Source organism: Carcharodon carcharias, assembly GCF_017639515.1.
Source record: "Carcharodon carcharias isolate sCarCar2 chromosome 36 unlocalized genomic scaffold, sCarCar2.pri SUPER_36_unloc_17, whole genome shotgun sequence".
NCBI lineage: Eukaryota > Metazoa > Chordata > Chondrichthyes > Lamniformes > Lamnidae > Carcharodon > Carcharodon carcharias.
In genome coordinates, this window is record NW_024470734.1 from 44,791 (window position 1) to 167,160 (window position 122,370).

The 122,370-nt window shown below is 47.5% G+C and overlaps 1 protein-coding gene across 1 annotated transcript; it reads right to left on the reverse strand.

The window, feature by feature from the left end:
- Window positions 1-52,709: 52,709 nt before the first annotated feature.
- LOC121274409 (potassium/sodium hyperpolarization-activated cyclic nucleotide-gated channel 4-like) lies at window positions 52,710-121,365 on the reverse strand (the record flags this gene model as incomplete). Its single annotated transcript, XM_041181716.1, is given in 9 exon segments — window positions 52,710-52,874; window positions 57,348-57,588; window positions 58,861-59,007; window positions 63,222-63,440; window positions 64,592-64,753; window positions 65,490-65,919; window positions 113,092-113,309; window positions 113,311-113,465; window positions 121,227-121,365. Coding segments are annotated over 9 exon segments (1,876 nt in total), but the record flags the coding sequence as incomplete, so codon positions are not given.
- Window positions 121,366-122,370: the final 1,005 nt, after the last annotated feature.

Consider the following 122,370-nt stretch of genomic DNA (forward strand, 5'->3'; position numbering starts at 1 on the left):
TGGGAGTGTGAGTGTGCTGTTACTGAGTGATGTCCCTCCTGTTGTGTGGGAGTGTGAGTGTGCTGTTACTGAGTGATGTCCCTCCTGTTGTGTGGGAGTGTGAGTGTGCTGTTACTGAGTGATGTCCCTCCTGTTGTGTGGGAGTGTGAGTGTGCTGTTACTGAGTGATGTCCCTCCTGTTGTGTGGGAGTGTGAGTGTGCTGTTACTGAGTGATGTCCCTCCTGTTGTGTGGGAGTGTGAGTGTGCTGTTACTGAGTGATGTCCCTCCTGTTGTGTGGGAGTGTGAGTGTGCTGTTACTGAGTGATGTCCCTCCTGTTGTGTGGGAGTGTGAGTGTGCTGTTACTGAGTGATGTCCCTCCTGTTGTGTGGGAGTGTGAGTGTGCTGTTACTGAGTGATGTCCCTCCTGTTGTGTGGGAGTGTGAGTGTGCTGTTACTGAGTGATGTCCCTCCTGTTGTGTGGGAGTGTGAGTGTGCTGTTACTGAGTGATGTCCCTCCTGTTGTGTGGGAGTGTGAGTGTGCTGTTACTGAGTGATGTCCCTCCTGTTGTGTGGGAGTGTGAGTGTGCTGTTACTGAGTGATGTCCCTCCTGTTGTGTGGGAGTGTGAGTGTGCTGTTACTGAGTGATGTCCCTCCTGTTGTGTGGGAGTGTGAGTGTGCTGTTACTGAGTGATGTCCCTCCTGTTGTGTGGGAGTGTGAGTGTGCTGTTACTGAGTGATGTCCCTCCTGTTGTGTGGGAGTGTGAGTGTGCTGTTACTGAGTGATGTCCCTCCTGTTGTGTGGGAGTGTGAGTGTGCTGTTACTGAGTGATGTCCCTCCTGTTGTGTGGGAGTGTGAGTGTGCTGTTACTGAGTGATGTCCCTCCTGTTGTGTGGGAGTGTGAGTGTGCTGTTACTGAGTGATGTCCCTCCTGTTGTGTGGGAGTGTGAGTGTGCTGTTACTGAGTGATGTCCCTCCTGTTGTGTGGGAGTGTGAGTGTGCTGTTACTGAGTGATGTCCCTCCTGTTGTGTGGGAGTGTGAGTGTGCTGTTACTGAGTGATGTCCCTCCTGTTGTGTGGGAGTGTGAGTGTGCTGTTACTGAGTGATGTCCCTCCTGTTGTGTGGGAGTGTGAGTGTGCTGTTACTGAGTGATGTCCCTCCTGTTGTGTGGGAGTGTGAGTGTGCTGTTACTGAGTGATGTCCCTCCTGTTGTGTGGGAGTGTGAGTGTGCTGTTACTGAGTGATGTCCCTCCTGTTGTGTGGGAGTGTGAGTGTGCTGTTACTGAGTGATGTCCCTCCTGTTGTGTGGGAGTGTGAGTGTGCTGTTACTGAGTGATGTCCCTCCTGTTGTGTGGGAGTGTGAGTGTGCTGTTACTGAGTGATGTCCCTCCTGTTGTGTGGGAGTGTGAGTGTGCTGTTACTGAGTGATGTCCCTCCTGTTGTGTGGGAGTGTGAGTGTGCTGTTACTGAGTGATGTCCCTCCTGTTGTGTGGGAGTGTGAGTGTGCTGTTACTGAGTGATGTCCCTCCTGTTGTGTGGGAGTGTGAGTGTGCTGTTACTGAGTGATGTCCCTCCTGTTGTGTGGGAGTGTGAGTGTGCTGTTACTGAGTGATGTCCCTCCTGTTGTGTGGGAGTGTGAGTGTGCTGTTACTGAGTGATGTCCCTCCTGTTGTGTGGGAGTGTGAGTGTGCTGTTACTGAGTGATGTCCCTCCTGTTGTGTGGGAGTGTGAGTGTGCTGTTACTGAGTGATGTCCCTCCTGTTGTGTGGGAGTGTGAGTGTGCTGTTACTGAGTGATGTCCCTCCTGTTGTGTGGGAGTGTGAGTGTGCTGTTACTGAGTGATGTCCCTCCTGTTGTGTGGGAGTGTGAGTGTGCTGTTACTGAGTGATGTCCCTCCTGTTGTGTGGGAGTGTGAGTGTGCTGTTACTGAGTGATGTCCCTCCTGTTGTGTGGGAGTGTGAGTGTGCTGTTACTGAGTGATGTCCCTCCTGTTGTGTGGGAGTGTGAGTGTGCTGTTACTGAGTGATGTCCCTCCTGTTGTGTGGGAGTGTGAGTGTGCTGTTACTGAGTGATGTCCCTCCTGTTGTGTGGGAGTGTGAGTGTGCTGTTACTGAGTGATGTCCCTCCTGTTGTGTGGGAGTGTGAGTGTGCTGTTACTGAGTGATGTCCCTCCTGTTGTGTGGGAGTGTGAGTGTGCTGTTACTGAGTGATGTCCCTCCTGTTGTGTGGGAGTGTGAGTGTGCTGTTACTGAGTGATGTCCCTCCTGTTGTGTGGGAGTGTGAGTGTGCTGTTACTGAGTGATGTCCCTCCTGTTGTGTGGGAGTGTGAGTGTGCTGTTACTGAGTGATGTCCCTCCTGTTGTGTGGGAGTGTGAGTGTGCTGTTACTGAGTGATGTCCCTCCTGTTGTGTGGGAGTGTGAGTGTGCTGTTACTGAGTGATGTCCCTCCTGTTGTGTGGGAGTGTGAGTGTGCTGTTACTGAGTGATGTCCCTCCTGTTGTGTGGGAGTGTGAGTGTGCTGTTACTGAGTGATGTCCCTCCTGTTGTGTGGGAGTGTGAGTGTGCTGTTACTGAGTGATGTCCCTCCTGTTGTGTGGGAGTGTGAGTGTGCTGTTACTGAGTGATGTCCCTCCTGTTGTGTGGGAGTGTGAGTGTGCTGTTACTGAGTGATGTCCCTCCTGTTGTGTGGGAGTGTGAGTGTGCTGTTACTGAGTGATGTCCCTCCTGTTGTGTGGGAGTGTGAGTGTGCTGTTACTGAGTGATGTCCCTCCTGTTGTGTGGGAGTGTGAGTGTGCTGTTACTGAGTGATGTCCCTCCTGTTGTGTGGGAGTGTGAGTGTGCTGTTACTGAGTGATGTCCCTCCTGTTGTGTGGGAGTGTGAGTGTGCTGTTACTGAGTGATGTCCCTCCTGTTGTGTGGGAGTGTGAGTGTGCTGTTACTGAGTGATGTCCCTCCTGTTGTGTGGGAGTGTGAGTGTGCTGTTACTGAGTGATGTCCCTCCTGTTGTGTGGGAGTGTGAGTGTGCTGTTACTGAGTGATGTCCCTCCTGTTGTGTGGGAGTGTGAGTGTGCTGTTACTGAGTGATGTCCCTCCTGTTGTGTGGGAGTGTGAGTGTGCTGTTACTGAGTGATGTCCCTCCTGTTGTGTGGGAGTGTGAGTGTGCTGTTACTGAGTGATGTCCCTCCTGTTGTGTGGGAGTGTGAGTGTGCTGTTACTGAGTGATGTCCCTCCTGTTGTGTGGGAGTGTGAGTGTGCTGTTACTGAGTGATGTCCCTCCTGTTGTGTGGGAGTGTGAGTGTGCTGTTACTGAGTGATGTCCCTCCTGTTGTGTGGGAGTGTGAGTGTGCTGTTACTGAGTGATGTCCCTCCTGTTGTGTGGGAGTGTGAGTGTGCTGTTACTGAGTGATGTCCCTCCTGTTGTGTGGGAGTGTGAGTGTGCTGTTACTGAGTGATGTCCCTCCTGTTGTGTGGGAGTGTGAGTGTGCTGTTACTGAGTGATGTCCCTCCTGTTGTGTGGGAGTGTGAGTGTGCTGTTACTGAGTGATGTCCCTCCTGTTGTGTGGGAGTGTGAGTGTGCTGTTACTGAGTGATGTCCCTCCTGTTGTGTGGGAGTGTGAGTGTGCTGTTACTGAGTGATGTCCCTCCTGTTGTGTGGGAGTGTGAGTGTGCTGTTACTGAGTGATGTCCCTCCTGTTGTGTGGGAGTGTGAGTGTGCTGTTACTGAGTGATGTCCCTCCTGTTGTGTGGGAGTGTGAGTGTGCTGTTACTGAGTGATGTCCCTCCTGTTGTGTGGGAGTGTGAGTGTGCTGTTACTGAGTGATGTCCCTCCTGTTGTGTGGGAGTGTGAGTGTGCTGTTACTGAGTGATGTCCCTCCTGTTGTGTGGGAGTGTGAGTGTGCTGTTACTGAGTGATGTCCCTCCTGTTGTGTGGGAGTGTGAGTGTGCTGTTACTGAGTGATGTCCCTCCTGTTGTGTGGGAGTGTGAGTGTGCTGTTACTGAGTGATGTCCCTCCTGTTGTGTGGGAGTGTGAGTGTGCTGTTACTGAGTGATGTCCCTCCTGTTGTGTGGGAGTGTGAGTGTGCTGTTACTGAGTGATGTCCCTCCTGTTGTGTGGGAGTGTGAGTGTGCTGTTACTGAGTGATGTCCCTCCTGTTGTGTGGGAGTGTGAGTGTGCTGTTACTGAGTGATGTCCCTCCTGTTGTGTGGGAGTGTGAGTGTGCTGTTACTGAGTGATGTCCCTCCTGTTGTGTGGGAGTGTGAGTGTGCTGTTACTGAGTGATGTCCCTCCTGTTGTGTGGGAGTGTGAGTGTGCTGTTACTGAGTGATGTCCCTCCTGTTGTGTGGGAGTGTGAGTGTGCTGTTACTGAGTGATGTCCCTCCTGTTGTGTGGGAGTGTGAGTGTGCTGTTACTGAGTGATGTCCCTCCTGTTGTGTGGGAGTGTGAGTGTGCTGTTACTGAGTGATGTCCCTCCTGTTGTGTGGGAGTGTGAGTGTGCTGTTACTGAGTGATGTCCCTCCTGTTGTGTGGGAGTGTGAGTGTGCTGTTACTGAGTGATGTCCCTCCTGTTGTGTGGGAGTGTGAGTGTGCTGTTACTGAGTGATGTCCCTCCTGTTGTGTGGGAGTGTGAGTGTGCTGTTACTGAGTGATGTCCCTCCTGTTGTGTGGGAGTGTGAGTGTGCTGTTACTGAGTGATGTCCCTCCTGTTGTGTGGGAGTGTGAGTGTGCTGTTACTGAGTGATGTCCCTCCTGTTGTGTGGGAGTGTGAGTGTGCTGTTACTGAGTGATGTCCCTCCTGTTGTGTGGGAGTGTGAGTGTGCTGTTACTGAGTGATGTCCCTCCTGTTGTGTGGGAGTGTGAGTGTGCTGTTACTGAGTGATGTCCCTCCTGTTGTGTGGGAGTGTGAGTGTGCTGTTACTGAGTGATGTCCCTCCTGTTGTGTGGGAGTGTGAGTGTGCTGTTACTGAGTGATGTCCCTCCTGTTGTGTGGGAGTGTGAGTGTGCTGTTACTGAGTGATGTCCCTCCTGTTGTGTGGGAGTGTGAGTGTGCTGTTACTGAGTGATGTCCCTCCTGTTGTGTGGGAGTGTGAGTGTGCTGTTACTGAGTGATGTCCCTCCTGTTGTGTGGGAGTGTGAGTGTGCTGTTACTGAGTGATGTCCCTCCTGTTGTGTGGGAGTGTGAGTGTGCTGTTACTGAGTGATGTCCCTCCTGTTGTGTGGGAGTGTGAGTGTGCTGTTACTGAGTGATGTCCCTCCTGTTGTGTGGGAGTGTGAGTGTGCTGTTACTGAGTGATGTCCCTCCTGTTGTGTGGGAGTGTGAGTGTGCTGTTACTGAGTGATGTCCCTCCTGTTGTGTGGGAGTGTGAGTGTGCTGTTACTGAGTGATGTCCCTCCTGTTGTGTGGGAGTGTGAGTGTGCTGTTACTGAGTGATGTCCCTCCTGTTGTGTGGGAGTGTGAGTGTGCTGTTACTGAGTGATGTCCCTCCTGTTGTGTGGGAGTGTGAGTGTGCTGTTACTGAGTGATGTCCCTCCTGTTGTGTGGGAGTGTGAGTGTGCTGTTACTGAGTGATGTCCCTCCTGTTGTGTGGGAGTGTGAGTGTGCTGTTACTGAGTGATGTCCCTCCTGTTGTGTGGGAGTGTGAGTGTGCTGTTACTGAGTGATGTCCCTCCTGTTGTGTGGGAGTGTGAGTGTGCTGTTACTGAGTGATGTCCCTCCTGTTGTGTGGGAGTGTGAGTGTGCTGTTACTGAGTGATGTCCCTCCTGTTGTGTGGGAGTGTGAGTGTGCTGTTACTGAGTGATGTCCCTCCTGTTGTGTGGGAGTGTGAGTGTGCTGTTACTGAGTGATGTCCCTCCTGTTGTGTGGGAGTGTGAGTGTGCTGTTACTGAGTGATGTCCCTCCTGTTGTGTGGGAGTGTGAGTGTGCTGTTACTGAGTGATGTCCCTCCTGTTGTGTGGGAGTGTGAGTGTGCTGTTACTGAGTGATGTCCCTCCTGTTGTGTGGGAGTGTGAGTGTGCTGTTACTGAGTGATGTCCCTCCTGTTGTGTGGGAGTGTGAGTGTGCTGTTACTGAGTGATGTCCCTCCTGTTGTGTGGGAGTGTGAGTGTGCTGTTACTGAGTGATGTCCCTCCTGTTGTGTGGGAGTGTGAGTGTGCTGTTACTGAGTGATGTCCCTCCTGTTGTGTGGGAGTGTGAGTGTGCTGTTACTGAGTGATGTCCCTCCTGTTGTGTGGGAGTGTGAGTGTGCTGTTACTGAGTGATGTCCCTCCTGTTGTGTGGGAGTGTGAGTGTGCTGTTACTGAGTGATGTCCCTCCTGTTGTGTGGGAGTGTGAGTGTGCTGTTACTGAGTGATGTCCCTCCTGTTGTGTGGGAGTGTGAGTGTGCTGTTACTGAGTGATGTCCCTCCTGTTGTGTGGGAGTGTGAGTGTGCTGTTACTGAGTGATGTCCCTCCTGTTGTGTGGGAGTGTGAGTGTGCTGTTACTGAGTGATGTCCCTCCTGTTGTGTGGGAGTGTGAGTGTGCTGTTACTGAGTGATGTCCCTCCTGTTGTGTGGGAGTGTGAGTGTGCTGTTACTGAGTGATGTCCCTCCTGTTGTGTGGGAGTGTGAGTGTGCTGTTACTGAGTGATGTCCCTCCTGTTGTGTGGGAGTGTGAGTGTGCTGTTACTGAGTGATGTCCCTCCTGTTGTGTGGGAGTGTGAGTGTGCTGTTACTGAGTGATGTCCCTCCTGTTGTGTGGGAGTGTGAGTGTGCTGTTACTGAGTGATGTCCCTCCTGTTGTGTGGGAGTGTGAGTGTGCTGTTACTGAGTGATGTCCCTCCTGTTGTGTGGGAGTGTGAGTGTGCTGTTACTGAGTGATGTCCCTCCTGTTGTGTGGGAGTGTGAGTGTGCTGTTACTGAGTGATGTCCCTCCTGTTGTGTGGGAGTGTGAGTGTGCTGTTACTGAGTGATGTCCCTCCTGTTGTGTGGGAGTGTGAGTGTGCTGTTACTGAGTGATGTCCCTCCTGTTGTGTGGGAGTGTGAGTGTGCTGTTACTGAGTGATGTCCCTCCTGTTGTGTGGGAGTGTGAGTGTGCTGTTACTGAGTGATGTCCCTCCTGTTGTGTGGGAGTGTGAGTGTGCTGTTACTGAGTGATGTCCCTCCTGTTGTGTGGGAGTGTGAGTGTGCTGTTACTGAGTGATGTCCCTCCTGTTGTGTGGGAGTGTGAGTGTGCTGTTACTGAGTGATGTCCCTCCTGTTGTGTGGGAGTGTGAGTGTGCTGTTACTGAGTGATGTCCCTCCTGTTGTGTGGGAGTGTGAGTGTGCTGTTACTGAGTGATGTCCCTCCTGTTGTGTGGGAGTGTGAGTGTGCTGTTACTGAGTGATGTCCCTCCTGTTGTGTGGGAGTGTGAGTGTGCTGTTACTGAGTGATGTCCCTCCTGTTGTGTGGGAGTGTGAGTGTGCTGTTACTGAGTGATGTCCCTCCTGTTGTGTGGGAGTGTGAGTGTGCTGTTACTGAGTGATGTCCCTCCTGTTGTGTGGGAGTGTGAGTGTGCTGTTACTGAGTGATGTCCCTCCTGTTGTGTGGGAGTGTGAGTGTGCTGTTACTGAGTGATGTCCCTCCTGTTGTGTGGGAGTGTGAGTGTGCTGTTACTGAGTGATGTCCCTCCTGTTGTGTGGGAGTGTGAGTGTGCTGTTACTGAGTGATGTCCCTCCTGTTGTGTGGGAGTGTGAGTGTGCTGTTACTGAGTGATGTCCCTCCTGTTGTGTGGGAGTGTGAGTGTGCTGTTACTGAGTGATGTCCCTCCTGTTGTGTGGGAGTGTGAGTGTGCTGTTACTGAGTGATGTCCCTCCTGTTGTGTGGGAGTGTGAGTGTGCTGTTACTGAGTGATGTCCCTCCTGTTGTGTGGGAGTGTGAGTGTGCTGTTACTGAGTGATGTCCCTCCTGTTGTGTGGGAGTGTGAGTGTGCTGTTACTGAGTGATGTCCCTCCTGTTGTGTGGGAGTGTGAGTGTGCTGTTACTGAGTGATGTCCCTCCTGTTGTGTGGGAGTGTGAGTGTGCTGTTACTGAGTGATGTCCCTCCTGTTGTGTGGGAGTGTGAGTGTGCTGTTACTGAGTGATGTCCCTCCTGTTGTGTGGGAGTGTGAGTGTGCTGTTACTGAGTGATGTCCCTCCTGTTGTGTGGGAGTGTGAGTGTGCTGTTACTGAGTGATGTCCCTCCTGTTGTGTGGGAGTGTGAGTGTGCTGTTACTGAGTGATGTCCCTCCTGTTGTGTGGGAGTGTGAGTGTGCTGTTACTGAGTGATGTCCCTCCTGTTGTGTGGGAGTGTGAGTGTGCTGTTACTGAGTGATGTCCCTCCTGTTGTGTGGGAGTGTGAGTGTGCTGTTACTGAGTGATGTCCCTCCTGTTGTGTGGGAGTGTGAGTGTGCTGTTACTGAGTGATGTCCCTCCTGTTGTGTGGGAGTGTGAGTGTGCTGTTACTGAGTGATGTCCCTCCTGTTGTGTGGGAGTGTGAGTGTGCTGTTACTGAGTGATGTCCCTCCTGTTGTGTGGGAGTGTGAGTGTGCTGTTACTGAGTGATGTCCCTCCTGTTGTGTGGGAGTGTGAGTGTGCTGTTACTGAGTGATGTCCCTCCTGTTGTGTGGGAGTGTGAGTGTGCTGTTACTGAGTGATGTCCCTCCTGTTGTGTGGGAGTGTGAGTGTGCTGTTACTGAGTGATGTCCCTCCTGTTGTGTGGGAGTGTGAGTGTGCTGTTACTGAGTGATGTCCCTCCTGTTGTGTGGGAGTGTGAGTGTGCTGTTACTGAGTGATGTCCCTCCTGTTGTGTGGGAGTGTGAGTGTGCTGTTACTGAGTGATGTCCCTCCTGTTGTGTGGGAGTGTGAGTGTGCTGTTACTGAGTGATGTCCCTCCTGTTGTGTGGGAGTGTGAGTGTGCTGTTACTGAGTGATGTCCCTCCTGTTGTGTGGGAGTGTGAGTGTGCTGTTACTGAGTGATGTCCCTCCTGTTGTGTGGGAGTGTGAGTGTGCTGTTACTGAGTGATGTCCCTCCTGTTGTGTGGGAGTGTGAGTGTGCTGTTACTGAGTGATGTCCCTCCTGTTGTGTGGGAGTGTGAGTGTGCTGTTACTGAGTGATGTCCCTCCTGTTGTGTGGGAGTGTGAGTGTGCTGTTACTGAGTGATGTCCCTCCTGTTGTGTGGGAGTGTGAGTGTGCTGTTACTGAGTGATGTCCCTCCTGTTGTGTGGGAGTGTGAGTGTGCTGTTACTGAGTGATGTCCCTCCTGTTGTGTGGGAGTGTGAGTGTGCTGTTACTGAGTGATGTCCCTCCTGTTGTGTGGGAGTGTGAGTGTGCTGTTACTGAGTGATGTCCCTCCTGTTGTGTGGGAGTGTGAGTGTGCTGTTACTGAGTGATGTCCCTCCTGTTGTGTGGGAGTGTGAGTGTGCTGTTACTGAGTGATGTCCCTCCTGTTGTGTGGGAGTGTGAGTGTGCTGTTACTGAGTGATGTCCCTCCTGTTGTGTGGGAGTGTGAGTGTGCTGTTACTGAGTGATGTCCCTCCTGTTGTGTGGGAGTGTGAGTGTGCTGTTACTGAGTGATGTCCCTCCTGTTGTGTGGGAGTGTGAGTGTGCTGTTACTGAGTGATGTCCCTCCTGTTGTGTGGGAGTGTGAGTGTGCTGTTACTGAGTGATGTCCCTCCTGTTGTGTGGGAGTGTGAGTGTGCTGTTACTGAGTGATGTCCCTCCTGTTGTGTGGGAGTGTGAGTGTGCTGTTACTGAGTGATGTCCCTCCTGTTGTGTGGGAGTGTGAGTGTGCTGTTACTGAGTGATGTCCCTCCTGTTGTGTGGGAGTGTGAGTGTGCTGTTACTGAGTGATGTCCCTCCTGTTGTGTGGGAGTGTGAGTGTGCTGTTACTGAGTGATGTCCCTCCTGTTGTGTGGGAGTGTGAGTGTGCTGTTACTGAGTGATGTCCCTCCTGTTGTGTGGGAGTGTGAGTGTGCTGTTACTGAGTGATGTCCCTCCTGTTGTGTGGGAGTGTGAGTGTGCTGTTACTGAGTGATGTCCCTCCTGTTGTGTGGGAGTGTGAGTGTGCTGTTACTGAGTGATGTCCCTCCTGTTGTGTGGGAGTGTGAGTGTGCTGTTACTGAGTGATGTCCCTCCTGTTGTGTGGGAGTGTGAGTGTGCTGTTACTGAGTGATGTCCCTCCTGTTGTGTGGGAGTGTGAGTGTGCTGTTACTGAGTGATGTCCCTCCTGTTGTGTGGGAGTGTGAGTGTGCTGTTACTGAGTGATGTCCCTCCTGTTGTGTGGGAGTGTGAGTGTGCTGTTACTGAGTGATGTCCCTCCTGTTGTGTGGGAGTGTGAGTGTGCTGTTACTGAGTGATGTCCCTCCTGTTGTGTGGGAGTGTGAGTGTGCTGTTACTGAGTGATGTCCCTCCTGTTGTGTGGGAGTGTGAGTGTGCTGTTACTGAGTGATGTCCCTCCTGTTGTGTGGGAGTGTGAGTGTGCTGTTACTGAGTGATGTCCCTCCTGTTGTGTGGGAGTGTGAGTGTGCTGTTACTGAGTGATGTCCCTCCTGTTGTGTGGGAGTGTGAGTGTGCTGTTACTGAGTGATGTCCCTCCTGTTGTGTGGGAGTGTGAGTGTGCTGTTACTGAGTGATGTCCCTCCTGTTGTGTGGGAGTGTGAGTGTGCTGTTACTGAGTGATGTCCCTCCTGTTGTGTGGGAGTGTGAGTGTGCTGTTACTGAGTGATGTCCCTCCTGTTGTGTGGGAGTGTGAGTGTGCTGTTACTGAGTGATGTCCCTCCTGTTGTGTGGGAGTGTGAGTGTGCTGTTACTGAGTGATGTCCCTCCTGTTGTGTGGGAGTGTGAGTGTGCTGTTACTGAGTGATGTCCCTCCTGTTGTGTGGGAGTGTGAGTGTGCTGTTACTGAGTGATGTCCCTCCTGTTGTGTGGGAGTGTGAGTGTGCTGTTACTGAGTGATGTCCCTCCTGTTGTGTGGGAGTGTGAGTGTGCTGTTACTGAGTGATGTCCCTCCTGTTGTGTGGGAGTGTGAGTGTGCTGTTACTGAGTGATGTCCCTCCTGTTGTGTGGGAGTGTGAGTGTGCTGTTACTGAGTGATGTCCCTCCTGTTGTGTGGGAGTGTGAGTGTGCTGTTACTGAGTGATGTCCCTCCTGTTGTGTGGGAGTGTGAGTGTGCTGTTACTGAGTGATGTCCCTCCTGTTGTGTGGGAGTGTGAGTGTGCTGTTACTGAGTGATGTCCCTCCTGTTGTGTGGGAGTGTGAGTGTGCTGTTACTGAGTGATGTCCCTCCTGTTGTGTGGGAGTGTGAGTGTGCTGTTACTGAGTGATGTCCCTCCTGTTGTGTGGGAGTGTGAGTGTGCTGTTACTGAGTGATGTCCCTCCTGTTGTGTGGGAGTGTGAGTGTGCTGTTACTGAGTGATGTCCCTCCTGTTGTGTGGGAGTGTGAGTGTGCTGTTACTGAGTGATGTCCCTCCTGTTGTGTGGGAGTGTGAGTGTGCTGTTACTGAGTGATGTCCCTCCTGTTGTGTGGGAGTGTGAGTGTGCTGTTACTGAGTGATGTCCCTCCTGTTGTGTGGGAGTGTGAGTGTGCTGTTACTGAGTGATGTCCCTCCTGTTGTGTGGGAGTGTGAGTGTGCTGTTACTGAGTGATGTCCCTCCTGTTGTGTGGGAGTGTGAGTGTGCTGTTACTGAGTGATGTCCCTCCTGTTGTGTGGGAGTGTGAGTGTGCTGTTACTGAGTGATGTCCCTCCTGTTGTGTGGGAGTGTGAGTGTGCTGTTACTGAGTGATGTCCCTCCTGTTGTGTGGGAGTGTGAGTGTGCTGTTACTGAGTGATGTCCCTCCTGTTGTGTGGGAGTGTGAGTGTGCTGTTACTGAGTGATGTCCCTCCTGTTGTGTGGGAGTGTGAGTGTGCTGTTACTGAGTGATGTCCCTCCTGTTGTGTGGGAGTGTGAGTGTGCTGTTACTGAGTGATGTCCCTCCTGTTGTGTGGGAGTGTGAGTGTGCTGTTACTGAGTGATGTCCCTCCTGTTGTGTGGGAGTGTGAGTGTGCTGTTACTGAGTGATGTCCCTCCTGTTGTGTGGGAGTGTGAGTGTGCTGTTACTGAGTGATGTCCCTCCTGTTGTGTGGGAGTGTGAGTGTGCTGTTACTGAGTGATGTCCCTCCTGTTGTGTGGGAGTGTGAGTGTGCTGTTACTGAGTGATGTCCCTCCTGTTGTGTGGGAGTGTGAGTGTGCTGTTACTGAGTGATGTCCCTCCTGTTGTGTGGGAGTGTGAGTGTGCTGTTACTGAGTGATGTCCCTCCTGTTGTGTGGGAGTGTGAGTGTGCTGTTACTGAGTGATGTCCCTCCTGTTGTGTGGGAGTGTGAGTGTGCTGTTACTGAGTGATGTCCCTCCTGTTGTGTGGGAGTGTGAGTGTGCTGTTACTGAGTGATGTCCCTCCTGTTGTGTGGGAGTGTGAGTGTGCTGTTACTGAGTGATGTCCCTCCTGTTGTGTGGGAGTGTGAGTGTGCTGTTACTGAGTGATGTCCCTCCTGTTGTGTGGGAGTGTGAGTGTGCTGTTACTGAGTGATGTCCCTCCTGTTGTGTGGGAGTGTGAGTGTGCTGTTACTGAGTGATGTCCCTCCTGTTGTGTGGGAGTGTGAGTGTGCTGTTACTGAGTGATGTCCCTCCTGTTGTGTGGGAGTGTGAGTGTGCTGTTACTGAGTGATGTCCCTCCTGTTGTGTGGGAGTGTGAGTGTGCTGTTACTGAGTGATGTCCCTCCTGTTGTGTGGGAGTGTGAGTGTGCTGTTACTGAGTGATGTCCCTCCTGTTGTGTGGGAGTGTGAGTGTGCTGTTACTGAGTGATGTCCCTCCTGTTGTGTGGGAGTGTGAGTGTGCTGTTACTGAGTGATGTCCCTCCTGTTGTGTGGGAGTGTGAGTGTGCTGTTACTGAGTGATGTCCCTCCTGTTGTGTGGGAGTGTGAGTGTGCTGTTACTGAGTGATGTCCCTCCTGTTGTGTGGGAGTGTGAGTGTGCTGTTACTGAGTGATGTCCCTCCTGTTGTGTGGGAGTGTGAGTGTGCTGTTACTGAGTGATGTCCCTCCTGTTGTGTGGGAGTGTGAGTGTGCTGTTACTGAGTGATGTCCCTCCTGTTGTGTGGGAGTGTGAGTGTGCTGTTACTGAGTGATGTCCCTCCTGTTGTGTGGGAGTGTGAGTGTGCTGTTACTGAGTGATGTCCCTCCTGTTGTGTGGGAGTGTGAGTGTGCTGTTACTGAGTGATGTCCCTCCTGTTGTGTGGGAGTGTGAGTGTGCTGTTACTGAGTGATGTCCCTCCTGTTGTGTGGGAGTGTGAGTGTGCTGTTACTGAGTGATGTCCCTCCTGTTGTGTGGGAGTGTGAGTGTGCTGTTACTGAGTGATGTCCCTCCTGTTGTGTGGGAGTGTGAGTGTGCTGTTACTGAGTGATGTCCCTCCTGTTGTGTGGGAGTGTGAGTGTGCTGTTACTGAGTGATGTCCCTCCTGTTGTGTGGGAGTGTGAGTGTGCTGTTACTGAGTGATGTCCCTCCTGTTGTGTGGGAGTGTGAGTGTGCTGTTACTGAGTGATGTCCCTCCTGTTGTGTGGGAGTGTGAGTGTGCTGTTACTGAGTGATGTCCCTCCTGTTGTGTGGGAGTGTGAGTGTGCTGTTACTGAGTGATGTCCCTCCTGTTGTGTGGGAGTGTGAGTGTGCTGTTACTGAGTGATGTCCCTCCTGTTGTGTGGGAGTGTGAGTGTGCTGTTACTGAGTGATGTCCCTCCTGTTGTGTGGGAGTGTGAGTGTGCTGTTACTGAGTGATGTCCCTCCTGTTGTGTGGGAGTGTGAGTGTGCTGTTACTGAGTGATGTCCCTCCTGTTGTGTGGGAGTGTGAGTGTGCTGTTACTGAGTGATGTCCCTCCTGTTGTGTGGGAGTGTGAGTGTGCTGTTACTGAGTGATGTCCCTCCTGTTGTGTGGGAGTGTGAGTGTGCTGTTACTGAGTGATGTCCCTCCTGTTGTGTGGGAGTGTGAGTGTGCTGTTACTGAGTGATGTCCCTCCTGTTGTGTGGGAGTGTGAGTGTGCTGTTACTGAGTGATGTCCCTCCTGTTGTGTGGGAGTGTGAGTGTGCTGTTACTGAGTGATGTCCCTCCTGTTGTGTGGGAGTGTGAGTGTGCTGTTACTGAGTGATGTCCCTCCTGTTGTGTGGGAGTGTGAGTGTGCTGTTACTGAGTGATGTCCCTCCTGTTGTGTGGGAGTGTGAGTGTGCTGTTACTGAGTGATGTCCCTCCTGTTGTGTGGGAGTGTGAGTGTGCTGTTACTGAGTGATGTCCCTCCTGTTGTGTGGGAGTGTGAGTGTGCTGTTACTGAGTGATGTCCCTCCTGTTGTGTGGGAGTGTGAGTGTGCTGTTACTGAGTGATGTCCCTCCTGTTGTGTGGGAGTGTGAGTGTGCTGTTACTGAGTGATGTCCCTCCTGTTGTGTGGGAGTGTGAGTGTGCTGTTACTGAGTGATGTCCCTCCTGTTGTGTGGGAGTGTGAGTGTGCTGTTACTGAGTGATGTCCCTCCTGTTGTGTGGGAGTGTGAGTGTGCTGTTACTGAGTGATGTCCCTCCTGTTGTGTGGGAGTGTGAGTGTGCTGTTACTGAGTGATGTCCCTCCTGTTGTGTGGGAGTGTGAGTGTGCTGTTACTGAGTGATGTCCCTCCTGTTGTGTGGGAGTGTGAGTGTGCTGTTACTGAGTGATGTCCCTCCTGTTGTGTGGGAGTGTGAGTGTGCTGTTACTGAGTGATGTCCCTCCTGTTGTGTGGGAGTGTGAGTGTGCTGTTACTGAGTGATGTCCCTCCTGTTGTGTGGGAGTGTGAGTGTGCTGTTACTGAGTGATGTCCCTCCTGTTGTGTGGGAGTGTGAGTGTGCTGTTACTGAGTGATGTCCCTCCTGTTGTGTGGGAGTGTGAGTGTGCTGTTACTGAGTGATGTCCCTCCTGTTGTGTGGGAGTGTGAGTGTGCTGTTACTGAGTGATGTCCCTCCTGTTGTGTGGGAGTGTGAGTGTGCTGTTACTGAGTGATGTCCCTCCTGTTGTGTGGGAGTGTGAGTGTGCTGTTACTGAGTGATGTCCCTCCTGTTGTGTGGGAGTGTGAGTGTGCTGTTACTGAGTGATGTCCCTCCTGTTGTGTGGGAGTGTGAGTGTGCTGTTACTGAGTGATGTCCCTCCTGTTGTGTGGGAGTGTGAGTGTGCTGTTACTGAGTGATGTCCCTCCTGTTGTGTGGGAGTGTGAGTGTGCTGTTACTGAGTGATGTCCCTCCTGTTGTGTGGGAGTGTGAGTGTGCTGTTACTGAGTGATGTCCCTCCTGTTGTGTGGGAGTGTGAGTGTGCTGTTACTGAGTGATGTCCCTCCTGTTGTGTGGGAGTGTGAGTGTGCTGTTACTGAGTGATGTCCCTCCTGTTGTGTGGGAGTGTGAGTGTGCTGTTACTGAGTGATGTCCCTCCTGTTGTGTGGGAGTGTGAGTGTGCTGTTACTGAGTGATGTCCCTCCTGTTGTGTGGGAGTGTGAGTGTGCTGTTACTGAGTGATGTCCCTCCTGTTGTGTGGGAGTGTGAGTGTGCTGTTACTGAGTGATGTCCCTCCTGTTGTGTGGGAGTGTGAGTGTGCTGTTACTGAGTGATGTCCCTCCTGTTGTGTGGGAGTGTGAGTGTGCTGTTACTGAGTGATGTCCCTCCTGTTGTGTGGGAGTGTGAGTGTGCTGTTACTGAGTGATGTCCCTCCTGTTGTGTGGGAGTGTGAGTGTGCTGTTACTGAGTGATGTCCCTCCTGTTGTGTGGGAGTGTGAGTGTGCTGTTACTGAGTGATGTCCCTCCTGTTGTGTGGGAGTGTGAGTGTGCTGTTACTGAGTGATGTCCCTCCTGTTGTGTGGGAGTGTGAGTGTGCTGTTACTGAGTGATGTCCCTCCTGTTGTGTGGGAGTGTGAGTGTGCTGTTACTGAGTGATGTCCCTCCTGTTGTGTGGGAGTGTGAGTGTGCTGTTACTGAGTGATGTCCCTCCTGTTGTGTGGGAGTGTGAGTGTGCTGTTACTGAGTGATGTCCCTCCTGTTGTGTGGGAGTGTGAGTGTGCTGTTACTGAGTGATGTCCCTCCTGTTGTGTGGGAGTGTGAGTGTGCTGTTACTGAGTGATGTCCCTCCTGTTGTGTGGGAGTGTGAGTGTGCTGTTACTGAGTGATGTCCCTCCTGTTGTGTGGGAGTGTGAGTGTGCTGTTACTGAGTGATGTCCCTCCTGTTGTGTGGGAGTGTGAGTGTGCTGTTACTGAGTGATGTCCCTCCTGTTGTGTGGGAGTGTGAGTGTGCTGTTACTGAGTGATGTCCCTCCTGTTGTGTGGGAGTGTGAGTGTGCTGTTACTGAGTGATGTCCCTCCTGTTGTGTGGGAGTGTGAGTGTGCTGTTACTGAGTGATGTCCCTCCTGTTGTGTGGGAGTGTGAGTGTGCTGTTACTGAGTGATGTCCCTCCTGTTGTGTGGGAGTGTGAGTGTGCTGTTACTGAGTGATGTCCCTCCTGTTGTGTGGGAGTGTGAGTGTGCTGTTACTGAGTGATGTCCCTCCTGTTGTGTGGGAGTGTGAGTGTGCTGTTACTGAGTGATGTCCCTCCTGTTGTGTGGGAGTGTGAGTGTGCTGTTACTGAGTGATGTCCCTCCTGTTGTGTGGGAGTGTGAGTGTGCTGTTACTGAGTGATGTCCCTCCTGTTGTGTGGGAGTGTGAGTGTGCTGTTACTGAGTGATGTCCCTCCTGTTGTGTGGGAGTGTGAGTGTGCTGTTACTGAGTGATGTCCCTCCTGTTGTGTGGGAGTGTGAGTGTGCTGTTACTGAGTGATGTCCCTCCTGTTGTGTGGGAGTGTGAGTGTGCTGTTACTGAGTGATGTCCCTCCTGTTGTGTGGGAGTGTGAGTGTGCTGTTACTGAGTGATGTCCCTCCTGTTGTGTGGGAGTGTGAGTGTGCTGTTACTGAGTGATGTCCCTCCTGTTGTGTGGGAGTGTGAGTGTGCTGTTACTGAGTGATGTCCCTCCTGTTGTGTGGGAGTGTGAGTGTGCTGTTACTGAGTGATGTCCCTCCTGTTGTGTGGGAGTGTGAGTGTGCTGTTACTGAGTGATGTCCCTCCTGTTGTGTGGGAGTGTGAGTGTGCTGTTACTGAGTGATGTCCCTCCTGTTGTGTGGGAGTGTGAGTGTGCTGTTACTGAGTGATGTCCCTCCTGTTGTGTGGGAGTGTGAGTGTGCTGTTACTGAGTGATGTCCCTCCTGTTGTGTGGGAGTGTGAGTGTGCTGTTACTGAGTGATGTCCCTCCTGTTGTGTGGGAGTGTGAGTGTGCTGTTACTGAGTGATGTCCCTCCTGTTGTGTGGGAGTGTGAGTGTGCTGTTACTGAGTGATGTCCCTCCTGTTGTGTGGGAGTGTGAGTGTGCTGTTACTGAGTGATGTCCCTCCTGTTGTGTGGGAGTGTGAGTGTGCTGTTACTGAGTGATGTCCCTCCTGTTGTGTGGGAGTGTGAGTGTGCTGTTACTGAGTGATGTCCCTCCTGTTGTGTGGGAGTGTGAGTGTGCTGTTACTGAGTGATGTCCCTCCTGTTGTGTGGGAGTGTGAGTGTGCTGTTACTGAGTGATGTCCCTCCTGTTGTGTGGGAGTGTGAGTGTGCTGTTACTGAGTGATGTCCCTCCTGTTGTGTGGGAGTGTGAGTGTGCTGTTACTGAGTGATGTCCCTCCTGTTGTGTGGGAGTGTGAGTGTGCTGTTACTGAGTGATGTCCCTCCTGTTGTGTGGGAGTGTGAGTGTGCTGTTACTGAGTGATGTCCCTCCTGTTGTGTGGGAGTGTGAGTGTGCTGTTACTGAGTGATGTCCCTCCTGTTGTGTGGGAGTGTGAGTGTGCTGTTACTGAGTGATGTCCCTCCTGTTGTGTGGGAGTGTGAGTGTGCTGTTACTGAGTGATGTCCCTCCTGTTGTGTGGGAGTGTGAGTGTGCTGTTACTGAGTGATGTCCCTCCTGTTGTGTGGGAGTGTGAGTGTGCTGTTACTGAGTGATGTCCCTCCTGTTGTGTGGGAGTGTGAGTGTGCTGTTACTGAGTGATGTCCCTCCTGTTGTGTGGGAGTGTGAGTGTGCTGTTACTGAGTGATGTCCCTCCTGTTGTGTGGGAGTGTGAGTGTGCTGTTACTGAGTGATGTCCCTCCTGTTGTGTGGGAGTGTGAGTGTGCTGTTACTGAGTGATGTCCCTCCTGTTGTGTGGGAGTGTGAGTGTGCTGTTACTGAGTGATGTCCCTCCTGTTGTGTGGGAGTGTGAGTGTGCTGTTACTGAGTGATGTCCCTCCTGTTGTGTGGGAGTGTGAGTGTGCTGTTACTGAGTGATGTCCCTCCTGTTGTGTGGGAGTGTGAGTGTGCTGTTACTGAGTGATGTCCCTCCTGTTGTGTGGGAGTGTGAGTGTGCTGTTACTGAGTGATGTCCCTCCTGTTGTGTGGGAGTGTGAGTGTGCTGTTACTGAGTGATGTCCCTCCTGTTGTGTGGGAGTGTGAGTGTGCTGTTACTGAGTGATGTCCCTCCTGTTGTGTGGGAGTGTGAGTGTGCTGTTACTGAGTGATGTCCCTCCTGTTGTGTGGGAGTGTGAGTGTGCTGTTACTGAGTGATGTCCCTCCTGTTGTGTGGGAGTGTGAGTGTGCTGTTACTGAGTGATGTCCCTCCTGTTGTGTGGGAGTGTGAGTGTGCTGTTACTGAGTGATGTCCCTCCTGTTGTGTGGGAGTGTGAGTGTGCTGTTACTGAGTGATGTCCCTCCTGTTGTGTGGGAGTGTGAGTGTGCTGTTACTGAGTGATGTCCCTCCTGTTGTGTGGGAGTGTGAGTGTGCTGTTACTGAGTGATGTCCCTCCTGTTGTGTGGGAGTGTGAGTGTGCTGTTACTGAGTGATGTCCCTCCTGTTGTGTGGGAGTGTGAGTGTGCTGTTACTGAGTGATGTCCCTCCTGTTGTGTGGGAGTGTGAGTGTGCTGTTACTGAGTGATGTCCCTCCTGTTGTGTGGGAGTGTGAGTGTGCTGTTACTGAGTGATGTCCCTCCTGTTGTGTGGGAGTGTGAGTGTGCTGTTACTGAGTGATGTCCCTCCTGTTGTGTGGGAGTGTGAGTGTGCTGTTACTGAGTGATGTCCCTCCTGTTGTGTGGGAGTGTGAGTGTGCTGTTACTGAGTGATGTCCCTCCTGTTGTGTGGGAGTGTGAGTGTGCTGTTACTGAGTGATGTCCCTCCTGTTGTGTGGGAGTGTGAGTGTGCTGTTACTGAGTGATGTCCCTCCTGTTGTGTGGGAGTGTGAGTGTGCTGTTACTGAGTGATGTCCCTCCTGTTGTGTGGGAGTGTGAGTGTGCTGTTACTGAGTGATGTCCCTCCTGTTGTGTGGGAGTGTGAGTGTGCTGTTACTGAGTGATGTCCCTCCTGTTGTGTGGGAGTGTGAGTGTGCTGTTACTGAGTGATGTCCCTCCTGTTGTGTGGGAGTGTGAGTGTGCTGTTACTGAGTGATGTCCCTCCTGTTGTGTGGGAGTGTGAGTGTGCTGTTACTGAGTGATGTCCCTCCTGTTGTGTGGGAGTGTGAGTGTGCTGTTACTGAGTGATGTCCCTCCTGTTGTGTGGGAGTGTGAGTGTGCTGTTACTGAGTGATGTCCCTCCTGTTGTGTGGGAGTGTGAGTGTGCTGTTACTGAGTGATGTCCCTCCTGTTGTGTGGGAGTGTGAGTGTGCTGTTACTGAGTGATGTCCCTCCTGTTGTGTGGGAGTGTGAGTGTGCTGTTACTGAGTGATGTCCCTCCTGTTGTGTGGGAGTGTGAGTGTGCTGTTACTGAGTGATGTCCCTCCTGTTGTGTGGGAGTGTGAGTGTGCTGTTACTGAGTGATGTCCCTCCTGTTGTGTGGGAGTGTGAGTGTGCTGTTACTGAGTGATGTCCCTCCTGTTGTGTGGGAGTGTGAGTGTGCTGTTACTGAGTGATGTCCCTCCTGTTGTGTGGGAGTGTGAGTGTGCTGTTACTGAGTGATGTCCCTCCTGTTGTGTGGGAGTGTGAGTGTGCTGTTACTGAGTGATGTCCCTCCTGTTGTGTGGGAGTGTGAGTGTGCTGTTACTGAGTGATGTCCCTCCTGTTGTGTGGGAGTGTGAGTGTGCTGTTACTGAGTGATGTCCCTCCTGTTGTGTGGGAGTGTGAGTGTGCTGTTACTGAGTGATGTCCCTCCTGTTGTGTGGGAGTGTGAGTGTGCTGTTACTGAGTGATGTCCCTCCTGTTGTGTGGGAGTGTGAGTGTGCTGTTACTGAGTGATGTCCCTCCTGTTGTGTGGGAGTGTGAGTGTGCTGTTACTGAGTGATGTCCCTCCTGTTGTGTGGGAGTGTGAGTGTGCTGTTACTGAGTGATGTCCCTCCTGTTGTGTGGGAGTGTGAGTGTGCTGTTACTGAGTGATGTCCCTCCTGTTGTGTGGGAGTGTGAGTGTGCTGTTACTGAGTGATGTCCCTCCTGTTGTGTGGGAGTGTGAGTGTGCTGTTACTGAGTGATGTCCCTCCTGTTGTGTGGGAGTGTGAGTGTGCTGTTACTGAGTGATGTCCCTCCTGTTGTGTGGGAGTGTGAGTGTGCTGTTACTGAGTGATGTCCCTCCTGTTGTGTGGGAGTGTGAGTGTGCTGTTACTGAGTGATGTCCCTCCTGTTGTGTGGGAGTGTGAGTGTGCTGTTACTGAGTGATGTCCCTCCTGTTGTGTGGGAGTGTGAGTGTGCTGTTACTGAGTGATGTCCCTCCTGTTGTGTGGGAGTGTGAGTGTGCTGTTACTGAGTGATGTCCCTCCTGTTGTGTGGGAGTGTGAGTGTGCTGTTACTGAGTGATGTCCCTCCTGTTGTGTGGGAGTGTGAGTGTGCTGTTACTGAGTGATGTCCCTCCTGTTGTGTGGGAGTGTGAGTGTGCTGTTACTGAGTGATGTCCCTCCTGTTGTGTGGGAGTGTGAGTGTGCTGTTACTGAGTGATGTCCCTCCTGTTGTGTGGGAGTGTGAGTGTGCTGTTACTGAGTGATGTCCCTCCTGTTGTGTGGGAGTGTGAGTGTGCTGTTACTGAGTGATGTCCCTCCTGTTGTGTGGGAGTGTGAGTGTGCTGTTACTGAGTGATGTCCCTCCTGTTGTGTGGGAGTGTGAGTGTGCTGTTACTGAGTGATGTCCCTCCTGTTGTGTGGGAGTGTGAGTGTGCTGTTACTGAGTGATGTCCCTCCTGTTGTGTGGGAGTGTGAGTGTGCTGTTACTGAGTGATGTCCCTCCTGTTGTGTGGGAGTGTGAGTGTGCTGTTACTGAGTGATGTCCCTCCTGTTGTGTGGGAGTGTGAGTGTGCTGTTACTGAGTGATGTCCCTCCTGTTGTGTGGGAGTGTGAGTGTGCTGTTACTGAGTGATGTCCCTCCTGTTGTGTGGGAGTGTGAGTGTGCTGTTACTGAGTGATGTCCCTCCTGTTGTGTGGGAGTGTGAGTGTGCTGTTACTGAGTGATGTCCCTCCTGTTGTGTGGGAGTGTGAGTGTGCTGTTACTGAGTGATGTCCCTCCTGTTGTGTGGGAGTGTGAGTGTGCTGTTACTGAGTGATGTCCCTCCTGTTGTGTGGGAGTGTGAGTGTGCTGTTACTGAGTGATGTCCCTCCTGTTGTGTGGGAGTGTGAGTGTGCTGTTACTGAGTGATGTCCCTCCTGTTGTGTGGGAGTGTGAGTGTGCTGTTACTGAGTGATGTCCCTCCTGTTGTGTGGGAGTGTGAGTGTGCTGTTACTGAGTGATGTCCCTCCTGTTGTGTGGGAGTGTGAGTGTGCTGTTACTGAGTGATGTCCCTCCTGTTGTGTGGGAGTGTGAGTGTGCTGTTACTGAGTGATGTCCCTCCTGTTGTGTGGGAGTGTGAGTGTGCTGTTACTGAGTGATGTCCCTCCTGTTGTGTGGGAGTGTGAGTGTGCTGTTACTGAGTGATGTCCCTCCTGTTGTGTGGGAGTGTGAGTGTGCTGTTACTGAGTGATGTCCCTCCTGTTGTGTGGGAGTGTGAGTGTGCTGTTACTGAGTGATGTCCCTCCTGTTGTGTGGGAGTGTGAGTGTGCTGTTACTGAGTGATGTCCCTCCTGTTGTGTGGGAGTGTGAGTGTGCTGTTACTGAGTGATGTCCCTCCTGTTGTGTGGGAGTGTGAGTGTGCTGTTACTGAGTGATGTCCCTCCTGTTGTGTGGGAGTGTGAGTGTGCTGTTACTGAGTGATGTCCCTCCTGTTGTGTGGGAGTGTGAGTGTGCTGTTACTGAGTGATGTCCCTCCTGTTGTGTGGGAGTGTGAGTGTGCTGTTACTGAGTGATGTCCCTCCTGTTGTGTGGGAGTGTGAGTGTGCTGTTACTGAGTGATGTCCCTCCTGTTGTGTGGGAGTGTGAGTGTGCTGTTACTGAGTGATGTCCCTCCTGTTGTGTGGGAGTGTGAGTGTGCTGTTACTGAGTGATGTCCCTCCTGTTGTGTGGGAGTGTGAGTGTGCTGTTACTGAGTGATGTCCCTCCTGTTGTGTGGGAGTGTGAGTGTGCTGTTACTGAGTGATGTCCCTCCTGTTGTGTGGGAGTGTGAGTGTGCTGTTACTGAGTGATGTCCCTCCTGTTGTGTGGGAGTGTGAGTGTGCTGTTACTGAGTGATGTCCCTCCTGTTGTGTGGGAGTGTGAGTGTGCTGTTACTGAGTGATGTCCCTCCTGTTGTGTGGGAGTGTGAGTGTGCTGTTACTGAGTGATGTCCCTCCTGTTGTGTGGGAGTGTGAGTGTGCTGTTACTGAGTGATGTCCCTCCTGTTGTGTGGGAGTGTGAGTGTGCTGTTACTGAGTGATGTCCCTCCTGTTGTGTGGGAGTGTGAGTGTGCTGTTACTGAGTGATGTCCCTCCTGTTGTGTGGGAGTGTGAGTGTGCTGTTACTGAGTGATGTCCCTCCTGTTGTGTGGGAGTGTGAGTGTGCTGTTACTGAGTGATGTCCCTCCTGTTGTGTGGGAGTGTGAGTGTGCTGTTACTGAGTGATGTCCCTCCTGTTGTGTGGGAGTGTGAGTGTGCTGTTACTGAGTGATGTCCCTCCTGTTGTGTGGGAGTGTGAGTGTGCTGTTACTGAGTGATGTCCCTCCTGTTGTGTGGGAGTGTGAGTGTGCTGTTACTGAGTGATGTCCCTCCTGTTGTGTGGGAGTGTGAGTGTGCTGTTACTGAGTGATGTCCCTCCTGTTGTGTGGGAGTGTGAGTGTGCTGTTACTGAGTGATGTCCCTCCTGTTGTGTGGGAGTGTGAGTGTGCTGTTACTGAGTGATGTCCCTCCTGTTGTGTGGGAGTGTGAGTGTGCTGTTACTGAGTGATGTCCCTCCTGTTGTGTGGGAGTGTGAGTGTGCTGTTACTGAGTGATGTCCCTCCTGTTGTGTGGGAGTGTGAGTGTGCTGTTACTGAGTGATGTCCCTCCTGTTGTGTGGGAGTGTGAGTGTGCTGTTACTGAGTGATGTCCCTCCTGTTGTGTGGGAGTGTGAGTGTGCTGTTACTGAGTGATGTCCCTCCTGTTGTGTGGGAGTGTGAGTGTGCTGTTACTGAGTGATGTCCCTCCTGTTGTGTGGGAGTGTGAGTGTGCTGTTACTGAGTGATGTCCCTCCTGTTGTGTGGGAGTGTGAGTGTGCTGTTACTGAGTGATGTCCCTCCTGTTGTGTGGGAGTGTGAGTGTGCTGTTACTGAGTGATGTCCCTCCTGTTGTGTGGGAGTGTGAGTGTGCTGTTACTGAGTGATGTCCCTCCTGTTGTGTGGGAGTGTGAGTGTGCTGTTACTGAGTGATGTCCCTCCTGTTGTGTGGGAGTGTGAGTGTGCTGTTACTGAGTGATGTCCCTCCTGTTGTGTGGGAGTGTGAGTGTGCTGTTACTGAGTGATGTCCCTCCTGTTGTGTGGGAGTGTGAGTGTGCTGTTACTGAGTGATGTCCCTCCTGTTGTGTGGGAGTGTGAGTGTGCTGTTACTGAGTGATGTCCCTCCTGTTGTGTGGGAGTGTGAGTGTGCTGTTACTGAGTGATGTCCCTCCTGTTGTGTGGGAGTGTGAGTGTGCTGTTACTGAGTGATGTCCCTCCTGTTGTGTGGGAGTGTGAGTGTGCTGTTACTGAGTGATGTCCCTCCTGTTGTGTGGGAGTGTGAGTGTGCTGTTACTGAGTGATGTCCCTCCTGTTGTGTGGGAGTGTGAGTGTGCTGTTACTGAGTGATGTCCCTCCTGTTGTGTGGGAGTGTGAGTTTGCTGTTATTGAGTGATGTCCCACCTGTTGTGTGGGAGTGTGAGTGTGCTGTTACTGAGTGATGTCCCTCCTGTTGTGTGGGAGTGTGAGTGTGCTGTTACTGAGTGATGTCCCTCCTGTTGTGTGGGAGTGTGAGTGGGCTGTTACTGAGTGATGTCCCTCCTGTTGTGTGGGAGTGTGAGTGTGCTGTTACTGAGTGATGTCCCTCCTGTTGTGTGGGAGTGTGAGTGTGCTGTTACTGAGTGATGTCCCTCCTGTTGTGTGGGAGTGTGAGTGTGCTGTTACTGAGTAGTGTCCCTCCTGTTGTGTGGGAGTGTGAGTGTGCTGTTACTGACACTGGTCCCTCCTGTTGTGTGGGAGTGTGAGTGTGCTGTTACTGAGTGATGTCCCTCCTGTTGTGTGGGAGTGTGAGTGTGATGTCCCTCCTGTTGTGTGGGAGTGTGAGTGTGCTGTTACTGAGTGATGTCCCTCCTGTTGTGTGGGAGTGTGAGTGTGCTGTTACTGAGTGATGTCCCTCCTGTTGTGTGGGAGTGTGAGTGTGCTGTTACTGAGTGATGTCCCTCCTGATCTGTGGGAGTGTGAGTGTGCTGTTACTGAGTGATGTCCCTCCTGTTGTGTGTGAGTGTGCTGTTACTGAGTGATGTCCCTCCTGTTGTGTGGGAGTGTGAGTGTGCTGTTACTGAGTGATGTCCCTCCTGTTGTGTGGGAGTGTGAGTGTGCTGTTACTGAGTGATGTCCCTCCTGTTGTGTGGGAGTGTGAGTGTGCTGTTACTGAGTGATGTCCCTCCTGTTGTGTGGGAGTGTGAGTGTGCTGTTACTGAGTGATGTCCCTCCTGTTGTGTGGGAGTGTGAGTGTGCTGTTACTGAGTGATGTCCCTCCTGTTGTGTGGGAGTGTGAGTGTGCTGTTACTGAGTGATGTCCCTCCTGTTTTTTGGAATGTGAGTGTGCTGTTACTGAGTGATGTCCCCCCTGTTTTGTGGGAGTGTGAGTGTGCTGTTACTGAGTGATGTCCTCCTGTTGTGTGGGAGTGTGAGTGTGCTGTTACTGAGTGATGTCCCTCCTGTTGTGTGGGAGTGTGAGTGTGCTGTTACTGAGTGATGTCCCTCCTGTTCTGTCGGAGTGTGATTATGCTGTTACTGTGTTATATCCCTCCTGTTGTATGGGAGTATGAGTGTGCTGTTACTGGGTGATGTCCCTCCTGTTGTGTGGGAGTGTGAGTGTGCTGTTACTGAGTGATGTCCCTCCTGTTGTGTGGGAGTGTGAGTGTGCTGTTACTGAGTGATGTCCCTCCTGTTGTATGGGAGTGTGAGTGTGCTGTTACTGAGTGATGCCCCTCCTGTTGTGTGGGAGTGTGAGTGTGCTGTTACTGAGTGATGTCCCTCCTGTTGTGTGGGAGTGTGAGTGTGCTGTTACTGAGTGATGTCCCTCCTGTTGTGTGGGAGTGTGAGTGTGCTGTTACTGAGTGATGTCCCTCCTGTTGTGTGGGAGTGTGAGTGTGCTGTTACTGAGTGATGTCCCTCCTGTTGTGTGGGAGTGTGAGTGTGCTGTTACTGAGTGATGTCCCTCCTGTTGTGTGGGAGTGTGAGTGTGCTGTTACTGAGTGATGTCCCTCCTGTTGTGTGGGAGTGTGAGTGTGCTGTTACTGAGTGATGTCCCTCCTGTTGTGTGGGAGTGTGAGTGTGCTGTTACTGAGTGATGTCCCTCCTGTTGTGTGGGAGTGTGAGTGTGCTGTTACTGAGTGATGTCCCTCCTGTTGTGTGGAGTGTGAGTGTGCTGTTACTGAGTGATGTCCCTCCTGTTGTGTGGGAGTGTGAGTGTGCTGTTACTGAGTGATGTCCCTCCTGTTGTGTGGGAGTGTGAGTGTGCTGTTACTGAGTGATGTCCCTCCTGTTGTGTGGGAGTGTGAGTGTGCTGTTACTGAGTGATGTCCCTCCTGTTGTGTGGGAGTGTGAGTGTGCTGTTACTGAGTGATGTCCCTCCTGTTGTGTGGGAGTGTGAGTGTGCTGTTACTGAGTGATGTCCCTCCTGTTGTGTGGGAGTGTGAGTGTGCTGTTACTGAGTGATGTCCCTCCTGTTGTGTGGGAGTGTGAGTGTGCTGTTACTGAGTGATGTCCCTCCTGTTGTGTGGGAGTGTGAGTGTGCTGTTACTGAGTGATGTCCCTCCTGTTGTGTGGGAGTGTGAGTGTGCTGTTACTGAGTGATGTCCCTCCTGTTGTGTGGGATTGTGAGTGTGCTGTTACTGAGTGATGTCCCTCCTGTTGTGTAGGAGTGTGAGTGTGCTGTTACTGAGTGATGTCCCTCCTGTTGTGTGGGAGTGTGAGTGTGCTGTTACTGAGTGATGTCCCTCCTGTTGTGTGGGAGTGTGAGTGTGCTGTTACTGAGTGATGTCCCTCCTGTTGTGTGGGAGTGTGAGTGTGCTGTTACTGAGTGATGTTCCTCCTGTTGTGTGGGAGTGTGAGTGTGCTGTTACTGAGTGATGTCCCTCCTGTTGTGTGGGAGTGTGAGTGTGCTGTTACTGAGTGATGTCCCTCCTGTTGTGTGGGAGTGTGAGTGTGCTGTTACTGAGTGATGTCCCTCCTGTTGTGTGGGAGTGTGAGTGTGCTGTTACTGAGTGATGTCCCTCCTGTTGTGTGGGAGTGTGAGTGTGCTGTTACTGAGTGATGTCCCTCCTGTTGTGTGGGAGTGTGAGTGTGCTGTTACTGAGTGATGTCCCTCCTGTTGTGTGGGAGTGTGAGTGTGCTATTACTGAATGATGTCCCTCCTGTTGTGTGGGAGTGTGAGTGTGCTGTTACTGAGTGATATCCCTCCTGTTGTGTGGGAGTGTGAGTGTGCTATTAATGAATGATGTCCCTCCTGTACTGTGGGAGTGTGAGTGTGCTGTTACTGAGTGATTTCCCTCCTGTTGTGTAGGAGTGTGAGTGTGCTGTTACTGAGTGATGTCCCTCCTGTTGTGTGGGAGTGTGAGTGTGCTGTTACTGAGTGATGTCCCTCCTGTTGTGTGGGAGTGTGAGTGTGCTGTTACTGAGTGATGTCCCTCCTGTTGTGTGGGAGTGTGAGTGTGCTGTTACTGAGTGATGTCCCTCCTGTTGTGTGGGAGTGTGAGTGTGCTGTTACTGAGTGATGTCCCTCCTGTTGTGTGGGAGTGTGAGTGTGCTGTTACTGAGTGATGTCCCTCCTGTTGTGTGGGAGTGTGAGTGTGCTGTTACTGAGTGATGTCCCTCCTGTTGTGTGGAGTGTGAGTGTGCTGTTACTGAGTGATGTCCCTCCTGTTGTGTGGGAGTGTGAGTGTGCTGTTACTGAGTGATGTCCCTCCTGTTGTGTGGGAGTGTGAGTGTGCTGTTACTGAGTGATGTTCCTCCTGTTGTGTGGGAGTGTGAGTGTGCTGTTACTGAGTGATGTCCCTCCTGTTGTGTGGGAGTGTGATTGTGCTGTTACTGAGTGATGTCCCTCCTGTTGTGTGGGAGTGTGAGTGTGCTGTTACTGAGTGATGTCCCTCCTGTTGTGTGGGAGTGTGAGTGTGCTGTTACTGAGTGATGTCCCTCCTGTTGTGTGGGAGTGTGAGTGTGCTGTTACTGAGTGATGTCCCTCCTGTTGTGTGGGAGTGTGAGTGTGCTGTTACTGAGTGATGTCCCTCCTGTTGTGTGGAGTGTGAGTGTGCTGTTACTGAGTGATGTCCCTCCTGTTGTGTGGGAGTGTGAGTGTGCTGTTACTGAGTGATGTCCCTCCTGTTGTGTGGGAGTGTGAGTGTGCTGTTACTGAGTGATGTCCCTCCTGTTGTGTGGGAGTGTGAGTGTGCTGTTACTGAGTGATGTCCCTCCTGTTGTGTGGGAGTGTGAGTGTGCTGTTACTGAGTGATGTCCCTCCTGTTGTGTGGGAGTGTGAGTGTGCTGTTACTGAGTGATGTCCCTCCTGTTGTGTGGGAGTGTGAGTGTGCTGTTACTGAGTGATGTCCCTCCTGTTGTGTGGGAGTGTGAGTGTGCTGTTACTGAGTGATGTCCCTCCTGTTGTGTGGGAGTGTGAGTGTGCTGTTACTGAGTGATGTCCCTCCTGTTGTGTGGGAGTGTGAGTGTGCTGTTACTGAGTGATGTCCCTCCTGTTGTGTGGGAGTGTGAGTGTGCTGTTACTGAGTGATGTCCCTCCTGTTGTGTGGGAGTGTGAGTGTGCTGTTACTGAGTGATGTCCCTCCTGTTGTGTGGGAGTGTGAGTGTGCTGTTACTGAGTGATGTCCCTCCTGTTGTGTGGGAGTGTGAGTGTGCTGTTACTGAGTGATGTCCCTCCTGTTGTGTGGAGTGTGAGTGTGCTGTTACTGAGTGATGTCCCTCCTGTTGTGTGGGAGTGTGAGTGTGCTGTTACTGAGTGATGTCCCTCCTGTTGTGTGGGAGTGTGAGTGTGCTGTTACTGAGTGATGTCCCTCCTGTTGTGTGGGAGTGTGAGTGTGCTGTTACTGAGTGATGTCCCTCCTGTTGTGTGGGAGTGTGAGTGTGCTGTTACTGAGTGATGTCCCTCCTGTTGTGTGGAGTGTGAGTGTGCTGTTACTGAGTGATGTCCCTCCTGTTGTGTGGGAGTGTGAGTGTGCTGTTACTGAGTGATGTCCCTCCTGTTGTGTGGGAGTGTGAGTGTGCTGTTACTGAGTGATGTCCCTCCTGTTGTGTGGGAGTGAGTGTGCTGTTACTGAGTGATGTCCCTCCTGTTGTGTGGGAGTGTGAGTGTGCTGTTACTGAGTGATGTCCCTCCTGTTGTGTGGGAGTGTGAGTGTGCTGTTACTGAGTGATGTCCCTCCTGTTGTGTGGGAGTGTGAGTGTGCTGTTACTGAGTGATGTCCCTCCTGTTGTGTGGGAGTGTGAGTGTGCTGTTACTGAGTGATGTCCCTCCTGTTGTGTGGGAGTGTGAGTGTGCTGTTACTGAGTGATGTCCCTCCTGTTGTGTGGAGTGTGAGTGTGCTGTTACTGAGTGATGTCCCTCCTGTTGTGTGGGATTGTGAGTGTGCTGTTACTGAGTGATGTCCCTCCTGTTGTGTGGGAGTGTGAGTGTGCTGTTACTGAGTGATGTCCCTCCTGTTGTGTGGGAGTGTGAGTGTGCTGTTACTGAGTGATGTCCCTCCTGTTGTGTGGGAGTGTGAGTGTGCTGTTACTGAGTGATGTCCCTCCTGTTGTGTGGAGTGTGAGTGTGCTGTTACTGAGTGATGTCCCTCCTGTTGTGTGGGAGTGTGAGTGTGCTGTTACTGAGTGATGTCCCTCCTGTTGTGTGGGAGTGTGAGTGTGCTGTTACTGAGTGATGTCCCTCCTGTTGTGTGGGAGTGTGAGTGTGCTGTTACTGAGTGATGTCCCTCCTGTTGTGTGGAGTGTGAGTGTGCTGTTACTGAGTGATGTCCCTCCTGTTGTGTGGGAGTGTGAGTGTGCTGTTACTGAGTGATGTCCCTCCTGTTGTGTGGGAGTGTGAGTGTGCTGTTACTGAGTGATGTCCCTCCTGTTGTGTGGGAGTGTGAGTGTGCTGTTACTGAGTGATGTCCCTCCTGTTGTGTGGGAGTGTGAGTGTGCTGTTACTGAGTGATGTCCCTCCTGTTGTGTGGGAGTGTGAGTGTGCTGTTACTGAGTGATGTCCCTCCTGTTGTGTGGGAGTGTGAGTGTGCTGTTACTGAGTGATGTCCCTCCTGTTGTGTGGGAGTGTGAGTGTGCTGTTACTGAGTGATGTCCCTCCTGTTGTGTGGGAGTGTGAGTGTGCTGTTACTGAGTGATGTCCCTCCTGTTGTGTGGGAGTGTGAGTGTGCTGTTACTGAGTGATGTCCCTCCTGTTGTGTGGGAGTGTGAGTGTGCTGTTACTGAGTGATGTCCCTCCTGTTGTGTGGGAGTGTGAGTGTGCTGTTACTGAGTGATGTCCCTCCTGTTGTGTGGGAGTGTGAGTGTGCTGTTACTGAGTGATGTCCCTCCTGTTGTGTGGGAGTGTGAGTGTGCTGTTACTGAGTGATGTCCCTCCTGTTGTGTGGGAGTGTGAGTGTGCTGTTACTGAGTGATGTCCCTCCTGTTGTGTGGGAGTGTGAGTGTGCTGTTACTGAGTGATGTCCCTCCTGTTGTGTGGGAGTGTGAGTGTGCTGTTACTGAGTGATGTCCCTCCTGTTGTGTGGGAGTGTGAGTGTGCTGTTACTGAGTGATGTCCCTCCTGTTGTGTGGGAGTGTGAGTGTGCTGTTACTGAGTGATGTCCCTCCTGTTGTGTGGGAGTGTGAGTGTGCTGTTACTGAGTGATGTCCCTCCTGTTGTGTGGGAGTGTGAGTGTGCTGTTACTGAGTGATGTCCCTCCTGTTGTGTGGGAGTGAGTGTGCTGTTACTGAGTGATGTCCCTCCTGTTGTGTGGGAGTGTGAGTGTGCTGTTACTGAGTGATGTCCCTCCTGTTGTGTGGGAGTGTGAGTGTGCTGTTACTGAGTGATGTCCCTCCTGTTGTGTGGGAGTGTGAGTGTGCTGTTACTGAGTGATGTCCCTCCTGTTGTGTGGGAGTGTGAGTGTGCTGTTACTGAGTGATGTCCCTCCTGTTGTGTGGGAGTGTGAGTGTGCTGTTACTGAGTGATGTCCCTCCTGTTGTGTGGGAGTGTGAGTGTGCTGTTACTGAGTGATGTCCCTCCTGTTGTGTGGGAGTGTGAGTGTGCTGTTACTGAGTGATGTCCCTCCTGTTGTGTGGGAGTGTGAGTGTGCTGTTACTGAGTGATGTCCCTCCTGTTGTGTGGGAGTGTGAGTGTGCTGTTACTGAGTGATGTCCCTCCTGTTGTGTGGGAGTGTGAGTGTGCTGTTACTGAGTGATGTCCCTCCTGTTGTGTGGGAGTGTGAGTGTGCTGTTACTGAGTGATGTCCCTCCTGTTGTGTGGGAGTGTGAGTGTGCTGTTACTGAGTGATGTCCCTCCTGTTGTGTGGGAGTGTGAGTGTGCTGTTACTGAGTGATGTCCCTCCTGTTGTGTGGGAGTGTGAGTGTGCTGTTACTGAGTGATGTCCCTCCTGTTGTGTGGAGTGTGAGTGTGCTGTTACTGAGTGATGTCCCTCCTGTTGTGTGGGAGTGTGAGTGTGCTGTTACTGAGTGATGTCCCTCCTGTTGTGTGGGAGTGTGAGTGTGCTGTTACTGAGTGATGTCCCTCCTGTTGTGTGGGAGTGTGAGTGTGCTGTTACTGAGTGATGTCCCTCCTGTTGTGTGGGAGTGTGAGTGTGCTGTTACTGAGTGATGTCCCTCCTGTTGTGTGGGAGTGTGAGTGTGCTGTTACTGAGTGATGTCCCTCCTGTTGTGTGGGAGTGTGAGTGTGCTGTTACTGAGTGATGTCCCTCCTGTTGTGTGGGAGTGTGAGTGTGCTGTTACTGAGTGATGTCCCTCCTGTTGTGTGGGAGTGTGAGTGTGCTGTTACTGAGTGATGTCCCTCCTGTTGTGTGGGAGTGTGAGTGTGCTGTTACTGAGTGATGTCCCTCCTGTTGTGTGGGAGTGTGAGTGTGCTGTTACTGAGTGATGTCCCTCCTGTTGTGTGGAGTGTGAGTGTGCTGTTACTGAGTGATGTCCCTCCTGTTGTGTGGGAGTGTGAGTGTGCTGTTACTGAGTGATGTCCCTCCTGTTGTGTGGGAGTGTGAGTGTGCTGTTACTGAGTGATGTCCCTCCTGTTGTGTGGGAGTGTGAGTGTGCTGTTACTGAGTGATGTCCCTCCTGTTGTGTGGGAGTGTGAGTGTGCTGTTACTGAGTGATGTCCCTCCTGTTGTGTGGGAGTGTGAGTGTGCTGTTACTGAGTGATGTCCCTCCTGTTGTGTGGGAGTGTGAGTGTGCTGTTACTGAGTGATGTCCCTCCTGTTGTGTGGGAGTGTGAGTGTGCTGTTACTGAGTGATGTCCCTCCTGTTGTGTGGGAGTGTGAGTGTGCTGTTACTGAGTGATGTCCCTCCTGTTGTGTGGGAGTGTGAGTGTGCTGTTACTGAGTGATGTCCCTCCTGTTGTGTGGGAGTGTGAGTGTGCTGTTACTGAGTGATGACCCTCCTGTTGTGTGGGAGTGTGAGTGTGCTGTTACTGAGTGATGTCCCTCCTGTTGTGTGGGAGTGTGAGTGTGCTGTTACTGAGTGATGTCCCTCCTGTTGTGTGGGAGTGTGAGTGTGCTGTTACTGAGTGATGTCCCTCCTGTTGTGTGGGAGTGTGAGTGTGCTGTTACTGAGTGATGTCCCTCCTGTTGTGTGGGAGTGTGAGTGTGCTGTTACTGAGTGATGTCCCTCCTGTTCTGTGGGAGTGTGATTGTGCTGTTACTGAGTGATGTCCCTCCTGTTGTGTGGGAGTGTGAGTGTGCTGTTACTGAGTGATGTCCCTCCTGTTGTGTGGGAGTGTGAGTGTGCTGTTACTGAGTGATGTCCCTCCTGTTGTGTGGGAGTGTGAGTGTGCTGTTACTGAGTGATGTCCCTCCTGTTGTGTGGGAGTGAGTGTGCTGTTACTGAGTGATGTCCCTCCTGTTGTGTGGGAGTGTGAGTGTGCTGTTACTGAGTGATGTCCCTCCTGTTGTGTGGGAGTGTGAGTGTGCTGTTACTGAGTGATGTCCCTCCTGTTGTGTGGGAGTGTGAGTGTGCTGTTACTGAGTGATGTCCCTCCTGTTGTGTGGGAGTGTGAGTGTGCTGTTACTGAGTGATGTCCCTCCTGTTGTGTGGGAGTGTGAGTGTGCTGTTACTGAGTGATGTCCCTCCTGTTGTGTGGGAGTGTGAGTGTGCTGTTACTGAGTGATGTCCCTCCTGTTGTGTGGGAGTGTGAGTGTGCTGTTACTGAGTGATGTCCCTCCTGTTGTGTGGGAGTGTGAGTGTGCTGTTACTGAGTGATGTCCCTCCTGTTGTGTGGGAGTGTGAGTGTGCTGTTACTGAGTGATGTCCCTCCTGTTGTGTGGGAGTGTGAGTGTGCTGTTACTGAGTGATGTCCCTCCTGTTGTGTGGGAGTGTGAGTGTGCTGTTACTGAGTGATGTCCCTCCTGTTGTGTGGGAGTGTGAGTGTGCTGTTACTGAGTGATGTCCCTCCTGTTGTGTGGGAGTGTGAGTGTGCTGTTACTGAGTGATGTCCCTCCTGTTGTGTGGGAGTGTGAGTGTGCTGTTACTGAGTGATGTCCCTCCTGTTGTGTGGGAGTGTGAGTGTGCTGTTACTGAGTGATGTCCCTCCTGTTGTGTGGAGTGTGAGTGTGCTGTTACTGAGTGATGTCCCTCCTGTTGTGTGGGAGTGTGAGTGTGCTGTTACTGAGTGATGTCCCTCCTGTTGTGTGGGAGTGTGAGTGTGCTGTTACTGAGTGATGTCCCTCCTGTTGTGTGGGAGTGTGAGTGTGCTGTTACTGAGTGATGTCCCTCCTGTTGTGTGGGAGTGTGAGTGTGCTGTTACTGAGTGATGTCCCTCCTGTTGTGTGGGAGTGTGAGTGTGCTGTTACTGAGTGATGTCCCTCCTGTTGTGTGGGAGTGTGAGTGTGCTGTTACTGAGTGATGTCCCTCCTGTTGTGTGGGAGTGTGAGTGTGCTGTTACTGAGTGATGTCCCTCCTGTTGTGTGGGAGTGTGAGTGTGCTGTTACTGAGTGATGTCCCTCCTGTTGTGTGGGAGTGTGAGTGTGCTGTTACTGAGTGATGTCCCTCCTGTTGTGTGGGAGTGTGAGTGTGCTGTTACTGAGTGATGTCCCTCCTGTTGTGTGGGAGTGTGAGTGTGCTGTTACTGAGTGATGTCCCTCCTGTTGTGTGGGAGTGTGAGTGTGCTGTTACTGAGTGATGTCCCTCCTGTTGTGTGGAGTGTGAGTGTGCTGTTACTGAGTGATGTCCCTCCTGTTGTGTGGGAGTGTGAGTGTGCTGTTACTGAGTGATGTCCCTCCTGTTGTGTGGGAGTGTGAGTGTGCTGTTACTGAGTGATGTCCCTCCTGTTGTGTGGGAGTGTGAGTGTGCTGTTACTGAGTGATGTCCCTCCTGTTGTGTGGGAGTGTGAGTGTGCTGTTACTGAGTGATGTCCCTCCTGTTGTGTGGGAGTGTGAGTGTGCTGTTACTGAGTGATGTCCCTCCTGTTGTGTGGGAGTGTGAGTGTGCTGTTACTGAGTGATGTCCCTCCTGTTGTGTGGGAGTGTGAGTGTGCTGTTACTGAGTGATGTCCCTCCTGTTGTGTGGGAGTGTGAGTGTGCTGTTACTGAGTGATGTCCCTCCGGTTGAGTTTGAGTGTGAGTGTGCTGTTACTGAGTGATGTCCCTCCTGTTGTGTGGGAGTGTGAGTGTGCTGTTACTGATTGATGTCCCTCCTGTTGTGTGGGAGTGTGAGTGTGCTGTTACTGAGTGATGTCCCTCCTGTTGTGTGGGAGTGTGAGTGTGCTGTTACTGAGTGATGTCCCTCCTGTTGTGTGGGAGTGTGAGTGTGCTGTTACTGAGTGATGTCCCTCCTGTTGTGTGGAAGTGTGAGTGTGCTGTTACTGAGTGATGTCCCTCCTGTTGTGTGTGAGTGTGAGTGTGCTGTTACTGAGTGATGTCCCTCCTGTTGTGTGGGAGTGTGAGTGTGCTGTTACTGAGTGATGTCCCTCCTGTTGTGTGGGAGTGTGAGTGTGCTGTTACTGAGTGATGTCCCTCCTGTTGTGTGGGAGTGTGAGTGTGCTGTTACTGATTGATGTCCCTCCTGTTGTGTGGGAGTGTGAGTGTGCTATTACTGAGTGATGTCCCTCCTGTTGTGTGGGAGTGTGAGTGTGCTGTTACTGAGTGATGACCCTCCTGTTGTGTGGGAGTGTGAGTGTGCTGTTACTGAGTGATGTCCCTCCTGTTGTGTGGGAGTGTGAGTGTGCTGTTACTGAGTGATGTCCCTCCTGTTGTGTGGGAGTGTGAGTGTGCTGTTACTGAGTGATGTCCCTCCTGTTGTGTGGAGTGTGAGTGTGCTGTTACTGAGTGATGTCCCTCCTGTTGTGTGGGAGTGTGAGTGTGCTGTTACTGAGTGATGTCCCTCCTGTTGTGTGGGAGTGTGAGTGTGCTGTTACTGAGTGATGTCCCTCCTGTTGTGTGGGAGTGTGAGTGTGCTGTTACTGAGTGATGTCCCTCCTGTTGTGTGGGAGTGTGAGTGTGCTGTTACTGAGTGATGTCCCTCCTGTTGTGTGGAGTGTGAGTGTGCTGTTACTGAGTGATGTCCCTCCTGTTGTGTGGGAGTGTGAGTGTGCTGTTACTGAGTGATGTCCCTCCTGTTGTGTGGGAGTGTGAGTGTGCTGTTACTGAGTGATGTCCCTCCTGTTGTGTGGGAGTGTGAGTGTGCTGTTACTGAGTGATGTCCCTCCTGTTGTGTGGAGTGTGAGTGTGCTGTTACTGAGTGATGTCCCTCCTGTTGTGTGGAGTGTGAGTGTGCTGTTACTGAGTGATGTCCCTCCTGTTGTGTGGAGTGTGAGTGTGCTGTTACTGAGTGATGTCCCTCCTGTTGTGTGGGAGTGTGAGTGTGCTGTTACTGAGTGATGTCCCTCCTGTTGTGTGGGAGTGTGAGTGTGCTGTTACTGAGTGATGTCCCTCCTGTTGTGTGGGAGTGTGAGTGTGCTGTTACTGAGTGATGTCCCTCCTGTTGTGTGGGAGTGTGAGTGTGCTGTTACTGAGTGATGTCCCTCCTGTTGTGTGGGAGTGTGAGTGTGCTGTTACTGAGTGATGTCCCTCCTGTTGTGTGGGAGTGAGTGTGCTGTTACTGAGTGATGTCCCTCCTGTTGTGTGGGAGTGTGAGTGTGCTGTTACTGAGTGATGTCCCTCCTGTTGTGTGGGAGTGTGAGTGTGCTGTTACTGAGTGATGTCCCTCCTGTTGTGTGGGAGTGTGAGTGTGCTGTTACTGAGTGATGTCCCTCCTGTTGTGTGGGAGTGTGAGTGTGCTGTTACTGAGTGATGTCCCTCCTGTTGTGTGGAGTGTGAGTGTGCTGTTACTGAGTGATGTCCCTCCTGTTGTGTGGGAGTGTGAGTGTGCTGTTACTGAGTGATGTCCCTCCTGTTGTGTGGGAGTGTGAGTGTGCTGTTACTGAGTGATGTCCCTCCTGTTGTGTGGGAGTGTGAGTGTGCTGTTACTGAGTGATTCCCTCCTGTTGTGTGGGAGTGTGAGTGTGCTGTTACTGAGTGATGTCCCTCCTGTTGTGTGGGAGTGTGAGTGTGCTGTTACTGAGTGATGTCCCTCCTGTTGTGTGGGAGTGTGAGTGTGCTGTTACTGAGTGATGTCCCTCCTGTTGTGTGGGAGTGTGAGTGTGCTGTTACTGAGTGATGTCCCTCCTGTTGTGTGGGAGTGTGAGTGTGCTGTTACTGAGTGATGTCCCTCCTGTTGTGTGGGAGTGTGAGTGTGCTGTTACTGAGTGATGTCCCTCCTGTTGTGTGGGAGTGTGAGTGTGCTGTTACTGAGTGATGTCCCTCCTGTTGTGTGGGAGTGTGAGTGTGCTGTTACTGAGTGATGTCCCTCCTGTTGTGTGGGAGTGTGAGTGTGCTGTTACTGAGTGATGTCCCTCCTGTTGTGTGGGAGTGTGAGTGTGCTGTTACTGAGTGATGTCCCTCCTGTTGTGTGGAGTGTGAGTGTGCTGTTACTGAGTGATGTCCCTCCTGTTGTGTGGGAGTGTGAGTGTGCTGTTACTGAGTGATGTCCCTCCTGTTGTGTGGGAGTGTGAGTGTGCTGTTGCTGAGTGATGTCCCTCCTGTTGTGTGGGATGGTTAGTGTGCTGTTACTGAGTGAAGTCCCTCCTGTTGTGTGGGAGTGTGTGTGTGCTGTTACTGAGTGATATCCCTCCTGTTGTGTGGGAGTGTGAGTGTTCTGTTACTGAGTGATGTCCCTCCTGTTGTGTGGGAGTGACAGGGTGCTGTTACTGAGTGATATCCCTACTGTTGTGTGGGAGTGTGAGTGTGCTGTTACTGAGTGATATCCCTCCTGTTGTGTGGGAGTGTGAGTGTGCTGTTACTGAGTGATGTCCCTCCTGTTGTGTGGGAGTGTGAGTGTGCTGTTACTGAGTGATGTCCCTCCTGTTGTGTGGGAGTGTGAGTGTGCTATTATTGAGTGATACCCCTCCTGTTGTGTTGGAGTGTGAGTTTGCTGTTACTGAGTGATATCCCTCCTGTTGTGTGGGAGTGTGAGTGTGGTGTTACTGAGTGATGTCCATCCTGATGTGTGGGAGTGTGAGTTTGCTTTTACTGAGTTATATCCCTGCTGTTGTGTGGGAGTGTGAGTGTGCTGTTACTGAGTGATTCCCCTCCTGATGTATGGGAGTATGAGTGTGCTGTACCTGAGTGATGTCCCTCCTGTTGTGTGGGACTGTGAGTGTGCTATTACTGAGTGATGTCCCTCCTGTTGTGTGGGATTGTGAGTGTGCTGTTACTGAGTGATGTCCCTCCTGTTGTGTGGGAGTGTGAGTGTGCTGTTACTGAGTGATGTCCCTCCTGTTGTGTGGGAGTGTGAGTGTGATGGCCCTCCTGTTGTGTGGGAATGTGAGTGTGCTGTTACTGAGTGATGTCCCTCTTGTTGTGTGGGAGTGTGAGTGTGCTGTTACTGAGTGATGTCCCTCCTGTTGTGTGGGAGTGTGAGTGTGCTGTTACTGAGTGATGTCCCTCCTGTTGTGTGGGAGTGTGAGTGTGCTGTTAATGAGAGATTCATCTCCTGTTGTGTGGGAGTGTGAGTGTGCTGTTACTGAGTGATGTCCCTCCTGTTGTGTGGGAGTGTCAGTGTGCTGTTACTGTGTGATGTCCCTCCTGTTGTGTGGGAGTGTGAGTGTGCTGTTACTGAGTGATGTCCCTCCTGTTGTGTGGGAGTGTGAGTGTGCTGTTACTGAGTGATGTCCCTCCTGTTGTGTGGGAGTGTGAGTGTGCTGTTACTCAGTGATGTCCCTCCTGTTGTGTGGGAGTGTGAGTGTGCTGTTACTGAGTGATGTCCCTCCTGTTGTGTGGAAGTGTGATTGTGCTGTTACTGAGTGATGTCCCTCCTGTTGTGTGGGAGTGTGAGTGTGCTGTTACTGAGTGATGTCCCTCCTGTTGTGTGGGAGTGTGAGTGTGCTGTTACTGAGTGTTGTCCTTCCTGTTGTGTGGCAGTGTGAGTGTGCTGTTTCTGAGTGATGTCCCTCCTGTTGTGTGGGACTGTGAATGTGCAGTTACTGAGTGATTCTCCTCCTCTTGTGTTAGAGTGTGCGTGTTCTGTTACTCGGTGATGTCCCTCCTGTTGTGTGGGTGTGTGAGTGTGCTGTTACTGAGTGATGTCCCTCCTGTTGTGTGGGTGGTTGAGTGTGATATTACTGAGTGATCTCCCTCCTGTTGTATGGGAGTGTGAGTTTGCTGTTACTGAGTTATATCCCTCCTGTTGTGTGGGATAGTGAGTGTGCTGTTACTGAGATATATCCCTCCTGTTGTGTGGGAGAGTTGAGTGTGCTGTTACTGAGTTATATCCCTCCTGTTGTGTGGGAGTGTGAGTGTGCTGTTTCTGAGTGATGTCCCTCCTGTTGTGTGGGACTGTGAGTGTGCAGTTACTGAGTGATTCTCCTCCTCTTTTTTTGGAGTGTGCGTGTTCTGTTAGTCTGTGATGTCCCTCCTGTTGTGTGGTTGTGTGAGTGTGCTGTTACTGAGCGATATCCCTCCTGTTATGTGGGAGTGTGAGTGTGCTGTTTCTGAGTGATATCCCTCCTCATGTGTGGGAGTGAGTGTGCTGTTACTGAGTGATGTCCCTCCTGTTGTGTGGGATTTTGAGTGTGCTGTTACTGAGTGATGTCCCTCCTGTTGTGTGGGAGTTTGAGTGTGCTGTTACTGAGTGATATCCCTGCTGTTGTATGGGACTGTGAGTGTGCTATTACTGAGTGATGTCCCTCCTGTTGTATGGGACTGTGAGTGTGCTGTTACTGAGTGATTTCCCTCCTGTTGTGTGGGGATGTGAGTGTGCTGTTACTGAGTGATGTCCGTCCTGTTGTGTGGGAGTGTGAGTGTGCTGTTACTGAGTGATGTCCCTCCTGTCGTGTGGGAGTGTTAGTGTGCTGTTACTCACTGATGTCCCTCCTGCTGTGTGGGAGTGTAAGTGTGCTGTTACTGAGTGATGTCCCCCCTGTTTTGAGGGAGTGTGAGTGTGCTGTTACTGAGTGATGTCCCTCCTGTTGTGTGGGTGTGTGAGTGTGCTATTACTGAGTGATTCCCCTCCTTTTGTGTGGGAGTGTCAGTGTGCTGATCCTGAGTGATGTCCCTCCTGCTGTGTGGGACTGTAAGTGTGCTGTTACTGAGTGATTCCCCTCCTCTTGTGTGGGAGTGTGAGCGTGCTGTTACTGAGTGATGTCCCTCCTGTTGAGTGGGAGTGTGAGTGTGGTGTTACTGAGTGATGTCCATCCTTTTGTGTGGGTGTGTGAGCGTGCTGTTAATGAGTGATGTCCCTCCTGTTGAGTGGGAGTGTGAGTATGCTGTTACTGAGTGATATCCCTCCTGTTGTATGGGAGTGTGAGTGTGCTGTTACTGAGTGATATCCCTCCTGATGTGTGGGAGTGATTGTGCTGTTACTGAGTGATGTCCCTCCTGTTGTGTGGGAGTGTGAGTGTGCTGTTACTGAGTGATGTCCCTCCTGGTGTGTGGGAGTGTGAGTGTGATGGCCCTCCTGTTGTGTGGGGATGTGAGTGTGCTGTTACTGAGTGATGTCCCTCCTGTTGAGTGGGAGTGTGAGTGTGCTGTTACTGAGTGATGTCCCTCCTGTTGTGTTGTAGCGTGAGTGTGCTGTTACTGAGTGATACTCCTGCTGTTGTCTAGGGGTCTGAGTGTGCTGTTACTGAGTGATATCGCACCTGTTGTGTGGGTGAATGAGTGTGCTGTTACTGAGTGATGTCCCTCCTGTTGTGTGGGAGTGTTATTGTTCTGTTACTGAGTGATGTCCCTCCTGTTGTGTGGGAGTGTGCGTGTGCTGTTACTGAGTGATGTCCCTCCTGTTGTTTGAGAGTGTTAGTGAGCAGTTCCTGAGTGATGGCCCTCCTGTTGTCTGGGAGTGTGAGTGTGCTGTTATTCAGTGAAGACCCTCCTGTTGTGTGGGAGTGTGAGTGTGCTGTTACTGAGTGATATCCCTCCTGTTGTATGGGAGTGTGAGTGTGCTGTTACTGAGTGATGTCCCTCCTGTTGTGTGGGACTGTGAGTGTGCTGTTACTGATTGATGTCCCTCCTGTTGTGTGGTAGCTTGAGTGTGCTGTTACTGAGTGATACTCCTCCTGTTGTGTAGGGGTGTGAGTGTGCTGTTACTGAGTGATATCGCTCCTGTTGTGTGGGTGAATGAGTGTGCTGTTACTGAGTGATGTCCCTCCTGTTGTGTGGGAGTGTGTATGTGCTGTTACTGAGTGATGTCCCTCCTGTTGTGTGGAATAGTGAGTGTGCTGTTACTGAGTGCTGTCCCTCCTGTTGTGTGGGAGTGTTAGTGTGCTGTTCCTGAGTGATGGCCCTCCTGTTGTCTGGGAGTGTGAGTGTGCTGTTGCTGAGGGATTTCCCTCCTGTTGTGTGGGATTGTGAGTGTTCTGTTGCTGAGTGAATCCCTCCTGTTGTGTGGGAGTGTGTGTGTGCTGTTACTGAGTGATGTCCCTCCTGTTGTGTGGGAGTGTGAGTGTGCTGTTACTGAGTGATGTCCCTCCTGTTGTGTGGGAGTGAGAGTGTGCTGTTACTGAGTGATGTCCCTCCTGTTGTGTGGGAGTGTGAGTGTGCTGTTACTGAGTGATGTCCCTCCTGTTGAGTGGGAGTGTGAGTGTGCTGTTACTGAGTGATGTCCCTCCTGTTGTGTGGGAGTGTGAGTGTGCTGTTACTGAGTGATATCCCTCCTGTTGTGTGGGAGTGTGAGTGTGCTGTTACTGAGTGATGTCCCTCCTGTTGTGTGTGTGAGTGTGCTGTTACTGAGTGATGTCCCTCCTGTTGTGTGGGAGTGTGAGTGTGCTGTTACTGAGTGATGTCCCTCCTGTTGTGTGGGAGTGTGAGTGTGCTGTTACTGAGTGATGTCCCTCCTGTTGTGTGGTTGTGTGAGTGTGCTGTTACTGAGTGATGTCCCTCCTGTTGTGTGGGAGTGTGAGTGTGTTGTTACTGAAAGATGTCCCTCCTGTTGTGTGGGAGTGTGAGTGTGCTGTTTCTGAGTGATATCCCTCCTATTGTGTGGGAGTGTGAGTGTGCTCTTACTGAGTGATGTCCCTCCTGTTGTATGGGAATGTGAGTGTGCTGTTACTGAGTGATGTCCCTCCTATTGTGTGGGAGTGTGAGTGTGCTGTTACTGAGTGATGTCCCTCCTGTTGTGTGGGACTGTGAGTGTGCAGTTACTGAGTGATTCTCCTCCTCTTGTGTTGGAGTATGCGTGTTCTGTTACTCTGTGATGTCCCTCCTGTTGTGTGTGAGTGTGAGTGTCCTGCTACTGAGTGATGTCTCACCTGTTGTATGGGAGTGACAGGGTGCTGTTACCGTGTGATCTCACCCCTGTTTTGTGGGAGAGTGAGTGTGCTATTACTGAGTGATATCCCTCCTGTTGTGTGGGAGTGTGAGTGTACTGTTACTTAGTCTTGTCCCTCCTGTTGTGTGGCAGTGTGAGTGTGCTGTTACTGAGTGATGTCCCTCCTGTTGTGTGGGAGTGTGAGTGTGCTGTTACTGAGTGATGTCCCTCCTGTTGTGTGGGAGTGTGAGTGTGCTGTTACTGAGTGATGTCCCTCCTGTTGTGTGGGAGTGTGAGTGTGCTGTTACTGAGTGATGTCCCTCCTGTTGTGTGGGAGTGTGAGTGTGCTGTTACTGAGTGATATCCCTCCTGTTGTGTGGGAGTGTGAGTGTGCTGTTACTGAGTGATGTCCCTCCTGTTGTGTGGGAGTGTGAGTGTGCTGTTACTGAGTGATGTCCCTCCTGTTGTGTGGGAGTGTGAGTGTGCTGTTACTGAGTGATGTCCCTCCTGTTGTGTGGGAGTGTGAGTGTGCTGTTACTGAGTGATGTCCCTCCTGTTGTGTGGGAGTGTGAGTGTGCTGTTACTGAGTGATGTCCCTCCTGTTGTGTGGGAGTGTGAGTGTGCTGTTACTGAGTGATGTCCCTCCTGTTGTGTGGGAGTGTGAGTGTGCTGTTCCTGAGTGATGTCCCTCCTGCTGTGTAGGACTGTAAGTGTGCTGTTACTGAGTGATGTCCCCCATGTTTTGTGGGAGTGTGAGTGTGCTGTTACTGGTTTATATCCCTCCTGTGGTGTAGGAGTGTGGGTGTGCTGTTTCTCAGTGATGTCCCTCCTGTTGTGTGGGAGTGAGTGTGTGCTGTTACTGAGTGATGTCCCTCCTGTTGTGTGTGAGTGTGAGTGTGCTGTTACTGAGTGATGTCCCTCCTGTTGTGTGTGAGTGCTGTTACTGACTGATGTCCCTCCTGTTGTGTGGGAGTGTGTGTGTGCTGTTACTGAGTGACGTCCCTCTTGTAGTGTGGGAGTGTGAGTGTGCTGTTACTGAGTGATATCCCTCCAGTTGAGTGGGGGTGTGAGTGTGCTGTTACTGAGTGATGTCCCTCTTGTTGTGTGGGAATGTGTGTGTGCTGTTACTGAGTGATGTCCCTCCTGTTGTGTGGGTGTGTGTGTGCTGTCACTGAATTATATCCCTTCTGTTATGTGGGAGTGTGAATGTGCACTTACTGAGTGATATCCCTGCTCTTGTGTGGGAGTGTGTGTGTGCTTTTACTGACTGATGTCCCTCCTGTTGTGTTGTGTGGGAGTGTGCTGTTACTGAGTGATGTCCCTCCTGCTGTGTTGTGTGGGAGTGTGCTGTTACTGAGTGATGTCCCCCCTGTTGTGTGGGTGTGTGAGTGTTCTGTTACTGAGTTATATCCCTCAAGTTGTGTGGGAGTGTGAGTGTGCTGCTACTGAGTTATATCTCTCCTGTTGTGTGGGAGAGTGATTGTGCTGTTACTGAATGATGTCCCTCCTGTTGTGTGCGAATGTGAGCGTGCTGTTTCTGAGTGATGTCCCTCCTGTTGTGTGGGAGTGTGTGTGTCCTGTTAATTCGTGATGTCCCTCCTGTGTGTGGGAGTGTGAGCGTGCTTTTAGAGTTATATCCCTCCAGTTGTGTGTGAGTGTGAGTGTGCTGTTACTGAGTTAAATCCCTCCTGTTGTGTGGGAGAGTGAGTGTGCTGTTACTGAGTGATGTCCCTCCTGTTGTGGGAGTGTGAGTGTGCTGTTACTGAGTGATGTCCCCCCTGTTGTGTGGGAGTGTGAGTGTGCTGTTACCGAGTGATGTACCCCCTCTTGTATGTGAGTGTGAGTGACCTGTTATGAGAGCTGTCCCTCCTGTTTGGTGAGAGTGTGAGTGTGCTGTTACTGAGTGATGTCCCTCCTGTTATGTGGGAGTGTGAGTATGCTGTTACTGAGTTATGTCCCTCCTGTTGTGTGGGAGTGTGAGTGTGCTGTTACTGAGTGATGTCCCTCCTGTTGTGTGGGAGTGTGAGTGTGCTGTTACTGAGTGATATCCCTCCTGTTGTGTGGGAGTGTGAGTGTGCTGTTACTGAGTGATATCCCTCCTGTTGTGTGGGAGTGTGAGTGTGCTGTTACTGAGTTATTTCTCTCCTGTTGTGTGGGAGAGTGATTGTGCTGTTACTGAGTGATGTCCCTCCTGTTGTGTGGCAGTGCGAGTGTGCTGTTACCGAGTGATGTCCCTCCTGTTGTGTGGAATGGTGAGTGTGCTGTTACTGAGTGATGTCCCTCCTGTTGTGTGGAATGGTGAGTGTGCTGTTACTGAGTGATGTCCCTCCTGTTGTGTGGTAGTGTGAGCGTGCTGTTACTGAGTGATGTCCCTCCTGTTTTGTGTGTTTTTGCTGTTACTGAGTGAGTCCCCTCCTCTTGCGTGGGAGTGAGAGTGTGCTGTTACTGAGTGATATCTCTCCTGTTGTGTGGGAGTGTGAGTGTGCTTTTACTGAGTGATGTCCATCCTGTTGTCTGTGAGTGTGCTGTTACTGAGTGATGTCCCTCCTGTTGTGTGGGAGTGTGAGTTTGCTGTTACTGATTGATGTCTGTCCTGTTGTGTGGGTGTGTGAGTGTGCTGTTACTGATTGATGTCCGTCCTGTTGTGTGGGGTTGTGAGTGTGCTGTTACTGAATGATGTCCGTCCTGTTTTGTGGGAGTGTGAGTGTGCTGTTTCTGAGTGATGTCCCTCCTGTTGTGTGGGAGTGTGAGTGTGCTGTTACTGAGTTATGTCCCTCCTGTTGTGTGTGATTGTGCTGTTACTGAGTGAGTCCCCTCCTGCTGTGTGGGAGTGAGAGTGTGCTGTTACTGTGTGATGTCCCTCCTGTTGTGTGAGAGTGTGGGTGTGCTGTCACTGAGTTATGTCTCTCCAGTTGTGTGGGATTGTGAGTGTGCTGTTACTGAGTGATGTCCCTCCTGTTGTGTGTCAGTGTGAGTGTGCTTTTACTGAGTGATGTCTATCCTGTTGTGTGTGAGTGTCCTGTTACTGAATGATGTCCCTCCTGTTGTGTGGGAGTGTGAGTGTGCTGTTACTGAGTGATGTCCCTCCTGTTATTCGAGTTTGAGTGTTCTTTTACTGAGTTATATCTCTCCTGTTGTGTGGGATTGTGAGTGTGCTGTTACTGAGTGATGTCCCTCCTGTTGTGTGTGAGTGTGAGTGTGCTGTTACTGAGTGATGTCCATCCTGTTGTGTGTGAGTGTGCTGTTACTGAATGATGTCCCTCCTATTGTGTGGGAGTATGAGTGTGCTGTTACTGAGTGATGTCCCTCCTATTGTGTGGGAGTGTGAGTGTGCTGTTACTGAGTTATATCCCTCCTGTTGTGTAGGAGTGTGAGTGTGCTGTTTCTCAGTGATGTCCCTCCTGTTGCGTGGGAGTGAGTGTGCTGTTACTGAGTGATGTTCCTCCTGTTGTGTGTGAGTGTGAGTGTGCTGTTACTGAGTGATGTCCCTCCTGTTGTGTGGGAGTGAGTGTGTGCTGTTACTGAGTGATGTCCCTCCTGTTGTGTGTGAGTGTGAGTGTGCTGTTACTGAGTGATGTCCCTCCTGTTGTGTGTGAGTGTGAGTGTGCTGTTACTGAGTGATGTCCCTCCTGTTGTGTGTGAGTGTGAGTGTGCTGTTACTGAGTGATGTCCCTCCTGTTGTGTGGGAGTGTGAGTGTGCTGTTACTGAGTGATGTCCCTCCTGCTGTGTGGGAGTGTGGGTGTGCTGTTACTGAGTGATGTCCCTCCTGTTGTGTGTGAGTGTGAGTGTGCTGTTACTGAGTGATGTCCCTCCTGGTGTGTGGGAGTGTGAGTGTGCTGTTACTGAGTGATGTCCCTCCTGTTGTGTGGGAGTGTGAGTGTGCTGTTACTGAGTGATGTCCCTCCTGTTGTGTGGGAGTGTGAGTGTGCTGTTACTGAGTGATGTCCCTCCTGTTGTGTGGGAGTGTGAGTGTGCTGTTACTGAGTGATGTCCCTCCTGTTGTGTGGGAGTGTGAGTGTGCTGTTACTGAGTGATGTCCCTCCTGTTGTGTGGGAGTGTGAGTGTGCTGTTACTGAGTGATGTCCCTCCTGTTGTGTGGGAGTGTGAGTGTGCTGTTACTGAGTGATGTCCCTCCTGTTGTGTGGGAGTGTGAGTGTGCTGTTACTGAGTGATGTCCCTCCTGTTGTGTGGGAGTGTGAGTGTGCTGTTACTGAGTGATGTCCCTCCTGTTGTGTGGGAGTGTGAGTGTGCTGTTACTGAGTGATGTCCCTCCTGTTGTGTGGGAGTGTGAGTGTGCTGTTACTGAGTGATGTCCCTCCTGTTGTGTGGGAGTGTGAGTGTGCTGTTACTGAGTGATGTCCCTCCTGTTGTGTGGAGTGTGAGTGTGCTGTTACTGAGTGATGTCCCTCCTGTTGTGTGGGAGTGTGAGTGTGCTGTTACTGAGTGATGTCCCTCCTGTTGTGTGGGAGTGTGAGTGTGCTGTTACTGAGTGATGTCCCTCCTGTTGTGTGGAGTGTGAGTGTGCTGTTACTGAGTGATGTCCCTCCTGTTGTGTGGGAGTGTGAGTGTGCTGTTACTGAGTGATGTCCCTCCTGTTGTGTGGAGTGTGAGTGTGCTGTTACTGAGTGATGTCCCTCCTGTTGTGTGGGAGTGTGAGTGTGCTGTTACTGAGTGATGTCCCTCCTGTTGTGTGGGAGTGTGAGTGTGCTGTTACTGAGTGATGTCCCTCCTGTTGTGTGGGAGTGTGAGTGTGCTGTTACTGAGTGATGTCCCTCCTGTTGTGTGGGAGTGTGAGTGTGCTGTTACTGAGTGATGTCCCTCCTGTTGTGTGGAGTGTGAGTGTGCTGTTACTGAGTGATGTCCCTCCTGTTGTGTGGGAGTGTGAGTGTGCTGTTACTGAGTGATGTCCCTCCTGTTGTGTGGGAGTGTGAGTGTGCTGTTACTGAGTGATGTCCCTCCTGTTGTGTGGGAGTGTGAGTGTGCTGTTACTGAGTGATGTCCCTCCTGTTGTGTGGGAGTGTGAGTGTGCTGTTACTGAGTGATGTCCCTCCTGTTGTGTGGGAGTGTGAGTGTGCTGTTACTGAGTGATGTCCCTCCTGTTGTGTGGGAGTGTGAGTGTGCTGTTACTGAGTGATGTCCCTCCTGTTGTGTGGGAGTGTGAGTGTGCTGTTACTGAGTGATGTCCCTCCTGTTGTGTGGGAGTGTGAGTGTGCTGTTACTGAGTGATGTCCCTCCTGTTGTGTGGGAGTGTGAGTGTGCTGTTACTGAGTGATGTCCCTCCTGTTGTGTGGGAGAGTGAGTGTGCTGTTACTGAATGATGTCCCTCCTGTTGTGTGGGAGTGTGAGTGTGCTGTTACTGAGTGATGTCCCTCCTGTTGTGTGGGAGTGTGAGTGTGCTGTGACTGAGTGATTCCCTCCTGTTGTGTGGGAGTGTGAGTGTGCTGTTACTGAGTGATGTCCCTCCTGTTGTGTGGGAGTGTGAGTGTGCTGTTACTGAGTGATGTCCCTCCTGTTGTGTGGGAGTGTGAGTGTGCTGTTACTGAGTGATGTCCCTCCTGTTGTGTGCGAGTGAGTGTGCTGTTACTGAGTGATGTCCCTCCTGTTGTGTGGGAGTGTGAGTGTGCTGTTACTGAGTGATGTCCCTCCTGTTGTGTTGGAGTGTGAGTGTGCTGTTACTGAGTGATATCCCTCCTGTTGTTTGGGAGTGTGAGTGTGCTGTTGCTGAGTGATTTCCCTCCTGTTGTGTGGGACTGTGTGTGTGCTGTTACTGAGTGATGTCCCTCCTGTTGTGTGGGAGTGTGAGTGTGCTGTTACTGAGTGATGTCCCTCCTGTTGTGTGGGAGTGTGAGTGTGCTGTTACTGAGTGATGTCCCTCCTGTTGTGTGGGAGTGAGTGTGCTGTTACTGAGTGATGTCCCTCCTGTTGTGTGGCAGTGTGAGTGTGCTGTTACTGAGTGATGTCCATCCTGTTGTGTGGGAGTGTGAGTGTGCTGTTACTGAATGATGTCCGTCCTGTTGTGTGGGAGTGTGAGTGTGCTGTTACTGAGTGATGTCCCTCCTGTTGTGTGGGAGTGTGAGTGTGCTGTTACTGAGTGATGTCCCTCCTGTTGTGAGGTAGTGTGAGTGTGCTGTTACTGAGTGATGTCCCTCCTGTTGTGTGTGATTGTGCTGTTACTGAGTGATTCCCCTCCTGTTATGTGGGATTGTGAGTGTGTTGTTACTGTGTTATGTCCCTCCTGTTGTGTGAGAGTGTGAGTGTGCTGTTACTGAGTTATATCTCTCCTGTTGTGTGGGATTGTGAGTGTGCTGTTACTGAGTGATGTCCCTCCTGTTGTGTGTGAGTGTGCTGTTACTGAATGATGTCCCTCCTATTGTGTGGGAGTATGAGTGTGCTGTTACTGGGTTATGTCCCTCCTGTTGTGTGGGAGTGTGAGTGTGCTGTTACTGAGTGATGTCCCTCCTGTTGTGTGTGATTGTGCTGTTACTGAGTGAGTCCCCTCCTGCTGTGTGGTAGTGAGAGTGTGCTGTTCCTGTGTGATGTCCCTCCTGTTATTGGAGTGTGAGTGTGCTGTTACTGAGTTATATCTCTCCTGTTGTGTGATTGTGAGCGTGCTGTTACTGAGTGATGTCCCTCCTGTTGTGTGGGAGTGTGAGTGTGCTGTTACTGAGTGATGTCCCTCCTGTTGTGTGTGAGTGAGTGTGCTGTTACTGAGTGATGTCCCTCCTGTTGTGTGGGAGTGTGAGTGTGCTGTTACTGAGTGATATCCCTCCTGTTGTGTGGGAGTGAGATTGTGCTGTTACTGAGTGATGTCCCTCCTGTTGTGTGGTAGTGTGAGTGTGCTGTTACTGAGTGATGTCCCTCCTGTTGTGTGGGAGTGTGAGTGTGCTGTTACTGAGTGATGTCCCTCTGTTGTGTGGGAGTGTGAGTGTGCTGTTACTGAGTGATGTCCCTCCTGTTGTGTGGGAGTGTGAGTGTGCTGTTACTGAGTGATGTCCCTCCTGTTGTGTGGGAATGTGAGTGTGCTGTTACTGAGTGATGTCCCTCCTGTTGTGTTGGAGTGTGAGTGTGCTGTTACTGAGTGATGTCCCTCCTGTTGTGTGGGAGTGTGAGTGTGCTGTTACTGAGTGATGTCCCTCCTGTTGTGTGGGAGTGTGAGTGTGCTGTTACTGAGTGATGTCCCTCCTGTTGTGTGGGTGTGATTGTGCTGTTACTGAGTGATATCCCTCCTGTTGTGTGGGAGTGTGAGTGTGCTGTTACTGAGTGATGTCCCTCCTGTTGTGTGGGAGTGTGAGTGTGCTGTTACTGAGTGATGTCCCTCCTGTTGTGTGGGAGTGTGAGTGTGCTGTTACTGAGTGATGTCCCTCCTGTTTTTTGGAATGTGAGTGTGCTGTTACTGAGTGATGTCCCTCCTGTTGTGTGGGAGTGTGAGTGTGCTGTTACTGAGTGATGTCCCTCCTGTTGTGTGGGAGTGTGAGTGTGCTGTTACTGAGTGATGTCCCTCCTGTTGTGTGGGAGTGTGTGTGCTGTTACTGAGTGATGTCCCTCCTGTTGTGTTGGAGTGTGAGTGTGCTGTTACTGAGTGATGTCCCTCCTGTTGTGTGGGAGTGTGAGTGTGCTGTTACTGAGTGATTTCCCTCCTGTTGTGTGGGAGTGTGAGTGTGCTGTTACTGAGTGATATCCCTCCTGTTGTGTGGGAGTGTGAGTGTGCTGTTACTGAGTGATGTCCCTCCTGTTGTGTGGGAGTGTGAGTGTGCTGTTACTGAGTGATGTCCCTCCTGTTGTGTGGGAGTGTGAGTGTGCTGTTACTGAGTGATGTCCCTCCTGTTGTGTGGGAGTGTGAGTGTGCTGTTACTGAGTGATATCCCTCCTGTTGTGTGGGAGTGTGAGTGTGCTGTTACTGAGTGATGTCCCTCCTGTTGTGTGGGAGTGTGAGTGTGCTGTTACTGAGTGATGTCCCTCCTGTTGTGTGGGAGTGTGAGTGTGCTGTTACTGAGTGATGTCCCTCCTGTTGTGTGGGAGTGTGAGTGTGCTGTTACTGAGTGATGTCCCTCCTGTTGTGTGGGAGTGTGAGTGTGCTGTTACTGAGTGATGTCCCTCCTGTTGTGAGTGAGTGTCAGTGTGCTGTTACTGAGTGATGTCCCTCCTGTTCTGTGGGAGTATGAGTGTGCTGTTACTGAGTGACGTCCCTCCTGTTGTGTGGGAGTATGAGCGTGTTTTTACTGAGTGATGTCCCTCCTGTTGTGTGGTTGTTTGAGTGTGCTGTTACTCAATGATGTCCATCCTGTTGTGTGGGGTTGTGAGTGTGCTGTTACTGAATGATGTCCGTCCTGTTGTGTGGGAGTGTGAGTGTCCTGTTTCTGAGTGATGTCCCTCCTGTTGTGTGGGAATGTCAGTGTGCTGTACTGAGTGATGTCCCTCCTGTTGTGTGGTAGTGTGAGTGTGCTGTTACTGAGGTATGTCCCTCCTGTTGTGTGTGATTGTGCTGTTACTGAGTGAGTTCCCTCCTGCTGTGTGGGAGTGAGGGTGTGTTGTTACTGTGTTATGTCCCTCCTGTTGTGTGAGAGTGTGAGTGTGCTGTTACTGAGTTATATCTCTCCTGTTGTGTGGGATTGTGAGTGTGCTGTTACTGAGTGATGTCCCTCCTGTTGTGTGTGAGTGTGCTGTTACTGAATGATGTCCCTCCTATTGTGTGGGAGTATGAGTGTGCTGTTACTGGGTTATGTCCCTCCTGTTGTGTGGGAGTGTGAGTGTGCTGTTACTGAGTGATGTCCCTCCTGTTGTGTGTGATTGTGCTGTTACTGAGTGAGTCCCCTCCTGCTGTGTGGTAGTGAGAGTGTGCTGTTCCTGTGTGATGTCCCTCCTGTTATTGGAGTGTGAGTGTGCTGTTACTGAGTTATATCTCTCCTGTTGTGTGATTGTGAGCGTGCTGTTACTGAGTGATGTCCCTCCTGTTGTGTGGGAGTGTGAGTGTGCTGTTACTGAGTGATGTCCATCCTGTTGTGTGTGAGTGTGCTGTTACTGAATGATGTCCCTCCTATTGTGTGGGAGTATGAGTGTGCTGTTACTGGTTTATATCCCTCCTGTTGTGTGGGAGTGAGATTGTGCTGTTACTGAGTGATGTCCCTCCTGTTGTGTGGGAGTGTGAGTGTGCTGTTACTGAGTGATGTCCCTCCTGTTGTGTGGGAGTGTGAGTGTGCTGTTACTGAGTGATGTCCCTCCTGTTGTGTGGGAGTGTGAGTGTGCTGTTACTGAGTGATGTCCCTCCTGTTGTGTGGGAGTGTGAGTGTGCTGTTACTGAGTGATGTCCCTCCTGTTGTGTGGGAATGTGTGTGTGCTGTTACTGAGTGATGTCCCTTCTGTTGTGTTTGATGTGAGTGTGCTGTTACTGACTGATGTCCCTCCTATTGCGTGTGAGTGTGAGTGTGGTGTTACTGAGTGATGTCCCTCCTGTTGTGTGGGAGTGTGAGTGTGCTGTTACTGAGTGATGTCCCTCCTGTTGTGTGGGAGTGGAAGTGTGCTGTTACTGAGTGATATCCCTCCTGTTGTGTGGGAGTGTGAGTGTGCTGTTACTGAGTGATGTCCCTCCTGTTGTGTGGGAGTGTGAGTGTGCTGTTACTGAGTGATGTCCCTCCTGTTGTGTGGGAGTGTGAGTGTGCTGTTACTGAGTGATCTCCCTCCTGTTGTGTTGGAGTGGGAGTGAGCTTTTACTGAGTGATGTCACTCCTGTTGTGTTGGAGTGGGAGTCTGCTGTTACTGAGTGATGTCCCTCCTGTTGTGTTGGAGTTGGAGTGTGCTGTTACTGAGTGATGTCCCTCCTGTTGTGTGGGAGTGTGAGCGAGCTGTTACTGAGTGATGTCCCTCCTGTTGTGTGGGAGTGTGAGTTTGCTATTCCTGAGTGATGTCCCTCCTGTTGTGTGGGAGTGTGAGTGTGCTGTTACTGAGTGATTCCCTTCCTGTTTGTGGGAATGTGAATGTGCTTTTACTTAATAATGTCCCTCCTGTTGTGTGGGAGTGTGAGTGTGCTGTTACTGGGTGATGTCCCTCCTGCTGTGTGGGAGTTTGACTTTGCTATTACTGAGGGATGTCCCTCCTGTTGTATGGGAGTGTGAGTGTGCTGTTACTGAATGATGTCTGTCCTGTTGTGTGGGAGTGTGAGTGTGCTGTTACTGAGTGATGTCCCTCCTGTTGTGTGGGAGTATGAGTGTGCTGTTACTGATTGATGTCCGTCCTGTTGTGTGGGTGTGTGAGTTTGCTGTTACTGAATGATGTCTGTCCTGTTGTGTGGGTTTGTGAGTGTGCTGTTACTGAATGATGTCCGTCCTGTTGTTTGGGAGTGTGAGTGTGCTGTTACTGAGTGATGTCCCTCCTGTTGTGTGGGAGTGTGAGTGTGCTGTTACTGAGTGATGTCCCTCCTGTTTTTTGGGAATTTGGGTGTGCTGTTACTTAGTGATGTCCCTCCTGTTGTGTGGTAGTGTGAGTGTGCTGTTACGGAGTGATTCTCCTCCTGTTGTGTGATTGTGTGAGTGTGCTGTTACTGAGTGATGTCCCTCCTGTCACTTTGTCTTGTTCATGTGAGGGAGGTGGTCAAACTGTAAGCCCTCCTTTGCACCGTTGAAGAGCCCCTCAAATGCATGTTATTGTCGTCTTGTTCCCTCCGATTCTGAGCCTCCCGGTTCCGGGAAGCCTGCTCTCCCTTTCTCTATCTTTCAATCTCTCTCTCTCTCTAACTCTCTCATCTCTCTGTCTATCTCTCTCTCTCTGTCTCTCTCTTTGACCCGATCTTCCTCTAACTCGCTCCCTCCCTCCCCATTTCTCCTTATCTCTCTCCCTCTCTTAGTCTGTATCTCTCTCTTTCTCCATCTCTTTTTCTCTCTCCTCCTGTTCCCTTTATCTCTCTCCCTCCCTCTCCCTCTCTCTCACCTCCTCTGCCTCTTCCTGTTTCTCCATCTCCCTCCATCTTTCTCTCCCTCCCTCTCTCTCCATCCTTCTCTGTCTCCCCCTCTCCCACCCCCTTCTCTCTACCTCTCTCTCCCTCTCATGCTCACTTTTCTCTCTCTCCCTCTCCTCCCTTTTGCCTCTCTCTCTCTCTCTCTCTCTATCTGCCCTCTCTCCCCATCTCTCTCTCTCTCTCTCTCTATGCCTCTCCATCACTCTCTCCCTCACCACCTACCTATCCTGGTGAGTCGGTCCATTGCCACGGTTTCAAAGGCTCTCCGCATCATGGGGTACTCCTCCAACACCTCGTTAAAATGATCGACAGACAGTGAGTAGAGTCTGCAGTAAGTATCAGCTCGGACACTAGCTGTTCTCCTGCCGCGGGTTAACAGACAGATCTCTGAGAGGGAAAGAGCAGAGTGTTTCAAACAAAGCATTCCCAATTCTAACACCAGCTGAGGATGCCCCCGGCCAATTGTGCAACTCCAAAGTGTATCCTCTTTTCATGCTCCAGTCCTATCTGCCCCCCCCCGCCCCCCCACCAAACCCCAGCCAGCTTTGTACTTCCCTCAGCAGGTCGAGTGTCTCAGGGGCTGGGTCACCCAAGCACCCTGGAAGCTGCCCCTATGAGTCAGTCCAGTCCAGAGTTTCCCTGCACAAACCAACCCCGAATCCCACCCCCACTCCCTTCAACAGCTGCCAAACCACAATGGCTGATTTCCCCCTCTCTCTCTAACCCAGGGATTACTGGACAGTGATCAGGAGCAGGAACCCTGGCTGATTTCCCCTCTCTCTAACCCGAGGGTCACTGGACAGTGATCAGGAGCAGGAACCCTGGCTGATTTCCCCTCTCTCTCTAACCCAGGGATCACTGGACAGTGATCAGGAGCAGGAACCCTGGCTGATTTCCCCTCTCTCTCTAACCCAGGGATCACTGGACAGTGATCAGGAGCAGGAACCCTGGCTGATTTCCCCTCTCTCTCTAACCCAGGGATCACTGGACAGTGATCAGGAGCAGGAACCCTGACTGATTTCCCCTCTCTCTAACCCAGGGGTCAGTGGACAGTGATCAGGAGCAGGAACCCTGGCTGATTTCCCCTCTCTCTAACCCAGGGGTCACTGGACAGTGATCAGGAGCAGGAACCCTGGCTGATTTCCCCTCTCTCTCTAACCCAGGGGTCACTGGACAGTGATCAGGAGCAGGAACCCTGGCTGATTTCCCCTCTATCTAACCCAGGGTCGCTGGAAAGTGATCAGGAGCAGGAACCCTGGCTGATTTCCCCTCTCTCTAACCCAGGGATCACTGGACAGTGATCAGGAGCAGGAACCCTGACTGATTTCCCCTCTCTCTCTAACCCAGGAGTCACTGGACAGTGATCGAGAGCAGGAATCCTGGCTGATTTCCCCTCTCTCTAACACAGGGGTCACTGGACAGTGATCAGGAGCAGGAACCCTGGCTGATTTCCCCTCTCTCTCTAACCCAGGGATCACTGGAAAGTGATCAGGAGCAGGACCCCTGGCTGATTTCCGCTCTCTCCCTAACCCAGGGGTCACTGGACAGTGATCAGGAGCAGGAACCCTGGCTGATTTCCCCTCTATCTAACCCAGGGTCGCTGGAAAGTGATCAGGAGCAGGAACCCTGGCTGATTTCCCCTCTCTCTAACCCAGGGATCACTGGACAGTGATCAGGAGCAGGAACCCTGACTGATTTCCCCTCTCTCTCTAACCCAGGAGTCACTGGACAGTGATCGAGAGCAGGAATCCTGGCTGATTTCCCCTCTCTCTAACACAGGGGTCACTGGACAGTAATCAGGAGCAGGAACCCTGGCTGATTTCCCCTCTCTCTCTAACCCAGGGATCACTGGAAAGTGATCAGGAGCAGGACCCCTGGCTGATTTCCGCTCTCTCCCTAACCCAGGGGTCACTGGACAGTGATCAGGAGCAGGAACCCTGGCTGATTTCCCCTCTATCTAACCCAGGGTCGCTGGAAAGTGATCAGGAGCAGGAACCCTGGCTGATTTCCCCTCTCTCTAACCCAGGGATCACTGGACAGTGATCAGGAGCAGGAACCCTGACTGATTTCCCCTCTCTCTCTAACCCAGGAGTCACTGGACAGTGATCGAGAGCAGGAATCCTGGCTGATTTCCCCTCTCTCTAACACAGGGGTCACTGGACAGTAATCAGGAGCAGGAACCCTGGCTGATTTCCCCTCTCTCTCTAACCCAGGGATCACTGGAAAGTGATCAGGAGCAGGACCCCTGGCTGATTTCCGCTCTCTCCCTAACCCAGGGGTCACTGGACAGTGATCAGGAGCAGGAACCCTGGCTGATTTCCCCTCTCTCTCTAACCCAGGGGTCACTGGACAGTGATCAGGAGCAGGAACCCTGGCTGATTTCCCCTCTCTCTCTAACCCAGGGATCACTGGACAGTGATCAGGAGCAGGAACCCTGGCTGATTTCCCCTCTCTCTCTAACCCAGGGTCACTGGACAGTGATCAGGAGCAGGAACCCTGGCTGATTCCCCTTTATCTCCCTAACCCTCTCAGACTCTGTTGCACTCTTTCTCAGTCTCTCTCCCTCTCAGTTCCTCTGTCTGTGTCCCACTCTGTTTCAGTCTCTCTCCCTCTCAGTCTCTCTCTCCGTCTCTCTGTCTCTGGCTCACTCTGTGTCAGTCTGTCACACTCTATCTCTCTGTCTGTTTGTCTGTCTCTCTGTACCTGTTTTGCTCTCCCTCCCTCTCTTTCTTTCTCTGCCTCCCTTCTCTGCCAACCGCTGTCATTCTTCCTCTCTGTCACCCTCTCTTCTCTCTCTCTCCCTCATCTCTCTCTCTGCCTCCTTCCCTCTATGCCCCCATCCGTCTCTCTCTCTGTGTCCATCTCTCTCTCTCTCTATCCAACTCTCTTTCACTTTGCCCCATCCCACACTCATTCTCTCTATCCTTCTGTTTCTTCTCTGTCTCTCTCTCTCTCTCTCTCTGTCTTCCTGTCTCCATCTCTCTCTGTCTTCCTCCTTCTGCCTCTCTCTCTCACTCTCTACCTACCTCCCTTTCTCTCTCTCTGTGCCCCTCTCTGTATCTCTCTCTTCCTCTCTCTGTCACCCCCTCTATCTCTCCCTCTCTCTACCTCTCTCTCTGTCCCTCTCTCTCTGTCTCTCATTCTCCCTCTCTCTTTGTCCATCCATCTCTCTGTCCCTCTCCCTCTCTCTCTGTCCATCCATCTCTCTGTCCCTCTCACTCTCTCACTCCCTGTCTCTCTCTCTTTGTTTCTCTCGCTCTCTCTCTGTCCCTCTCGGTCTCTCTGTCCCTCTCGCTCTCTCTGTCCATCCATCTGTCTGTCCCTCTCGCTCTCTCTCTGCCTCTCCATCTCTGTCTCTCTCTCTCTCTCTCTCCTTCCCTCTGTTCCTGCTCTCTTTCTCTGTCTCTCTCTCCCTCTCTGTCCTTCTCTCACTATCTCTCTCTTTGTCCCCCCTTCTCTCTCTCTGCCCTTCTCTATCTCTCTCTCTACCTCTCCCTTTCTGTCTTTTGCTCACTCACTCTATCTCTTTCTCTGTCCCCCTCTCTCTTTGTGTCTCTCTCCCCGTCTCTCTGTCCCTCTCACTCTCTCACTCTCTGCCTCTCTTTCTTTGTCTTTCTCTCTCTCTCTCTCTGCCTCTCTCTCTATCCCTCTGTCCCTCTCACTCTTCTCTGTCCCCCTCACTCTCTCACTCTCTCTGTGTGGCCCCCTCTCTCTGTCAGTGTATTACTTCAATGGAGAATGGCTGCAGAATTCTGAGGTGCAGAGGGATCTGGGTGTCCTAGTGCATGAGTCACAAAAAGTTAGTATGCAGGTACAGCAAGTAAGTAGGAAGGCTAATGGAATGCTATCCTTTATTATGAGAGGGATTGAACATAAAAGTAAGGATGTTATGCTTCAGTTATACAGGGCACTGGTGAGACCACATCTTGAATATCGTGTGCAGTTTTAGTCTCCTTATTTAAGGAAGAATGTAAATGCGTTGGAGGCGGTTCAGAGGAGGTTTACTAGATTGATACCTGGAATGAGTGGGTTGTCTGATGAGGAAAGGTTGGACAGACTGGGCTTGTTTCCACTGGAGTTTAGAAGAGTGAGGGGTGATTTGATTGAAGTATATAAGATCCTGAACGGCCTTGACAAGGTGGACATGGAAAGGATGTTTCCTCTTGTGGGTGAGTCCAGAACTAGGGGGGCACTGATTTAAAATTAGGGGTCACCCTTTTAGGCCAGAGATGAGGAGAATTTTTTTTCTCTCAGAGGGTTGTGTGACTTTGGAACTCTCTGCCTCCGAAGATGGTGGAGGCGGGGTTATTGAGTATTTTTAAGGTGGGGGTAGATAGATTCTTGTTAGGCAAGGGAATCAGAGGTTATTGGGGGTAGATGGGAATGTGGAATCCAAAACGGAAACAGGTCAGCCATGATCTTACTGAATGGCTTGAGGGGCCGAATGGCCTAGTCCTGTTCCTATTTCATATGTTTGTATGTCTCTCTCTCTCTCTGTTCCTCTCTGTCTCTCTCTGTGTCTGTCTGTCTCTCGCTCTCTCTCTCTGTCTCTCTCACTCTCTCTCTCTGTCTCTCTCCCTCTCTCTGTCCCTCTCTCTATCTGCCTGTCTCTCACTCCCTCGGTCTCTCACACAAGCAGACTACAGGTGAAAACAATAGCGTGACATCACATTAAACCCTCAATCCAATGCCCGTTAAATGGTAACTGAATCTTTTAAACTCCCATCGGGGTATCCTGTCCCCATGTCTTTCTGACTATGGAGGTTTCTGAGCTGATAGCTGGGTGCCCACAGTTTGGGATTGAAATGGGGGGTGAGAGAGGGGTAAAGTGGGACCGTTGATGGGGAAGATCTCCTTTACCTCCAAAGTAGGAGCCGTCAGACAGCTTGGTCTCCTTGCTGCCTTTGGTTAGGATGCTGACCACTCCGTGCTGGATGAAATACATCTTCTTGCCAACTGTGCCCTCACGCACGATGTAGTCAGCAGGTTGAAAGACTTCGAAACGAAGCTTGGTTAGCATGGCAGTGACAAAATTGGGGTCAGCATTGGCAAATAGAGGCATCGTAGCAACGAGGTTCCGGCAATTGAAGTTAACAATTTCCTGGTGGAAAGACAGGTAAAAGTTATGAGTAACGGTGAACAAGTTTACTATCAGAAATATTAAAACCAAGTAACACAGAACGAGAGGGGTTTACTGATATAACACCGACAGTGACCCAGGGGTTTACTGATATAACACCAACAGTGACCAGGGGGTTTACTGATATAACACCGACAGTGACCCGGGGGTTTACTGATATAACACCGACAGTGACCCGGGGGTTTACTGATATAACACCGACAGTGACCTGGGGGTTTACTGATATAACACCGACAGTGACCCGGGGGGTTTACTGATATAACACCGACAGTGACCCGGGGGTTTACTGATATAACACCGACAGTGACCCGGGGGTTTACTGATATAACATCGACAGTGACCCGGGGGTTTCCTGATATAACACTGACAGTGACCAGGGGGTTTACTGATATAACACCGACGGTGACCCGGGGGTTTACTGATATAACACCGACAGTGACCCGGGGGGTTTACTGATATAACACCGACAGTGACCCGGGGGTTTACTGATATAACACCGACAGTGACCCGGGGGTTTACTGATATAACACTGATAGTGAGCCAGGGATTTTCCATGTACAAACGTATGAATTAGGAGCAGGACTAGGCCACTCAGCCCCTCAAGCCTGTACTGCCATTCAACAAGACCATAGCTGATTGGATTGGAACCTCAAGTGCACATTCCCACCTACCTCAATAACCTTCACCCTCTAGCTTCACAAGAACGTATCTAGCTCTGCCTTAAAAATATTCAGGGACTTTGCTTCTACCACCTTTTGTTGAAGAGAGTTCCAAATCATCCTTTGAGAGAAAAGGTTCCTCCTCATCTCTGTCTTAAATGGGTGATGCCTTATTTTCAAGCAGTGGGACCAAGTTCCAGATCCTCCCACAAGAGGAAACTTCCTCTCCACATCCCCCCTGTCAAGACCCCTCAGGATCTTATATGTTTCAATCAAGTCGCTTCTTACTCTTCTAAACTCAAGCGGATACAAACCCAACCTGTCCAACCTTTGCTCATAAGACAACCCGCCCATTCCTTAATAATCTTTTAGTCATTCTTGGCTGTTATTTTTATTCTGTCCAAACTTCTGACCTGCCACCCATCTTTGCGCAATTATCTGTTTTTTCTTGAAGTTTGATACTACCTTTAAGTTGTTTTTCGTTAACCACAGATGGTGGATCCTCCCATAGGAATTTTTCTTTCTTGTTGGGATGTACTTTACCGTGGGAATGAGATATCTTGTGATCACTCACCTCTCTCAGAGGGACGCTGAGCTCTCCCAGAATATTCTCTTCCTCAAACATCTTCCCCTGATAACGGTGCTCGTAGTATTCGTGGATTCGTTGGCGCATTTCCGCTGGCAGCTTGTGGAAGGACATGTACTGTTCCACTTGCTTGTACTATACACAAAGAGCAAGATTTCTCACTCGGTGGCCTGAAGTTAGCTGGTACACATTATCTTTCACATTCCCGGGTGGTGTGGATGGGGACAGGGAGTGAGAGTGGTCAGGAGCAAACATTTCTAACTCCACCTGTGATCCACACTCTGAAAGCACTGCTAACTTTCACTCTCTATCTCTGCTTCATCTATCTCATTCTGTTTCTCCCTCTCTGTTTCTCTCCCCACTTTCCCCATCTCTCTCTCTTTCTCGCTCTCCATCCTAGCTTTCTTTGCCACCCTCTGGCTTTCTCTTCTCTATCAGATTCACAGAGTTGTCAATCTCTCTGGTCCTCTACCTCTCCTCCTTTGAGCACTCGTCTCTTTCCCTTGGTCTCTTCATCTCTGTCTCTATCCTTCCCCTCTCCCTCTCCGTCTCTATCATTCCCTCTCTCCCTCTCCGTCTCTATCATTCCCTCTCTCCCTCTCCGTCTTTATCATTCCCTCTCTCCCTCTCTGTCTCTATCATTCCCTCTCTCCCTTTCCATCTCTCTCCTGCCCTCTCTCCCTCTCCATCTCTATCCTTCCCCCTCTCCCTCTCTCTCTATCCTTCCCTCTCTCCCTCTCTCTATCCTTCCCTCTCTCCCTCTCTCTATCCTTCCCTCTCTCCCTCTCTGTCTCTATCATTCCCCCTCTCCCTCTCTGTCTCTATCCTTCCCCCCCTCCTTCTCGGTCTCTATCCTTCCCTCTCTCCCTCTCCGTCTCTATCATTCCCTCTCTCTCCCTCTCTCTCTCTCCCTCTATCCTTCCCTCTCTCCCTCTATCCTTCCCCCTCTCTCTCTCTATCCTTCCCTCTCTCCCTCTATCCTTCCCCCTCTCCCTCTATCCTTCCCCCTCTCTCTCTATCCTTCCCTCTCTCCCTCTCCGTCTCTATCCTTCCCTCTCTCCCTCTCTCCCTCTCTCTCTCTCTCTATCCTTCCCTCTCTCCCTCTATCCTTCCCCCTCTCTCTCTCTATCCTTCCCTCTCTCCCTCTTCGTCTCTACCCTTCCCTCTCTCCCTCTCCGTCTCTATCCTTCCCTCTCTCCCTCTTCGTCTCTATCCTTCCCTCTCTCCCTCTCTGTCTCTTTCCTTCCCTCTCTCCCTCTCCGTCTCTTTCCTTCCCTCTCTCCCTCTCCGTCTCTATCCTTCCCTCTCTCCCTCTTCGTCTCTATCCTTCCCTCTCTCCCTCTCCGTCTCTACCCTTCCCTCTCCCCCTCTCTGTCTCTATCCTTCCCTCTCTCCTCTCTGTCTCTATCATTCCCTCTCTCCCTCTCTGTCTCTATCCTTCCCTCTCTCCCTCTCCATCTCTATCCTTCCCTCTCTCCCTCTCTGTCTCTATCCTTCCCTCTCTCCCTCTCTGTCTCTATCCTTCCCTCTCTCCCTCTCTGTCTCTATCATTCCCTTTCTCCTTCTCTGTCTCTATCCTTCCCGCTCTCCCTCTCTGTCTCTATCCTTCCCTCTCTCCCTCTCCATCTCTATCCTTCCCTCTCTCCCTCTCTGTCTCTCTATCCTTCCCCCTCTCTCTCTCTATCCTTCCCTCTCTCCCTCTCCATCTCTATCCTTCCCTCTCTCCCTCTCTCTCTCTATCCTTCCCTCTCTGTCTCTAATAGCTTCTAATACTTTCCCTGTGACAGATGAGAAGCTAACTGGCCTGTAGTGTCTGTCTCCCACCCTTTTGAATGAAGGAGTTACATTCGCTATTTCCCAAGTTCATGGGACCTTCCTTGAATCTAGGGAATTTTGGAAAATTAAAACCAAAGCATCAACTTTCTCACTAGCCGCTCCTTTTAAGACCCGAGGACGAAGTCCATCAGGACCTGGGGACTTGTCAGCCACTCCTTCTCCGTCTCGATCTTTCTCCCGCTCCCTCTGTCTCCACCCTTCCACCTCTCCCTTTCTCCCTCTGTCCTTCCCCTGTCTCTCTCCCTCTCCATTCCCAACCCCCAGTCACTCTGCATCCCTCTCTCTCTCCTTTCCCTGTTCTCAGTCTTTCTCCCTCTCCCCTTCTTTCTCGTTTCCCAACCCCTAGTCACTCTCTATTTCTCTCTCTCCTTTCCCTCTCCTGTTTCTCTCTCTCTCTCTCCACACTCTCCCCCGTCTCTCACTCTCTCCCTCTCTCTTTTCCGCAGCCCCAGTCTTTCTCCCTTCTCTCTCTCTCTCTTTGTCTCTCTGCCTCTCTCTCTCTCTCTTTCTCCTCCTCCCTCTGTGTTCAGTCTGTGAAGTTTCTTGCCTGTGGTGATATATGAGGAGTCAGGATTGATAATTGGGTCATTAGTTCACTGATTTATCCACTCACTACTTTCACTGACTGTAATTTAAACGCTTCTTTTGAAAAAGACATTAAATATGCAGCAATGTATCTATTAGGTAAGTGATGATCACGTGTGTACTAAGTGAAGCTGTGAATGAGCTCCAGCCTGTGTCTCTACGACAGTCAGTACTGAGGGAGCGCCGCACTGTCACAGGGTCAGTACTGAGGGAGTGCCGCACTGTCACAGGGTCAGTACTGAGGGAGTGCCGCACTGTCACATGGTCAGTACTGAGGGAATGCCGCACTGTCGGAGGGTCAGTACTGAGGGAGCGCCGCACTGTCAGAGGGTCAGTGCTGAGGGAGCGTCGCACTGTCGGAGGGTCAGTGCTGAGGGAGCGCTGCACTGTCGGAGGGTCAGTACTGAGGGAGGACCGCACTGTCGGAGGGTCAGTGCTGAGGGAGCGCTGCACTGTCACAGGGTCAGTACTGAGGGAGTGCCGCATTGTCGGAGGGTCAGTACTGAGGGAGGGCCGCACTGTCAGAGGTGCCATCTTCCAAATGAGACATTAACTCGATGCCCCCATTCTGCCCTCTCTGGTGGGTGTAAAAGATGCCAAAGCCTCTATGGGGAGAAGAGCGGTGAGGGGGTGAGTGGGGGTGGGTGGGGATGGGAGGGGATGAGGCGGGGTGGGGTGGTGAGGGTAGTTGGGGATATAGGGGGTTTGGGGGGTGAGGGAGGTTGCGGGGGGGTGGTGAAGGTGGGGGATGAGGGGAGGTGAGATTCTCCAATGTGCCCAGGGGCAATATTTATCCTTCAAAAAGCCTCACTAAAACCACATGATCTGGGTCATTAGCATATTGCTGTTTGTGGGATCTTGCTGTGCACAAGTTGGCTACTGGATTTCCTACATTACAACAGTGAGTACACTTCAGAAATACTCCCTGACTGTACATCACTTTGGAACTTCCTGACTTTGGGAAAGGAGCTGTCGAAACCCTGGTCTTTGTTTTCCCTTCCCCCTTCTCGTCTCTCTCTCTTTCCCTCTCTCCCTGTCCCTCTCTGTCTCTCACGCTCTCGCACTCTCCCTCTCTTCCTCTCCATCTCTCTCTCTTTCTCCCACCTCTGTCCCACCTCTCTCTCCCCCTATCTCTCTCTGCTCCCTCTCTCTCTCTGCTCCCTCTCTCTCTCCGCTCCCTCTCTCTCTCTGCTCCCTCTCTCTCTCCGCTCCCTCTCTCTCTCCGCTCCCTCTCTCTCTCCGCTCCCTCTCTCTCTCTGCTCCCTCTCTCTCTCCGCTCCCTCTCTCTCTCTGCTCCCTCTCTCTCTCCGCTCCCTCTCTCTCTCCGCTCCCTCTCTCTCTCTGCTCCCTCTCTCTCTCCGCTCCCTCTCTCTCTCCGCTCCCTCTCTCTCTCCGCTCTCTCTCCCCCTCTCTTTCTCCCCTTCTCTCTCTCCCCTTCTTTCCCGCTCCCTTCTCACTTCCATCTCTCTCTCTCCCCTTCTCTCTCTCTCCCCTTCTCCCTCTCCCTTCTCCCTCTCCCTTCTCCCTCTCCCTTCTCTCTCTCTCTTTCGCCTCTCTTTTTTCCCTCTCTCTTTCCCATCTCTCTCTCCTCTCTCTCTCTCCCCTCCCCCTCTCCTTTCCCTCTCTCCCCTCTCTCCCTCCCCTTATCCCTCTCCCTTCTCTCTCTCTCTTTCCCCTCTCTTTTTCCCCTCTCTCTTTCCCATCTCTCTCTCCTCTCTCTCTCTCCCCTCCCCCTCTCCCTTCCCTCTCTCCCCTCTCTCCCTCCCCTTATCCCTCTCCCTTCTCTCTCTCCCTTTTCTCTCTCTCCCCTCTCTCTTTCCCCTTTCTCTCTCCCCACTCTCCTTCCCTCTGTCTCCGTCTCTCCCTCTCTCAGCCCTGCTGTGTTTCCCCAGTGTTTCCCTCTCTGTCATTAAGTGCCCGGACCTTACCTTCTCCTGGTATTGCCGTCGGGATGAATCGAGAGACTGGATGAGGGCAGTGGCGTGTCCGATGAACATGGCGTAGCAGGTTGCCCCCACGATCATGCTGAGCATGGTTAGCCAGACGTCAGTCATCCCCTTAGGAGCCTGTTGACCGTAGCCAATACACAGCATGTGACTCATCGCCTTGAAGAGGGCGTGGGAGTACTGTTTCCCCCAGGAATCATTCTGGAAGAGAAGAGGTTCCACATCATTCTGCTCAGACTGGAGATCTTCTTGTAGAGAAAGGCAGATAATCAGGAGAAGCAAGCCCACGACCATTGCCATCTAGAAGGACAAGGGCAGCAGACACATGGGGGACACCACCACCTGGAAGTTCCCCTCCGAGCCACTCACCATCCTGACTTGGAAATATATCGGTCGTTCCTTCACTGTCACTGGGTCAAAATCCTGGAGCTCCCTCCCTAACAGCACGGTGGGTGTACCCACACCACAGGGACAGCAGCGGTTCAAGAAGGCAGCTCACCCACCACCTTCTCAAGGGGGCAACTAGGGATGGGCAATAAATGCTGGGCCCAGCCAGCGACTCCCACATCCCGTGAACGGATAACAAAAAAGATAAGAGCTCGAGTGATCTGGACTACTTCCGACATTGGGCAGGAATATTCCAGGTATTTCCCAGCCAACTGGATTTTCATCCAGCCTTTCCCGGAAGATCCTGGGCGGAATGGGGAGTGTGATACTGGGACACACTGGAGGAGGAGAGCTTCTATCTTGGCTCTCGCTCTGCCGATCCTGTGTTCAGTCTCAGTGAAACCTGGGATTAAAAGTCAGCTCCTCAGGGGGTCACCCCTCCCACCCAGCCACCCCTAGTTACCCTGAGAAGGAGACCGATGAACCTGGCTTGGCCAGTTGCTTCAGAAGGTGTGGTGAGTGAACGACCCAGAGCAATGGAGTGGAGTGATGTGTAGGCCTGGCCTGGCTGCTGTTGCTAGGTCCCGGTTAATGCCGTGGTAATGCACCCCACGTTCTCCCCTCAGACCCTCGATGACCCTAAACCCACAGGCAGGGATGTCTCAGATCCACTTCTGGTGCACACCTCAAAGGTTTGGGTCTTCCCTCAGCCCCAAGTCCCCACCCCCACAGCCCTGGGCCTCCCCTCTTCACCCCACCCCCCACCGAGGCCTGAGTCTCCCACATCCCCGACTTGGGTCTCCACCCCCAGGCACAAGTCTCCACCCCCACCAGGGCCTGAGTCTCCCCTCCAGGACCTGGGTCTCCCCCCACATCTCCCCCCCACCCCCAGCCCTGATCTCCATCTTCCCTCCCGGCCCCTCTCAAAGGGCTCGCCCAGTCGTGCCTGGGCCTTTGCTGCTTACCACCATGTGGTTGATGGAGACCCAGCAATCCTCGGGGAAATCCTGGAGCATGGGCACAAGGAACTGGAGACATCCATCCCAATGACACAGCAGCAACATCATGCCAATCAGGTTTACAATCCTCACCACCGCACTGGCAAGATCATAGGTCATGTGAAAGATCTAAAGAGCAGATCAAGAGGATTTCATTCTGAGAATGGTAAACCTTTCAAAACGATTCATGCGCTAGTCATTAACCTAATCGTCAAAAGATGTCTGGTAAATGTGACAGCGTTTGCAGGACTTTGGGGAAAGAGCAGAGAGGCAGTGGGACTCATTGAAAAGCTCCTCCGAGGAGCCGGCACAGGCACCATGGGCTGAATGATCTCCTGCTGTGCTGTAAAATTCTATGATTCAATGTAATATTGGGAAACAAGCAAGAGATAAGGGACTTCAGTAATGCTGGGAGAAGCTGGGATAGTCCTCCTCAGGCCAGAGAAGGTTAAGGGGGAGATTGAATCGAGGCGTTCGGAATCAGGAAGGGGGTTTGGACAGAGGAAATAAGGAGAAACTATTTCCACTGGGCATGAGGGTCGGTAACCAGAGGGGGACACGGATTGAAGAGAATCGGGAAAAGAACCAGAGGGGGTAGAGGAGGAGAATTTTTGTTTTTACACAGCGAGTTGTTGTGATCTGGAAGGCGCTGCCTGAAAGGGCGGCGGAAGCAGATTCAATAGGAACTTTCAAAAGGGGGGGAATCGGATAAATACTCGAAGGGGGGAAATTGTCAGGACCACAGGGGGCAAAGCGGTGGGGGGGCAAGGGTAGTGGGACTAATTGGATAGCTCTTTCAAAGAGCTGGCACGGGACAGATGGGCTGAATGGCCTCCTCCTGCGATTGGAGGGGTCGAAGGTTTACCTCCTCCCACTGGTGGATGTATCGGATGAGACGTGAGAGGCGCAGGAGTCGCAGCAAGCTGAGGATCTTGGCAAAGCGCACAATCCTCAGGGCTCTGGCTGTCTTATAGACCTCGGAATCCACCCTGGTCTCCAGGTCCACGATGAGGAAGACGTAGTCGACCGGGATGGAAGATACAAAGTCCACCAGGAACCAGCTCTTCAGGTATTTCATCTTGATGGTGTGAGGGTCGAGGATGATCTCGGTGTTGTCTTCCACCACAATGCCTGTCCGGAAGTTCAACACCAGGTCAATGAGGAAGAAGGTGTCCGAAACCACATTGAAGACAATCCATGGAGGGGTGTTCTCGTCCTTAAAAAAGGTGATTCCCACCGGCAGGATGATTAGATTCCCCACCATGAGCAGCAGCATAGCAAGATCCCAGTAAAACCTGCCCAAAGGAAAAACAGCCGGAACAGGCGTTTAAAGCAACCCGTTAACCTTCACCGTACCGCGTGTGAGGTACCGCGTGTGAGGTACCGTGTGTGAGGTACTGTGTATGAGGTACCGTGTGTGAGGTACCATGTGTGAGGCACCATGCGCCCCCAGACACACACACACACACACACACAGACACAGACACACTCTCTCTCAGACACACACACACTCTCTCTCAGACAGACACACACACACAGACACAGACACATTCTCTCTCAGACACACACACACTCTCTCTCAGACAGACACACACACACAGACACAGACACACTCTCTCAGACAGACACACACACACAGACACAGACACACTCTCAGACAGACACACACACACAGACACAGACACACTCTCTCTCAGACAGACACACACACACACACACAGACACAGACACACTCTCTCTCAGACAGACACACACTCTCTCTCAGACAGACACACACACACAGACACAGACACACTCTCTCTCAGACAGACACACACACACACACACACACACTCTCTCTCAGACAGACATACACACACAGACACAGACACACTCTCTCTCAGACAGACACACACAGACAGACACAGACACACTCTCTCTCAGACACACACAGACACACTCTCTCTCAGACAGACACACACACACAGACACAGACATACTCTCTCCCAGACACACACACACATAGACACACTCTCTCTCAGACACACAGACGCAGACACACTCTCTCTCAGACACACACACACACACAGACACAGACACACTCTCTCCTAGACACACACACACATAGACACACTCTCTCTCAGACACACACACACACAGACGCAGACACACCCTCTCTCAGACACACACACACAGACACAGACACACTCTCTCTCAGACAGACACACACACATACACAGACATAGACACACTCTCTCTCAGACACACACACACACACACACAGACACCCTCTCTCCCAGACACACAGACACACTCTCTCTCAGACACACACACACACACACACAGACACCCTCTCTCCCAGACACACAGACACACTCTCTCCCAGACACACGCACAGACACACTCTTTCTCAGACACACACACACACACACAGACACACACACACACACACACTTTCTCTCAGATATACACACACTCTCTCTCAGACACACACGCACAGACACACTCTCGGACACACACGCACAGACACACTCTCAGACACACACTCTCTCAGACACACGCGCACAGACACACTCTCAGACACACACGCACAGACACACTCTCAGACACACGCGCGCAGACACACTCTCTCTCAGACACACACAAGCACAGACACACTCTCAGACACACACGCACAGACACACTCTCAGACACACACACGCACAGACACACTCTCAGACACACACGCACAGACACACTCTCAGACACAAACACGCACAGACACACTCTCTCTCAGACACACACAAGCACAGACAAACTCTCAGACACACACGCACAGACACACTCTCTCTCAGACACACACACGCACAGACACACTCTCAGACATACACGCACAGACACACTCTCTCTCAGACACACACACGCACAGACACACTCTCAGACACACACACGCACAGACACACTCTCTCTCAGACACACACACGCACAGACACACTCTCAGACACACAGATACGCACATGCACAGACACACTCTCAGACACACACACGCACAGACACACTCTCAGACACACAGATACACACATGCACAGACACACTCTCAGAAACACGCACACACAAATTAACAGGCACATGTGCAAACACACACAGAAACACATGCAGAAACACATGCACAGAAATGCACACACAGAATCACATGCAGAAGTGCACACACACACACACACACACATATAGAAATACTCACACACAGAGAAAAGCACACACACACAAACATACACACAAATGCACACATCCATACAGAAAAGCTCTCTCTCTCCCACATACACAGAAACGCACATATACACGCACAGAAACACACACAAACACATACACAGGAACGCACAAATGTGTGCGCACACACACATACACAGAAACGTATGCACACATCCATACAGAAAAGCTCTCTCTCTCTCTCACACACACAGAAACGTGCATATACACACACAGAAACACACACAAATGCGCGCAGGCACACAAACATAGGCACTGGAACACACAAATGTGCACACAGAAATGCACATGCACAGAAAGGCACATGTATACACACAGAATTGCACACATCGAAAAGCATACACACACAGAAATGCACACATACAGAAATACACGCACACAAATATGTGTGGACACATACACATGCACACAGAAACATACAGTGTGTATAACAGCAGTGTTTCTGAGCAGGATAGACAGACAGGGTGATACAGGCTGTGTAATTGTTGGATGAAAGCTTAAATCTCTCGTCAGGAAGGATCAGTGCCCAGCACTGCTCTGTGCACTGCCTGTCTCACAGGCACACACTGACAGGCAGAAGGAGCTGACAGAACTAGAAACTTCATAATAAACAACTCATCACAACACATTCTATCAATGAAAAGATTCCCTGTGGACTTGCCTGATGAGTTAAACCTTTCCACTCTCCACAGATCCTGGCCAATGTGACCTCAACAGATTATAATCTTGAACGTACCTTCAGTACAGGTTACTGCCCCTTCACCAGGCTGTGCAAAGTGGGCCAATGGAGTACAATCAGGACCAAGTGACCCCCTGTTAGTGCATTGTTATTGAAGATGCTGACATTCACTGAACACCTTCAGGAGAGGAGGGGGACTCTGTACCCCAGTGAGAATCAGCACCTTCAGGAGAGGAGGGGACCTGTACCCCAGTGAGAGTCAGCGCCTTCAGGAGAGGAGGGGGACCTGTACCCCAGTGAGAGTCAGCGCCTTCAGGAGAGGAGAGGGACCCATACCCCAGTGAGAGTCAGCGCCTTCAGGAGAGGAGAGGGACCTGTACCCCAGTGAGAGTCAGCGCCTTCAGGAGAGGAGGGGGACCTGTACCCCAGTGAGAATCAGCACCTTCAGGAGAGGAGGGGACCCGTACCCCAGTGAGAGTCAGCACCTTCAGGAGGGGATTGGGACCTGTACCCCAGTGAGAGTCAGCACCTTCAGGAGAGGAGGGGGACCTGTACCCCAGTGAGAATCAGCACCTTCAGGAAAGGAGGGGGACCCGTACCCCAGTGAGACAGGCTGGTCCATTTCGCAATCTCTGATGATTTATTGCCTGGAGCACTCGGTAACGTTCAAGCGCACAGTTGCAGGTCACAGTATCAAAGTAACACTGTGCCTTCATTTCCCAACATCAACACTGACTCACAGTGTATGCGTGTTTACTGAAACAAATCACAGAGCATTCGGGAGTGCATCCTGACACCTTGCTGTCCGTTTACAGGCACAGCAACAAGCCAGGGACATCTGCTTACCTCAAACCTCAGGACAATCACCCGTGATTTCTATACATCAGGGACCCTAAGATTCAATCACCCAAATATACAGGTAGAGGCAGCAATGGAATTGTGTAATTCCAGCGGGATGAGACTCGGTATTCCATTAATAGCCTTCCTCATGGTGAATGTGTTCAAGGTCAACGATTAAACAATCTCAATCAATCTCAGAAAACTGGGACACGCCCTATCCCATCATTTCAACTAGCTTCCATTGAAGAAATAGAAACCGTTTAAAATTAATGGATGCCTATATTCAGTGTTAATTAATATTTAATGTATATATATATATAACACAGACAGTATAAATTCATTATAACTGACCCACAATGTTCCAAGGTTTTGACTGCAGAGACTGGGAGAAGCTAGGATAGTTCTCCTTAGGGAAGAGAAGGTTAAGGGGGGGATTGAATCGAGGCGTTCAAAATCAGGAAGGGGTTCAGACAGATTAAATAAGGAGAAACTGTTTCCACTGGGCAGGAGGGTGGGTAACCAGAGGGGACACAGATTGAAGAGAATCGGCAAGAGAACCAGAGGAGGAGATGAGGAGAATTTTTTTTGACACAGCGAGTTGTTGTGATCTGGAAGGCGCTGCCTGAAAGGGCGGCGGAAGCAGATTCAATAGAAACTTTCAAAAGGGGATGGGGGGGAAATCGAATAAATACCTGAAGGGGGGAAATTAGCAGGGTTACGGGGGGAAGAGCGGAGGAGGTTGAGGAGGAGTGGGTAATGTCTAATTGGAGAGCAGGGGCGGGGTAACTAAGTGGAGAGCAGGGGTGGGGTAACTAAGTGGAGAGCAGGGGTGGGGTAACTAAGTGGAGAGCAGGGGTGGGGTAACTAACTGGAGAGCAGGGGCGGGGTAACTAACTGGAGAGCAGGGGTGGGGTAACTAATTGGAAAGCTCTTGCAAAGGGCTGAATGGCCTTCTCTGTACAGTTTCATTGTCGGATTCTAAATCAGCCTGACTTCAATGAACAATTGGTACCATTGACCTGGGACTGAAAGCTGTTCCTGCCCTGGAGCCAATAATATCCTAGTGGTAACCACTGACTAGGAACTGGACCCACTATATAAATACTGTGGCTACGAGAGTGGGTCAGAGACTGAATTCTGCAGTGAGTAATTCACCTCCTGACTCCACAGAGCCGACATCTACAAGGCACAAGAAGCTTGACAACATCCAGGACAAAGCACTCGCTTGATTAGCACCCCATCCATCACCTTAAACATTCACTCCCTCCACCACTGACGCACAGTAGCAGCAGTGTGTGTACCATCTACAGGATGTACTGCAGAAATTCACCAAGGCTCCTTGGACAGCCCCTTTCAAACCCACGACCTCTACCATCTAGAAGGACAAGGGCTGCAGATTCCCCTCCAAGCCACACAGTACCCTGCCTTGGAAATATATTGGCCATTCTTTCACTGTCGCTGGTACTAATCTAGAAGGCAGCTCACCACCATCTTCACAAGGGCGATTAGCGATGGGTAATAAATGCTGGACTAACCAGTGACCCCCCACATCCTGTGAGACACATCGAAACAAACCTATATTGTCCTGCACATAACAGGCAAACACACTACACTCCCATAAACACACAAACCCACATACATTTACACTAACACACATACAAACCCACATACATCTACACTTACACACACACAAACCCACATACATCTACTTACACACATACAAACCCACATACCTCGACACTAACACACATACAAACCCACATACATCGACACTTACACACATACAAACCCACATACATCTACACTTACACACATACAATCGCAGATACATCTACACTTACACACATACACACACTCACAAACCCACGTACATTTACACTTACACACACGCAAACCCACATAAATCTACACTTACACACATACAAACCCACATACATCTACACTTACGCGCATACAAACCCACATACATCTATCCTTACACACGTACAAACCCACATACATCTATACTTACACACATACACACACACAAACCCACATACATCGACACTTACACACACACACAAACCCACATACATCTACACTTACACACATATACACAAACCCACATACATCTACACAAACACATACAAACCCAGATACATCTACACATACACATACAAACCCACATACATCTACACTTACACACACACAAACCCACATACATCTACTTACACACATACAAACCCACATACATCGACACTAACACACATACAAACCCACATACATCAACACTTACACATATACAAACCCACATACATCTACACTTACACACATACAATCGCACATACATCTACACTTACACATACATATCCACATACATCTACACTTACACACGTACAAACCCACATACATCTACACTTACACACACACAAACCCACATACATCTACACTTACACACATATACACAAACTCACATACATCTACACTTACACACATATACACAAACCCACATACATCTACACTTACACACACACAAACCCATATACATCTACACCTACACACACATAAACTCACATACATGTACACTTACACACATACAATCCCACATACATCTACACTTACACACATACAAACCCACATACATCTACACTTACACACATACAAACCCACATACATCTACACTTACACACATATACACAAACCCACATACATCTACACACACACATACAAACCCAGATACATCTACACATACACATACAAACCCACATACATCTACACTTACACACACAAACCCACATACATCTACTTACACACATGCGAACCCACATACATCGACACTAACACACATACAAACCCACATACATCGACACTTACACACATACAAACCCACATACATCTACACTTACACACATACAATCGCACATACATCTACACTTAAACATACATATCCACATACATCTACACTTACACACGTACAAACCCACATACATCTACACTTACACACACACAAACCCACATACATCTACACTTACACACATATACACAAACTCACATACATCTACACTTACACACATAAACACAAACCCACATACATCTACACTTACACACACACAAACCCATATACATCTATACCTACACACACATAAACTCACATACATGTACACGTACACACATACAATCCCACATACATCTACACTTACAAACATACACACACTCACAAACCCGCATACATCTACACTTACACACACGCAAATCCACATACATCTACACTTACACACAAACAAACCCACATACATCTACGCTTACACACATACACACACATACAAACCCACATACATATATCCTTACACACATACAAACCCACATACATCTACACTTACACACATATACACACACAAACCCACATACATCTACACTCACACACATACAAACCCACATACATCTACACTTACACACATATACACAAACCCACATACATCTACACTTACACACATATACACAAACCCACATATGTCTACACTTACACACATATACACAAACCCACATACATCTACATTTACACACGTACAAACCCACATACATCTACACTTACACAAATCCACATACATCTACACTTACACACATACAAACCCACATACATCTATCCTTACACACGTACAAACCCACATACATCTATACTTACACACATACACACACACAAACCCACATACGTCTACACTTACACACACACAAACCAGCATACATCTACACTTACACACATATACACAAACCCACATACATCTACACTCACACACACAAATCCACATACATCTATACTTACACACATACAAACCCACATACATCTATACTTACACACACACAAACCCACATACATCTACACTTACACACATATACACAAACCCACATACATCTACACACACACATACAAACCCACATACATCTACACATACACATACAAACCCACATACATCTACACTTACACACACAAGTCCACATACATCTACAATTACACATGTACAAACCCACATACATCTACACTTACACACACACAAACCCACATACATCTACACTTACACACATATACACAAACCCACATACATCTACACTTCCACACAGAAATCCACATAGATCTACACTTACACACACACAAATCCACATACATCTACACTTACACACATACAAACCCACATACATCTATACTTACAAACATACAAACACACATACGTCTATACTTACACACACACAAACCCACATACATCTACACTTACACACATATACACAAACCCACATACATCTACACACACACATACAAACCCACATACATCTACACATACACATACAAACCCACATACATCTACACTTACACAAATCCACATACATCTACAATTACACATGTACAAACCCACATACATCTACACTTACAAACACACAAACCCACATACATCTACACTTACACACATATACACAAACTCACATACATCTACACTTACACACATATACACAAACCCACATACATCTACACTTACACACACACAAACCCATGTACATCTACACCTACACACACACAAACCCACATACATGTACACTTACACACATACAATCCCACATACATCTACACTTACACACATACACACACTCACAAACCCACATACATCTACACATACACACACATACAAACCAACATACATCTATCCTTACACACATACAAACCCACATACATCTACACTTACACACATACACACACACAAACCCACATACATCTACACTTACAAACATATAAACCCACATACATCTACACTTACGCACATATACACAAACCCACATACATCTACACTTACACACATATACACAAACCCACATATATCTACACTTACACACATATACACAAACCCACATACATCTACACTTACAAACCCACATACATCTACACTTACACAAATCCACATACATCTACACTTACACACATACAAACCCACATACATCTATCCTTACACAAATACAAACCCACATACATCTACACTTACACACATACACACACACAAACCCACATACATCTACACTTACACACATACAAACCCACATACATCTACACTTACACACATATACACAAACCCACATACATCTACACTTACACACATATACACAAACCCACATATATCTACACTTACACACATATACACAAACCCAAATACATCTACACTTACAAACCCACATACATCTACACTTACACAAATCCACATACATCTACACTTACACACATACAAACCCACATACATCTATCCTTACACAAATACAGACCCACATACATCTACACCTACACACATACACACACACAAACCGGCATACATCTACACTTACACACATATACACAAACCCACATACATCTACACTTACACACATATACACTTACACACACAAACCCACATACATCTACACTTACACACATACAAACCCACGTACATCTACACTTACACACATACAAACCCACATACATCTACACTTACACACATACAAACCCACATACATCTAGACTTACACACACACAAAACCACATACATCTACACTTACACACATATACACAAACCCACATACATCTACACACACACATACAAACCCACATACATCTACACTTACACACATACACACACACATACAAACCCATATACATCTACAGTTACACACACACAAACCCTCATACATCTACACTTACACACACACAAACCCATATACATTACACTTACACACACACAAACCCATATACATCTACACTTACACACATATACACAAACCCACATACATCTACACACACACATACAAACTCACATACATCTACACTTACACACACAAATCCACATACATCTACACTTACACACATACAAACCCACATACATCTACACTTACACACACAAATCCACATACATCTACACTTACACACATACAAACCCACATATATCTACACTTACACACATACAAACCCACATACATCTACACTTACACACATACACACACACATACAAACCCACATACATCTAGACTTACACACACACAAACCCACATACGTCTACACTTACACACACACAAACCCACATACATCTACACTTACACACATATACACAAACCCACATACATCTACACACACACATACAAACTCACATACATCTACACTTACACACACAAATCCACATACATCTACACTTACACACATACAAACCCACATACATCTACACTTACACACACAAATCCACATACATCTACACTTACACATACATATACACATACATCTACACTTACACACGTACAAACCCACATACATCTACACTTACACACACACAAACCCACATACATTTACACTTACACACATATACACAAACTCACATACATCTACACTTACACACATATACACATACCCACATACATCTACACTTACACACACACAAACCCATATACATCTATACCTACACACACATAAACTCACATACATGTACACTTACACACATACAATCCCACATACATCTACACTTACACACATACACACACTCACAAACCCGCATACATCTACACTTACACACACGCAAATCCACATACATCTATCCTTACACACATACAAACCCACATGCATCTACACTTACACACATATACACACACAAACCCACATACATCTACACTTACACACATACAAACCCACATACATCTACACTTACACACATATACACAAACCCACATACATCTACACTTACACACATATACACAAACCCACATATGTCTACACTTACACACATATACACAAACCCACATACATCTACATTTACATACGTACAAACCCACATACATCTACACTTACACAAACCCACATACATCTACATTTACACACATACAAACCCACATACATCTATCCTTACACAAATACAGACCCACATACATCTACACCTACACACATACACACACACAAACCCACATACATCTACACTTACACACATATACACAAACCCACATACATCTACACCTACACACATATACACAAACCCACATACATCTACACCTACACACATATACACAAACCCACATACATCTACACTTACACACATATACACAAACCCACATACATCTACACACACACATACAAACCCACATGCATCTACACTTACACACATACACACACACATACATCTACACTTATACACATACAAACCCACGTACATCTACCCTTACACACATACAAACCCACATACATCTACACTTATACACATACACATACACATACAAACCCACATACATCTACACTTACACACACACAAACCCACATACATCTACACTTACACACATATACACAAACCCACATACATCTACACACACACATACAAACCCACATACATCTACACTTACACACATACAAACCCACATACATCTACACTTATACACATACACACACACATACATCTACACTTATACACATACAAACCCACGTACATCTACACTTACACACATACAAACCCACATACATCTACACTTATACACATACACATACACATACAAACCCACATACATCTACACTTACACACACACAAACCCACATACATCTACACTTACACACATATACACAAACCCACATACATCTACACACACACATACAAACCCACATACATCTACACTTACACACATACAAACCCACATACATCTACACTTATACACATACACACACACATACAAACCCACATACATCTAGACTTACACACACACAAACCCACATACATCTACAGTTACACACATACACACAAACCCACATACATCTACACACACACATACAAACCCACATACACCTAGACTTACACACACGCAAACCCACATACATCTACACTTACACACACACAAACCCATATACATCTACACTTACACACACACAAACCCATATACATCTACACTTACACACATATACACAAACCCACATACATCTACACACACACATACAAACCCACATACATCTATACTTACACACACAAATCCACATACATCTACACTTACACACATACAACCCCACATACATCTACACTTACACACACAAATCCACATACATCTACACTTACACACATACAAACCCACATACATCTACACTTACACACATACAAACCCACATACATCCACACGTACACACATACACACACACATACAAACCCACATACATCTAGACTTACACACACACAAACCCACATACATCTACACTTACACACACACAAACCCACATACATCTACACTTACAAACATATACACAAACCCACATACATCTACACTTACACACATACAAACCCACATACATCTACACTTACACACATACAAACCCACATACATGTACACTTACACACATACAAACCCACATACATCGACACTTACACACATACAAACCCACATACATCTACACTTACACACATACACACACTCACAAACCCACATACATTTACACTTACACACATACAAACCCACATACATCTACACTTACACACATACACACACACAAACCCACATACATCTATACTTACACACACAAATCCACATACATCTACACTTACACACATACAAACCCACATACATCTATACTTACAAACATACAAACACACATACATCTATACTTACACACACACAAACCCACATACATCTACACTTACACACATATACACAAACCCACATACATCTACACACACACATACAAACCCACATACATCTACACATACACATACACACCCACATACATCGACACTTACACACACAAATCCACATACATCTACACTTACACATGTACAAACCCACATACATCTACACTTACACACATACACACACACACAAACCCACATACATCTATACTTACACACATACAAACCCACATACATCTACACTTACGCGCATACAAACCCACATACATCTATCCTTACACACGTACAAACCCACATACATCTATACTTACACACATACACACACACAAACCCACATACGTCTACACTTACACACACACAAACCCACATACATCTACACTTACACACATATACACAAACCCACATACATCTACACTTACACACACAAATCCACATACATCTACACTTACACACATACAAACCCACATACATCTATACTTACAAACATACAAACCCACATACATCTATACTTACACACACACAAACCCACATACATCTACACTTACACACATATACACAAACCCACATACATCTACACACACACATACAAACCCACATACATCTACACATACACATACAAATCCACATACATCTACACTTACACACAAGCAAACCCACATACATCTACGCTTACACACATGCACAAACATACAAACCCACATACATCTACACTTACACACATATACACACACAAACCCACATACATCTACACTTACACACATACAAACCAACATACATCTACACTTACACACATATACACAAACCCACATACATCTACACTTACACACATATACACAAACCCACATATGCCTACACTTACACACATATACACAAACCCACATACATCTACATTTACATACGTACAAACCCACATACATCTACACTTACACAAACCCACATACATCTACATTTACACACATACAAACCCACATACATCTATCCTTACACAAATACAGACCCACATACATCTACACTTACACACATACACACACACAAACCCACATACATCTACACTTACACACATATACACAAACCCACATACATCTACACCTACACACATATACACAAACCCACATACATCTACACCTACACACATATACACAAACCCACATACATCTACACTTACACACATATACACAAACCCACATACATCTACACACACACATACAAACCCACATACATCTACACTTGCACACATACACACACACATACATCTACACTTATACACATACAAACCCACGTACATCTACACTTACACACATAAAACCCACATACGTCTACACTTATACACATACACATACACATACAAACCCACATACATCTACACTTACACACACACAAACCCACATCCATCTACACTTACACACATATACACAAACCCACATACATCTACACACACATACAAACCCACATACATCTACACTTACACACATACAAACCCACATACATCTACACTTATACACATACACACACACATACAAACCCACATACATCTAGACTTACACACACACAAACCCACATACATCTACACTTACACACATATACACAAACCCACATACATCTACACACACACATACAAACCCACATACATCTAGACTTACACACACGCAAACCCACATACATCTACACTTACACACATAAAAACCCATATACATCTACACTTACACACACACAAACCCATATACATCTACACTTACACACATATGCACAAACCCACATACATCTACACACACACATACAAACCCACATACATCTACACTTACACACACAAATCCACATACATCTACACTTACACACATACAAACCCACATACATCTACACTTACACACATACAAACCCACATACATCCACACTTACACACATACACACACACATACAAACCCACATACATCTAGACTTACACACACACAAACCCACATACATCTACACTTACACACACACAAACCCACATACATCTACACTTACACACACAAATCCACATACATCTACACTTACACACATACAAACCCACATACATCTACACTTACACACATACAAACCCACATACATCCACACTTACACACATACACACACACATACAAACCCACATACATCTAGACTTACACACACACAAACCCACATACATCTACACTTACACACACACAAACCCACATACATCTACACTTACACACATATACACAAACCCACATACATCTACACTTACACACATACAAACCCACATACATCTACACTTACACACATACAAACCCACATACATGTACACTTACACACATACAAACCCACATACATCGACACTTACACACATACAAACCCACATACATCGACACTTACACACATACAAACCCACATACATGTACACTTACACACATACAAACCCACATACATCTACACTTACACACACACAAACCCACATCCATCTACACTTACACACATATACACAAACCCACATACATCTACACACACATACAAACCCACATACATCTACACTTACACACATACACACACTCACAAACCCACATACATTTACACTTACACACACGCAAACCCACATACATCTACACTTACACACATAAAACCCACATACATCTACACTTACACACATACACACACACAAACCCACATACATCTATACTCACACACACAAATCCACATACATCTACACTTAAACAGATACAAACCCACATACATCTATACTTACAAACATACAAACACACATACATCTATACTTACACACACACAAACCCACATACATCTACACTTACACACATGTACACAAACCCACATACATCTACACACACACATACAAACCCACATACATCTACACATACACATACACACCCACATACATCGACACTTACACACACAAATCCACATACATCTACACTTACACATGTACAAACCCACATACATCTACACATACACACACACAAACCCACATACATCTACACTTACACACATATACACAAACTCACATACATCTACACTTACACACATACACAAACCCACATACATCTACACTTACACACACACAAACCCGTATACATCTACACCTACACACACACAAACCCACATACATGTACACTTACACACATACAATCCCACATACATCTACACTTACACACATACACACACTCACAAACCCACGTACATCTACACTTACACACACGCAAATCCACATACATCTACACTTACACACAAACAAACCCACATACATCTACGCTTACACACATATACACAAACCCACATATATCTACACTTAGACACATATACACAAACCCACATACATCTACACTTACAAACCCACATACATCTACATTTACACAAACCCACATACATCTACACTTACACACATACAAACCCACATACATCTACACTTACACACATACACACACACACAAACCCACATACATCTATACTTACAAACATACAAACCCACATACATCTACACTTACGCGCATACAAACCCACATACATCTATCCTTACACACGTACAAACCCACATACATCTATACTTACACACATACACACACACAAACCCACATACGTCTACACTTACACACACACAAACCCACATACATCTACACTTACACACATATACACAAACCCACATACATCTACACTTACACACACAAATCCACATACATCTACACACACACATACAAACCCACATACATCTATACTTACAAACATACAAACCCACATACATCTATACTTACACACACACAAACCCACATACATCTACACTTACACACATATACACAAACCCACATACATCTACACACACACATACAAACCCACATACATCTACACATACACATACAAACCCACATACATCTACACTTACACACACAAATCCACATACATCTACAATTACACATGTACAAACCCACATACATCTACACTTACACACACACAAACCCACATACATCTACACTTACACACATATACACAAACCCACATACATCTACACTTACACACACAAATCCACATACATCTACACTTACACACACAAATCCACATACATCTACACTTACACACATACAAACCCACATACATCTATACTTACAAACATACAAACCCACATACATCTATACTTACACACACACAAACCCACATACATCTACACTTACACACATATACACAAACCCACATACATCTACACACACACATACAAACCCACATACATCTACACATACACATACAAACCCACATACATCTACACTTACACACACAAATCCACATACATCTACAATTACACCTGTACAAACCCACATACATCTACACTTACACACACACAAACCCACATACATGTACACTTACACACATACAATCCCACATACATCTACACTTACACACATACACACACTCACAAACCCACATACATCTACACATACACACACATACAAACCAACATACATCTATCCTTACACACATACAAACCCACATACATCTACACTTACACACATACACACACACAAACCCACATACATCTACACTTACACACATATAAACCCACATACATCTACACTTACACACATATACACAAACCCACATACATCTACACTTACACACATATACACAAACCCACATATATCTACACTTACACACATATACACAAACCCACATACATCTACACTTACAAACCCACATACATCTACACTTACACAAATCCACATACATCTACACTTACACACATACAAACCCACATACATCTATCCTTACACAAATACAAACCCACATACATCTACACTTACACACATACACACACACAAACCCACATACATCTACACTTACACACATACAAACCCACATACATCTACACTTACACACACATACACAAACCCATATACATCTACACTTACACACATATACACAAACCCACATATATCTACACTTACACACATATACACAAACCCACATACATCTACACTTACAAACCCACATACATCTACACTTACACAAATCCACATACATCTACACTTACACACATACAAACCCACATACATCTATCCTTACACAAATACAGACCCACATACATCTACACCTACACACATACACACACACAAACCCGCATACATCTACACTTACACACATATAAACAAACCCACATACATCTACACTTACACACATATACACTTACACACACAAACCCACATACATCTACACTTACACACATACAAACCCACGTACATCTATACTTACACACATACAAACCCACATACATCTACACTTACACACATACAAACCCACATACATCTAGACTTACACACACACAAACCCACATACATCTACACTTACACACATATACACAAACCCACATACATCTACACACACACATACAAACCCACTTACATCTACACTTACACACACACACACACATACAAACCCACATACATCTAGACTTACACACACACAAACCCTCATACATCTACACTTACACACACACAAACCCATATACATTACACTTACACACACACAAACCCATATACATCTACACTTACACACATATACACAAACCCACATACATCTACACACACATATACCAACTCACATACATCTACACTTACACACACAAATCCACATACATCTACACTTACACACATACAAACCCACATACATCTACACTTACACACACAAATCCACATACATCTACACTTACACACATACAAACCCACATACATCTACACGTACACCACGCAAATGCACATACATCTACACTTACACACAAACAAACCCACATACATCTACGCTTACACACATATACACAAACCCACATATATCTACACTTACACACATATACACAAACCCACATACATCTACACTTACAAACCCACATACATCTACATTTACACAAACCCACATACATCTACACTTACACACATACAAACCCACATACATCTACACTTACACACATACACACACACACAAACCCACATACATCTATACTTACACACATACAAACCCACATACATCTACACTTACGCGCATACAAACCCACATACATCTATCCTTACACACGTACAAACCCACATACATCTATACTTACACACATACACACACACAAACCCACTTACGTCTACACCTACACACACACAAACCCACATACATCTACACTTACACACATATACACAAACCCACATACATCTACACTTACACACACAAATCCACATACATCTACACTTACACACATACAAACCCACATACATCTATACTTACAAACATACAAACCCACATACATCTATACTTACACACACACAAACCCACATACATCTACACTTACACACATATACACAAACCCACATACATCTACACACACACATACAAACCCACATACATCTACACATACACATACAAACCCACATACATCTACACTTACACACACAAATCCACATACATCTACAATTACACATGTACAAACCCACATACATCTACACTTACACACACACAAACCCACATACATCTACACTTACACACATATACACAAACCCACATACATCTACACTTCCACACACAAATCCACATAGATCTACACTTACACACACACAAATCCACATACATCTACACTTACACACATACAAACCCACATACATCTATCCTTACAAACATACAAACCCACATACATCTATACTTACACACACACAAACCCACATACATCTACACTTACACACATATACACAAACCCACATACATCTGCACACACACATACAAACCCACATACATCTACACATACACATACAAACCCACATACATCTACACTTACACACACAAATCCACATACATCTACAATTACACCTGTACAAACCCACATACATCTACACTTACACACACACAAACCCACATACATGTACACTTACACACATACAATCCCACATACATCTACACTTACACACATACACACACTCACAACCCACATACATCTACACATACACACACATACAAACCAACATACATCTATCCTTACACACATACAAACCCACATACATCTACACTTACACACATACACACACACAAACCCACATACATCTACACTTACACACATATAAACCCACATACATCTACACTTACACACATATACACAAACCCACATACATCTACACTTACACACATATACACAAACCCACATATATCTACACTTACACACATATACACAAACCCACATACATCTACACTTACAAACCCACATACATCTACACTTACACAAATCCACATACATCTACACTTACACACATACAAACCCACATACATCTATCCTTACACAAATACAAACCCACATACATCTACACTTACACACATACACACACACAAACCCACATACATCTACACTTACACACATACAAACCCACATACATCTACACTTACACACATATACACAAACCCACATACATCTACACTTACACACATATACACAAACCCACATATATCTACACTTACACACATATACACAAACCCACATACATCTACACTTACAAACCCACATACATCTACACTTACACAAATCCACATACATCTACACTTACACACATACAAACCCACATACATCTATCCTTACACAAATACAGACCCACATACATCTACACCTACACACATACACACACACAAACCCGCATACATCTACACTTACACACATATAAACAAACCCACATACATCTACACTTACACACATATACACTTACACACACAAACCCACATACATCTACACTTACACACATACAAACCCACGTACATCTACCCTTACACACATACAAACCCACATACATCTACACTTACACACATACAAACCCACATACATCTAGACTTACACACATACAAACCCACATACATCTACACATACACACACACAAACCCACATACATCTACACTTACACACATACAAACCCACATACATCTACACTTACACACATATACACAAACCCACATACATCTACACTTACACACATATACACAAACCCACATATATCTACACTTACACACATATACACAAACCCACATACATCTACACTTACAAACCCACATACATCTACACTTACACAAATCCACATACATCTACACTTACACACATACAAACCCACATACATCTATCCTTACACAAATACAGACCCACATACATCTACACCTACACACATACACACACACAAACCCGCATACATCTACACTTACACACATATAAACAAACCCACATACATCTACACTTACACACATATACACTTACACACACAAACCCACATACATCTACACTTACACACATACAAACCCACGTACATCTACCCTTACACACATACAAACCCACATACATCTACACTTACACACATACAAACCCACATACATCTAGACTTACACACACACAAACCCACATACATCTACACTTACACACATATACACAAACCCACATACATCTAAACACACATACAAACCCACATACATCTACACTTACACACATACACACACACATACAAACCCATATACATCTACAGTTACACACACACAAACCCTCATACATCTACACTTACACACACACAAACCCATATACATTACACTTACACACACACAAACCCATATACATCTACACTTACACACATATACACAAACCCACATACATCTACACACACATATACAAACTCACATACATCTACACTTACACACACAAATCCACATACATCTACACTTACACACATACAAACCCACATACATCTACACTTACACACTCAAATCCACATACATCTACACTTACACACATACAAACCCACATACATCTACACTTACACACATACAAACCCGAATACATCTACACTTACACACATACACACACACATACAAACCCACATACATCTACACTTACACACACAAATCCACATACATCTACACTTACACACATACAAACCCACATACATCTGCACTTACACACATACAAACCCACATACATCTACACTTACACACATACACACACACATACAAACCCACATACATCTAGACTTACACACACACAAACCCACATACGTCTACACTTACACACACACAAACCCACATACATCTACACTTACACACATATACACATACCCACATACATCTACACTTACACACACACAAACCCATATACATCTATACCTACACACACATAAACTCACATACATGTACACTTACACACATACAATCCCACATACATCTACACTTACACACATACACACACTCACAAACCCGCATACATCTACACTTACACACACGCAAATCCACATACATCTACACTTACACACAAACAAACCCACATACATCTACACTTACACACATACACACACATACAAACCTACATACATCTATCCTTACACACATACAAACCCACATACATCTACACTTACACACATATACACACACAAACCCACATACATCTACACTTACACACATACAAACCCACATACATCTACACTTACACACATATACACAAACCCACATACATCTACACTTACACACATATACACAAACCCACATATGTCTACACTTACACACATATACACAAACCCACATACATCTACATTTACATACGTACAAACCCACATACATCTACACTTACACAAACCCACATACATCTACACTTACACACATACAAACCCACATACATCTATCCTTACACAAATACAGACCCACATACATCTACACCTACACACATACACACACACAAACCCACATACATCTACACTTACACACATATACACAAACCCACATACATCTACACCTACACACATATACACAAACCCACATACATCTACACCTACACACATATACACAAACCCACATACATCTACACTTACACACATATACACACACAAACCCACATACATCTACACTTACACACATACAAACCCACATACATCTACACTTACACACATATACACAAACCCACATACATCTACACTTACACACATATACACAAACCCACATATGTCTACACTTACACACATATACACAAACCCACATACATCTACATTTACATACGTACAATCCCACATACATCTACACTTACACAAACCCACATACATCTACACTTACACACATACAAACCCACATACATCTATCCTTACACAAATACAGACCCACATACATCTACACCTACACACATACACACACACAAACCCAAATACATCTACACTTACACACATATACACAAACCCACATACATCTACACCTACACACATATACACAAACCCACATACATCTACACCTACACACATATACACAAACCCACATACATCTACACTTAAACACATATACACACACAAACCCACATACATCTACACTTACACACATACAAACCCACATACATCTACACTTACACACATATACACAAACCCACATACATCTACACTTACACACATATACACAAACCCACATATGTCTACACTTACACACATATACACAAACCCACATACATCTACATTTACATACGTACAAACCCACATACATCTACACTTACACAAACCCACATACATCTACACTTACACACATACAAACCCACATACATCTATCCTTACACAAATACAGACCCACATACATCTACACCTACACACATACACACACACAAACCCACATACATCTACACTTACACACATATACACAAACCCACATACATCTACACCTACACACATATACACAAACCCACATACATCTACACCTACACACATATACACAAACCCACATACATCTACACTTACACACATATACACAAACCCACATACATCTACACACACACATACAAACCCACATACATCTACACTTACACACATACACACACACATACATCTACACTTACACACATACACACACACAAACCCACATACATCTACACTTACACACATACAAACCCACATACATCTACACTTACACACATATACACAAACCCACATACATCTACACTTACACACATATACACAAACCCACATATATCTACACTTACACACATATACACAAACCCACATACATCTACACTTACAAACCCACATACATCTACACTTACACAAATCCACATACATCTACACTTACACACATACAAACCCACATACATCTATCCTTACACAAATACAGACCCACATACATCTACACCTACACACATACACACACACAAACCCGCATACATCTACACTTACACACATATAAACAAACCCTCATACATCTACACTTACACACATATACACAAACCCACATACATCTACACTTACACACATATACACAAACCCACATATATCTACACTTACACACATATACACAAACCCACATACATCTACACTTACAAACCCACATACATCTACACTTACACAAATCCACATACATCTACACTTACACACATACAAACCCACATACATCTATCCTTACACAAATACAGACCCACATACATCTACACCTACACACATACACACACACAAACCCGCATACATCTACACTTACACACATATAAACAAACCCACATACATCTACACTTACACACATATACACTTACACACACAAACCCACATACATCTACACTTACACACATACAAACCCACGTACATCTACACTTACACACATACAAACCCACATACATCTACACTTACACACATACAAACCCACATACATCTAGAATTACACACACACAAACCCACAAACATCTACACTTACACACATATACACAAACCCACATACATCTACACACACACATACAAACCCACATACATCTACACTTACACACATACACACACACATACAAACCCACATACATCTAGACTTACACACACACAAACCCTCATACATCTATACTTACACACACACAAACCCATATACATTACACTTACACACACACAAACCCATATACATCTACACTTACACACATATACACAAACCCACATACATCTACACACACATATACAAACAAACATACATCTACACTTACACACACAAATCCACATACATCTACACTTACACACATACAAACGCACATACATCTACACTTACACACTCAAATCCACATACATCTACACTTACACACATACAAACCCACATACATCTACACTTACACACATACAAACCCACATACATCTACACTTACACACATACACACACACATACAAACCCACATACATCTACACTTACACACACAAATCCACATACATCTACACTTACACACATACAAACCCACATACATCTGCACTTACACACATACAAACCCAAATACATCTACACTTACACACATACACACACACATACAAACCCACATACATCTAGACTTACACACACACAAACCCACATACGTCTACAATTACACACACACAAACCCACATACATCTACACTTACACACATATACACATACCCACATACATCTACACTTACACACACACAAACCCATATACATCTATACCTACACACACATAAACTCACATACATGTACACTTACACACATACAATCCCACATACATCTACACTTACACACATACACACACTCACAAACCCGCATACATCTACACTTACACACACGCAAATCCACATTCATCTACACTTACACACAAACAAACCCACATACATCTACGCTTACACACATACACACACATACAAACCTACATACATCTATCCTTACACACATACAAACCCACATACATCTACACTTACACACATATACACACACAAACCCACATACATCTACACTTACACACATACAAACCCACATACATCTACACTTACACACATATACACAAACCCACATACATCTACACTTACACACATATACACAAACCCACATATGTCTACACTTACACACATATACACAAACCCACATACATCTACATTTACATACGTACAAACCCACATACATCTACACTTACACAAACCCACATACATCTACATTTACACACATGCAAACCCACATACATCTATCCTTACACAAATACAGACCCACATACATCTACACCTACACACATACACACACACAAACCCACATACATCTACACTTACACACATATACACAAACCCACATACATCTACACCTACACACATATACACAAACCCACATACATCTACACCTACACACATATACACAAACCCACATACATCTACACTTACACACATATACACAAACCCACATACATCTACACACACACATACAAACCCACATACATCTACACTTACACACATACACACAAACATACATCTACACTTATACACATACAAACCCACGTACATCTACACTTACACACATACAAACCCACATACATCTACACTTATACACATACACATACACATACAAACCCACATACATCTACACTTACACACACACAAACCCACATACATCTACACTTACACACATATACACAAACCCACATACATCTACACACACACATACAAACCCACATACATCTACACTTACACACATACAAACCCACATACATCTACACTTATACACATACACACACACATACAAACCCACATACATCTAGACTTACACACACACAAACCCACATACATCTACACTTACACACATATACACAAACCCACATACATCTACACACACACATACAAACCCACATACATCTAGACTTACACACACGCAAACCCACATACATCTACACTTACACACACACAAACCCATATACATCTACACTTACACACACACAAACCCATATACATCTACACTTACACACATATACACAAACCCACATACATCTACACACACACATACAAACCCACATACATCTACACTTACACACACAAATCCACATACATCTACACTTACACACATACAAACCCACATACATCTACACTTACACACATACAAACCCACATACATCCACACTTACACACATACACACACACATACAAACCCACATACATCTAGACTTACACACACACAAACCCCCATACATCTACACTTACACACACACAAACCCACATACATCTACACTTACACACATATACACAAACCCACATACATCTACACTTACACACGTACAAACCCACATACATCTACACTTACACACATACAAACCCACATACATGTACACTTACACACATACAAACCCACATACATCGACACTTACACACATACAAACCCACATACATCTACACTTACACACATACACACACTCACAAACCCACATACATTTACACTTACACACACGCAAACCCACATACATCTACACTTACACACATACAAACCCACATACATCTACACTTACACACATATACACACACAAACCCATATACATCTATACTTACACACACAAATCCACATACATCTACACTTACACACATACAAACCCACATACATCTATACTTACAAACATACAAACACACATACATCTATACTTACACACACACAAACCCACATACATCTACACTTACACACATATACACAAACCCACATACATCTACACACACACATACAAACCCACATACATCTACACATACACATACACACCCACATACATCGACACTTACACACACAAATCCACATACATCTACACTTACACATGTACAAACCCACATACATCTACACATACACACACACAAACCCACATACATCTACACTTACACACATATACACAAACTCACATACATCTACACTTACACACTTATACACAAACCCACATACATCTACACTTACACATACACAAACCCGTATACATCTACACCTACACACACACAAACCCACATACATGTACACTTACACACATACAATCCCACATACATCTACAGTTACACACATACACACACTCACAAACCCACATACATCTACACTTACACACACGCAAATCCACATACATCTACACTTACACACAAACAAACCCACATACATCTACGCTTACACACATATACTCAAACCCACATATATCTACACTTACACACATATACACAAACCCACATACATCTACACTTACAAACCCACATACATCTACATTTACACAAACCCACATACATCTACACTTACACACATACAAACCCACATACATCTACACTTACACACATACACACACACACAAACCCACATACATCTATACTTACACACATACAAACCCACATACATCTACACTTATGCGCATACAAACCCACATACATCTATCCTTACACACGTACAAACCCACATACATCTATACTTACACACTTACACACACACAAACCCACATACGTCTACACTTACACACACACAAACCCACATACATCTACACTTACACACATATACACAAACCCACATACATCTACACTTACACACACAAATCCACATACATCTACACTTACACACATACAAACCCACATACATCTATACTTACAAACATACAAACCCACATACATCTATACTTACACACACACAAACCCACATACATCTACACTTACACACATATACACAAACCCTCATACATCTACACACACACATACAAACCCACATACATCTACACTTACACACATACAAACCCACATACATCTACACTTACACACACAAATCCACATACATCTACAATTACACATGTACAAACCCACATACATCTACACTTACACACACACAAACCCACATACATCTACACTTACACACATATACACAAACCCACATACATCTACACTTCCACACACAAATCCACATAGATCTACACTTACACACACACAAATCCACATACATCTACACTTACACACATACAAACCCACATACATCTATACTTACAAACATACAAACCCACATACATCTATACTTAAACACACACAAACCCACATACATCTACACTTACACACATATACACAAACCCACATACATCTGCACACACACATACAAACCCACATACATCTACACATACACATACAAACCCACATACATCTACACTTACACACACAAATCCACATACATCTACAATTACACCTGTACAAACCCACATACATCTACACTTACACACACACAAACCCACATACATGTACACTTACACACATACAATCCCACATACATCTACACTTACACACATACACACACTCACAAACCCACATACATCTACACTTACACACACATACAAACCAACATACATCTATCCTTACACACATACAAACCCACATACATCTACACTTACACACATACACACACACAAACCCACATACATCTACACTTACACACATATAAACCCACATACATCTACACTTACACACATATACACAAACCCACATACATCTACACTTACACACATATACACAAACCCACATATATCTACACTTACACACATATACACAAACCCACATACATCTACACTTACAAACCCACATACATCTACACTTACACAAATCCACATACATCTACACTTACACACATACAAACCCACATACATCTATCCTTACACAAATACAAACCCACATACATCTACACTTACACACATACACACACGCAAACCCACATACATCTACACTTACACACATACAAACCCACATACATCTACACTTACACACATATACACAAACCCACATACATCTACACTTACACACATATACACAAACCCACATATATCTACACTTACACACATATACACAACCCCACATACATCTACACTTACAAACCCACATACATCTACACTTACACAAATCCACATACATCTACACTTACACACATACAAACCCACATACATCTATCCTTACACAAATACAGACCCACATACATCTACACCTGCACACATAAACACACACAAACCCGCATACATCTACACTTACACACATATAAACAAACCCACATACATCTACACTTACACACATATACACTTACACACACAAACCCACATACATCTACACTTACACACATACAAACCCACGTACATCTACCCTTACACACATACAAACCCACATACATCTACACTTACACACATACAAACCCACATACATCTAGACTTACACACACACAAACCCACATACATCTACACTTACACACATATACACAAACCCACATACATCTAAACACACATACAAACCCACATACATCTACACTTACACACATACAAACCCACATACATCTAGACTTACACACACACAAACCCACATACATCTACACTTACACACATATACACAAACCCACATACATCTAAACACACATACAAACCCACATACATCTACACTTACACACACACAAACCCATATACATTACACTTACACACACACAAACCCATATACATCTACACTTACACACATACACACACTCACAAACCCGCATACATCTACACTTACACACACGCAAATCCACATACATCTACACTTACACACAAACAAACCCACATACATCTACACTTACACACACACAAACCCATATACATTACACTTACACACACACAAACCCATATACATCTACACTTACACACATACACACACTCACAAACCCGCATACATCTACACTTACACACACGCAAATCCACATACATCTACACTTACACACAAACAAACCCACATACATCTACACTTACACACATACACACACATACAAACCTACATACATCTATCCTTACACACATACAAACCCACATACATCTACACTTACACACATATACACAAACCCACATACATCTACACTTACACACACAAATCCACATACATCTACACTTACACACATACAAACCCACATACATCTATACTTACAAACATACAAACCCACATACATCTATACTTACACACACACAAACCCACATACATCTACACTTACACACATATACACAAACCCACATACATCTACACACACACATACAAACCCACATACATCTACACATACACATACAAACCCACATACATCTACACTTACACACACAAATCCACATACATCTACAATTACACATGTACAAACCCACATACATCTACACTTACACACACACAAACCCACATACATCTACACTTACACACATATACACAAACCCACATACATCTACACTTCCACACACAAATCCACATAGATCTACACTTACACACACACAAATCCACATACATCTACACTTACACACATACAAACCCACATACATCTATCCTTACAAACATACAAACCCACATACATCTATACTTACACACACACAAACCCACATACATCTACACTTACACACATATACACAAACCCACATACATCTGCACACACACATACAAACCCACATACATCTACACATACACATACAAACCCACATACATCTACACTTACACACACAAATCCACATACATCTACAATTACACCTGTACAAACCCACATACATCTACACTTACACACACACAAACCCACATACATGTACACTTACACACATACAATCCCACATACATCTACACTTACACACATACACACACTCACAACCCACATACATCTACACATACACACACATACAAACCAACATACATCTATCCTTACACACATACAAACCCACATACATCTACACTTACACACATACACACACACAAACCCACATACATCTACACTTACACACATATAAACCCACATACATCTACACTTACACACATATACACAAACCCACATACATCTACACTTACACACATATACACAAACCCACATATATCTACACTTACACACATATACACAAACCCACATACATCTACACTTACAAACCCACATACATCTACACTTACACAAATCCACATACATCTACACTTACACACATACAAACCCACATACATCTATCCTTACACAAATACAAACCCACATACATCTACACTTACACACATACACACACACAAACCCACATACATCTACACTTACACACATACAAACCCACATACATCTACACTTACACACATATACACAAACCCACATACATCTACACTTACACACATATACACAAACCCACATATATCTACACTTACACACATATACACAAACCCACATACATCTACACTTACAAACCCACATACATCTACACTTACACAAATCCACATACATCTACACTTACACACATACAAACCCACATACATCTATCCTTACACAAATACAGACCCACATACATCTACACCTACACACATACACACACACAAACCCGCATACATCTACACTTACACACATATAAACAAACCCACATACATCTACACTTACACACATATACACTTACACACACAAACCCACATACATCTACACTTACACACATACAAACCCACGTACATCTACCCTTACACACATACAAACCCACATACATCTACACTTACACACATACAAACCCACATACATCTAGACTTACACACATACAAACCCACATACATCTACACATACACACACACAAACCCACATACATCTACACTTACACACATACAAACCCACATACATCTACACTTACACACATATACACAAACCCACATACATCTACACTTACACACATATACACAAACCCACATATATCTACACTTACACACATATACACAAACCCACATACATCTACACTTACAAACCCACATACATCTACACTTACACAAATCCACATACATCTACACTTACACACATACAAACCCACATACATCTATCCTTACACAAATACAGACCCACATACATCTACACCTACACACATACACACACACAAACCCGCATACATCTACACTTACACACATATAAACAAACCCACATACATCTACACTTACACACATATACACTTACACACACAAACCCACATACATCTACACTTACACACATACAAACCCACGTACATCTACCCTTACACACATACAAACCCACATACATCTACACTTACACACATACAAACCCACATACATCTAGACTTACACACACACAAACCCACATACATCTACACTTACACACATATACACAAACCCACATACATCTAAACACACATACAAACCCACATACATCTACACTTACACACATACACACACACATACAAACCCATATACATCTACAGTTACACACACACAAACCCTCATACATCTACACTTACACACACACAAACCCATATACATTACACTTACACACACACAAACCTATATACATCTACACTTACACACATATACACAAACCCACATACATCTACACACACATATACAAACTCACATACATCTACACTTACACACACAAATCCACATACATCTACACTTACACACATACAAACCCACATACATCTACACTTACACACTCAAATCCACATACATCTACACTTACACACATACAAACCCACATACATCTACACTTACACACATACAAACCCGAATACATCTACACTTACACACATACACACACACATACAAACCCACATACATCTACACTTACACACACAAATCCACATACATCTACACTTACACACATACAAACCCACATACATCTGCACTTACACACATACAAACCCACATACATCTACACTTACACACATACACACACACATACAAACCCACATACATCTAGACTTACACACACACAAACCCACATACGTCTACACTTACACACACACAAACCCACATACATCTACACTTACACACATATACACATACCCACATACATCTACACTTACACACACACAAACCCATATACATCTATACCTACACACACATAAACTCACATACATGTACACTTACACACATACAATCCCACATACATCTACACTTACACACATACACACACTCACAAACCCGCATACATCTACACTTACACACACGCAAATCCACATACATCTACACTTACACACAAACAAACCCACATACATCTACACTTACACACATACACACACATACAAACCTACATACATCTATCCTTACACACATACAAACCCACATACATCTACACTTACACACATATACACACACAAACCCACATACATCTACACTTACACACATACAAACCCACATACATCTACACTTACACACATATACACAAACCCACATACATCTACACTTACACACATATACACAAACCCACATATGTCTACACTTACACACATATACACAAACCCACATACATCTACATTTACATACGTACAAACCCACATACATCTACACTTACACAAACCCACATACATCTACACTTACACACATACAAACCCACATACATCTATCCTTACACAAATACAGACCCACATACATCTACACCTACACACATACACACACACAAACCCACATACATCTACACTTACACACATATACACAAAGCCACATACATCTACACCTACACACATATACACAAACCCACATACATCTACACCTACACACATATACACAAACCCACATACATCTACACTTACACACATATACACACACAAACCCACATACATCTACACTTACACACATACAAACCCACATACATCTACACTTACACACATATACACAAACCCACATACATCTACACTTACACACATATACACAAACCCACATATGTCTACACTTACACACATATACACAAACCCACATACATCTACATTTACATACGTACAATCCCACATACATCTACACTTACACAAACCCACATACATCTACACTTACACACATACAAACCCACATACATCTATCCTTACACAAATACAGACCCACATACATCTACACCTACACACATACACACACACAAACCCAAATACATCTACACTTACACACATATACACAAACCCACATACATCTACACCTACACACATATACACAAACCCACATACATCTACACCTACACACATATACACAAACCCACATACATCTACACTTAAACACATATACACACACAAACCCACATACATCTACACTTACACACATACAAACCCACATACATCTACACTTACACACATATACACAAACCCACATACATCTACACTTACACACATATACACAAACCCACATATGTCTACACTTACACACATATACACAAACCCACATACATCTACATTTACATACGTACAAACCCACATACATCTACACTTACACAAACCCACATACATCTACACTTACACACATACAAACCCACATACATCTATCCTTACACAAATACAGACCCACATACATCTACACCTACACACATACACACACACAAACCCACATACATCTACACTTACACACATATACACAAACCCACATACATCTACACCTACACACATATACACAAACCCACATACATCTACACCTACACACATATACACAAACCCACATACATCTACACTTACACACATATACACAAACCCACATACATCTACACACACACATACAAACCCACATACATCTACACTTACACACATACACACACACATACATCTACACTTACACACATACACACACACAAACCCACATACATCTACACTTACACACATACAAACCCACATACATCTACACTTACACACATATACACAAACCCACATACATCTACACTTACACACATATACACAAACCCACATATATCTACACTTACACACATATACACAAACCCACATACATCTACACTTACAAACCCACATACATCTACACTTACACAAATCCACATACATCTACACTTACACACATACAAACCCACATACATCTATCCTTACACAAATACAGACCCACATACATCTACACCTACACACATACACACACACAAACCCGCATACATCTACACTTACACACATATAAACAAACCCACATACATCTACACTTACACACATATACACAAACCCACATACATCTACACTTACACACATATGCACAAACCCACATATATCTACACTTACACACATATACACAAACCCACATACATCTACACTTACAAACCCACATACATCTACACTTACACAAATCCACATACATCTACACTTACACACATACAAACCCACATACATCTATCCTTACACAAATACAGACCCACATACATCTACACCTACACACATACACACACACAAACCCGCATACATCTACACTTACACACATATAAACAAACCCACATACATCTACACTTACACACATATACACTTACACACACAAACCCACATACATCTACACTTACACACATACAAACCCACGTACATCTACACTTACACACATACAAACCCACATACATCTACACTTACACACATACAAACCCACATACATCTAGAATTACACACACACAAACCCACATACATCTACACTTACACACATATACACAAACCCACATACATCTACACACACACATACAAACCCACATACATCTACACTTACACACATACACACACACATACAAACCCACATACATCTAGACTTACACACACACAAACCCTCATACATCTATACTTACACACACACAAACCCATATACATTACACTTACACACACACAAACCCATATACATCTACACTTACACACATATACACAAACCCACATACATCTACACACACATATACAAACAAACATACATCTACACTTACACACACAAATCCACATACATCTACACTTACACACATACAAACGCACATACATCTACACTTACACACACACAAACCCACATACATCTACACTTACACACATATACACAAACCCACATACATCTACACTTACACACACAAATCCACATACATCTACACTTACACACACACAAATCCACATACATCTACACTTACACACATAGAAACCCACATACATCTATACTTACAAACATACAAACCCACATACATCTATACTTACACACACACAAACCCACATACATCTACACTTACACACATATACACAAACCCACATACATCTACACACACACATACAAACCCACATACATCTACACATACACATACAAACCCACATACATCTACACTTACACACACATATCCACATACATCTACACTTACACACATACAAACCCACATACATCTACACTTACACACACAAATCCACATACTTCTACACTTACACACATACAAACCCCCATACATCTACACTTACACACACACAAACCCACATACATCTACACTTACACACATATACACAAACTCACATACATCTACACTTACACACATATACACAAACCCACATACATCTACACTTACACACACACAAACCCATATACATCTACACCTACACACACACAAACCCACATACATGTACACTTACACACATACAATCCCACATACATCTACACTTACACACATACACACACTCACAAACCCACATACATCTACACTTACACACATATAAACCCACATACATCTACACTTACACACATATACACAAACCCACATACATCTACACTTACACACACAAATCCACATACATCTACACTTACACACATACAAACCCACATACATCTATACTTACAAACATACAAACACACATACATCTATACTTACACACACACAAACCCACATACATCTACACTCACACACATATACACAAACCCACATACATCTACACACACACATACAAACCCACATACATCTACACTTACACACATACAAACCCACATACATCTACACTTACACACACAAATCCACATACATCTACAATTACACATGTACAAACCCACATACATCTACACTTACACACACACAAACCCACATACATCTACACTTACACACATACACACACTCACAAACCCACATACATTTACACTTACACACACGCAAACCCACATACATCTACACTTACACACATACAAACCCACATACATCTACACTTACACACATACACACACTCACAAACCCACATACATTTACACTTACACACACGCAAACCCACATACATCTACACTTAAACACATACAAACCCACATACATCTACACTTACACACATATACACACACAAACACACATACATCTATACTTACACACACAAATCCACATACATCTACACTTACACACATACAAACCCACATACATCTATACTTACAAACATACAAACACACATACATCTATACTTACACACACACAAACCCACATACATCTACACTTACACACATACACACACACATACAAACCCACATACATCTACACTTACACACACAAATCCACATACATCTACACTTACACACATACAAACCCACATACATCTGCACTTACACACATACAAACCCACATACATCTACACTTACACACATACACACACACATACAAACCCACATACATCTAGACTTACACACACACAAACCCACATACGTCTACACTTACACACACACAAACCCACATACATCTACACTTACACACATATACACATACCCACATACATCTACACTTACACACACACAAACCCATATACATCTATACCTACACACACATAAACTCACATACATGTACACTTACACACATACAATCCCACATACATCTACACTTACACACATACACACACTCACAAACCCGCATACATCTACACTTACACACACGCAAATCCACATACATCTACACTTACACACAAACAAACCCACATACATCTACGCTTACACACATACACACACATACAAACCTACATACATCTATCCTTACACACATACAAACCCACATACATCTACACTTACACACATATACACACACAAACCCACATACATCTACACTTACACACATACAAACCCACATACATCTACACTTACACACATATACACAAACCCACATACATCTACACTTACACACATATACACAAACCCACATATGTCTACACTTACACACATATACACAAACCCACATACATCTACATTTACATACGTGCAAACCCACATACATCTACACTTACACAAACCCACATACATCTACATTTACACACATACAAACCCACATACATCTATCCTTACACAAATACAGACCCACATACATCTACACCTACACACATACACACACACAAACCCACATACATCTACACTTACACACATATACACAAACCCACATACATCTACACCTACACACATATACACAAACCCACATACATCTACACCTACACACATATACACAAACCCACATACATCTACACTTACACACATATACACAAACCCACATACATCTACACACACACATACAAACCCACATACATCTACACTTACACACATACACACACACATACATCTACACTTATACACATACAAACCCACGTACATCTACACTTACACACATACAAACCCACATACATCTACACTTATACACATACACATACACATACAAACCCACATACATCTACACTTACACACACACAAACCCACATACATCTACACTTACACACATATACACAAACCCACATACATCTACACACACACATACAAACCCACATACATCTACACTTACACACATACAAACCCACATACATCTACACTTATACACATACACACACACATACAAACCCACATACATCTAGACTTACACACACACAAACCCACATACATCTACACTTACACACATATACACAAACCCACATACATCTACACACACACATACAAACCCACATACATCTAGACTTACACACACGCAAACCCACATACATCTACACTTACACACACACAAACCCATATACATCTACACTTACACACACACAAACCCATATACATCTACACTTACACACATATACACAAACCCACATACATCTACACACACACATACAAACCCACATACATCTACACTTACACACACAAATCCACATACATCTACACTTACACACATACAAACCCACATACATCTACACTTACACACATACAAACCCACATACATCCACACTTACACACATACACACACACATACAAACCCACATACATCTAGACTTACACACACACAAACCCCCATACATCTACACTTACACACACACAAACCCACATACATCTACACTTACACACATATACACAAACCCACATACATCTACACTTACACACGTACAAACCCACATACATCTACACTTACACACATACAAACCCACATACATGTACACTTACACACATACAAACCCACATACATCGACACTTACACACATACAAACCCACATACATCTACACTTACACACATACACACACTCACAAACCCACATACATTTACACTTACACACACGCAAACCCACATACATCTACACTTACACACATACAAACCCACATACATCTACACTTACACACATACACACACACATACAAACCCACATACATCTACACTTACACACATACAAACCCACATACATCTACACTTACACACACACAAACCCACATACATCTACACTTACACACATACAAACCCGCAGACATCTACACTTACACACATACACACACACATACAAACCCACATACATCTACACTTACACACACACAATCCCACATACATCTACACTTACACACACACAAACCCACATACATCTACACTTACACACACAGAAACCCATATACATCTACACTTACACACACACAAACCCACATACATCTACACTTACACACATACAAACCCACATACATCTACACTTACACACACACAAACCCACATACATCTACACTTACACACATACAAACCCGCATACATCTACACTTACACACATACACACACACATACAAACCCACATACATCTACACTTACACACTTACAAACCCATATACATCTACACTTACACACATACAAACCCACATACTTCTACACTTACACACATGCAAACCCACAGACATCTACACTTACACACATACACACACACATGCAAACCCACATACATCTACACTTACACACATACAAACCCACATACATCTACACTTACACACATACAAACAAACATACATCTACACTTACACACATACAAACCCACATACATCTACACTTACACACATACAAACCCACATACATCTACACTTACACACATACAAACCCACAGACATCTACACTTACACATGTACACACACACATACAAACCCACATACATCTACACTTGCACACATACACACACACATACAAACCCACATACATCTACACTTACACACTCACAAACCCATATACATCTACACTTACACACATACAAACCCGCATACATCTACACTTACACACATACACACACACATACAAACCCACATACATCTACACTTACACACTCACAAACCCATATACATCTACACTTACACACATACAAACCCACATACTTCTACACTTACACACATACAAACCCACAGACATCTACACTTACACACATACACACACACATGCAAACCCACATACATCTACACTTACACACATACAAACCCACATACATCTACACTTACACACATACAAACAAACATACATCTACACTTACACACATACAAACCCACATACATCTACACTTACACACATACAAACCCACAGACATCTACACTTACACATGTACACACACACATACAAACCCACATACATCTACACTTGCACACATACAAACCCACATACATCTACACTTACACACATACAAACCCACATACATCTACACTTACACACATACAAACCCACATACATCTACACTTACACACATACACACACACATACAAACCCACATACATCTACACTTATACACACAGAAACCCATATACATCCACACTTACACACACACAAGTTTACAGACACAGGTACACATGTACATTTGAACACAGCTTATCGCTATCACACACACACCCGGCAGAATTTCCCCTCGCTGGGTGGGTGTGGTGGGCCAACCCTTGAGCAGCTGCGATCCTGACAGCCACGCACCATCGGCCCCTGACCGCAATTTCACGCTGGCCAATGAAGGCCTGGCCCAGCGTGAAACACGGCTCCGCACCGGCCAGGGGGTGGGGGCCGAGCGGGGTGTGGGGGCCCAATGGTGACCCAGCAGCCGGTTTACAGACGGCCCCAGTAAGGCTGCCCGGGAAGGGTGTCTGTCTGCCGTTGTAGCGATCGGGTGTAGAGGTGCCGCAAGTGCCAGGCGGGAGGGCAGGTCAGGGGGGCACTTGGCAACCCCCCCCCTCCCTTTTCAGACGAGTTTCCCTCTGCCCTCCTGGAGGAGGTGGCTGCCAGGAGGGGACACCTTTGTCCCCAGAGATGGGAGGAGGAGGCCTCCACACCCGACCGAGAGGGCATGGGAGGAGGTGGCAAGCCCGGGTTAGCAGCCAGGGTGTGGGGCGGCGCTCCTGGGTGCTGATCTGGAAGTGCTTCAATGATCTGCTGTGCTCAGGAAGGGTGAGTACCGTGTTGGCAAGGGTCAGTGTCAGGCCGCCCCCCCAACAGTGGTCCTCAGGGGTGTTAGAGTCTGAGTGCCAACTGTCAATGACGATGGAGTTGACCAAGGGTGTGAGCCCTGGCTGCTTGGACTGAGCGCCTTGCGGCTCGAGGGCCTAGTGAATCCTGGGAGGTGCCCCTGGGCTGGGGTTGGCCTGGCTGCAATGGTGCTGCAGGTAGAGAGCGGACTCATCAATGCTCCTCTGTCCTCTCAGGAGAAGCCCAGCCATAACTGAGTCGAGAGGGCACATACAGGGTAAGGCCCCACCAAACCCCCCCCCCCCCTCCTCCAACCTGCTGCTGCTCTCCCGGTTTGAGCCAGAGGCCCTGGAGCTGGAGAGCCAGCTGCTCCCCTTGCAATCGGGAGCGGAGAGGCAGGAGTGTCAGGCGAGGGTACAGAGGTGAGAGTTTTGGATTGTACAAACATTCCAGTGCATCCTCTTCATCGATGGGAGCTCGAACCCGGAGTCCCCATTGATCATTGGAAGATGATGGCACCATGACGCAGATCTCCACTGTGGTACCAGGGTGCCTGGTATGTGCACAGTGACAGGGTGAGGACTTTAACTAATGACATGTCCTCCTTCTCCCTTTTAGGTTTGCCAGCAGGTGTTCGCTCTCCGGACCCCAAAGGGTCTCCCTGACACCGGAGGACCACCAGGCGTCACTGTCACCTGCGTCACACCCGCTGTCTGAAGCAGGCACTAGCCCAGATACCAGCCCCTCGGTGGGCTTTAGAGCAGTGGCTGGTATATTGCTGCTGGATGCCCAGTGGGATGGGCAGGAGGATTTGGCTGAGATCCATGAGGGGCTGCATGCCATGGTCTCCATGATGGAGGAGTCCATGTGGAGAGTGAGTACTGTGTAGACTCTCATGGCCGACCGCACTGCCTCCTCCATTGAGAGAGTGGCGACTCGCATGTAGGGGCAACTCCAGGGGCAGAATCAGGGGTTCCTGGGGTTGCGTTCGGACCTGCAGCCCTCACACAGGCACTGACCTCAGGTGGTCAGTGTCCATGTGGGAGATGGGTGAGGAACCCAGTATCCCAGCTTGATGCCCATCCATCAGTGGTGAGCAGGGAGGCCCAGAGTGACCTCATGTTGGCGCACAAGCTGTTCGTCGTCTCCCTGGACTCCTCCCAGGGTGCTCTGGATGAAGACAGAAGCCCTTCCTCCCCTCTGCCAGTGACCATGTCATCCATTGAGGCTGCAGCGACTGGGGAGATGCCAGCAGTGGCACTGGCCACTCTCTCTCAGGCGGGGCTAGCACAGGCTCCACCAGCCAAAGGACACCCGCCAAGGTCATCAAGGTCAACAAGACAGCGGAGTCAATAGGCTGGTTCCAATCGCACCCATACACACATACTCACTATCACACATACACAGTCTCATACACCCATACACACATACTCACCATCACACACACACACACACACACACACACACACAGTCTCACACACCCATTCACACATACTCACCATCACACACACACACACACACACAGTCTCACACACCCATACACACATACTCACCATCACACACACACACACACACACACAGTCTCACACACCCATACACACATACTCACCATCACACACACACAATCTCACACACCCATTCACACATACTCACCATCACACACACACACACAGTCTCACACACCCATTCACACATACTCACCATCACACACACATACACAATCTCACACATCCATTCACACATACTCACCATCACACACACACACACAGTCTCACACACCCATTCACACATACTCACCATCACACACACATACACAATCTCACACACCCATTCACACATACTCACCATCACACACACACACAGTCTCACACACCCATACACACATACTCACCATCACACACACATACACAATCTCACACATCCATTCACACATACTCACCATCACACACACACACACAATCTCACACACCCATTCACACATACTCACCATCACACACACACAGTCTCACACACCCATTCACACATACTCACCATCACACACACACACACACAATCTCACACACCCATTCACACATACTCACCATCACACACACACACAGTCTCACACACCCATGCACACATACTCACTATCTTACACACAGTCTCACGCACCCATACACAAATGCATTTGCATTCACACAGTCACTGACGCACTCAAACAAACACACACACACATACATGTGCTCAGTCTTACACCTACAATGTTTCACACACACTATCTCACACTCACACACACACACAGACAAATGGTCTCTCACCCCAACAATCTCTCACACACACACAGCCACTTACACACCTACAGTCTCACACCCACAACTGCAAACACACAGTCTCTCTCTCTCACACATACATACACATATACACAAACAGACTATGACATTATCACACACATAGTCTCTTTCTCTATCTCTCACACAGAAACATACACATTCTCTCTCACACACATATACAGAAACAAGCTATAACACTGACACACACACTATCTCTCTCACACACAGTCTCTCTCTCTCTCACACACACATACAACACAAGCAGACTATAACACTATCACACGCACAGTCTCTCTCTCTCTTTCTCACACTCACACACAGTCTTTCTCACACATACAGACATACACACACACACACACACACAGACTGTCTCTCTCTCTCTCTCCCATACACACATACACACACACACACACACACAAGCACACAGAGTCTCCCTCTCTCTCACACACACATACAGCCTCCCTCTCTCTCTCTTTCTCTGACACACAAATGTACTCTCCCTCTCTCTCACACACACACAAATATAGTCTCCCTCTCTCTCACACACATACACATACACACACAGACAGTCTCTCTCTCTCTCACACACACACACATTGCCTCCCTCACTCTCTCACACTGTCTCTCTCTAACACACAAACACACACATTATCTCTCTTTCACACACACAAACAGGCTACAGCACTCACACACACACACACACAGTCTCCCTCTCTCTCTCACACACACATACACACAGACTAAAACATTATCACACACATGGTCTCTCTCACACATAAGCACAACTTCCCACTCTCTCACACACAATCATAGTCTCCCCCATCTCTCTCTCACATGCACACAGTCTCTCTCTCTCTCACACACACGCAAATGGACTTTAACACTATCACACACACAATCTCTCTCTCTCATACACACACATGTACACACACACACAGTCTCTCTCTCATACACACACATGCACACACACACACAATCATTCTCTCACACACACAAATGCACAAACAGGCTATAACAATATCTCACAGTCTCTCTCTCACACACACAGTCTCTCTCTCTCACACACGTACGCACAAACAGACTATAACACTATCTCACACACAGTCTCTCTCTCTCACACACACACAGTTGCTCTCTCTCTCTCTTACATATACACAAACAGACTAGAACACTATCACACACAGTCTCCTCCTCTTACACACACATACACACACACAGTCTCTCTCTCTCTCTCTCACATACACACAAACAGACTAAAACACTGTCACACACAAGCACAATTTCCCCCTCTCTCACACACAATCACAGTCTCCCTCTCTCACGCACACACATACAGCCTCCCTCTCTCTCTCTGACACACAAACATACTCTCTCCCTCTCTCACACACACACAAACATAGTCTCCTCTTTCTCTCACACACACACACACGCAAATATAGTCTCCCTCTCTCTCTCACACACATACATACAAACAGAATAAAACATTATCATGCACACAGTCTCTCTCTCTATCACACACACACACACAAGCACAATTTCCCTCTTTCTCTCACACAATCACAGTCTCCTCTCTCTCTCTCACATTTACAGTCACAGATTCTGTTGAAGGGTCATGAGGACTCAAAACGTCAACTCTTTTCTTCTCCACCGATGCTGCCGGACCTGCTGAGTTTTTCCAGCTAGTTCTGTTTTTGTTTTGGATTTCCGGCATCCGCAGTTTTTTGTTTTTACCCCCTCTCACACACAAACATAGTCTCCTCCCTCACTCTCTCTCACACACACACAAACACACATAGTCTCCCTCCCTTTCTCTCACACACACAAATATAGTCTCCCTCTCTCTCTCTCACACCCACATACACAAGGTCTATAACACTATCATACACACAGTCTCTCTCCCTCACACACATACACACACATAGTATGTCTCTCACACACACAGTTTCTCTCCCTCACACACACACACACAGTCTCTCTCTCTCTCTCTCTCTCACACACACACACACACACACACACACAGTCTCTCTCTCACATACATGCAGTCTCTCTCACATACACACTGTCTCTCTCTCTCACACACACGATCTCTCTCTCTCTCACACACATACACAAGGTCATAACACTATCACACACAGTCTCTCTCCCTCACACACATACACACATACATAGTCTCTCTCTCACACACACACACACACACAGTCTCTCTCTCTCACTCACACACACACATACACACACACACACACACACACACACAGTCTCTCTCTCACACACACACACACACACACACACACACACAGTCTCTCTCTCTCACTCACACACACACATACACACACACACACACACACACAGTCTCTCTCTCACTCACACACACACATTTACACACACACACACAGTCTCTCTCTCACTCACACACACACACACACACACACAAACACACAGTCTCTCTCTCTCTCACATACATGCAGTCTCTCTCTCACACACATTCTCTCTCACACACACGATCTCTCTCTCTCTCACACAAATATACACACAGACTATAACACCATCACACACAGTCTCTCTCTCACACACACATACATACATACAGTCTATAACACTATCACACACAGTCTCTCTCTCTCTCTCTCTCTCTCACACACACACACACACACAGTCTCTCTCTCACATACATGCAGTCTCTCACACACACAGTCTCTCTCTCACATACACGATCTCTCTCTCTCTCTCACACACACAGTCTCTCTCTCTCACATACATGCAGTCTCTCTCTCACACAGTCTCTCTCATACACACGATCTCTCTCTCTCACACATACATACACACAGACTATAACACTATCACACACACAGTTTCTCTCTCTCACACACACATACATAGTCTATAACACTATCACACACAGTCTCTCTCTCTCTCACACACATACATACAGTCTATAACACTATCACACGCAGTCTCTCTCTCTCTCTCACACACACACACAGTGTCTCTCTCACATACATGCAGTCTCTCACACACACAGTCTCTCTCTCACACACACGATCTCTCTCTCTCACACGCACACACAGTTTCTCTCTCTCTCACATACATGCAGTCTCTCACACACAGTCTCTCTCTCATACACACGACCTCTCTCTCTCACACACACATACACACAGACTATAACACTATCACACACACAGTCTCTCTCACACACACACATACAGTCTATAACACTATCAAACACACAGTCTCTCTCTCTCACACACACACATACATACAGTCTATAACACTATCACACACACAGTCTCTCTCTCATACTCACATACATACATACATACAGTCTATAATACTATCACACACAGTGTCCCTTTCACTCTCTCTTTCTCAACATAGTCTCCCCTCTCTCTCTCTCTCACACACACAAATATATATCTCTCTCACACACATACACACAATCAGACTAAAACATTATCATGCACACAGTCTCTCTCTCACACACACATACATACATACAGTCTATAACACTATCACATACAGTGTCCCTTTCACTCTCACTCTCTCTCTCACACACAAATACATACAGACTATAACATTGTCTCACACACAGTCTTTCTCTCTCTCTCTATCTCTCTCGCAAACACACAAACAGACTAAAACATTATCACACACCTACAGTCTCTCACACGCTGTCCCTGTTCCTGTGGTTTCTCCCCTGCCAGGTTATCTGACATTCCCCCTCCCTTCCCCCTCCCTGTCTTCCCCTCCTCCCCCTTTGCCCATTTACCTGAAGTCACTGTAGGGGTGAATGATCCAAAAGCCCGCAGATTTAACCCTCTCCTGCTCAATCTCCACTGCCTTGTGGCTGCCAAACATGCGGAGGGAGAATTTGTTCACTCCGGGCTGAAGCATGGCACTGATCTGCCTGTGCATGAAGGTGTTGCCAGGCCCGGACAGCTCCTGATCCTCAGGCAGGATCTGCTCACACGATCCCTGTGCTTTCTTCAGGAAAGCCACTGCCTTGTGTGGGCAGTGGGACGCCTCTTTCTGCAGGGTTGCCGCTGGCTTGTGCCTGGAGTCTGGGCTCCCCTGGCCAGCCTCCTGCAGACTGGCCTCTCCATCCATCAGCTGCTTCTCTTCCAGCTCCCAGTCCTGGGGGCTCTTTGGCAAGGAGGACACGCTGCCTTTCTCCTTGCCCCCACCTCTCTCTCTGCTATTGCTCTTCGGGGCATCGCCTGACTCCATCCTGCTGTTCTCACGTTGCATTGAGAGGGAGTGAAACCTTTTTCCCTCTCCCTCTCCCTCCTTCAGCGATTAAACCAGCACCCAGGAAGGGTTTCCCTCAGCTGCCCCAGTCTCTTGGCCATCATCTTCGTCCACACTCAGGACTCTTTGGGGCATCTTTGTACAGGGGAAGGGGAGTGGCTGGAGGGGGGTGGGTGGGTGGTGCTAAAACCCCTTTGGGACCAGGGCTGCCCTTCCTCAGAAGGGTCCAGCCCAGTCTGACAAGGGATTCTCTGCCCCTGGGATGGTTAGAGCCGCTTCCAGGATCAGCGACTGGAGAGAGACAGCCCCGGTTTCAGCAGTTGGACAGCGACTGGAAAGCGGCAGCGGCAGCCCCGGTTTCAGCAGCTGGACAGCGACTGGAGAGCGGCCGCGGCAGCCCTGGTTTCAGCAGTTGGACAGCGACTGGAGAGTGGGAGAGGGAGCTGTCACTCCCGAGGAGGAGGACGGGAAGAAGAACCGTTCCTGCGAGCTGTCACTCTCACTCTCTCTCCCTCTCTCTGCTTCATGTCCCGGACACACAGACAGATCCACAGCGAGAGGCAGCTGCCGCATAATTCATCAGCTGACTGACTCCCTCCCTCCCTCCCTGTCTCTCTCTCTCTCTCTCTCTCTCCAACAATGAATGTGTCGCCCACCCGTGTCTCAGTCTGTTCATTACAAGGACATTGAATTTAAACAGGCATGCTGAGTGGGAGACTGAGTGTGTGTAAGTGTGTGTGTGGGGCGGGGGGGGGGGAGGTGTGGGCTTTGTGGGGGTGTGTGTATGTGTGAGTATGTATCCGTGTGTGTGGGGGGGGGGGGCGGTGTGTGCGGGTATGTGTGTGTGTGGGGGGAGGGTGTGTGTGTGTGGGGGGGGGGCGGTGGGGTTTCTTGATGTGGGGTGTATAGGGGTTTGTGTATGTGTGTGTGTGTGATTTGTGTGTATTGGGGTGTGTGTGTCTGTATGAAGAGCACTGCTCTTTCTGATATATATTAATGACCTGGACTCAGGTATAGAGGCAGAATTTTAAAGTCTGCAGATGAGATGGAACTGGGAAAGGTAATAAACAGGGTGGAGGATAATAATAGATATGAGAGGACACAGACAGACTGCTGAAGTAGACAGACATGTGACCAATGAAACTTAACACAGAGAAAAGTGAAGTAATACATTTTGGGAAGAAGAAATGGTACAATATTAGAGGGTTTTAAGAACTGAGAAATGTAGGGGTGTATGTACACAAATGTTTGAAACTATCAGGCCAAAGAAGACTATTTAAACAAAGGATTCTTGGCTTTATAATAGAGGAATCATGTGATAAGGCAAGGGTGTTTAAACCTTTCTAAATCATTGGTTAGGCCTCAGCTGGAGGATTGTGACCAACTCGAGGCACCATTTTTAATGGAGGAACACAGGCTTTAGAGAGGCTGCAGAGGGAGATTGCCCAGGATGGGGCCAGGGATAAAGGACTTCAGTTCATGTGAAGAGACTGCAGAAGCTGGGAATGTTCCCCCTAGAGCAGAGAAGGTTAAGATGGAGACTTAATCAAGGCGTTCAGAGTCACGAGGGGTTTGGATAGTATAAATAAGGATAAACTGCTTCCACTGGCAGGAGGGTCGGTAACCAGAGGGACACAGATTGAAGAGAATTGGTAAAAGAACCAGAGGGGGAGGATGAAGAGAATTTTTTTTTTACACAGCGAGTTGTTGTGATCTGGAAGGCGCTGCCTGAAAGGGCGGTGGAAGCAGATTCAATAGGAACTTTCAAAAGGGGAAATCAGATAAATACTTGAAGGGGAAATATTTTCAGGTCTATCGGGGAAAGAATAGGAGGAGTGGTATTAAATGGATAGCTCTTTCAAAGAGCCAGCAGAAGCACAATGGGCTGAATGGCCTCCTTATATGCTGCATGATTCTATGTATGTGTAAGTGTTGTGCATATGCCTGTGTGTACTTCTCTGTGAGAGTGGTTGTGTGTAGGTATTAGTATCAATGTCTGAGTGTGTTTGTGTACATCCGTGACCCGTGTTTGGATTCATTCTTAAGGTGCGTCTTAGGGTGTGGGCATCATGGGCAATATATTTCCAAGTCAGGATGGTGAATGAATTGGTGGGGAATTTCCAGGTGGTGGTGTTTCCATGTGTCTGCTACCCTTGTCCTTCTAGATGGTAGTGGTTGTGGGTTTGGAAGGTACTGTCTAGGGAGCCTTGGTGAGTTGCTGCAGTGCATTTTGTAGATGGTACACACACTGCTGCTACTGTGCATTGGTGGTGGAGGGATTGAATGTTTAAGGTGGGGGATGGGGTGCCAATCAAGTAGGGCTGCTTTGTCCTGGATGGTGTCGAGCTTCTGGAGTGTTGTGGGAGCTGCACTCATCCGGGCAAGTGGACAGTATTCCATCATTCTCCTGACTTTTGCCTTGTAGATGGGGAACAGGCTTTGAGGAGTCAGGAGGTGAGTTACTCGCGGCAGGATTCTCAGAATCTAACCTGCTCTTGTAGCCACAGTATTTATATGGCTGGTCCAGTTCAGTTTCTGGTCAATGGTAACTCCCAGGATGTTGATAGTGTTGGAATCAGTGACGATAATGCCATTGGCCATCAAAGGGAGATGGTTAGATTCTGTCTTGTTGGAGATGGTCATTGCCTGGCACTTGTGTGGCATGGATGTTACTTGCCAGTTATACCCTAATGCCAGGTTTTGCTGCATTTGCACATGGACTGCTACAGTATCTGAGGAGTCCCGAATGGTGCTGAACATTGCGCAATTATCAGTGAACATCCCCACTTCTGATCTTATGATGGAAGGAAGGTCATTGATGAAACAGCTGAAGATCGTTGGGCCGAGGACACTAAATTGGGGAACTCCTGCAGTGATGTCCTGGAGCTAAGGGGCAGGAGGTTTAGGGGGGATGTGAGGAAAAGCTTTTTTACCCAAGGGGTGGTGATGGTCTGGAATGCGCTGCCTGGGAGGGTGGTGGAGGAGGGTTGCCTCACATCCTTTAAAAGGTACCTGGATGAGCATTTGGCACATCATAACATTCAAGGCTATGGGCCAAGTGCTGGTAAATGGGATTAGATAGGTAGGTCAGGTGTTACTCATGTGTCGGTGCAGACTCGATGGGCTGACGGGCCTCTTCTGTACTGTGTGTTCTGTGATCCTGTGAACTGAGATGACTGACTTCCAACAACCATCTTCCTTTGTGCTAAGTATGACTCCAACCAGCAGAGAGTTTTCCCCCTGAATCCCAGTGACTCCAGTTTTGCTGGGGCTCCTTCACGTGACACTTGGTCAAATGCTGCCTTGATGTCAAGGGCAGTCACTCTCACCTCATCTCCTGAGTTCAGCTCTTTTGTCCATGTTTGAACCAAGGCTGTAATGAGGTCAGGAGCTGATTGGCCCTGGCAGAGCCCAAACTGGGTGTCAGTGAGCGAGCAGGTTATTGTTAAGCAAGTGCCACTTGATAGCACTGTTGATGACCCCTTCCATCACTTTACTGATGATTGAGAGTAGACTGAAGGGGTGGTAATTGGCCAGGTTGGATTTGTCCTGCTTTTTATGTAAGACATGCCTGGGCAATTTTCCACATAGCCGGGTAGATGCCAGTGTTGTATCTGTACTGGAACAGCTTGGCTAGGGGCTTGGTAAGTTCTGGAGCACAAGTCTTCAGTACTATTGCTGGAATATTGTCAGGGCCCATAGTCTTTGCAGCATCCAGTGCCTTCAGCCATTTCTTGATATCACGTGGAGTGAATCGAATTGGCTGAAGACTGTTACATGTGATGCTGGGGACCTCTGGAGGAGGCTGAGATGGATCATCCACTCGGCACTTCTGGCTGAAGATGTGTGTTTGAGTGTCTGTATATATTTGCACGGGATGTGTATTTCTATATATATATATATGTATGTGTGTCGAGGTGTTCGCATCAACAACAACTTATATTTATATGGCACCTTCAACATAATCAAATGTCCCAAGGTGAAGAGTTACCTCCGGAGAGTTGCCAAGCGGAGAATGACCACGAGCCACAGCAGGAGGTATCAGGGACAGATGACCAAGAGCTCAGTCAAAGAGCTTTGTCCTAAGGAGTGACTTAAAGGAGGAGAGGGAGAGAGGGGTAAATAAAGAGAGGCGGAGAGGTTTAGTGAGGGAATTCCAGAGCTTAGGGCCCCAGGCAGCTGAAGGCACGGCCGCCAATGGTGGAGCGATGGGAATCGGGGGATGCTCAAGGGCCAGAATGAGATATTTTGAGGTTTGTGCGGCCGGAGGAAATGACAGAGATGGGGGAGGTGTTAGGCCATGGAGGATTTTGAAATCGAGGAGAAGAATTTGTTGTTTAACGAGAAGTCAGTGTAGGTTAGTGAGGCAGGAGTTATAGGGATTCACTGCGAGATCAGAAACAGATTTGGATAACCTCAAGTTTGCGGAGCGGAGAATGTGGGACACCAGCCTGGAATGTGTTCAAATAGATTGAGCAGCAGATGAGCTGAGACCAGGTGCAGTCAGGTGATGTTACAGTGCTGGAACTAGTGCTCTTCCCAATCGCATGAAAAGGTTGTTAAAAGTTCATGGGTCAAATATGACACCAAGAGTGTTAACACACTGCTTTAATCTTAGCCCGTTGCAAGGGAGGGATGGAGTAGGCATCCAGGGAATGGAGTTTGAAGCAGGGACTGAAAACAATGGTTTTAATGTTCCCAGGATTTATATAGAGGACATTTCTGCTCATCCTGTACTGGATGTTGGGTAAGCAGTTTGATCATTTATCAGAGTGGAGGGACTGAGAGAAACGGTAGTGAAGTAGAACAGCACTCCCTCAGTACCAACCCTCCGACAGTGCGGCACCCCCTCAGTATTGACCGTCCGACAGTGCAGCGCTCCCTCAGTACTGACCCTCTGACAGTGCAGTGCTCCCTCAGTACTGACCCTCCGACAGTGCAGCGCTCCCTCAGTACTGACCCTCTGACAGTGCGGCGCTCCCTCAGTACTGACCCTCCGACAGTGCTACACTCCCTCAGTACTGACCCTCCAACAGTGCTGCACTCCCTCAGTACTGACCCTCCGACAGTGCTGCACTCCCTCAGTACTGACCCTCTGACAGTGCTGCACTCCCTCAGTACTGACCCTCCGACAGTGCAGCACTCCCTCAGTACTGACCCTCCGACAGTGCTGCACTCCCTCAGTAGTGACCCTCCGACAGTGCTGCACTCCCTCAGTACTGACCCTCTAACAGTGCAGCACCATGAGGCACTGTGGGCCATAAGCAGAAGCAGAATTGTACTCGAACACACTCTGTAACCTCATGGCCCAGCATATCCCCCCCTCTACCATTACCATCAGGACAGTGGATCAACCCTGGTTCAATGGAGAGTGCAGAAGAGCATGTCAGGAGCAGCACCAGGCACACCTAAAAATGAGGTATCAACCTGATGAAGCTACAACACAGGACTACTTGTGTGCCAAACAGCATAAGCAGCAAGTGATAGACGGAGCTAAGCAATTCCACAACCAACAGATCAGATCCAAGCTCAGTAGTCCTGCCACATCCAGTCGTGAATGGTGGTGGACAATTAAACAACTCACTGGAGGAAGAGGCTCCACTAATATCCCCATCCTCAATGATGGAGGAGCCCAGCACATCAGTGCAAAAGATAAGGCTGAAGCATTTGCTACGATCTTCAGCCAGGAGTGCTGAGTGGATGATCCATCTCAGCCTCCTCCGGAGATCCCCAGCATCACAGATGCCAGTCTTCAGCCAATTCAATTCACTCCATGTGATATTAAGAAATGGCTGAAGGCACTGGATACTGCAAAGGCTATGGGCCCTGACAATATTCTGGCAATAGTACTGAAGACTTGTGCTCCGGAACTTGCCGTGCCCCTAGCCAAGCTGTTCCAGTACGTGTACAACACTGGCATCTACCTGGCTATGTGGAAAATTGCCCAGGTATGTCCTGTACACAAAAAGCAGGACAAATCCAACCCGATCAATTACTGTCCCATCAGTCAACTCCCGATCATCAGTAAAGCAATGGAAGGGGTCATCAATAGTGCTATTAAGTAGCACTTGCTTAGCAATAACCTGCTCACTGACACCGGGTTTGGATTCCACCAGGGCCACTCAGCTCCTGACTTCATTACAGCCTTGATTCAAACATGGACAATAGAGCTGAACTCCAGAGGTGAGGTGAGAGTGACTGCCCTTGACATGAAGGCAGCATTTAACAGAGTGAGGCATCAAGGAACCCGAACAAAACTGGGGTCAATGGGAATCAGGGGGAAAACTCTCTGCTGGTTGGAGTCATATCTCGCACAAAGGAAGATGGTTGTGGTTGTTGGGGGTCAATCATCCCAGCTCCAGGACATCACTGCAGGAGTTCCTCAGGGTAGTGTCCTGGGCCCAACCACCTTCAGCTGCTTCATCAATGACCTTCCTTCCATCATAAGGTCAGAAGTGGGGATGTTCGCTGATAATTGCATAATGTTCAGCACCATTCGTGACTCTTCAGATACTGAAGCAGTCCATGTCCAAATGCAGCAAGACCTGGACAATATCCAGGCTTGGGCTGACAAGTGGCAAGTAACATTCACACAACACAAGTGTCAGGCGATGACCATCTCCAACAAGAGAGAACCTAACCATCGTCCCTTGATATTCAATGGCATTACCATCGCTGAATCCCCCACTATCAACACCCTGGGGGTTACCATTGACCATAAACTGAAGTGGACTAGCCACATAAATACTATGGCTAAAAGAGCAGGTCAGAGGTTTGGAATAGTGTGATAAGTGACCCACCTCCTGACTCCCCAAAGTCTGTCCACCATCTACAAGGCACAAGTCAGGAGTGTGATGGAATATTCCCCACTTAACTGGAGGAGCGCAGCTCCAACAACACTCAAGAAGCTCAAAACCGTCCAGGACAAAGCAGCCCACTTGATTGGCACCAGATCCACAAACATTCACTCCCTTCACCACCGATGCACAGTAGCTGCACCATGTACAAGATGCACTGCAGAAACTCACCTAGGCTCCTTCGACAGCACCTTCCAAACCCACGACCACTACAGCCTAGAAGGACAAGGACAGCAGACACAAGGGAATACCACCACCTGGAAGATCACCTCCAAGTCATTCACCATCCTGACTTGGAAATATATCAGCTGGTCCTTCACTGTCGCTGGGTCAAAATCCTGGAACTCCCTCCCTAACAGCGCTGTGGATGTACCTACACCACAGGGGCTGCAGCGGCTCAAGAACGGAGCTCACCACCACCTTCTCAAGGGTAACTAGGGCTGGGCAATAAATGCTGGGCCAGCCAGCGAAGCCCACACCCCATGAATGAATTAAAAAAAAACTCCCTCAGTACTGAACCTCTGACATTGCGGCACTCCCTCAGTACTGACCCTCCGAAAGTGCAGCGCTCCCTCAATACTGACCCTCCGGCAGTGCGGTGCTCCCTCGGTACTGACCCTCCAGCAGTGTGCGGCGCTTCCTCAGTACTGACCCTCCAACAGTGCAGCCCTCCCTCAGTACTAACCCTCGAACAGTATCGATTGGATTTTGTGTCTAAGTTGAGCAGTGAGACTTAAAACCAAAACCTCCAGACTGAGAGGCAGATTGCCAACCGCTGAATCCCACTCCTACACCTAACCGGGGGGACCAGGGGCATGAAATGGGGACACATTTGGCCTCAGTATCTTGGCAGGACCAGGGAAATGGTGAAGTAAATGTTCAGCTCCGTCACTCTGCTGGGCATCACTGTTCACCCCCTGCCCCTTTGCCCAGGACATCACCGTTCACCCCCTCCCACATTGCCCAGGGCATCACCGTTCACCCCCTCCCCCATTGACCAGGACATCACCGTTCACCCCCTCCCCCATTGCCCAGGGCATCACCGTTCACCCCATCCCCCATTGCCCAGGGCATCACCGTTCACCCCATCCCCCATTGCCCAGGGCATCACCGTTCACCCCATCCCCCATAGCCCAGGGCATCACCATTCACCCCCTCCCCCATTGCCCAGGGCATCACCGTACACCCCCTCCCCATCACACTGGGCATCACTGTTCACCCCATCCCCATCACACTGGGCATCGCCATTCACCCCCTCCCTCATCACTCTGGGCATCACCGTTCACCCCCTCCCCCATTGCCCTGGGTATCACCTTCACCCCGTTCATCGCTGTTGAGTATAACCCCCTGTTGGGAAGTCTCTACTGGGCATTTTCACACAGGAGCACAGCAAAAGTCCACAGAAAAAAGTGTTACCATCGCCTGCAGCTCATTGGGAGTGGGAGGGGAGCAAACAGGTGCCCAACCCTCAGAAATGTATTTAAAAAATGATCTCTGTGACTTGGCTGAAAGTGATGCCAGTGACAGCTGCCCTGAGAATGGGGAAGATGCCACTCCCTGTGCGGGGGTTAAGCACTGGTCGGCCACCCGCTGTGGGTGCCGGCGGCCGGCAGCCGGAGTTTCGGGGAGGAGGCGGAGTTTCTGGTTGGCCACCCGGCTGCTACTTTGGCGCCAGAACCGAATAAGCGGAAGATCGGAGCTTGGAGCCAGGAGCCTGGGCCTGGGGATGTCAGCGGGAGACGAGGCCGAGGCCGGGGCCGGGGCCGGGGCCGGGGCCGGTGAGTTACCTGAGGAAACAACACCTCCCGCGACGGGGGACGGGGGGGGGGGGGGGGTGGGGGGGGGGGGGGCGGCACGGCCGAGATCGGGAACTCAGGGGATTGGGAGAGGAGGTGAGTGGAATCCGGACCAACTTTCACCTGCCCCAGCGGCCCCCTCACCCC